Here is a 144179-nt window from a genome sequence, read left to right on the forward strand (position 1 = left end):
TTCTTCATTATGTAAAAGTTAGCAAACTAGTGTATAACTCTTTTTTAGTAAGCGGTTATCAAAATCTAACTGCAGGTATTGAATTGTGGTTATCGTTTTCGATAAAAATTACATGTACGATCTTTTCACTTATACTAATTAAGTTTTTAATAAAATTTATTGCAATCACTAAGTATTTTGATCATCCTGGATAACATTGTAGTTTGACTGTAATTATTGACTTATGGTAAAAATAACATGTCTGGTTAAACTTTGATCGTTCTACTAATTTCGGTTTTTGTTTTACGTTAAAACCATTCAAATTTTTTTCCATTATTGCACATAGACTTAGAAGCTTATATACATATAGATCCAGTAAACACACACCTCACACTACAGCAAGAATTGAGACTGGAAACGACTTATTGGTCACTATTGATAAATTCAATACCTATGATTCGTAAATGAGTAGTTTAAATTAAATTTGAATATTTAATTTTTTTATTAGAATCATAAAACTTTCTGATAACTAGTGAGAACCGTGTACGAAAATCTAACTGGAAAAAAATTAAACTGAATCATAATTGCACGTTCGAGTTGAAATTATGTGTCTGACCCAACTCTGACTTTTCTACTGATAGTGGCTGAGTTTATAGTTAGAAATAATTGCAGTTGCTACTAAATATAAATATCATACCTGGAGTGAATTTTAATTGGATTGTGTAATTCAGATGAGGCCAAATGTAAAATGTCCGACTAAACTTGGCTTTTTCTACTGATTCTACTATTTCGAATAATTTACTTACCCAAAACTTTAAAAAAAAGTAAAATTCGAGTTTATTGAAAGTTATTACAGTGTTACAGGAGCAGCATATATAAAAACAAATTTCTTGACAGTCGCTATTTCTGATTTATTTTCTTCAATCATGCATGTTGTAGATATGTATTTTCATATTATTGGGCTGATGAACAAAGTCAAAAGTAAACAAATCTAAAACAACGAAAAACGTTCAAAAAACACATGATCAACCAAACTTGCCTCGTTAACACAAAAATCTAACTCGTGACCCCTCACATTCGGCCCTGAACTTTAGGTTTTCTTTTTTTCGCAAATGAAGCGCCAATTTCTCGTCCCGTTTCACTTTTGTGCTTTACCAAAGTTCTTTTCCTCTCCTCCCCGCTTCTCATGCTTGGCCCATCTTATGTTTATGAGAAAGAGGCATATAAGTAAAAAGAAGCTCCCAAAATCCTCTCACTTCCTTTTTTTCTCGTTGCTTCTTGACACTTGCAGGCATCTTTATTTACTCTTTCATATTCAAAATGTTAATTTCGTACGAGGAAGACGGACCTTCTACCGCTACATCTGTAATGTAAAATTTCGGTACATTGCTCGACTCTTTGGTATCGTAGCAACAACCACGTTCTGGTGGCACAAAAATGGATTGCCTAACGGCGCTTTCGGGACTTGACAGCAATTTGCATTTTCGTTCGCTGCTACACTGCTTGTTATGCGGTATTATTTAAATGAGCGCAGTTTGTAGATTCTAAAAAAAAAAAAAAAAAATTGGTCTCAGGTGCTTTTGAGCGACTTCAATGATAACAATGCTCGCGCCACCCATCTCCCCAGTATTTTTGCGACCGAGAATACAAATGTTGCCCTAGTTTACTGTTCCTTTTAATAAACTTGGAAAATACTTACGTTTCATCGAAACGGGGGAGTCTTTTGTACTTTTTAATCAGCATGCTCGAATAAGGAATTGGATGTGCAAAAACCACTCGTACAAAGCAATGCGTGATTAACTGTGTTTAACGACGTTACCGCATTATTGCTGTTTTACTGACAATCGTCAACTCTGCAATTCCACAACCAAACGATCCCTAATTACACCAATGAATGGTTCGGTGGTGAGGGTCTGTCTTTGATGTCAGCTATTATAGCCATTACGAAATTGAATGCCAGGATCAAACAGTTCCAAACGAGGGACTGCGAGAAAATCACACCCTAGTTCATTCATGTTGGTCACAACGAGACCAATGAATCTCCTTTTTTTCCTTTTTAGTTCATCGTGAAAGATCATTTTTGTTTCTCTCAAAAGCGAAAATCAATCCAAACAGTACACGTCATTCAAGTAAAATGCCAAGGTTTGCAGGAAAAAAAAGTCCATCCACCGTTTGCGGTTATCCCCCGTAGCGCCCACAGCCATCGAGAAATAATCCAGCATGAAGCTCTCGTGAAAGCAATAGCACCAACTATCCTCGGGGCGCCAATCTAGCCGCAAAGCTAATCTGAACCGGCGCATTCGTACTTTGTTGTCGCAACCTCATGTGCACGAGTGGCTCACAGGAACAACACCGCTGTACGGACCCGTCACCCAACAGAGGTCCATGAAATAGTAAAATCGGTGCGAGCACTGGGATACCGGCGAGCGGGCTCTATTAATTCATCAGCTCTCGAATCCGACGCGTAGATACCTTCGACAGGCTCTCCCTTCACCTCGCACTGATAATTCAAGTCAGAATTCACACGGTGCACATATTGTACATTGTGCACAATTTTCCCGGAATCCATATCGCTGGCGTGACTGAATCCCGAGCTCGGGATAATAACGTTATAGGGCCGTTCGGGAGGAGATCAGGTTTTATTTTTATTTGACACTTGGAGGGGACAAGTTGCTGGTGAGTATTTATGGGGAAGTACATTACCCAGGGAGGGTTGATTTTTCTTTTCGACTAGGAGTAACTTCGATATAATCGAGAACATTATTATGATTGATCGAATAAAAAGTATAGCTACCTTTTGTGCCTCTGTACCTCTGTAGATGTTTAATAATGCATTGTCCTGGAGGGTGGTTGTTGATGAGAGTGGGGTATGGAATGGGATAAAGTTATTGCCAGATGCACGTTTTCATTAGTAAAAAAAAGGAATTGTACGTGTTGGCTGGCGTAGTTAAGTTGGTAGAATGTACATGTCGTAATGGGATAGGTACAATGTTTGAGACGTGCACTACATACAAAAAGGAACAAAGGAAAAAAGACATCGTGAAATAACTCAAGCACAAAAAAGTGTAATAAAAAATTTGTCTATTCTATTAAAACTCTTTTTATTCATGCAATACACATAATGATAATTATTTTTCAAGTATGTCTTCATTTTTTTTTGTACATATTATTCGATGTATTACACTATTTAATTATGAAGCTTTTTAACGAAAAGGATTCGTGGTTATTTGGCAATTACAATTTAAGCATCACAGTACATAATCATACAATCCATTGGTACATTCAATTTTCGTGTGAACAATATTATTTATACTTTAATCAATAATGAGTATCATACCAGGAATATCAGATGAGATAAATATTTAACCACACAAAGCTCCAAGAGCCAAGCAGTCGAGCAAAGTCCCTGTACCTACCTCGATAAAAAATTGTGTGCATCTACGTGTGAGAGAGGAAGTTTTCAATTTCTATTTTTTTTTTTTTTTTTTTTTTTTTTAATGAACGTATCTTTTTCCATTTTTCCATGTATGTGTGCATTGACAACGTGTCATGACGTGTCCCACGTATCTTCTTATTTTTATTCATCACCACAATATGTACAAACTATTCACACGATCTCAAATGCGTATGCTGCCTTTTGTTCACGGAAAAAAAAAAAATTGACGGAGCGCCTAAAACAAGTCGACTCTCGCTTCGGAGCGCTATAATTTCTTTCTCCAGAAAAATGTAAAAGCCTTTGAAAACTGTCAATAACATCATAGGGAGAAAAGCAGCGGCATGAGTGAATTTTAACGAGCCGACTGTGCTGCACCCCTTGCTCACCCGGTGAATCGAAAATCTCGTTAAAATTTACAACGCTGCAGCGGGCCCCGGCGGATCGTTACGTCCCTGTCTCCTTCTCTTCTTCCACTTTGAATATTTGTGCATGGTGATAACGGTGAGGCGTGAGACTCCTCTTGATCAAGGAAAACGACAAAAAGTCTTGGATTGTATACGCCTTGGATGGTACAACGTAATAGAAACTACGTGACTTCTTTGTTGAAGAGGCTTCGGAGCAAACTTTCGAAGCATCGACATTCCTCCCATTACGCGTTTGTTGTTATCATCTTCCAAATAATTTTGAAAATTCGTGTCCTTACAATTACAGTCACGAGTATACTAACTTACAGGAATATATTTAACACAATAAACTAGACGGTTAGTTGAATTGCACTTCAACAATTAATCATTCAAGGTGGTTTAAGAGAGTTATTTCGTTAAATTATTATCGTTAGAGTTATTTTATTAAAAACTTGTCTGTTTTGTATTCATATTGCTCTTATTATTGTCACTATTGTTTGTCGATTAGCTTGCACACTGATCCACTGCGCTACTCTTTTTTTCGTGATATTTTAATGGCTTTTTAACTTTTATAATCACTGTTTTATTACCAAGTTTTCAAATTATTATGACAATGAGCAGCAAATTGTTTTTACTACACATATCTACTATGGAGATCTGCTCGCATGTTATAGCACTAAACGACGAAGTCACTTATAATTAAAATGTTTGATGCATCCCAGTCTCTTCTTCATGCAAATATCTTCAGTTTTTCAGCACAAAAAATTTTTTATAAATATTTAGAAATTACACTACGAATTGATCAAATAGCTAGAATATTAGCCAACGATGCTTGTGTCTTTTCTTTCTTAAATCGATGTAACAGCTTAAAAATGAAGAATATACCTCCAACCTGCAAAAAACATTGTTGTTGAATACTTTGAATCACCATGTACCACGTGTAAATAAATAAAATAATTTTTAGGTTTGTGTAGAAACTTGTGGCTCTGTGATTAAGGATGAGACTTTGAATCAAATTTCATTGGGCTTAAACCTTAGTTTCCAACTTTTCTTGTAATAAAACAAGACCGTGTGCTAGCGTTATAATTAATAACTAAAAATCTGTTTATATTCACCTGAATAGCAGTATATAACGTGCCTATGATTATTATGTAAACTGCACTGTTTGTCACGAAACGAGCCAATTTTTGGTGGCAATTGTTAACAACAGAATATCCCTTCTTTCTACATTGCCAGAAAAAATCATCTTCCAAGTAAGATTCGTACGTCGTAATTTTCCACCATTCAATCGTTTTGTTGAACATACAGCATTGTACCTACGTATTCATAAAAAAGAAATTATTCAGCACCATGCAATTGAAGAAAAGAATCATTTTACCAATAAAAATGTAATATTACAAGCACAATATTCATATTTAAAATGAAATGGTTTGGTTATTGTCAGATTTTACTCACATCGTCTTGCAATCGCGTAATGTATTCAGTATCATAGTGGTGTAGCTGAGTGGCATTTCTTATTTGTTCATTGCTGTACTGGATAATAGTGTCCTTGAAAACGTATACATATACTAATGCCACAAGTTCGCATATTAGTATGGCCATCAGTAAATTCACAAACTGGATAACGTAAAAATATAATGAAAACAGTTATTAGACGTTAAAAATTATCCCACCAGACACGAGTTAATAAATATATGCTTACGGTCAAAATAATACAGGTACTATCCCTGTACACACCATAGCTCCCACAAATGACTACAAAAATAATAACAAATCCAGCTATGAAGAATAGGTTGGCAGAAAAAAAGTAGTATGGGCCCAAGTACTTGGCGTATTTAGGATTTACTTTGTAGAAGGAAACACCCATGAATACTATCAGTATGCCAACGATCTGAAAAAAAAAATGTTGACAAAGTTTTATTATACATTTTTCTTACATTTTCAATTGTTAAGCATTCATATTTGTTCTACAATTTTTCAAACGCCACTGTTTTACGGCAGTGAGATAAAAAATTTAAATTTAACTGCACACATTCCTACATGCGTAAATACATGTATACGTTCATACATACATACGTGCATTGAGAGACTGTGTATATACATACTTCGATCTTTTGCACCTAGTTGGTTTTTAAATACACTAAGAGAAAAATATAATAAAAATTACTGTGCTGGAATGGTAACCTGATGTCATTCCTACGTCTAGGAACTTTTTACTTTGGCTAACCTAATTTTTACCATATTCCGGATAGTAATTTCTATTGTGCAGACAGTAAAAATCACTGTACTTACAACAAAAATGACTGTTCTAAGCACTAAAAATTATTGTTCCAACAGTAAAAAGTCTCTAGACGCCCGAACATTACCAGATTACCATTCTAGCACAGTAACTTTTATTATTTTTCTCTCTTAGTGTAAACGTATTGAGGACATGATTCGTATTTACAAAAAAGCAAAAGTACTCATGATGACGTAATACAAGCACACTTTTATCAACTCCAATGATTTAATATATTTATTATAAAAATATAATTATAATATAATAGAATTTAATATAAAAATTTCTAACCACAAAAAGAATGTTGACTGCACAAAACGCTTTCTTGATACGCTGCATCTCGGTACTGGAACGTATGGCTGGTGCTTCTTCCATCGCATATATCTCCCGTACTCTACGCGTATGGTTTGTCTATTGAAAAACAAATCACTGTAAAACAAAATGATCACAAGAAGCAAGACCAACGATAGTCTTTAAACGACTGCACAAGCCTCAGGAGCTGCTCCACAGCTACTGAATGTCGAGAGCTTTGTTCTCTCAAAGCAACAACTCTATTGTCTTATCTTAATGAGTATGTCCAACTCATGCCGTTCACTAATGACAAAACTATTGGTAAGTGTGTACTCCAACATAAATTTCACCGATGTACCATACATTTCTTCGTGAGGTAATGCTTAGAAAGTATAGACTGGGTGACTTTAACAATCAAGGGATGAAATCAGAGCTCATCGCCTTTTCTTGCATATTTTGGCTCAATTGACAATACTTTTAGAATGTCACACAGGCACAATCCTTGAAATATTACTGTTTTAATCGATACACGCGATGTTATGATGTCAGGAAAAATCTTAGTCACTCCAAAAAGCCGATTTGACACGTTTTTTGAAATCGAGTGGAAATTATGAAAATGAAAGTGTAACTTTCTCAAAAAAAAAAAAAAAAAAAAAAAAAATGTTCTGTTGGTCAAAATAAACTTTAATAACATAAGTTCCTCTCAAAATATGGACATCTGGATATGATACTTCTACTTGTGAAATTGTACATAAGAGGCATAATTTTTCTCGTATTATTAAGTTTGTATTTTGTAAGTACTAAGCGATCACCACAATTTGATAAAGCCAGAGTAGTAATTATGCTAAATAAAGTTTTCAAGTGTCACGATGTTTTGCAAACATATTTTATTCATAGATACCGCTTCGGAATCGAATACCATTTCATTCGATAAAAAATATTGAGGCCGACGAGTCGAGTCGAAGCTTTTACGTACAGGTCTGCAAGAAGAAGTGCAGTAGCGAGAGCGAACAGAGGTAAAATCATCGTTCCCTCCTACGACGAATTACATTAAACTGGGGGCGGGGGTATGATATCATTTGGGTGGGAAGATATACGCGATGCGAAGTGTGAAAGTTATCTCTAGAGAGAAAGACGCGGGAAATGTACGGAGAAAAGTGATCCAACTGCGGCGTTATCCCGAGGGAACAGTAGAGCAGAATATGGAAAAGCAAACGAGGGTCCTTTCACTGTCTCTGTGAATATGCAGGATCGCGCCAAAGTTCTTCGGCTACCTATACCACTCGAGAATACCGATTTTCTGTTTCCCATTTCCCGGCAACCTCTTTTTGTTAACTGTTCCTTTTTTTTTTTTTTTTTTTTTTTTTTATCATCTACGTTAGAATGCTTAATATGTTCATCCATATTCATATTATGTAAGTGCGGTTTGGTGGCTATTTACCGGTGTTTTTGAACCAGCAGATTACACCACGTGAGAATACAAAAAGGATGTTGTAATTTGGAATTTCTGCCTGTACCTATCCACATCTACGTGCTCGAAAAGTATTTACGTGTATGTTATCTTTTGTGTTGCAGTTGCGACCGATAAACTTCATGAATATTGAATCGAGTCGGAAAAATGAGGCACCTGGTATAAGAAACGCAACTGGTTAAACATTTTTATTTACGCTAATTATTTTAAAAATTATAAACATGAAAATACTCCAAGAATTGTACTTTAGTTGAAAGCACAAGTTAATTACTATTTGATGTAAAGGAATAACAGCTTTTGTTTAATGTCATAGAAGTCATGTAGCCAGTATATCTGATTGCTCTTCTCCACATCTCACGCGTACACGTATACAAACGAAATCGAATACACGTCCACCTGACTAAATATAATCTTTGCTGCTTGAATCGACCCCTTGTGCTGCTCGTTTCTACACCAAAAGGTGAAGGACCGTCCGCGTCTGATTCGAAAGTCGAGTAGCCACATGCAGCCGATGGTCGTCTTGTTTTTCATTATTTTACCGCGGAGGAAAAACAACCCCACCCACATTGGGACTCGCGAACGAAGAGCAGCGGAAAAATTGCGAGCTCTCGGGTACTTTTTTAACGAGCAAACTAAAAACCGCTTTGTGCGCGCGCTCGAAAATGAAAGGGTGAAAGCTGGTTTAGGCTGCACGCGTGTTTTACTTTTGGACGGTTGGCTGCTTTTGAGGATGGAGCCAGGTAAGTGGCATATATGTACGTGTGCACTGTAACATGTGGAAAAAGAGTTGAAAACCTTTTGTTCCCTATGGCCTGGATTACTCTCTCTCGTGGAAAGATCAATACGACGGCTAGGCCGGGAGGAGAAAACGAGCCGGGCCCCATTCTTCCCTCTCTCCTCCACCCCTGCCCCCCGAGACGATTAAAAACGTCGATCCTTGTGTATTAGAATCTCCAGGTTATTGAGTTTTTTTCCCCAAGAGTAATAATTTTTCTAGCTTGTGTTTGCATTGTTATTATTATATTTTTTTTTTTTTTTTGTTGGTAAGCGCTACGATTGTGATTCATGAGTTGGTTTGTAGAAGCCTTTGAGCTGCCTTACTTTGATACGGAAACGTCGTTCCGAGCAATCAATCTGAAACAACTGTCCTTCAAGTTAAGCGGCTATACTCATGAGATCCTCATATACACGAATATTTATATTTCCCACCAGATCAAACGTGAGCTGTGTACGTAATTGCCTTTTTTTATTTATATAAGTCTGTAACAAATTATTCAAAAAAAAAAACAAACTTAATTTCTTCATCCATTTGTACGGTAACTAACATACAAGTAGTGTATTACATGATACATGTGAATATCGACGTATAATCCTTATCGGATCACAAGCTTGACTTGTCATTAATGTACAAGGATCGGGGTATCCAAACTGTATGGAGTAATTACAAAATTAATTTGATATTCGAGTGCAATTTACAGTTGTGGGAGTGAAAAGTAGGATTTTCGGATGTAATATCCCGTCAGTAGTTAAAATAAACAGTACAATCGCGTTACTGAAAACAAATGATTATCAGGGATGGAAATCCTAAACTCCCAGTAAACACAAATCCTTTACGATGACCGCACTCGCCCAACACATGAAGGTGTTATCATGCGGCTTTTAAATTTCCAACTAACGAACCTATTACCACACGATATCTCTTCTCGACTTTTTCTTTTAATGGGTGGGTCGAAAACAGGCAAAGCTGTAAGAGAAAATGAAAAATAACTGCTGTTAGCTGGTAATGTAAACATGTATTACGACGGACAAACATGCGTGGCAAACGACATCAACAAGATGAAACATTTTCGTTATAATTCTCTATACTAATTATTATTAGTCATCGGTTCTATCGTTATCGATGTACATCCTCTTTCACTTGTCATTATCATCGCAAAGTACATTTTAATGTACACACTTTGCATACCCCATGAAAACTTTTCAATTTTAATACCCATCCATTTACCAAACTGTGGCTCATCCTTTCGAAATTTACCAGATCCCGCAATCGTTTTCGTCCGAGTGGGCACCTACCCCAAAAATCGATTCGACGACAGAACTGGAGTTTGACGAATTTAATTAAAAACGTCATCCACGCGCATCGACGCGGCAGTCACGTCCCTCTAGAGTTATCTCTCGATAGCACGAGAAAAATAAACTTTGAGGGTGTGACAGTTGGAAGAAAAAGAGGAGGAAAACCGGGGGGGTGGAGGGGAGGGAAAAAAATACGAAAAGTAAGTCAAGACGGAGAAAAAAAAAGGACAAGCAGCAGGGAAAAGAGAAAAACTCGGCGTGGCGCAAACTTGAATAGAGAGTCCGCGCTCGCGCGAGAGAGAAAGATACACGGAAAGTGTTACGTAAGGACAGTGGGGGGGGCGAGGGGGGTAGGGAGGATGCGGAAGAGGCAGCAGCCGGCTGGAATATCCGGGCCGGAAGAGAGCTGTAGAAGGGCGGAGCAATCGTATGTAGGTCGCACTGTCAGTGCCACGACCTGATTTCGCTGGAGGGGAGGCTCGCGCTACTAAACACCGTTACGTGTACACAAGCAGGCCTGCTATGATGTACTCTCGCTCGATCGACAAACAAATCGACATCGATGGAGGGTCGATCAACTTTTACTTTGATTCGCCTGATTTGGACTCGGCCCTTTTTTTCGGGTTCCCCTCTATCTCTCTCCGTTGTTTCGAGCGAAAGCAAGAGATAGGGGTCTTGTAGCGCGTTGTCGTTTTGTTTTTGCCTTTCATTTCGAGTCTTTTGTATGCGATTTCAACCCCCGTGTCCTCTATTTTCGCGCGTTTCACGGAGATTGGGTGGAAAATTCGGCCACTGCACCGATTGTTTCTTTTCGACAAACAAATGGTGGCAACACCTGATCACGGAGTATTGTTCGCTCGTACGGGGGACAAAAATGAAAGCAAAGAGACACCTCCTTTGGGATGGAAATCGAGTTGGTGCCACTGTTTCTCAATGGATTATTCCGGCAGGTGAAAATTGGATGTATTGTCAATTACTTTTATAAACCAAGCGTCCAGTGTTGGAGGTGGTGGAGACTTTGTTATCGTCATCTGCTCGTGTACTAAAGGGGAGAGGCGAAATTTTTCTATGAATACATTTTGTACTGCGTCTACTTTCACTCCGCGACTCCTATACTGTATGTAAAAATGTCGCATATGCATATGAAAATGAAGAAACGTGGTGTTTTTTTTTTTGTTTTCTCTTCACATGCACGTAATTTTTTTTTAAAGATAAAGTGGATGTGCTTTTTTTACTGTAGGAAAAATAAAGTTGATACACCTCACGACTTGTGACATGCTCGTGCGGGACTTTTTTTATCGTATACTACATCATCTAGCATGAAAACACTTTGGAAAATGTATTTGTTTTGGAATTCAAATATTTCAAATGTTTTATATTTTTCTTCACTAGAACCAACAAGTTTCAATGAAAGATTGGTAGAAAAATAATGCAAAAAAAATTAAAATACTTTAATTTTTCGAGACAGTCACAAACATGTCCACGTATTTCAAATCGCATTTCTTAACTTCCCCATGGACCACATATTCGCATAAAGTACTTATACTAATTTTGCCTGATTTTTTACATGAATATTTCTACGATAGCTTGGAAAAAGGGTGTAAACGCAGTCCACGAGATTCGATTCCCACCCGCTCGAGAGTAGGTACGAACATTATGAGAACAAGTTGTACCAATCTTGGACAATAGCCAACTTGAGCTGTAAGTGAAAAAAGGACATTCGTGGCCATAGATTTTTTACTGCATACAGTCGTTAACGAAACAAAAAAATGCCCTGTATTTTCAGCTCACTTTTTCCCCCTTTTCGTTCTTTTTTTTTTTTTTTTTTTTTTTTGTTCCACGTTTTACAGCCCTTACTTTGTCACGCCATGCAGATCCGCGCCAGCGATAATATTTTTAAAACACCATTATCCCCCAAATCCAGATCTGAGACGAATTGTATGGTACTATGGTCGCCGCAGACTTTTTTCTTTATGGCGATTTATGATCGCACCTTTGGGCTTACATCGTTTTCCCTCACCGTAGCTTCTGTTTTTCAGTAACAGCGTTTTTATTCGCTCCGTAAGTGTGAATTGTGTTGCTTGCCGCGACACGACTGTGTTTTTATTGTCCCGTAAAGAATAATTTTAACGACAGAACTGGGATAACTTTCATCATCTTGGAAATCCGGGCACGGTCAAAGTTTTTTCTTTTTTTTTTTCGTTTTTCTTTTATAAAGTTTTTATTCACCAACCAAGATAAAACAGTGTACCTGCTGTAGGTTTACTGTGACAGAGACATTTTTTTTTTTTTTTTTTTTTTTTTAGTACTCACGGTACGCCCAGCTTTTTGCAAGTGCCAGAGACGAATAACAATCGGGTCACAGTACTCGGACCTTTCATCTCAAAGAAGACAAATATAGTGAAGACTACCACGAGCAAAAGAATACTTTTCTCTTCTGGTCGCGTTAATGCGATCCATCCAATTATGGACAAATAGAGGGAAAAGCTGTCACTCGCCCAAAGTAATACGGTAAGCCCCACAATTGGATGGCAACTTTGATATTACCTTTTATTTGACTTGGCTTACGTGAAGGCAAACTCACGCACTAGTTTAACCGAGACCCCTCCATGTGCGAGTGCCATACGTATACAGCTCACACTGGAGGTTTAAAAAAAAGGTTCGCAGAGAGAGGATTTTTGGTTCTGTAGTATGATGAGCTTTTTATCTTCGAACCAACGTTGTGACGTGAAGTTTCATTCTGTCGTTCTTATATTCTTTTTTAATCCCTCAACTGCGTAGCTTTTGCTTCATTTTTCACGAGTACGGATATTTCAGGGCAAAAGAATAAAACATTTATGAAGATACGTCCTACGCCAATAAAAACATAATCGCTCGTAGTTTCGCAGCAGATTAGATAACTTGCGGAAGCATCGGTGATAGTAAAAACGGTGAATTGGAAAGGCTAAACTGCCGCGAATTTTTGAGCCGATTCTGTGTAAGTGCCCATGATACTCGCGCAAGAGCGACGACCCACTTTTCTAAACTACACCAGCTGCAATTTTACTGTGCATTTTCAGGAAAAAAGCTGTAGGTACGTGTGTATTTTATTTTTTGGGAGACATTTTGCTACGTTCTTTCTTACTCGGGGGTTTCTCAGCTCGACAATGAGCTGCTTTTAACACGTTTTTACTCCACACTGTGTAATGTGTATTGTGTGCAGAGGATCGATAAAGTTTTGCCATAAATGTAGTATTATGGTGTCAAAGATCATGATGCCTTTACGTGGGCAAACAGTCACGTCTCGGGATAAATTTTGTTTCTTCTTTATTGCTGTTCACAGAGGCTGAAGTATTAACTAATAATTATTGTTAAGCAAATAAATGAAAATAATCACGTAAAACATGAGAGAAATTAATTGTTAATCATAAGGTACAAATCGTTGGACAGCAATTGGAAAATACAAATCTGTATGATTTATCAGTCTTAGGAATCATAAGTATAGAAAAACGACGGAAACAAGTAATTTCAGAAAGCCTTGCGTGTCACTTTGATCGATGGTGACTTTTTGATCTGTGCTGTATAGCATAGACAATAAAACCGTAAAAATCCATCCAACGTATTATACCCCTCAAATGATGTTTTTGTTCAAATAAAATATCCTTTCAAAGGAGCCCCCGAGTCCCACGGCAGCACCTTGACAACGTACCTCTCAAACTCAGCCAAAAGAAGTTCTCCTTGCCGGCAACAGAAGCCTCTCCGATCGATGCGAAGCACGCCGGGCTCACTAATCTCCACCCACCGCGTATGCCTCCCCCCTTAAAGGCACCCCCTCGAAGCCATTAAAAAGAACGAATTCTCACCGATAAAATATGCTCGTGGTGAGCCAGCCAGGGGAAATTTCGCGGCGATGGCTTTACGAGAAGATCTCCCCCCCTCCCGAGGAATAACCCGGGCTCCATTGAATCATTTTTTTTTTACTCCTCCGCGTATTATCTTTCCTCGGCTGGTATTTTTTGACGAAAACAGAGCAATTTCCGAGGACATTTTGTGAATAATAAAACCACGAGGTTCGGGTAATCCGCGTGACATCGGTCTTTACGGGAGGCACATTTTACTTTTGTTGAGATTTATCTCTGACGAGCTCGCCCCGGAAACCAGATACGGATAACGAGATTAGCCCGATAGGGGTACACGAAACTTATCGTGACGGTGTGCGCGTTAAGGGGTGGGGGGCTGATCCATCTCAGGGGCTCTTTATCCGTCGTTGTGCTTCTTCTCGGCCGCAGTGACAAGTAATTACCGAAACCCAATTACAATGGTGGTAATAGTAGACGGAAACTGGTGCGCTCTACTCAGTTTTTTTTTTTTTTTTTCCAAAGGCACCCCTAGATCTCGAGCGGCCAAGGAGGAAAAACCATTTAGGAGAGTGCGCGTTTGAGCTTCAAAACGAATCTGCTGAGCTATGAGCCGCGTCGCCTACGAGGTACCTTTCGTGTTTTCTCAACCAGCAAATGCGTCTCTCGCTTCCTTTTTATCTTTTTCCCCGCAAAAATGCTCTAAGTGGCAAAGGAAAGTTGGAGAGTTGCAGAAGGAAAAATTCTAGGGGATGGCTAGACGTGGTGCCTTGTTTTTTTTCGTGCTGCATACAGTTGAGCGTCAAGCGGAAAGGTACCATTTAAGCATACAATATGGCTTGGACTTTGATGAAATCAATTTACAAAAAAAGACTTGGATTTATTGTATTTTCAAGCTTATTTTTGTGCAAATGGAAAACAACGGGCTTTTATTTAATTGACAATAAATCCATGTTCAAACTTCTAAGTTAAATCTAACAACCCCCGCGTACGTATATTTTTTCACATTTTTGATGAGACAATGATAATACATAAATCATCTTTATTACAATTCAGATTTTGTTAATCTGACATAGAACTTTATTTTACAGCATAAAATCTAGTACGTCATTCGAAACATTTGATAATTTTTTTTAGTTAATTTACGGTAATGCTACTATATTGTTAAACAGCAAAAAATGAAGTTATTATTGGGGAAAAAAAATTACTACGTTTTAGAAGTATGAAAGAAATATTTTTTTTATTTTATTAAATTTATTCTGTACAGAATTGAATTAAAAATTAAAAAAAAAAAAAGTTTTATTGGATGCTGAGTCTGTAATATAAGTATGTAGAATTTGAAGTATGTAAAACAAAAAAGGTAAAAAGTTCTGCCACAAAAATGTTTGTATTCATCGATGATAATGTGGATAAAGTATTTTATCGATGGCGAAAAAGATAAAGTTAATAAAAAGATAATAAAAAAGGTAATTAAAAAAATTACTACTAAGTAATGCCATATGGTCGATTTCATTGAACCATATGAATATCTCTATTTTTAGAGGTCGACTTTTGAGTAAAAAATAGATTGTAAACTTGCCGCTAACAGCACAAACTACGTCAACTTTTTATTATCTATCTGTAAGATGAGTTGCGGCTGGTTTATAATTATCAAAGTGACTTTGCTGTAAATAGCAATAGTTATTTGGATCAGCGCCATCTAGCGGTCTTTACTTTTTGGCCAAAAGTAGCTCCCAAAATTCTCAATCAGAGCATTCAGGATTAGAGCTATTTAATCAATAATAAACCAGCCGCAACTAATGATAAAGCTACAAAATAAAAAAATAATTATACATGTGTTTTTGGCGGCAAGTTAACAATCTGTCTTATGCTTAAAAATTCATCTTCAAAAGTACAAACACATAGAATGTCGATTTTTTAGTAGAAAATAGATTGTTAACTTGCCGCCAAAAACACATGTATAATTATTTTTTCATTTTATAGCTTCATCATCAGTTGCGGCTGGTTTATAATTGACCAAATAACTCTAATCCTGAATGCTCTGATTGAGAATTTTAGGAGCCACTTTTGGCCAAAAAATAAAGACCGCTAGATGGCGCTGATCCAAAATAATTATTGCTACTTACAGTAAAGTCACTTTGATAATTATAAACCAGCCGCAACTCATCTAACAGATAGATAATAAAAAGTTGACGTAGTTCGTGCTGTTTGCGGCAAGTTTACGATATGTCTTTTACCTGTAAATGGACCCTGAAAAGTATAAATATTCCACTTATCTTAGACGGCTCATAAAATTTACCATATTTACAAAATTAAAATACTTTAGACCTTTTATCATTAATTTGCGGAAGCACAGCCCTTTAACTTTCTAGTTTAAATAAACAGCTAACTTACATAATATGTACATACCAAGATTTGTGTTACAGAAATCTTGAACAATGATTAAATAGATACGTAAAGTAATAAGTCCAAAAGAGACAACTAAAGAAAAAAAGTTTCAAAAAGAAGTTCAGTTACACAGAAAGAGTCTCCTCAAAATGGAGCATTGGATCTCACTTAATTTAAATTGCTTTACAATTTATCTTTTACCTAAAAATCGACCTCCAAAACTATCAATATTCTACTTATCTTATATGGCTCATAAAATCGACAATATTTATGAAATTACAAAACTCTTGACCTTTTACCATTAACTAATGAAAGAACAGCCCTTCAACTTTAGATTTCCAATAAACAGTTAACTTATATAACATAAACATAACAAAATTTGTGTTACAGAAATCGTAAATCACGATCAAATATACACGTAAATTAATCAGTCGAAAAGAGACAACTGAAGAAAAAAGGTCTTAAAAAGAAGCAGCCACACGAAGAGTCTCCTAAGAATGGAGCATCGGATCTCACTAATTGAAGAATACATTTATTACAGAGATGTAAATTTTAAGTGTCATAAGTAAACAAAGAACCCAACCTTCTCTGATCAAGTGAGATCCAATGCTCCATTCTTATATGAGACTTTTCGTGTGACTGTGCTTCTTTTTCAGGCCTTTTTTCTTCGGTTGTCTCTTTTGGACTGATTAATTTGTACTTACATGAGTTAATGGTAAAAGGTCAAGAGTATTGTAATTTTGTAAATATTGTCGATTTTATGAGCCATATAAGATATGTAGGATATTGATGTAAAAACTTGCCGCAAGTAGCATAAAAAAATTTCAACTATTTATCGTCTATTTATAAGATTATTTGCGGCTGGTTTATAACTAATAAAATGACTTTACTATATAAGTAGCAATAATTATTTTGGATCAGCGCCATCTAGCGGTCTTTATTTTTTGGCCAAAAGTGGCTCCTAAAATTCTCAATCAGAGCATTCAGGATTAGAGCCATTTAGTCAATTATAAACCAGCCGCAACTCATGATGAAGCTATAAAATGAAAAAATAATTATACATGTGTTTTTGGCGGCAAGTTAACAATCTATTTTCTACTAAAAAATCGACATTCTATGTGTTTGTACTTTTGAAGATGAATTTTTAAGCATAAGACAGATTGTTAACTTGCCGCCAAAAACACATGTATTGTTATTTTTTTATTTTATAGCTTCATCATGAGTTGCGGCTGGTTTATTATTAATTAAATAGCTCTAATCCTGAATGCTCTGATTGAGAATTTTGGGAGCCACTTTTGGCCAAAAAATAAAGACCGCTAGATGGCGCTGATCCAAATAACTATTGCTATTTACAGCAAAGTCACTTTGATAATTACAAACCAGCCGCAACTAATCTTACAGATAGATAATAAAAAGTTGACGTAGTTTGTGCTGTTTGCGGCAAGTTTACAATCCATTTTTTACTCAAAAGTCGACCTCTAAAAATAGAGATATTCATATGGTTTAATAAAATCGACCATATGGCATTACTTAGTAGTAATTTCTTTAATTACTACACATAACTTCACGTACATCTTACACCGTGCTCTCTTTACCAGAATGATAAAATCAGAGTCTGTAAAGTTACGTAGGTCGTGGTGGTAACGCCGCTTGGGGTGTTTTCCGCAATCTTCGTCACCAGCAAGTAATTTAAATTTGCGCTCTACGTTACCGTCAGGTCAGTAAGTCAACTACCTTGAATTAAACTGGCGCTGTAATATATTCCGTAAACTGTCCATGGCCTTAACTGCGCAGTTAAAACAGCAGATGACGTGAAAGTCGAGAAAAAAGTGAAGATTTCATTTTGCTGTTGACTGTCGTCTGCTATTTTAACTGGCCAGATTACGGAACAGAGCGCCATAGTTAATTCAAGATATATCTTGACTTAACTATAGTTGACTTAATTACTGACCTGATGGTAGCGTAGAGCACAACCTTAAATTACTTGCTGGTGACGATTGCGGAAAACACCCTATATTGGTAAGGATATGCAAAGCGCGGCGTATGGGTGAGGAAATCTACTTTACCCACGAAATCCTCAGTTCGTGGAATTGGCAAGAGATGGTAGTAGACAGCTAAAAATATCTGAAAAATCCAAATATATCATGATTTACGATAATGCGTCAGAGTTTAATTAATTCTATATACAAGAGAAAACCGTGTTTACATATTTTAAAAATTTTTTCAAAAATATAACGAGCTAATTTGAGTTTAATAGTAAACAGTTGTGATATCATTGATTTGTCATTGCTGGGAACGCTAGCAAACATAATTAATTTATGCATCTATGTGGTATAAAAACTACTAGTCTTGTCAATGAATAAACATAAATATAACGAAAATTCAATTAATGCTCGTTAATTCAATCTAACACCAGTATATGGGACACAATTATATACATTCATGCTCTAATATATTTAAATAAATAATCGTCGATCGATTGGAACTTGTTTATCAAGTAAATGTATGTATTTGCAAGAATTGTGCTAAAAAAAAAGAAAGAAAAAAAAGTAAGTCCGTTATTTAGCATAAATCTTACGCAACTCCTAGTTATTTCGCAAACGTATACATCTATACAGCAGGTTCTTATTGAATAAAAATACATGATTTGATGTGCATAAAAGTTTATTTTTATACATATGTAAGGAAAAATAAAATAACATAAAATACAATTTTAAAGGCGAGCGTAGCAGTAACTCGGTCGACCCGTGCATCACGACGTCGCAGGGTCGAGGAGCAGGTGCCTTATTTTTTTTTCTAGCTCAGCTGCATCGCTTCTTCAAACATTTGAACCAAATACAATTATACTCGCAAAATCGGAAATCGATGCAAGTGACTTTTACGACAACCTATTGCACTCGATAACGCACACTCGCACCGTAAGCACATACACTGACATATACGCAGTTTTTATTATTTTTATTGCATCGCTGCTCAACGAATTCTCAATTTGCCCATTTTTTTTTTTTTTCCTCTACATGAGAGGAAAAAAATATGCAGGTTTTTTTATACAGATTTATGATCCCCCGTAAAAATAAACATAAAAAAAGGTAACAAAAAATAATATTAGTAAAAAATAATAATAATATGGTTCATGATCGTACGATAATAAAACATTATAATAATGATCCATCTTGTGTACACTCGTAAAATTTAATGTATCACATTTTGTGTACAGCTCGTCTGCTTTACTTATACGGAAAGGACTAGCTTAGACTTATAACGTTCTCGCGAATCATCTCCGAACAAACATATGATAATTGACTTTTTTTTTTTTCTTTAGACGTTAAAACACAAAAAGTATATATGCACGAAATTAATCAACAAAATAAATTTTAACGCGAAAAATTCGAAATAAAATTTTGAGTGAAAATCTTCTTAATGTAGTATAGATATGCATAGACGTAACAACACCTTTTCCGAAGGTATATGCACGCTTGATTACACGTAAGCTTGATATGTATCACACTCTGGCTTTGAACCGGAAGTCCACGACGCTTATATACGTGGCGACGCGCTGGAATTTTGATATTTCTACAATTGTTGCACGCATGTTTTTTTCGGTCAATGCACATATAAGATATTTATACATCAATTTGTATTTACACGTTGAAAAAATTGTGATTTTGTTTGATTTGTATTGTACATGTTTAGGCAGTCATTAAAGTGATGAAAGAGAGAGAGTACAAATATTTATAATCAAGAAACCTCACGGAAACATCCATTGTACCATCATGACATTTTTTTTTCTGATACATAACTTGTAAAATTAACTATACAATATTAATTTACTATTTACAGCTAACATAAAAAAATTGTAACAAACAATATCTTTATCATACAATTCTTATGAGACGAAGAGCTTCATAAGTGTCAATTTTATAAAAACTTTTTTAGCATGAATCAAATAAGTGTCAGTATTTAACAATGTAAACATTAAAAGTGCTACAAAATTTACAGACGGTGGACATAATTAAAATTTTGATGTAATTCTTGAATGTTTTCTTGTAAATTAATCAGAAAATGGACACCTGACATTTTTATGTACAAAAAAATACATCGCCATCAACTATCTTGGCGTGCCTTGAATAATATTTGATTCATCTAAAAGAGGGAAAAAAGATAATAGTGTCGTCTTTAAAAATCATCGTCCAACGGAATCGATCATCATCTGTGCGGGCAGTACGGCACTTGAGGAAACAAATGGCAGTGCAACGATTTGAACCTGTGAACAAAGAAACAGATTTATTGGCGTTAGAAATCAAAATATTTTTTTTACCAAGACACTAGTGTTTTTTTTTTTTTTTTTATAGTTAGCTTAATCCTTTGAGTATTAACAAGTTAATTATGTTCCAAACTGGTCTAATGCCCCTTTTAAAACCACCCCAAAAAAATCACTCCCAAAACGAGCCCTTACTTTTCCCTTATCAACCCAAGACGCCGGTCACGAATTTCAACCTATTCGGAATAGTTCCACTCGACGGGACATCACAAAAACCGCAAATCCGAGTACAATACAAAATAAGGTATATAGCCTATACACGAACGTGCAGCAACAAAAGCCCTACCTTGAAGCGTCAAAAAAAAATCTGACCCTCGAAAAAATCGAAAGCACCAGCCATGGACCCTGTCGTGTAGGTACGCGACACACTTGACGGCGAACAAAGGAATTACACCGGGCGCACCTAAACGAGGGTACATATACCTACAAGTATACGCACGCGTGACACGCGACACCTTTCTTTCTCCGAATCGCGCGTACGAGCAATTGCTTTTTGTAATTTGAGTTCACGGGCACAGTCGCGCGCCAAAGCTTTGGAGATTACAATTACGAAGGAGTCAATAAAATGAACAGAGAGAGAGAAGGGCATGGGTGGCGTTTTTTTTACAGCTCATCCCTAGCGAATCGACTTCTCTCAAGTACTTCCGGGGCTACGCACTCGCGATGGGAACAACGTCGGAGGCGCTTGTGCGTATGAGTAAGTGCACACAGAACTTGTGTTGTATCGCCGTCTCGATTGCAATTATGTAAGTAATTGAAGGCCTGCCGCCGCCGAGGCAAAAACGGTACCCCGATTCGCCCCCCCCCCCCCCCCCATCTCGCCGCTGTCTCGTCAATTTTTTTCAAATACTTCTCACGCGCTCTCTCTCTCTTTATCGCTCTTCTCCTTCGCGAGGCTCCCCTTTTTTCTCCATCTCTCCTCCTCCTCGTTTTTCTCGCTCGGACGGGCGTATTATATATATGTACGTTCGTTAGTTCGTTAGCTCGACTCTCGACTGCTCTCGTTGTACTTGCTGCTTTATTTCTCGAGAGGAGAGTCGGATCGGCGCGTCTTGTGTCCCTGTCCGTCCGTCTTCCCTTGCGGGCTCATTAAATAATTATGTATTTATGACGATGGAAAATAATGACGAGAGGCTCGCTATTAATTGGCACTGAGTGATTATTTTTTTGACGTTGCCGGACAACCCCGGGGGGGTGGTTTTTTTTTCTTTGCGGGCGTGTCTATTTTTTTTTTTTTTTTTTTTTTTTTTTCTTTATAACGTATAAGCTGTTTGAACTCTTAATTGTGCATGTTAATGACTAATCTTTATCATTTCATTGATACATTACAACAGAGCTTTTTTTAATAAAAATTGTCACTAAATTATTGTACCACATAATATGTGAAGCGACTAACCTTTTCGGATCGTCCCTCACACTGAATCCGTCCACCTTGACGACGTTCCAGTCGTCCCTTGGTCCCTTGGAGTAGCTAAACGACACCTGCAACAGAAAGCAATAAAAAAAAACTGTTCAATAAATAAATTTACAACCAGCAACTGGTTTAGTGCTAAGAATAAAAAAAACAAACAATCAAAACAGCTGCAGCAGTGGGCCAATAAATGGGAAAAGCAAAAAAGGAGAGCTCGGTCGAGAGCAAGAGATATACCTACGGATAAGGGGCGCAGAACACAAATCCCCCGACCGAGGAGAAATTGATACGGGTATCTGCGGTGGTGCGCACTTTTTCGTCTCGATCGGCACGCTTTTATATATATATGTATACGCGTGGGTCCGTGTACATTGCACGAAAGCCAACGCCGCGAGCGTAAGAAAAAAAAAAAAGTACAGTATCGAGTCACTCGCACGCAGAGCGTATTACGTAAAAAAAAAAACCATACCGGCATCTGTCGTGGCATTCGTCGGCCAGGCGTTTTTTAATCCCTGCATCATCGATGTCATACAGAGAGCAGCTCTGCATTTTGCGCAAAACTGCCCCACCGCTTTTCTAACAATTAAGCGCACACGTACAAAGTCCATACGAGCAGCCGCTCTATTGGCCTTTCTACAGTTACGAGGGAGTTTACAGTGCGCGTTAACCAGACGCTACAAGACTCTACGGTCGTTACTTTCATATTTACGATTCCTACACGCAAATGCACCGCCAATGTGCGCGTACGCGTATTTTAATATTATGTCCAGCCAATGTGATTATATACACCTACGGCTAATGCGAGAATAAGTTTACCTGCTCGCGAGACACGCACATTTTTTTCATAAAATCCTCTGGCTCGCGATAACTGCTCCCATACGCGTGGGTCATTGGGTACGCGCTTGTCCGTCTCCCGATACATGACAAACGGCCCTTCCTCGTACATGCAACCCTTCCTTTCTTTCCTCCGGAGCAACTGGACCGCACGTAAGGAATCGAGGAGGAACAAGAAAACACATCCTCCTATCAGGCATCTCTGCTCTCTCCCTCTCCCAAGTGGTATAGGCACGAGCAAAGAACTTAATAGACGAGTTATGCCCGTCTATCTCGACGTCCCGATCGCGAAGCTCGATGCAGCCTAGTACATTGTATGAATACTCCTTCCTGTGCTCGCGGGATTTTCCAAAGAGCCGGTGCAGCACGTGGGAGAGAGAGAGAGGGAGAGAGGAAAAAGTGGGTTCGTGTTTTTTGAAAATTCAATTGACTCGTTTCCTTTTTCTCCTATGCCGATCGCGCGCCCGTTAAGGTCAAACGGAGTGATTTATGGCCGCCAACGAGCTTTCCAATGACGTATGTATCAATTCGTGGTTTTACTTATGCATGTTGCACTTAGCTTTGAAATAATCCTCAAAGGTAAGATTATAAAGTTTGATGCGCAAAATGAGGTCGTGATATTCTCGTCTGTACATATATATATAGAGGCGAACAGTGATGGGCGAAAACTCGAAGTTGCCCCTTGACGACGGAGCTTCCAAAACTGTCTTTGAGAGCTCGTAGGTTCGGCTATGTGTGTATGCGGGAGTGAGTCGATGAAATTTGCATGTTTGCATATTTCAACGGCAGGGCAGGGGGGTTTCGTGCACGTCGATGTGCGAGAGGCTTTCGCAAAGTTTCAACTGCTGCTGCTGCTGTTACTACGGGGCCGACGGACGGTTCGTTGAACTGACGGAAGGGTGGAAACGTTTTTGGTACTCTGTTTTATTTATTTTCTTTCTTTTTTTTTTTTTTTTCTTTTCGGTAAGGGCAGAAACTTTAGTACAGGCTTTGGAGAAAGTGTGTATATTTTGGGGGGGGGGAAAGAGCGACAAAATTACTTCTAAAGTTTGGGCTTGGGCCATTTTTATCGATCCGAGAGAGCATAAGGAGTCTTGCAATATTCAACTCGTATAAGACGGAAACCTGCATTTGAGTAAACGGCACGAAACGTCAATATTGAATGTTCCGAAATTACACAAGTACAAAGGATGCATACTTTATTTACCATCTACATTTAAATATTTTAAATACAGCTTAATAAATTAACGATTTTTACTTTAAAAAGTGAATATACTGTTGATTGATTATTATAAGGGTTTGTACCGCACAGAAGCAAACTCAAAGAAAATTTGTTTTTAATCAATAAACTGATTATTCAATTCTATTAGTGGACCATTGCAAAATCCAGCTATACTTTCTTGCAGGTAATATATTACAGTATAAAAAAAAATTACTGAAAATTCATGAGTAACTACGTAGCTACTGCTTTCACATAAGAATATCATAATTGGGTTACGTACGCAGTATGAAAAATAAAGACACAATCTTGTAGTCGTTCGTACTCTCTTCCTTTTTTTTTTACTTTGAAGGCTTGATAAAAAAAATATTAACAGCCACACAGATTGAAAGAAAACGAAACCAGAGCTCGACTGGCGCACAAAAGCGATTCAAGGACTTGCTCGTGAACTTTTATCGTACACGGTATACACACACACACACACAAGCGCGCCCAGCTAGACGCTCCACTGACCTGCTCGTGAAGGGTGTCTTTGTTGAGGAACTTGAGAATCTCGAGATGCGAATGAAACTGCTCAACGACGGTGAGCTGTTTCTTCAGCAAGTGCTCGATTATGTATCCCATGGTCACGTCGTCCGGCAGTCGGATTCTGTCGCCGACGGTGATGAATTTGCCGCCACTGTAACATAAAATCGAATCATTTCACATGTAAGCTTTCATGAATACATTTTTCGTTTTATGTTTAAAAAATTGGATTAAAATTAAAGTTGCAAGTTCTTGCAGCAACATGACAATGGCAGTTTAACGTCTTCCACGTAATCAGAGGAGTGAACAACAGTCACCATAAGCAAGAGTATACGGTGAGAGAAACTTTTGTTTTTTTCAGTGCCTCGAAAAAGAAGCCAAAAGCAATTTTCAAGCCGGTGCAATTAAAACCCGTTCCGAAATCGCAAAACCGTATCACTCGTTAGACCCACCCCTGGATGGAGATAAAGAGAAAGGAGAAGCGGAAGGTAGCGATAATGAAAGAAAAAAAAGAAAAGATATCTCCCAACAAAAAACCATTACGGTACTTTTCCCGCGGAGCTTCTCTTCTCGTTACCCGAACGAGCGTGTATTATCTCGATGCGAAGCTGATATCGAGAGAAACAAGAAAACACGGCGGCGCGAAGAAAAGTGCGCTCGGATTATAAGCATCGCGAGAGCTCGTTTAAAGGAGGCGAAAGAAATGGAAACAAAAACTAAAGCATCGGATGTGCGAATGAGAGGGATCAAAAAAAAAAAAAAAAAAAAAAAAAAAGAGAGAGATTCGCATAAACGAGGTGCGGCTCTTTGAGGTCGAGTAAGGGATATCGTATGGGGGGGGGGAGGAATTTAATTATTCGAGCGGCTTTAATTCGGCAACATTCCGGCTCGCGTATGGAGATTAGGCCGGCAAACACCTCGTCGCACCTGCCGCTTCGTCTCCCCCGCCCCCTGTCCTTCTCTCTCCTTCGCACGCCGCGCGTACACGTATAGGTGTGCACGTCCCTTCGATCTCAGCTCCGTCGCGCCGCTCCATTAAAAACGAAAGCGGCTTATTACGCTCCGTACCCAGGGCCGATTAATCGCTAATGGATCGGATTGCCGGTCAAAGCTGGCGCGCAGTTGTTGAACTTTTCGCAATTTAAATCCTCAAAGGACGGATTGCCCCTCTCCGCTTGCACGGATTATTTCTCGTTTATTTATACATGCTTCTTTTCCACAAAAGTTCCATCATGTGTTGCGCTCGCGAATTTTCTCGATATTTAATTGCCTTTTTCGTTCGATCAAAGGGCAAAGGTTTTGTTTTACTCGAGGACTTGTACAACAATCCGAGGTGAAAGTGCGCCGTTGTCGCTGTAAATTTGCAAGTCCTTCCAAAGAGCCGATCCGTACGAGGATTAATTGGTTTATTATGCCCCTCGCGAATTCATGCAAATGCCCGGCATGTCCGCCGAGATAAGCTTCGCGTTTTTTTTCTTTCCGGACAAAAATTCAACTCATCCGACGAGATTTTAATTAATCGCCGAATCATTCGTGATATACGTGATCCCAGGAAAGCTGGCCACGCAAGTATATTGTACGATTTGATGGAGAAAAAAAAAGTCCCCAAAACCCCTCGGGGGAGCCGCCCACGTAATAGTTTCGCACGGTCTGGCAAAGAGACACCGCCGAGCGAAATACGGAAAAACGTCGTGGCAATAATCAACGTCGTCGTCTCCGTCCTCACACGGGATCCAAGAAAAAAAGCGCCAGCAGCTCGTCCGAAAGCATCGGTAGTTCGTCGTCCCGCGCGGGTCTAGAAAAAAACGCAAAAACGAACGGGGTCCTATACATAAACACACGCGAGCGAGGGCCGAAATGCGCGCAAGGACGACGACAGGAGAGTTTCCATGGGCCTGCTGCCAATTAGGGGACACACGCTCCGAGAGATATATACTAGTCACAGATGCTGCCGCATGGGCCCCAATACACAAGGGCTGATGGCAACAGCAGAAGAAGACAAGAAGAAGTTGGGTGTATGGCACCGTGCGTGTATAGGTGCACCAATGCGGTTGACGCGCGAGCGCGCTTTAATTAACATTTTTCGTTTCGATTGGTCCGTCCGCCCGGCCCTCCTGATGGCCCCATATACCCTCGTCCGCTCTCTCGTTTCGTTTTCGCTCTCATTAGCGAATACCGCGACGTGGCCTCCCTTTTCGCCGCTATACTCGGCCCTCCTCGCGATCATCCACATATACCTGTCCGCCGCACACGTAGCGTGTCTCTCTAGTGCCCCTTGTTTTGTCTTCCTTCCTTACCGATTCGGACTCGACGAAATCCGATCGTCCACCCCCTTCGATCCTCAGCTCGTCTTCTTCGTGATTTCTCCGCTCGCGCGACCTTTTTAATTGGCCGGATTAGCCTCCCGCGCGCGATCGAGAGAGAGAGAGAGGAAAGTCGCGAAACCGATTTTTTACCGATCCGCGCGCCAATCCCTCCCCCGGCGATTACCTTTTGGGTTTTATCCTTCGGCTGTTCGCAGGAGGAGAAAGAGATCGGTATAGGGCCGTCGTCTCCCTTTCGGCAGGGGATGGGCAGGAATATCGGCCTCGTTAAAATACCACGCGACGAAATCGAAATTCGAGGTTAAGAGCAGGGAGGTGGGGGCTGCGTTTGTTCTTGCGTGCGTGCGCGTTTCATTTGTGCGTTATGCGCTCGTTCCTAAAAAGAGGGAGGCCGGGGGACAAGAGGCTTACAGAAACGAAATCGCGCGTCTTTCCCACATGTATATACGCAAGGGCTCCTTTTTACTTTTTTTTTTTTTTTTTTTTTTCCGAGCCCGATATCGTGAAATATTTCCGGGGGTTTCTCGTTCGGTTGTTTTTCGACGAAGTCTCAGTGTTTTTCAATTAACGTTCCTCGAGTGTCGTTAACGAGGCCAAAGCTACCGTTTTACATGTAGAATCTGTGGTGGTGCTATTCAATGCTTCTTTTCCCGAAACGATTTAAAATAGACGTCTCTCGGAGTCATTTGGGGTTCGCGTAGCGTGAAATAACAGGGTTGGGACGGAGTCGCGGTGAATTTTTGACGGTTTTCCGATGGCAGGTACCGATCGTTCCATTAAACGAAACCCGCAATTACCGGCCGGTTTTTACGACACCCGATCCATTCGATTGATTTAGGGGTCATTTGAGCTAATAATGTACGGGTGCGCGATTCATTTGCATACATCGTTAAGCCAAACGAGCAGGCGATTGACATTGAATGCAAAGTAGCCGGGCACCTGCTTCTATCGGAATCGGATGGCTCGAGTCGATACGTTTCACAGTCTCGAAATCTAGCTCTTTCCGGGGAACATTGATACACCTCGTGCAAGTAAAATTAAACTTTTTCTTTACTCCGGAATAACCAAAAATCCAAATGGAAAAAATAAAATTCCTCGAGCGTGTTTTATTTAAATGAAATGGCCGTTCGATGCAAATAAAACAACCCCACAGGTACTTTTTTTTCCTCAAATCATTATACCTATCACACTTTTACTTACGCATACGCCTATACAAATCGACGGTCGCCGGGAGCATTTTTACATAATACAGCGTCAAGAAAAAAAAAAAAAAAAAAAAAAAAAAAAGAAAGAAAAAAGTTAATACGCTCTTTCCTCGTAGGCTCCGTCTCCCGAAACGCTTCCCCGAAACCCGTGAGTACAAAACGGTGTACGGGCCTAATTAAGCGAGACGCCCGGTGGTAATAAAATCGACATCCAAACCACTCGGTGTGTACATATAAACGTGGGCACGTGGAGATAAATCACCGCGGGAGCGACGAAATCCCGAGACCGTTTCCGCGCGAACCGATCGGATGACGGATTCATATATACACGCGACCGGCACTACTGAGGTAGCCGAGCGGTCGCAACACCCCCCCCCCTCGCCCCCATTATCCCGCTAACGACCTCATTAACTCGGGCGATAAACCTGTCAGCGGAGCGATTCCGTCATTAAGAGCCGGACCCTCCCTCGTACTCGCTCGGCCGAAAAATCACTCGGACGAATCTGAGCGCGTGCGTCTGCTGATTTTCTGATCCGAAATGAAAAAGGGAGGCATCGGCGATCGAAAATATGAATTAAAAGGTGACGTGTAGGTACTGCACTTGCAGGTACAAGTGCACGCGTAGGGATGGGGCCCCCGCATCCTCTAGCGAAATCGTGGACCTATTGCGTGATTATATACTCGCCTAATTGGATTCCTTTCGTCGTGGCCCGATTGGGGTGAGCTCCGTCGGGGGGAGGGGGTGGCTATCAGCGGCGGCGGCTCGTAAAACCAATTTGGGCATTCCGAGGGCGCGGAGAGCGAGACGGAAGCGAGAGGATGGGATCGCACCGGACTGATCTATGGGTGCCCTTTTATAGGTTTGTTTGGTATACACCGCTATAGGATGAGACAGGTATCGTGAAACGCGAGGTGTGGCGAGGCAGAGCCTGATGCTTTTGTTCATTCTATATACGGTAGTAATGGTAATTGCGGGTTTCGCACAGACTGTTTTTTTTTCTTCCTTTTCTTGTTAATAAATTAGATTATCGTCCATCACCGATGCATGCCGAAGAATTATAATTACCCCAACAATAAGCGAAGCATAGTTATCTGGTGTATAGAAATAATGTTTGAACAACTGGAAAAAGGTAACCCTGGATATCTACCCGGCACGTGTAACTCTCAACGTGCACCTTTTTTTTTTAAAACACACATCTCTCATTCGCGTTGAAGCACATGAAAAAGGAGCGTCGGCGGCGAAAAAAAAGAAAAATCTCGAAATCGCGGCATCCACAACCCCCCCGGCCGTGGGCATTTTTCCAGCCCGGCCCTCATTATTTCTCCTCAATTTCAACTCTCCCCTCGTTCCGTTTGCCGCACTTTGAGCCGCCGCTCCGGACTCGGGTCGCACATACCGCGTGCATCACACGTTACGCGCGAAACCCTCTCTCTCTCTCTATGGTAGAAAATATTACGCGGTGAATTCCCCGGCGAGCTGGTGCTTCAGCTCATAACGTAGGTATGTAGCATGCGGTGCAGGTGTTCTCCCGCGAAATGATGTGGATTCGTTTTGAGATGGAAACGCGGATCCCGAAACGGGGCTGGGAAGCGAATCAGGGGGGCCCGAGGAATTTAATTGAACATCACGTGCGCAGGGATATGATGCACGTACGCTGATTCCGTTACATTCGCTCATGTTTCAAGAGGTCAAAATGAGGAGGCGAAGCGTCTGAGGATTCTGGCAAAACAGTGTATACTATTTTGATCTATATGTACGATTGATGTGCAAGTAAACTGGGCTATACTTTTAATCGACGAACCATCGATTCGTTAGTTTTTGCAATGCGCAACTCTTGTAACTGCAGAAAAAGAACAACAACGCTCTGGAAAGTGTAAATTTTTTTTTGTCACTTTATAGTGGGTACCGTAAAGCCGACAATCACCAGAAGAAAAAGATAGGAACATGACGAAAATAAAACTGTGAAAGTTCGAAAAAAAACCTCTGAATTAATAAACCGATAAATCTTCATTTAACGAACAAAAAAAAGGAAAAAAACACCTGAACGAAGGCAAAATAAAACACAATTTGTCGTCGAAACGAACGTCTGTATCAAAATTCATCGCCAACGCTGAAATCCATCGTCGATCCGAAACACGCGCTCGCGGTAATTATATAAAACGGGAAGAAAAAAAAAAAAAGAGGTAAGCAAGTCTCTTTCGTTACGTTGATTTCCATAAAACAGCATCAGGTAGCCCCGAGTGGTGGCATCGATTTGATCGAGGAGCCACGACCGTCATTTTCTCGCGTGGCTCTCGTGAACCCGAGATAAAGAGCCGCTATCTCCCGTCGGAATCTCCACACCAACCTTTCCCCCCTGTATTTTTTCTTCCTCGTTATTTATCTTCTTAACGAGTCGTCACCGCAACTACGCGTGGATTAGAAAATTTTTCAAAACCACGATTCTGGGAATCCCCCTTGACCATAAAAAATGTTTACCAGAGCCGAAAAAAACAAAAAAAAATTCCTCACGCGAGAAGAAAACTCATCATCCACTCCTCTCTCATCCGGTGCATTTAAAAGATCGATTCATCGCGATCTGCGAGCTGCACAATTGCACGCGTCGATTGGCAATCATCCACGAGTCCCATCGTAATAACTTCTTTCCGATACAAAAACCTTTCGCCCGAGGATTTATTGTGAACCATTAATAACACCCCCACTCCCAGCCCCAATCCTTTGGTGCTCCTATCAGGACTCTGTCTCCGACAAAGGATCGGATACACATCGCCGAATGACGCGGCGGTTCTTTTTCACCTATGCACGTGTAGCATGTACGAAAAGTTTCATAAACGAAAAACAAAAACAAAAAAAAAGAAAGAAAGAAATCGAGATTTCGCGCGATTCGTCAAGCTCCGTTGAATATATCGCGTTAACGCTTAACGAGAAAAAAAAAAAAAAGGGGGGAGTGGGGGGAAAGGTGAGAAACTAAAATCCCCAGGGACTAATTAAGACCCACCGCTGAGGGGCCTCCGCCACGCTGATGCGCTACGCCATTAAACGGAGCCCTTTGGCGCGGCTAATATACCTTATACGCACAGGTGAGTCGATACGCGAGTATAATAATGAGTTGCGTCGTCGTAGAGAGATGTGCTGGTAGTTTAAGCTTTGGTCGTGCACGGGGGGTATATATACTTAGCGAGAAGCGTTAATGGCTCCGTGCTAGGTGTTATATGGCTTTTTAGAGGAGAACCGCGACTGTGACGAACCGAGGCTTTGTCACTTTGACGAAAGTATACATTAGTCCCTGTGTATGGTATAAAGTTGCGATGGTAGCGAAATTCACGAGGGTTTTTCCTGAATTCTTGGCTAAAACGGTACCCCCAATTGTGGCCGTAAATCAGCTATCCGAGATGAGAGGGCTCGGTCATTTTAGTCTCATTGAAAAGCCCAATAAAAATCGGAAAATCCTCGCACAGTGTCCAAGGAGGAAGATGAACTGCCCTCTCGTCGGCCTCTAAACCCACAGCGGACAGAGGGAAGAGATCCCCGGGCGGTGATATTCCCCGCGCACGTTGAATTCTTCTCTGCCCGAGAGAGCGACATTTCTCGCGCTCCTGATCCTCTCGCACGCGCACCCCCCTTCTCTCTCTCCGTCCACCCTTTTGCTTAATGAAACGGAGGGACAAACGAGCGCCAAGTCTTTCTCTGCTCGCGCTACGGTGGGAAAGCGCGCGAGATATTCAGTGAGAAGTATTATACCGCGGCAGGTAACATTTCAATTCGACTCTGGGGCCTCCTCATCCCTCCTCCTCCCTCCTTCGATCTTTTACCGATCGGAGGCTTCTTTTCTCTCGCCCGAGCACCTGCGTCTCCCATCCACTCGGCCGGTGGAATTTCAACGAGTTAATTGGACTTTTAACCGGAGATCTATGGCTTTTTTTTCCAAAAAAAAATTCTTCATGGAAATGATCCTTGAGATTCGGTATACCTTTTTTTCCCAAAGTTTTCCATTATATGGTGAACGGCGAACATATTTTGGGACATCCGACCACATTCGCGATTACTCCGTTAGACCAAGCAATGTCCATCCCCGTGCATTACTTTCAAGGAGTTGATACATCAGCCATGTACCAGAAGTAAGTACAGGTGTTTGTACGCGTTACACCCATCGCACCCGAGTATTCTCCCGTGAAATAAAACTTATCTTGTGGGAGGCTCGTCCAGCCCCTAGGACATGATATACAGAGCCCTGGAATAGAGGAGAAGGAGGATGGGGGTAAGCGACGACGGGTTCGCGTAATGGTGGGCGTCATCGTGCCGTATACGCAATTACACAAGTGTGCTCCGGATGCGCCGGTATATGTATATACCGTATATTATGTGCTACAGCAGCGGTAATTATTGCGCTCCGGCGAGCGCAGTAGTCGGTCCTTTCTTACACGCACGGCTCTATGCGATCCATCCAACGCCGTACAGTATACCTATAACTAGCTCCGAGTTGCTACGTACAAGTGTCTTCCTCGCGATTCTTTCTCACGTTGTTCCCTTTCTCCTCCTTGTATATACCTATACGCATCCTTTCTCGCATAGTTCAAGTCGCACCGTATATACTCCACAATGCGTCACGGTACACTCGCACGGTCTTATATATGTATACGGTAGGTATGTAGATCTTGTAGAAGAAGGAGGAGGGTCACGCTCGAGAGGCTGCCGAGATATTCCGGAAGCCGCTACGAAGTGGGAAGAAGAAGAGACGGGGCCGCGCTCGGATTTTCGGGAGCGCGTGTATATTTATGCCCGCGCCCCGGGAATTTTAATTGCCAGAAGCGACGTAGGTATACATATATATATACTTGTACAAGGAGTATGGTCCCGGTGCCGCATGTGACTCCTTTTTCGGCTCTGGTGTTCACGGGGAGCGCAGAGCAGCTGTGGTGACGATTGCCGGCATAAATCTCCCTCGTCTCCCTTGCCGCGGTGGACCTTCTTTTATTTTGTATACGCGTATACATACGTATACTTTGGGGACCGGATCATCGATAGGCAAATTTTGCCTTCGAGAAAGGTCCACGCGTTTACGAGGTGATTTTGACCGATCGTCCGACCGGTGATGATACACGTTACGGTGGGCTTTGTGCAGAGGAATCGTGAGTTTTTTAAAATCATTTTACCTCATGCTGCTGTAGTTGTGGATTAATTATTTTTCAACGGAAACTGCACTCGTTGTAAAAAAAAAGATGTGTTATATGCACTGCGACCTCGACTCTGTTCGATAACCAGGGGAAAAAAAGTTAAATTCATCGAAGGTTCTCCCTTATAGTTCATCCCCGCGATCTCTGATTAATGCCACGAAATTTTTTACAACTCCATGCATGCCCCACTTGCATGCATACATACTTCAATGTCTCAATATACACAGGGCTCACGGCAAAACACGCGTATATGCTGGGGAATCTTGAATTTGTCATTGAAAATCGACACACGAAAGATTTGCACCGTAAAAACGAAGAAAGTATATATACCTGCGGGGTACGAGGTATATACCTCGGAAGAAATCGAAGGGACGTCATAAAGTTAATGGCACGGCCCTAATGAATTCAATATCACCGCTGGAGCCTCCAAAGGGAACCCTCCCTCCCCCCCTTCATCTTTGCTTTTTGCTGAAAATCGATTAATAAGCGGTCGATGGCGAGGGGGAGCACGAAAAAAAGGGGGGTGGGAGGAGAAGAAGAAAACGAGGGTACCGCAGCGGTTCAACGCACTCTCGGGGCGTCGTCCACTTGTTCGTTCGATCAACAAGTGCAGAAGAACACGCCGCTGTGCTGTCCTCCCCTCCCATCCTCTCCTTTTTTTTTTCTTTATTATCATTATCTTCGGGTGTACCCCGTCAGCTTTTATTTTCATTTCTACCTTTCTCCCCGCCGATTTGGTCTTCCGCCGGCTACGCTGACGCTGTCATTTCCAGATGCCCCTCCCCCCCGATATACTTTTATTCCCCTCTTTCTCATATCGGGTTTATTACTCCGCGTTTGCCTTTCGCATTCGGGGCCCACTTTGGAGCTGCATGCGCGCTCATATACGCACTCTGCAGGTTTATGGCCAATGTGCACATACTTCCCCCCCCCCCCCCCCAAGTAAGTACTTTCTTTTCGCCACTCTCTGCTGTCCACGGCCGCATCTTCATTAAGGAAAAAAATGGGCTCCCGCAAAACCTGCGGGCACGTACATTATTTGGCACTGTCTGTTATTGTTTTCGTGCTATTTTATTACTATTGCTACTATATTTGCTTCTTGATTGTTTTTCGACCGCAAGTCGTTGCTTCGTCCATCGTTATTTCGTATATACTGGCTGCTTTCAGTTTGCCCGAAGACGCGAGGGTCCGCATTCCCATACGCAATATGCGCCGGCGAGGCCGAAAATAAAAAGTTCGGTCCCCACGACGTTGAACGCGCCGATCCCCGCTGCTACACTCGTCCTTATATACATATACGCGCCGAAGGGGGGGGGGGCGATCGATCCACCGAAATTTAATTAAGACGTCCTCGTTATGATTTTCTGAAACTCACGACTCGTGATTATATGCAAGGGACTCGCGTCGCGATTAATTTCGAATCGACAGCCCCCCCCAATGTGTGATGATAAATAATACAGTGGTCCGGAGGATCGGTGTCTTTTTTCGAGAGGGCACAAGTCGATTCCTTTCAATTGCTAATTTAATTTCGATCTTTAATGAAACCGAGCGATCTGACAAAAAAAACGTATATGTATGAGCCATCAGAGCGTACGCTTTGATATTTTATGGCGTTGAGGAATCCGGTCGGCAAACAAGAGTACGTATGTATAAATAAAAGTGTACGGCGTGTCGCAGCTCGTGTGGACTCTTGTCGAGTGCTCCTCGGGGCCCCGAACAATTAGGCAAAGTCACTTTCAGAAGTGGAGAGGAGAGAAGAAGAGAAAAAAATTAAAAGAAACGCGTCGCTGCAGTGCACGGCGAAAGTCGAGATCGAGTATGCGTTCGAGGACATTGAAAACAGCTCGCGACGCGCTCCCCTCGAGTGCTCGGTCAAATGGGCCACTCGAGCCGATGGCCATTTGCGAGGATGACGCGATGACTTTTCGACCACTGCTGCTACCGCGACGTTTTGATTTTTCTTCTTCTTCCAACTCGCGTCTTACATTATAATTGACACTTTTCGCGACAACGTGTGGTCCCCGAGCATCCGGGTACGCCGAGCGAGCAAACAGAGCCCACGCGCGGTGAGGCTGCAGTTTTGCCACGAGCTCGAAATTAATTTTTTCGAGCTTGTCACGCCTCTGTTTGTGGAAGACGGGCGAGCCGGGACCTACACTTTTGTTTCTCGATTATCCACTCCATTAAAAGAAATGATTTTTAGACCAGTAGTTCCACTTGAAACGCTGCGCAATTGTTTTTTTGCAACTCTTTTATTAAAAAAGATTCACAAAGCCTTGTCATCGAGACTTTCAAGTGCGAAGCCAATCTAGAAACACGCGTAGCACTAAAAAAAATCGTCAAGCCAATATCAAGAGCGGACGCAAAGCGACCAAGGCGTGAGAGGAGCTTTTAATAATAATAGTACAGTCGGAGGTCGCAGCGAGGTGCAAGAGGTATTTGTCAAGAAGCGCGGATGGTGGCAGTGCCACGGGGCATCGAGGAACGACGCGGAGCGCGTATATATTATATGAATAGTCAAAAGGAAAAGACAAAAGGGAGAGAAATGAGCGAGAAACGGTAGGTGGTGTATTGTGTATAGAGGACCCACAGAGACGGACAAATAGAGATGGGTTGCAAAAAGCGTGTATAGGAGGGAAAAATAAAACAAACAAGGGTGAGGGAGGTCACAGGCGTGAGGAATGAAAATAAGAGAGATAGACTTACCCGGCCACTGGTATCATTTTTAGGGCGAGCGCCCTGCTGATGCAGAAACCGGCGCCACCCGTGGCGAACCAGAATCGGACCTTCTGCTGCTGCAACAGACAAGAGAGACAAGAGAGATGAGACTTTAGTGTTGTTGTGGTCCATTCGACCATACAGTTTCACCTGTATATTTATGTATAATGATCATATAATATGTACATGTACATTGTGTATAGGTGCATCGTTACGATACATCGAAACAGAGTCTTTTTTTATCGCTGGGTTGGTAATTTATGTTGCAATTCCACGTGAGTACGTGCCCAAATTGTCGGAAAGGGGAGAGGGAACAGTGATTAATTTTCGCAAATGGGTGTCAATATATTGCCACCCTTGGGTGATTTTATTTTTTCCTTCTGACGATCCAGCGATCGATAAAAGATCGACGAGATCCCCGACACGTGTGCGAGAGAGTGATGATCGGTACACTTTTTCGCTCACGGCAGATTTGGCGGTCGAGTTTATGCATCAAGGTACATTCGAGGGGCCAGTCAGTCGTGAAAAAAAAAAAAAAAAAAAAAAATTCCTACCACACACTTCACCAGGAGCAGCAATCTCAAAACGAACCGAATGATCGATCGTGTGCGTGCAGCCGAAATTTTCCTCGCACCCACTCGAAACTCACGCGCCAATGCTCCTCTTCGCCCAATAACCGATCACCCCACGGGCCATCAATTAAACTCCACAATTCTCTCCTCCTCGCACCGCGGGTATCACATTGCATACGGACGCAAAATCACGCGCGAGTCGATTGACAAATTATGGCCGCGGCAGCAGAGACGGGCGATCGTATCTGTCGATAAAATCAAGCGAGCGAGGAGTACCTACGTACCTTCGGTGCTTCGATCCAACGATTAATCATCCGTATACATAGGGGTAGGGGGGATGATGATGGTGGGCGCGTTGGATTAGTCGCCGTTGCCATTGGTCGCGATTGATATTTGAAGGATGGATCGGTACGATCATTCGCAATTGTATCCTTTTGTTGTGACTTATTGGCTTTCGGGGGTGTCGGGGTTTTTCAATCACAGTTTTCCCTACATTATTGAATACCGAAGAGGATTGAAAAAAAAAAAAGGTCCATTCACCCGCACTTCGGCCCTTATACAGGTGCAACCGTTAAGCCCTGCGTAAAAGTCCAAGTACCTCATGAATATCATCACAATCCCGTCGTTAGGCCCAAAAAGGACGAATCCGTTGAATCGGTAAAGGAGGGGGTGGAAATAGAGGGGCAGCGCCATTAGACGCATTATCGTCGCATTATAGCAACTTCCGCGTGCACGCATTACTACGGGGGGGTCGTCGAGCGTTATTATGCATCCAACCGATTTCACGTGCGGACCTCAGAATGGGCATACAGTCCAGGCTGGGCGAGATACGCGTGCCTATGCGTCCGTCCACTTGCGCGTTTATATCAGCGCCAATCACAAAACCCGCGACTCTCTGCTCTCGAAAAGGAAAACTGTATAGACGGAGCACTTACTGCAGGCACACACGGAAAGATGCATCGTGTAAGGTCGTGTGCTTTGAGCACGTGCTACACGAGAGCGTCGTTTACGAGGGAAAATAAAGGAGATGGGAGGCGAGTTATCGGGGGAAAAAAACGTCGGAGTATAGGCACTGGGAGGAATAAGTGCTCGTATATCTATGTACAGGGAGAGGGAGCATCGAGTACAATAAATTATAATATACGGGCGGTGGAAAATGTGTCCCTCGCGGGGGCCGACTGCTCGGCTACTTACGTATGGTAGATCCCAATACCCTCCACCCCGGTTGTCCAGCGAGCACCATATATAATATAATATGTAACATCTGTACCGCGCAAACCTGTATGTGTGTGTGTGTGTAGGGCAGCGCACTAATGGCAGCGGCGCGTGCTTTAACGGTCCCAAACAAGCTCTCGATCCTCTTCTCGGCCGGTAGATTTTACGGGCGTATATTATAAGGTACGCCGCGAGTCCTTGCCCAAGATTATATGTACTGCACTACCGTGCCCGAGTCCCGTGCACACACACATCACACAAATACACGCTTTGCTCGTTTGCGAGGGAGGAGCTCTGGGTGTGTGCGTAAGAGAATACAGATATCGGAGGCTCATACACATAATACATAGTAACGTGGCCCACGCAGTGTGTTTCTCTTTCTCCCTCTATGATGCGGATATATGGATGTGGGCGGGTAAACGTAAGCTGGACAGTCCGTCCTGAAAACGCCGAGTTATTGGTTTTTTGCGAGCTGTTTTCCCCCCTGTATCTTCATTGTTTTTATTAACCCCTTGTTTATACACTTTTCTTTGAGTTATACTGACTGAAAACGTAAATAATCTAGTGCAAACATTGGAATATAATTTGGAAGTAGAAAAGTGATGATATCCTTGCATAAAATAGTTCCTTCTTTAACTATCCTCTGTTTTTTTTTTTGTTTTTTTTGTTGTGGACTATTTACATCCAATATTTTTACAAGCTCTCAATATCGTGTACACGTACATCGAACACAATTAAGAATGAGCCTACGTATACATGTATACTTATATGTACCGTCTAAAAGCTTCTTCGTAAACCATTCGCGAGTATACGTATACAGAAGGACGGGAACGATAAAAAAGAGAAAAACGACAAGACGCGCCGCGCGCAGGAAACAATATTATCACTAGATCGTTACATAAACGCTGTAGCAAAAGAAAGAGAGAGAGAGCTTTTGCATGCGGCTGTACGTATACGGAACAAGTTTAATGGGTCCGCGAAGAAAAGTCCCCGTACCTCATATACTCCACATACGTACATACGCCTACACCCCCTCCCCCATAAGTATGCGATATACGCGCGCCTTTGTCCATGCACTTGGACAAAAGAATGTACCGTAGCACATGTATACCTATATGTACGTTGTACAGGACACAATATAATACAAACAGTATGCAGGACTCACAACGCGTGCTCAACTCAACCAAGAGATAGAGAGGATTTTTTTTAAATGGTGATAGGGGTTGGAGGAGACCCATCGAGTTGAGCAGGTGCAGTTTCTTCATATACAAAGCTTCCTCGTGCGCGCTTTGCGTAGTTATAAGTTCCTGACTCGCCGACACCCAAATATCCGCGAGGAGGTCCCTTTGGCCCCATTTGCCTCCGCGTTTTCGTATATCCGATACCCATTGCGTGTATAGGTATGCATGCATGGATTGCCAATGCGGCTCGAGATTAGCCGGATTTATGGGTCGCGCGCGTATACCGCAAGGCCTCGGCACAATGAGATTTACGACGCCGGGGATATTCTTACTTTTATCGGGGCGTGTGCTTGCGACTCTATTTTAATAAAAACTCGGGTGATTTATACGCGCACCGCAGGCCCGTGAAAAAAAGAAAAAAGTTTTGGAAGAAAATAAAAAACCACCCCTTTGATGGATAAAAGAAAAACATACCGATCCTAGAGAGAGGGGGGAGGAATTAAGGGGTCAAACGCAGCGCCTTTCACATTTTCCAAGTGTACACGGGCGCGGAAGAAAAAAAGGGTCCAGCGCGTGAGCTCACGTGTCATTAGCGCGATTTTCGTGTGACCGCCGTTTCTCTGTATGAGGAGGCCGCAAACGCCGAGTATACACAATTTCGCGCGCACATACCCACTACACACGTACCGTTGCGGCTCTGCTTGGTCTTGGCTATATATATAATATACGAACAACTGCACGGCAATCACTCAAGTTCCCCTATTTTGTGCAAAAAACTACTTTGCAAGGTGATGGGAGCCTCCACTGGATATACTTAATGCACGCGATGAGTTACGTGATGTTGCGCGTGTAATGTATAATGATGCGGGTTTCGTTGTCGGTCTTTCTCTCGGTATTGGTGAAAACTAGCCATTACAAAAGCTTTATATGAGTAATCATGGGCGTTTTTCCACAAAAATCGTTTTCGCGTGATAAACAACGTTTGACCTCCAATAAAAAGTTTACATATACGTTACACGAGTCTTGAGCACCAACTCGAATCACACGCAATTCTCCACAATCGTATTTCTCGGCCTCTCCCCCTTGGACTTTTCTCCCATATCAAATATCATATTTGTACAGGGGGGAAAGGATTATAGGCTGGACACACACACACACAGAGAGACGACATATCACGTGACCCCCAACGCAAAAGTATATCATACGTATTATACATATAGTATCAAGATTTAACGGGTGGGTGGTATACACGTGCTCTCGTTACATTAGGGACTAAGATGGCGATATCGAGTGAGTTTGTTTGCATCGCTTTGTATATACTTTGTTTCCTCGTCCCCTTCTGGTGTTCAATAACGAGTGGGGGTGGGGGGGGGCAAGACTCTCGATCTCCTCTACACGGGGCAGTGACGACGACGCGAAGGATATACGAGCACGAGCGACGAGGTGCTTCGTTAGTGTTGGGTAAGTCGTACATTTCCCTCTTGCTTCTTTTGTTTTTCCATTGCACACATGGATGATATTACGTTTCGACCGATAACGTTTTCAACGTGTGCCTATACGCAAGTGGATTGAGGGCGAAGGGAAGATTCACAGCCGCTTTCGACGGCACGAAAAAGGCAAAAAGGGCCATCGGTCCCGACGCCGCGCACGCAGTCGTTAAGTACATGACGCGCGTGCACACGCGCCGAGAGAGAAAGAGCCATAAAGCGCAACGCGGAGGGAAGGGAGGGGGGCCGAGAAAAAACGAGATCTCTCGGCGAACGCTAATGAAACTTCTACACATACACACACGACGAAGAGGACGAAGGAGGAGGGAGAAGGACTGGGTTGACGGTCGTTTCACGCGAGCAAGGGCCGGTGGACGAAGAGTGACTGCCGGCGCTGTTTATTGGGAGCTGCGCCGACTAAATTGATGAGAAGGGCGAGATAAGTTCTCTCTTGAGCCGAAACTCCATGGCCAAAGGGACGATACCCATACCTGTCCACCGTTTTTTAATTACGCTCCAATAAGTCGGTGGGATAAGGCACCCTATACACGCATACACACATATATATACATTTCGTACGTGTGTATCCAAGCTGCCGATGTTGGACACTGGTACGCGCGAGTGATTTTTTTTCGTCCTGGTACACATATACACGTGTGTGCTTAATGATTGGTTTACTATTGGGGCGGTGATGGGCCGCGAGTAGGTCTTAATGAGCCGACCTTGGAGCTTTCGTCAGTAGCCTCGCGAAGGAATTTTAATAGGCCCTGGAGATTCTTTTTTTCTTTTTTTTTTTTTTTTTTTTTCTTTTTTGTATCTTTTGGTTTTCGTAAACCTCAGAGTCTCGAAGGGAGATTAATTATTTTTGATACCCCGTGCTGCCGGCAACCTCGAGTCCTTGAAATTTCGTGATTGTTGCGTACCTAAAAGGGATTTCATTGGGAACGATTTCGGGGAGATGAAAAAAAAATCGATCTCAAAGCAATTAAGTCGTGCACAAGAAACCTCCAAGCAGGTGGTGCAATTTATAAAAAAAAAAATCGATCTCGGTATCGCTACGTGCCCAGAGCGGGAAATCTTAATTGCCTCGCGTACATGTAATATAAATACATTGGTCCCACCCGCGACATTTAAATCCTCCTCGATGAAAGCGTCGCGTGTGCCCCTCTGTCCTTCTGGGCTAATTTACAAGCTGCGCCGAGGCAACACCAACAGCTCAAGTATTATACCCACGCGCATAAAAACCCCTTCTCCCGCGAGTGCACGGACCCACTTTCGGTATACCGAAGCTCGGGAGATTAGGAGCGCATACGTGTAGGGATCGGCAAGCGTGCCGAGAGAGTCCTGCTCGCACCCCGCCGGGTCGGGAATGTATAATTAGTCACCCCCCCGACGGGCGCAATCTCCCCGCGAGATCGGCAGATTTTCTTCCCGTATACCATGGCTGCTCGTCCTCGCGCGTTTGCTTATACGCGCGCCTTATCGGTAAACTGACTTTTTCTTCCCCCGGTCGAATCGGACGCACCGCCGGGTAACAAATTACGCGTTTGATTGCACCGGGAGCGGTGAGGCAGGGGGAAGGAGCTCTCTGCGCGTATACCCCCGAGATCTGGAGATACCTTCGTGATGGACGATCGAGGGTTCGCCGCGTTAATTGAAATACGCGCTCTGCCCGAGTAAACATTATATATACCTGCTGCTGCGCACGTATCCACGATCGAATTGGAGTGCGCGCTCGGGGGATGTTGTTGAACGACCGGTCGGAGTGTTTAAGCGCTCGCCCTTGCGAAATAATGCGCGGGACGGCTCGTATCATTTTACAAAAACATGGAACACGGAGAGAGAGAGGATCCGTCTAATTTATCGGAGCAAGCGTCCGAATGAAAATGCATACGCATATGAACTTTAAGAAGAAAGAAAAAAGGAGCCACCACGTGGACCCATCGAGCCGAACGAGAACATAATACCGGCGCGTACGAGCGTGTACCTCTTTTCTCCCCGAGTTAATTATTATTCGTCTCTTCCTCTGATGTGAATTCCTTATGCACGAGCGTATACCTGTATTATACCCGCGTCGGAGCTCAGAGTCTATTTTATCGATTCCATCTTTGGGCTGTAAAACTCGAGAGGATATGAGACTCGAAAAACAAGCGCGTGTACGTGTGTACACCAGAGAAGGGGAGAGTTTTTACAAAACTTGTAGCTCCAGGTATGTTAAGGGTGAAATCGTTGCCGATCGGCCGATACTTTATTGTATTTTTATAAACGCACTGGTACAGCGTGCTCTGAGTAATACAACCCTACACCGACTGTCTCGATGTGATTAAAACCACTGGCCGGTTGTGCCGGACAGTCTTGTATTATGGAACAACGCCGAGAGAGCTTGATAAATTAGATCATCCGAGTTTGCACCGATCGATCGATTAAATGCATATTGGTTGGTTTTTCTCTCTCAACTCTGTCGTTTCTTACACGTGGTATTGTAAAGTTAGCCTGGTGTATCGAGTCATGTACTGTCTGGTGTTCCATTATGAATGAGATGGCGGGGAGACGGTAAACGGTGTAACATACGCGAGCAAGATATTTTTGAAGGAATTGAGGACTCAGTCGTGTCTTTTTAAAAGGCAATCCAACAATCGAATGTTAATGTCGATAACCCGTGATTATTTTCTACTTTTTATCCCCCTTTCCTTCATTAATAAATCAAATAATCATTGTCAAAACGAGCCAACGACTTTCCACCCCGTTGCCATTAAAAATGTGTATGCATTTGCGAGCGAGAAAATTTCTCACGATTAAATTTCATTGAAACATATAAGTTGATTCCAAGGTATAACATGACAATTATAAAAGTACAGAGGAACGAGGGAGGGGGGATAAAAGTTAAAGCACGAGAAATCAGTTCGCAAGGAAAAAAAAGGAGGATAAAGGGGGGTAGGGACAGTCAGGCAGAGAGAGAGAGAGAGCGAGCACAATATACAAATGCACCTACACATCCGTGGACGAGGGGGAGGGGGTTGGAGCGCCTTATCTTTCGGACCGAAGTTATGTCCTCGTTTATCGCCAACAATGAGAAGCATCGCCCACCTAAGCCCTCGCGTCGTCTCTCTCTCTCTCTCCCTTGGTCGTCCCCTCGTGACTGCAGTATACCATATGTACACACACGTATACCCCTGACTGCCCTTCTCCTCCTCGTTGTTGCTTCTTATAATGCCATGCGATGTTCCGCTCATACGTATTCAAATGGTCCAGCAGCCCATGTATATGGATCCCAGTGCGCTTCTGCTCACGTGCTCCTCCACCTCCTCCGCAGACTCTCTCGTTCTACCGCGTGCACGCTCCTTCTCATTCGGCCTCCTCCTGTCGCGCGTTGCATTATTATGCACGGATTTCTTTCTTTCATTTCGCACTGTGCCCCACACAGTTCGTCCTGAGCACGCGCACTTTGCTCCGCTTCTAGTAAGGGTGAAATCATTTTTTCATCTCACAAAGATAACCCGATGATCTATATGTGACAAAACGTGCTTCTATACACATATATACTTGGGTGTGTGCAAAAATTCACTCTGATCCGTGCACCAGCTGCATTATGGGGCACAGATTTTAATCCAATTTCCATGAAAATATTTGCTCAGAGACCACGTTAATTAAAGGTATACATTAATTATATTATTGCACAAGTAGCCGGCATATATTATAAATAGTACAATTATCAAAAAAACAGCAGCCACCGACCGCCACTTAACTGCTTGTATGCCCACTATACGCCGTGTGTGTACAATGGCCATACGTTTTCATGCTCGCGGCTGCTTCATTTTTTTACCTGTCTTGTAATATGTATAAAGAGGGGGGTGGGTGGAGGTGGGCAAAACAAAAAAAAAAAAAAAAAAAAAAAAAAAAAATGAGAAGAGAAGAGTAGCAGCTTCCTCTGCCCGGCGTAGATGGTTATCGCATCGCGAGGTCTGTTATCGGGCGTGTATATCAAAATACGAGTCGTTTGTAGGAGCAGCAGTGCAAGTAGTACTGCTAACCAAAGTAGGGGCAGGAAAAGAGAAAAGGGACACACAGGGGGAAGGAAAGAGGAAAAAGTTAAAAGGAACGCGGAGCAAAAGTAGCTCGGCTTTTTTGCTCTCTCGGTCTGCATGAATGTACACCCCCTCCCCCACACACGTATATATAAGTTACCTCGACCGATGCATTATATTGTACCAACGTCGGTTGGGTCCATTCCTCATCCTCGTGTACCGCCTCCCCCCCGGCGCAGAGGCCCTCTTTGACTTTTCGCGGACGATTTTTAAGCACCGCGTCATTGTGTATTAACATATTACGAGACAAATACCCATATACTCGCTCTGCCTACCGTTTTGGAGGTATATAGGCAGTAGGTTGGTACTTTGCTGCTGTCGAGCGGGAGGAGGAGGACAACGACGACACTACAGGTATACACGCCGCGCTTTGCGATGCAGGTATAATATTCTACATTTGTTTGTACGTTATATGTATGCAGAGAGAAAGAGGACTGGGATAAATGGCGGATGTTGTTTGTTGGCTGTTTAAGGTATGCGCATGCATATAGGTACACGTATACAGGAGGAGGAGCGAGTTTCGTTTTGCATGCGCCGCGACGAGACCAAAACTGCATCGGTCGGAATTTCTCGGGCGAGCTTTCGTTGTGTAATGGGCGCCGTTCCTCCGCTGTGTAAAGCTCTCGTTTAGTTTGGTGTTTCTTTCTTTCTTTCTTTATTATTTTTTCTTCCCTTTGACGTCTGGATTCGGAGCTTGGCTTACTTTTAACGCCAATCTTTTTCCTTACGGCTTGTTTGTTAAAGGTTAATGAAGTTTCATCGCAACAAAGTGCCTCGTCATGAGATAGTGTCTCTGATTCGTTGGCCGATTTTACGTTTCATTACTAATCACAGCCAACACATTTGACGACGAATTCATCGTTCAAATGATTCTCTTAACTGACGAGTTTGTGCGTGATAAAAAAAAATTGAGGCGGAGTCGGATCGACGCTAAAGACCTCAATCCTATACGAGTTGGCATACCGCGTGTGTATGCATGATCATCATGCGAGGATTTTTACGATTTACAGGTAGCCCGTGTGCGTGCAATTAAGATGAAAAATATGAACGCAGCGCGATCGGAGAAGCGGTGAAAGAGAACCCCCCCCCCTCATTATCCGGGATATTTGCGTAAATCAAGGTGTATGCGATTTTCCTTTTTTTCGTTTCGTCGAGCCGAAAAAGCTCTTTTGCCCGGCAGAGTAAAAAGTACGAGAGCATTGAAAAAAAATGTAACTCAATCCCCACCTCCTCGAGATCGTTATCCGGAGCTCTTAAATCATTCCTCGGTGCCTCGAGGCGAGTGTATATATCTTGTACATATATATGTATAAATACGCGAGGACCAAATATCCTCCTCTCCCCGGCTGCATTTGTAAGGTACACGCGCGCGGGAGCTAAGGGGTCCCCGACAATTTAAATAAACCGCGCACGGAGGATCATAAGTAGTATACCTACGCCATCCCATTCGTCGTCTGTTTCTTTTTTCGATTACCCGTTCTCTCGTCGAGCCAAAGGTTTTTTTCGTACCAATGTCCCGAGGACCGAAGCATTGCAACTATTATATGCTTCTTGAAAAATCGAAATGGATATGCCATCGGTTTCCCAACTCGCCAGGTATATAGGTATAGGGTGGTCATGTTTCAACACACGAGAGCGAATCCTTGCTCCTGCTCTGTTAAACGGAAATTGACGACCGCAAATCTATAGGATTACTACCCTGCGTGGTACACCCAACACACGTAAAAATAACCATGTACCTGTATAATAGTCAATGTTACGAGTACTAAATAAACAGACGAGCTCTCGCCGTGGCTCGTAATTTACTTGAGAATCCTGGCGTGCGCGCGTACACCGTATACCCAAGCTTATTTATTTATTTGTTAATGTTTTTATTTTTTTTATTTATTTTTTTTCCTCCGCATCGACCTCGCGTGGTCCCGACTGCAGCACACACGTATATAATATGCACTCGACTCCGAGACGACGGGGAATAAGAGAAACGGAATACCAGGAGCGCACGGGGGGAAAGAAGAATGGAGAGCGGCGCGGAATAAGAGATGAGGAGCAGATACACGGCCAAAGGAGAAAAAGAGGGAGGAATCATATTTTATTAATGAATCGAAGGAACTGGTTCACCCCCAAAGACCCCGGGGCCCTGTACTCTCTGGCTTTATTTTTATTGTTATTTGTCTACCTCTCTCTCTCTTCGTTTTTTTCTCCCCTCTTTGAGAGGCTGCATCTACACATCCTACTTATTGTGCCTAAATTCTAGTTATTTCCGTGTACCGCATAGTTGCAACGTTATTGGTTTAAAAAAAAAAAAAAACGAGATTTACGGCATACAGTGTAGAGGGAATTTCATTGACACCCGCTGGTCGTAAGAGGAAACTAGACCATTGGCGGTAAGTTGTACAGTTCGAGTGAAAAATGTATGATATAATGTACGAGCGACGTGCCGGTCGTAAAAAGCTTGCATAAAATCGACGAGCGAAACAACAAGAAGGACGACGCGCGGCTCGTACACATATATATGCGTATATAAAATCTTCGATCCCGCGGAGATAAGATGAAAGGAGGCCTCGCGTATTATGCGTGTAGCTGCTCTTATACGCGTACATGTATAATATGCCGTTGCATCGCCCGTGTCTCCGTATATTAGTGCGGCAGTGCGCGATTACCCGCCACCGCGTCCGTGGCTCTTTTCTCTGTTCTGCCGATCTTTTTTTTTTTCTTTTTCTTTCGTATACGTTTGTTTGCTCCTCTTTTTTTTCTTTCTTTTTCCTGTTTGCTCAACCAGGCGACGGACGCTGCGCGAAATCGATGCGGAACGAGATAAATGGGCCTTTTCAAATTTAAATGCAAGAGCTCCTGCGCGTGTGCGCTTGCAAGAAATCGATTTTCCTCGCTGATACAGAGAATCGGAAAGAGGAGATAGATCGCGGAGGAAGGAGGCAAGAGTCGGGCGCCGAGGCTTCCTCTCTCTCTCTCTCGCCACTTATCCAATTTATCTCGGCGGAACGGACGAGATTGCGCGAGAGAGCGCGCGCGTACGTGTATTTGCACTTGGCACTATTGTAGGGTATATATATATTATGTATACCTATTTGCAGCTCTGCGACTATCTGTACGTGGACCCAAGTATGTCGGTGATGTGTACATATAGGTATACTTTTATTTGCGTACGACTCGCTACTGCACGGGGACGAAAATCGATGAGCCAAGTTTTGCATGCCAAACGATTATCACAATACAAATGTATTGCACGTAAGGGAAGGATTTATGAATCGCCACTCCAATCCAACGCCGCTGTTTCGATTTCGATTTTGCGCAACCGATCTCCGCACATGAAAGCTTTTATGCTAAGCACCGCGTGTGGGTAAAATATATATACGCATAAGCGACCGGTTGATCGTGGCTGTGGTTTCGAGGGAGCCCCGAAATTATGGCCATCCAATCAACTTTTCGAAGCGGGGGTATGGGGGAGAAAAACATCCCCCTCCGTCGTCATAAAAGTGCAGCAGACAGGAACGGAGGAGATTATAGATCGCGACCGCCGCGGCTGCAGTAGCGCGAAAGACAAGACAAAGAGGCGGAGGAGGGGGGGGCAGCCATCGTCGAATCCCGTAATCACCCCCCACCCAGGGAGGGTATCTCCCTGTAATTAACGAGAGCCACGCCACCGCGGTGACGCGCGCCCGCGTCTTTCTCCTCGTCACGTCATCATTATTGCACAGCTCTTTTCAGTACACCTTTACGTGTATGTAGGTATATGTGTACGCGTGTGTAGGTGCGCGAAGGAGAGAAGAAACCGGAAAGTTACCTCCCCTCCCCCTCGTACGCACATACGTATTATACAAATGTGTAAGTGGTGCAAGTGGCTTGGGTGAATGTTTATGCGTATGTGTATATGTATAAGCATGGCCACGAGCGCAAACTGACCTTTCTTTCGATTTTTTTTTTTTTTCGTGGCTGTAGGACGCGGTATCGGTAAGTAGGTGCGCAATCGGCAAATTATGGGCGTCCACGGGCGTGTAAAAATGATTAAAATATCGATTTGCTGCCGGGCTGGATTGTTAACGAGAGTAATAAGATTGATTGCACTGGACTGTTTCTTTCGTTTGGTTCACTAAAGATACATCGAGTGGTTACACGACAATAAATTTTGTTTTTGTTCAGAGGGATGTCAATTGTGTACTTGCGAAAAATCTGAATATTGAAGTGAAAATACGAGATTTGGGCTCGAGTGTTTTGGCCACGTGAGATCGGTTGCAGTGGATGAAGGATAATCATGTGCGCTTTTACGGCAACAATTTGCATTCGAGGCCTTTAACTGCATACACCAGAGCACATTGGGCATTTGAAAGGAAAGAAGTGGGCCCTTATTGTTTCAAAATTTCGTACGACGATGTCCCTCTTTTTTTACGGAGAAAATTGGCCAAAAAACACGTCCTTACACCACACGCACTGTACTACTCCCCTGCTTGCTCGTCGTCATTCCAAAATTAATTCATCGCCCCGAGAGTTCATGCGACCGAAAACGCAATGTAGCCGGGCAGATGTTCCTAATTTTTTAGAAATGTAATTTGACTTTATTACGAATGTGGTTGCAGTTTTCTTCGAACCTCATGCCAAATACAACTTTTAGGACGATTACGCACTTGAAAATTGTTCTTACCCGCAGATGTGCGCGAAACTACGATGATATTTGCCCTCGTGAATTATTCATATAGAAAAATATGTGTATGCAAATATAGGAGCCATACGTCGTTTGGTCGACTCGACAATTGGGCAGATGCATCACATTTTGCTGTGCAAAAAACACATTTACCATTTTACAAAATGGTCATAAAGGTATTACATACTTTTTGCTTTTGCTTTTTTTCACAGCGTGCCCCAATCGTCTTCATCAAATTAACGAAATACGTATCACCTAATGGAATCTCAAGGCAATTTTCTCGTGCGAAAAAACCCCCGCGGAACCGTTACTCCAATAACCCCTTTCAAGCGCACTTGAAACAAGAGCTCCAGATAAGCCCCTCCCCCGCCCTCCTGTAAAGAGGAAACATCTCAAGCACGTGTAATAACTTTGTACGGCTTCCACACGCGCAAACAAACTTGTGCTAGAATCTCAACTATATCCAAACGCATATTATATACCCATGGCATTTGCGAAGAGAGACTCGCGGGTTTTCGCGTGCGGCTTGCGGTGGAGGGAGCGATAGATACAAGATCCCCGCGTGTATACCAACTGCACGCTGGGCTTGGCCATCATAACAATAATAATATCGAAGAAGCAGGTAAACGGGCCTCCTCCGAGCACAGCCTCGAAATAGGCTTCTCTGCCGTTATACACCTCTTCTCTACTCTCTTTTTTTTTCTTCTTGCTTGAACTTGTGATTTGGCGCGGCGTAAAGATTGCCCCGCGCCAATACCGCTGAGTTACGGCGCCCCGTGCTTTTCCCTTTACCGGTTTCGCCTCGCTTTCCTTTTTCCCTCCGCTCATCCACGCTCTCTTATCGCTGTTATTGAAACTTTATTATAGAGGTGCGGGGGATATACACAGTACCTGCACATAAATATGTACGCGCTCGAAACTTTTTAACAAACGGTCGATTGCTGTTGATGGGTAAATTTATCGATTCAACTGTTTCGGTAGCTCATCGTTTCGTAACTCGGACAAAGGGAAGCTCCAAATCGCCGAAATTCCAGGGAGACACCGACTCTTTATAAAACGCTCTCGCAGCGGGCATTTATTTGCATTTAGAGAGGCGTTTGTGGGGGGCGTCTTTGGGCAAAAGCTCCTTCTTCATGCGTCTAAATTATTATACACCTGCTGTACACACGTGTGTGTGTGGGTAGGAGAAGCGGAGCGGGAGAGAGGGACAACGAAAGGATAAACAGAAATGGAGCCCAAAAGGGGACGACGACTCGGGGTGCCCTCGGGTGAAGTTAGATTGGCTCCATATGGGTAATGTGCATAGATGGGTGTAGCAAGGAAATAGGAGATTTATGAGCAGCAGTGCTAACTAACGGTAAACTCTAATTACCTTCGTCGCCTCTCGCTGATGCGTTGCGTCCAGCTTTTAACCGTACACATGCACTCGGTATTGTGTTTTTTTTTTGTTTTTTTTTTTTTTTTCGTAAATTATTTACGAGTGGCAAATCACTCTTTGGTTTTTTAATCGATTTTACGCGCCTTTTGGACCATCAGGTGCCTTTTTTTTATTTTGGACCTCCAATTCTCTTTTCGCATTCTTTTCTTTTACTTTTTGGGAGAGGGGGAGTACTTAATCTCGGAGGCTCGTAAATCCGCAGTGATATTTCGGAATATGACACGAGGCTCACCTATATGGATACGATGGGAACTGTTTTCTAGCCAAATTGGAATGGGAACCATAGGGAGTGAGCAAAAAATATAAAAGGATATGCTGTTCTCGCTTGCCTCTGATGTTCCGCGATTATTCGTGGCAGAAGTGGATGACGCTTCATTTAAATGCGGAGAAGGAGATTAGGCGGCGGACGACGCGGGTTTTGAAAGCCCAAAGATGAATAATTGATTTTTCTCGATTTACAGTGGACCGAGAGAGACGCTCCAACCTGTTATTTGGCCATTTTTTATTTTATTTTTTATCTTTTAAGCTGGCTCTGACAGAATCAATGAATATTTTAATTCATAACCCAACGAATCGATTTCCTTCCTTTTTTTTTTTTTTTTTTTTTTTTACAGCACGGGGGTATTATACGGTTCCAATAATGATGATGCATAAAAGGTTGCGCAATCGAGTCCTGTGGCAGAAAGTTTTCAAATATTACATCAAACTTGAAGTATATTTTTGTGTAACCTTATGTCTCAAAGTTTTTTATTTATATTTCTTATTGACCACCCGTTGTTATTTCTAAAAATCTTCATCATACTATAATCTACACTGTACACATGTACACGTTATGTTTCCCATGCAGTGATTTCTAATATTATGCTCTTGAAAAGATCCTTTGTCTTAATAGTTGAGTTAATCGTGCGACCCCCGAAATTTATTATAACGTTGCAAATCCACGACAATATTTAAAACCATTTTAGGCTCCAAACAGCGCATAATGATTCCTGAAATAATAAAAAAAGTGAGAAAGAGAGGAGGAGACTGTGTTCGTATGATGAAAAAAACGAAATAATCCGCTTCTAAAATATGCTTCGGCGCGCCAAACAGGCCAAAACCACGCCATCCTAAATCACTGAAAAAAAAAAAAAAAAAAAAAAAAAAGAGGACAACAAAACCAAACGCCAAGACACACAAAATTAAAAAACCACGCGTACAGTTTAATCTCTTCGCCTCTCCCATGTGTATGCGTATATAATCTTAAATATTTAAACACGCGAGACGTACCGGTACGCGGTATTATGATCCTCGGCGGCGGCACAGAAATCCAATTTTCCGCATCGCCTCTCTGATGCTCGTCCCTCAACGCGGATATAACTCTTGTATACACACGCACCGCGGAACGGACCTCCCTCCCTCCCTCAAAATCCCGGGACGACAATTTTTCTCTTTCTCTCCCTCTCTTCATCTTTACTTCGGTACAACGGCGGCGGTGGTGATGGTAGAGTGTCTGAAAACCGCAAACAGGACTACCGAGCCAAGGGGCGGGGCGGGGGGTTGAATCGAGACAACCGGACGCTGGCGATGTTCGGTTATCCTTTTTTTTTTTCCTCGACCTCCAAACCACCGATGCTGCCGTTGTTTCACGCAAGGCGTATCCGGACTTTGATACAGTAAGCGCATATTACCGGGCAACGTGTTGTACAGTTGTTTGAAAGCGTGTACTGCCTTGAGTGGACGATCAAATATTTATATTGTACTCGATAAGCGGCTTTATCCTTTTACTCGCAGGACGCTTTGGAACAAGAATTTGAGAAAATCAAGCAAGTTTTTTTTCTCCAATAAAGTTTGTGTAACTTGAGCTTTTGTATAATAGCCACCGAGACCATTTCGAGCATTCAAACAAGAGATTATTTAACAATACTCCTGAAGGGCATGTATAATTATTCCATTACGGCGACGCATGCGAATTACCATCGTCGTCGCTTCTGTTGGAGTTCTCGCACGCCTTTTTTTGCAAGCAGATAAATATACATCTCGGGCGTATTCGTCGGCTGCGCCCACCATCGCAAAAGAGAAAAATACATGAAGAAGAGATAGGTGGAGAATTAACCGGCAGAAAAATCGCGCTGACGCGCGGCCCCCTTGTACGCGTACAGACAGACGGACCTGCGGTTTCGCGGATGCGCGCCACATGTCGCGCATTCCTCGGCTCTTTTTCTCTACCTACTCTTTTTTCTCCCCTTTTTTTTGCATCTCTTTTTTTTTTCGTACGTACGCGTATAGGTACATCTAGATGACTCCTCGACGCCGGTGCTTTTTTTCATCCGCTTCTCTTTGGGATCCAGCTCTCTTTTCTTGCGCTCCCAGAGTGCCATGTATTTATACGCCGAGGCAAAAAAGCGTCGTCTGTTTCATTTTCAAATATTATTAAGTACGTCCCACGGGGATATAGTGGTACTCTGACATTGTTTTTTACACACATGTGTAAGGAAAAATAAACGTGGTTTTTATACCATTAATCAAACTAAAACCATCAGCGTTTATCGTAAAATTTGCCGGGAAACTTGTACCAAACCCTAGAGCACTTTACTTGCATCGACCGACGCATTTCGAGTGAATTTATTCCCTTGCATCCCCCTACTCTCAGGTCCTGATCCTGGCTACCCGCATCATTACTTCTTCGAGTCCGTAGCAGATGCGCATCTGTATAACGCGTTGGTCAAAAATTGCCTGGTACAGGGTCCCTCGTACATTAATGGCCAAATTGGAGGACTTGTCGTAGTCGTTTTCGGTGATCCGCCAGTCAAGTGTGCGCGACTCAATTCACAAAGCGTCAACTTGAGAAGGACGTGGTCTAGTGGATCGCGTGCCGGCTATGCTGTACCAGTATAAAATGCGAAAAAGGATGGCTATTATCGACTTCCTTGAACTTATTTATTTGAAGATGTACGGGTTTTAGTTTAACGCAACGGAGAGGTCGTTTCTCACGTATCAAGCGCCATTAGGTAGTTGTGATTTTCTACGATTACGGAATCACGTGATGCTCTTATGTATGTGAAATATATAAACTTAGACTTACCCGTGTGTTATACCACTACATGATATTATTAAATTTGAAGTGATTCGGAGGAAAATCGATCCACAGTTTCTTATAAAAATTCTCGAGTGGTACGATAGCACGGATAATGAGACGGTTCTTAAGAAAAAGAGAAAGAAAAAAAACTTTCGTACAGAATGAACCATTATCCTCTACTTACGTATCTAATTGCATGCGAATCCACCCAAGTATAGTGGCGATGATTACACATAGGGCTGTGGAGTAATTGTGGAAAAAATAAAGTGCTCGATACGGCCGTGGAAGTTAACTAATAAAAGGAACTTGTGGGGCCGTAGGTCATGCCCGGAAGAGCTGATATCTGGTTGTATCTACCATCAGCAATTAGTGCAGGATGAGAAATTGCCTTGTACGTGTATTATACGTACAAACGTGTAAAGTGTGCGAGGTCTCGGTGGCACAATTTTCGACGATCTTGATAATTTTGGGTCCAAGTAAGGGGACGAAAAGGGGAAGAAAAGGGTTAGCCGGTCGTTTGAGGTAACTGACGTTGTGAGCGTGTTTTTTTTTTCATCCACACAGAAGACGGATTAGAGAGGTGTTTTTTTATCGCATTTTATGTTTGCAATTGATGATCGATATTCGTTGAAATCGACAAAAAAGTATTAACTTTGCACGTATCACACGTTTCTCATTTCACTTTTTCCTTTTACACGATTAAATGTAAAGAAAGCCCTCACCCCGAGCTCGAGTGCTCGAGCCCCAATTAAAGGAGGCCAACCTCAAGACTTTTAACCTGTCCCTCGGTCCCAATTTCGTGTCGATCAAAATGCCCGAAATCACGCACCCTCTTTGATCAGACCCCATCGCCTTTGCCCTTCAAACAAAATAATTATCCCGCCGCATACGAGCTAAAAGCGCCCGTGAGAAGAAACGAGGAGCTTGGATGGAGCAAAGGCTCGATAAAATTGATGGAAAAAAGGCTAAGCGAACGGAGCATTACTCCTGGGATTGTCGGGGGTATATATACATGGAGCGAGAAAGAATCGGAAGGAAAGGAAGGACAAGACGCACGTGTGGATACTTGGGTATACGTGTGAGAGATTGGAACATATTGCAGCGGAGCTTCCTCGCGGGCGTATGTATAGAAGAAGAGGAAGAGCACACGCAAAAGAGACGGTGCCAATCCTCGGATAAATGGTACTTACGTGGCCGAGGGTCATTTTCGCGTCGACCCCGATCCTCCTGCGCAGACCCTATTACCGACTCTCTCTCTCTCTCTCTCTTTTCCTCTCGTACACGTATACAATGCTCGCTTCGTCGGCATCTGCCCCCGGGCTTTTTCTACTTTACTCCCTCTCTCTCTCTCTCTGCGATCGACATATTTGTACTCGTGTGAGTGCAAGTGAGCAAAATGGCCCGGCGCCCTCGGAGGACAAGATAATGGCGTTTAGTGACGATCGGATTCTCTGGAGGAGGTCCCATCCCTATATTTGAGGACGAGCCCTCCTGTGCTGTATCCAGATTTCTTTCTCTCGTCTCTGTACTCTCTTCGAATCGATGAAATTGAGTTTGCCCCGTGATCGAAGACGAGCCCACTCGAAGATACACACGCGTTGTTTTTCATCTAACGTAGCATCACATTACGGTGGTTTTTTTTTTTTTTTTTTTACGGAATGACGAGAGTACCTACATTTTTATTGCAAAGATACGAGCTCGAGCGATGACGAGGACGCGATGAGAAGCCACTAACCTCGGATTCTCTCGAAAGAGGAAATTACCACAGCCACATGTATGTATCATGCCCGTAATAATAATCACGGCACGCATCGCGCGTGTACGAGCCGCGTAAAGTTCAATTGACGCGTACTTAGTTCGGAAAACTAGTTTTAACGAGCGCAACGAGTGCTATTATCTACGATATATAATATATGGGCTGATCATCCTGCTTCCCCCCATCAATTACAGCTCCTCCTTGGGGATTAAAATCTTTTGCACTCGTTAAAAAATTAAAAAATCTCCACGTATGAGCTGCCCATTAAAAGATAGGGCCCGAAAATCCCGTTTTTACAGTACATATACGTACGCAAGAGCTAATGCACTCTCTGTTGCTTTGACCTCTCGGCACACGGCGCTAAACTAGAAGCTCGAGTATGCATTACGGACTATCTCCATACCATACACTGCCGTGGGTACACGCAGCCGGAGAATTCTCGCTCCGTCGCGCTATCTATCCTCCCGAGAGGAGTTTTTATATTCCGGTAGCCTTTTAGCCCACCCCTTGGCACACTTACTACGCCGAGAACTTCAAGAGAAGGAGCGCCTGGCATTCCCCTCTGATCTTTCCTCGTCTCTCGCGGTGAAAATTGAAATTACCTCTCCGTAAAAAATCAGCGCCCTCTGATTGATGATTCCCCGGTGAGCTGACGTTACTTTCACGAGCTTGACTTTGTTAGTTGACGCCTGATTTTTCCCAACCCTCGTGATGATGATTGTCGGTCACAAAAATCGGTGGCTATTTTTCGGATGAGGTCGCTTTTGCTGAATCAAGTATACATCCTAACCGCGAGTACGTGTGCTCAAACCACCCTGGTTTTTCTTTTGCAACGAGCAATCCCGTGAATTTCACAGCAGAGAGCGTTAAACCCCGCGTCTTCACTGCCCCACCCGGATTCCCCGTTTCCCGCAAACTCGTTAAATTACCCCAGGAAGATCTCGTGCGCACACGTACAATAATTTATATAGGCACGAGAGAGCCGCGCAATCGTAATTAAACACGTGATACACGCACCCCTGAAACCCATACCAATGATTTTTTTTTTTTTTCTTTTTATCACCACCCGAGCTAAACGCGGTGCACGCACCATGTACAGCCAACGCGGTAAACACACGCCCAACAGCAGCAGATATCTTTGAGCGTATCTCTCGGGGGCATCTGCCACCCTGCACGGAGGGCGGGAGAAACATACGGCGCTCGTCGTCCATAATTTCCGCGCTAAATTGTTTTTTATCATCCGCTCGCGCGCAAATATAAAATGGAAGCCCCGCGTAGACGTATATGCGCAGGCGGTGCGCGCTCGAGAGCGCAATATTATACGTGGTATACGTGCACCCATAAGGTATTCCTGCATATGCGCGCCGTGTAGCGGAAAGGAGAACGAAGAAGGGAGGGACGAGAGATCGGGAGGCCGATACGGGCCTCGGCTGCCGGTGTATAGCGTCTAATTCCTGTATATACTATCACCCCTTTTCCTCTACATGTGCATGCATATGTATATACGTGGAGGCTACGCGTATAATGTTATACGTCCGTGGCGCACCAGCCCGGGCGTGACGTGCCATCGGTTGAGGGGGGAAACGAAGCAGCTCGCAGCTGCTGATGAATTTTCCTCCGCGAATGCGCGAAAAGTCAGAGGAGGAAAAATATAACCGGTGGTACTTATAGGTTGCAGCTGCGCGTTAGGAATTTTATGAGCGGCGTTATACGAGGCAGGTTGGTATATACCTGTATACGTGTACACTTGGCGATGGAACGGAGGGCTTTTGCAGAGCTATTAGCGAGTTTCGAGTACACTTGTACGAGTTAAATTGAAATTTTACAGAATAGGCTTTTTTTCATGCCGTTGGGGTTGAATATTGTTAAAATACGGCAATGCCTTTCACTCAAAAAGGACATTTACGTTCGAATTATTACAAAACTGTTTGTGAAAATACCAAATCAACCGACCAAATTTATAAAAAAAAAAAAAAAAAAAGAAAAAGAAAAGAACTCTTTGGCGTATATTTACGGGAAAAACTTACCAAAAAGCATATACTCTTGTTTCGCGAAAATATGAGCCGTTTGTGGTATGGTGAGGAGCAAATGGACACAAAAATTTATCATTGATATGCATGACGTATCCGTAAGAGGAACCCTGGTCAACTCTTTCGAGTAAAAGATTGAAAAAATTCAATCAATCAAACGTCAGCTCGACCAAAAAAAAAAAAAAAAAAAAAAAAAAAAAAAAAAAAAAAAGAAAAAGAAGACTCGTATGGGCATGAAATTAAAACAGCTAACAACAGGAGCAAATATATATAATACCAATACAAGATTAGCGTGTACATGGGGAGCGATGGGCCAATAACTACTTACAGAAACCAATCGACGCGTTATACATTTGACAGACCAACTTTTGTGTGTATATATTAGGTATGAAAGGTATATATACATATACGTATCCGGACCTCCGCATCGATACTACATATGTATAATTCGCGTCAACCGAGAATATCATATACACCCGTGATGGGGAGAATGAGGAGGTGGATGAAGAAGAAGAGGAGGAATGCCTGCACGCCCGTGCATTATATTGTATATATATATACACGTACGGCATAAGCATACTGGTTAGACCGGCCCGGCTGATACCTATCGGCTTCTCGAATCGAATGTTATTATATGTATTTCGTGCCCGTGTGTGTACGTATACGTATATGGTGTACACATGCATAGCTGTTGCCACTGCTCCACTTGCCGCGATTTCTCGTCCGAGCATCGGGGAAAAATATATACTTATGATCCTTGTGTATATGTGCTTTTGTGTCTGAAACGATGTTGTTACCAGCTACTTTATTATTGTTATTACTACTATTCTTTTTCTTTTTTTTTTTTTCTTACTTTACTGTACACTAGTATCATCCTTATTACACGTTTGGAACTATATGCGGTATGGATTAGGGGGAGATATTAATAAGCCTCATTGTTGATCGGAGGTACAACCGAGATTATGGTAGTTATGCGTTGGTTGCTGTTGTTATTACATCGAATGATTGCTCCGATTCGTGTGGATTATTGTTCCCACCGATACAACGAAACGGGGAACCAATGGCCCCGAAATGGCCCTGTGTGCGTTGGAAAAGTAAAGGGTTTCGATGATTGTGATTGTTTTCATGGAAGAAGCGGAAAATCAAGGGGTAATAGTATTGTCAGTCTGATTTTTGATTTAAAAAATTCAGGAAAACAAAACAAAGGTATGTACCTACATCCACACATTTCATACGAATAAGTGACTCACCTTTTATCATTCATACAAAATTATGCATTTAGTTAATTCATTTGAGCAAAACTTTGCAGAGGGTGATAACAAATTTTTCGCAACGAGCAAAATCCAATATTTAACCGAAAAAATACCCCGACGACCACCACCGCCACCACCACCGGCAACTTTTTTTTATATATGCATGCATTCGCCAAATAAACAACTATAACGCACGATACGTGCATCGCGTAAGTATTACATTATACGCGCAGCAGAGGGCATTATACCACACCGGTTAAATGCCCGTACGTGAGCATCCTCGCACCACCGCGCATACATATGCCTACATTAGCATAATCCCGCGTGGCTGTGTGGGTACTCCTACCGCGCGTTTGCAATTTTCGCTGCAATATCAAGGCATCAAAGTGTCATCGGGGCCGTTTCCACTGTTGGGGTAACGATAGTCCCGCACCTGCCGGGCGTACATACATACATTACACGTTTATACCGAGCACGCATCGGCACCCGGGAAATACCGATTTTTAAACACGAGAGTCCTCGATAAGACCACCCCGTTGGGCCACATCGGGTCTTTTTGTTACAACGCGAACATAATTCCGTGTTCCCTTTCTTCGTCCTTTCGTATATAGTCTCTTTTCTACGTGTAACATATATAACAGATGCGTATCGGCCGATCGGCTCTTGCCTGCGAGCAATTAAGACTTCCTTTGGCATTAAAACGCGCTTTTTATCCCCCCACGGCGCTCGTGCGTGGTACGCTTCAGAGACGGCGGTCGCTGCTGCTTCGGCTTTTCGATAATTATTAATTATCGGTATGGAGAGGCTTTACTACCGGGGCGTGGTTCCATTACGCGGATTTCGCGTCCCCCCCCCCTTTCTTTTTATTTTCACAGAGTATTTCGCCATAGTCCTCGATGTTATATCACTGCTCTTTGGGACAAAGTGTGCGATGCCTTCGTTATTATTTGCGACCATATCTCCCTCGCCGAACCGTATATGTACATACCGATGCGTCCTCTCGAAGATTTCATTACCCAGGGACTTTTTAATTCCTCTCCCGGTATATGTGCACGGGTGTACGCTCTTAATTCCAATGAATACCAGTTTCATAATTGGAAAAATGTAATTTCACATGTCGTGCTCTCGGACGGGATTTTTAATGCCAAGCCAACACAAAAGAAAGGGCGGGAGGGAGAGGACGCGACGGGGATTGAGCAATTTTATCGAGGACTCGGAGGGGGGGTGGGGGCACTCTCTGTGCAGGATATGTGTACGAGGAGCGAGAGAAAAAGCCGATTAAGGACTTACCGATCGCTTGGTCGAGTCGGCGCCCTGGCGATTGATCTCGAGCGGAGTCTGTATCGACGGCCTGCCGAGGTACCAGTCCTCCCGAGGATTGTAGTTGTCGAGCAGCTTCAGCAGCCGCGCGACGTTCACGTAATTGTCGTCGTCAAAGTGACAGAACCACCTGTAACACACGGTTGGGAAGAAAAAAAATTAATTACCAAAGTCCATATGAGTGAAAAAAAAAAAATCTTACATAATTCCGTCTCGGTTATTGACGTGTGCCATTGTCGACGAAAGATCGGCGTAATAATAATCACGATGCGTTCCGGTAACGAACGCCGTACCGATTTTTCACGATAACAAGGTATTGGCACAGTGTGCACAATCAGCCACGTGACCCCCGTCACGGCCACGTGCACTAGAAAGGAAAGACACACACTCGCATGTTTTGTAGGTACATCTATATAATGTATATAGCCGTGGCAAGAGGAGAACGACAGGACACAATGTAATCAATGTGTTACGCGTCAGTAGATGGGAACACGCTGTTGGGATTCTTCCTGGAACGTCGTCACATGTACGAGTTCCCCTGTGCGATCCTCTGTTGCTCCTATACCAGAGAACCTCTTCTCCATGGGTAGGTGTATATATATACGCGTGGAGCTTGTTAGACAAACCTTCAAGATCCCTTGTATATGTTATATGGGTACATGTATGTGTGTATGTATAATGCAGTGCGTCGCGTGTTTGCGCTTTTTCTCCCCTGCGCGAACTTTATTTCACGTTGACAGTCAATTTTTTTTTTTTTTCCACTTCAGCCTCTTGTGATTTTTGATTCTATTGGCTTGGTTTGCAGTGTGATGGCTTGTACGAAATAGCATGAATTAAAGTTACCGGTCACAGCGCTACCGATCAAAAAATCAATACTTTACTCAATGAGCTGCTTAGCAACAAAAAGCCCCATTGAAAAAGATCAGTGGGCCCCTCGTGCCATATATTATATATACGCAAAAACCCATAAAAATCAACAAACCATGCCCCGAAACCCCGAAAAGTCGTTCCGCGCCGGTAATCCAAACTGCGCTATATGGGGGCTGAACGCGCGTGGGAAAGTAAAGCAGACCATAATATATAGGCACATGCAAGCGCGTCCACCCCCTTCGAGTTGCGTCAGCGTGTGCGAGCGGAGTGGACGCGTGCGACTCCTTTTCCCTGACTGGTGCGCGGAAGGGCTCTCCGCGTGTATAAACGACCCACGGCTTAACTGCGCAGCTCGTCCATTGTTGTGCCTCACTCGCGCTCGCCCACCCTTATACACACATACACATTATAAATACATATATTGTGGTACATGGGTTATAAGCGACACGTGCGAGGAGGGGGATGAAAAAATAACAGGGGATGTGCTTGCTTGTCGCTCGCACGGCTGGGTCTTGAAGCGATTGCTGCATGGGTACCTACTGTAACAAGGTTTCTTTCATCCACACAGCCATTATAGATTTGTCACTGAATGGTTATCAATCACCGAGTCCGGTAGCTAAGTGCAGTCGCATGCATGCAACCCTCGTCGAATGCACATTAGCTCGAGACTCGGTCTTTTGCCGCAGTGACGTTGAACAAGGACTCTACAGAGAAAGAGCAAAAAAAACAAAACAATATGCACTTTTGCATCAGTGGAAAGTGCAGGCGGATTGTCATTGTCTTTTTTCTTCCCCCCTGTCATCATCCCTCAATTATCGATGATCTAACAAAAAAAAAAATGATCACTATTATCGATGCAAAAAGACAGTGTTTTAACCAACACCACCTTCAAGGCGTTTCTCCGCAATTTCTCTCTGGACTCAGCCTCTCTTTCCCATTGCCCTCTTATTTCGTTCTGATGTCCGTGCACGCGTTACCGCATTGATTGACACGAAGGGGGCTTCGACGCGAGCTGGGAAAGGTCTCGATTTTCATTGAAATCGTATAAGTATATAGCCACACGAACGAATAATCACTATTATACGCACACACACACGTACTTGTATGTACATTGCACTTTCGAGGGCGCTTAATTAGAGTGATTACGTGTCGACCGCACGATAGCCCCCTTCGCTTCTTTTTTTTCTTTTCCTTCTACCAGCCCTGCACCTCCTTTTGGTACTCCTGCGAATATAATTCAACTTGATTTCTGTAATCAGTTAGACTCTCGCGGGCCCGTGAGATTGAAAGACTCCCCGTGCACCTTTGAACGTTATTTTTTTCCAACGACTGTCCACTTATGTGTATTTATAACGCGTGATCATTTCTTTTTTTTTTTTTTTTTCCTTGTGCAGGTTCCCATTGGATGGGCGTACCTATACAATATTTATAATGATGGCGTTCCCTTTGCCGGTGACTCAGTGGAGCGAGACTCGGTCGAGGGTGAAACGAGATATACCTATAAATTAATACAAACTACTTCTTATATACATATACGTGTAGGTTGACAGAGCAGCGCTGCATACGTTGGGGGGGCTCAACAAAGAGAGCAATGACGTTAAAATAGTCCCTATATCTCTTTCGGTATACGTATAATGACGGCAATTCGCGAACATGTGAACCCAACATCAATCGCATCCTTTGGACAACGCCAGAAAAAGAATATAAGGATGAGAGAGAAAAAGGAAACGAACGGTGCCTCTCGAGATCGCTGCAATTGTGCCCACACTCTCTTTTAATTTGGCACTGTGTAAGATCGTCATTAGAAGCTGGCAAAAGGACCGTTCCTCCGAGGCGAATTAAATCGGCCGATCGATCTGGTGCTCCAAGCCGTGTTATTACAGCGCAGAGACAATCGACATAGTCCACGATGCCATTATATACATCACTGCAAACTTGCGAAGAAAGTAGAAAACCCCATCGCCTATCCATATATACGTGTACGAATAAGCGGAGCAAAATGTAGAGGCAATGATCGAGGGAAAAATTGCCCCTCTTACACACACGTGTGTGTCCCATGGCGAGCGGACACCGGATGCCCCTTGCGAATGAAATTATACACTCGCGTGGCGAAGAAATCAGCTGCACATACGAGCTGGATAGGTATCTGCTTTCCTTCCAGCATCTTCTTTGCCCCGACGGGTGTGGTGTACGGCCAAGTCACTTCTCCCCCCTCTGTGTTCCAGGAGGCTCGTGGTGACTTTTATTTTTCTCCCCCTCCAAGGTAACTCTGATCTCTTCCTCTTTACAGAGTTTCCTGTGCGTGAAATTGCAGGATTTAGGCCGTGGATGCTGTTTTACAGCTGCACACCGATCGGAAGTGCGGTGTTTGATTTTGTTCCCAAATCGCTGATCGGTGCTCGCTCTGCTGGGCTATGTGTTTTGGAACAGTTGTTCACTCACACGGGGATTACCCGGAACCAGCAATACCCGACTCGGGGATAATAGAGCTGGTACACGAGAGTGCCGTTTGAGTCGGAGAACATCGCCCGTACGCGTGTACCATAAAGATGCATGCGTATACCGATACTGTGCGACCTTCGATTGGTCAAAGCTGCCAATCCAATTTAATCATCGACTCCGATGGACAACCAGCAAGTAGTACAGGCATTGGGCAAAACTGATACAACAAAATACTGCAAAATGACTAACAATCTAGAGTATATATATGTATGTTAAAAAGCTTTGCTTCAACTCCTGCGTGAAGATCGACTCGAATCTCCCGACACCTCTCGATCTCGCGAAACCAAATCACGTCCAGCGAGTAAAGCGCCAAACGCCCATCCCCTTTCTTCCCCACAGCGCGTATAAAAGCGCCGATAAAACCCCGTGTGCGCGTCTCACGAGCGCGTCCGCGAAAACACGCCCGGCCGATCGATCGGCCGATCAATCAATCAATCCTCGCTCGCGCGTGTGCCATTTAACATGCTTACACGTAGGTATAAGGCACTATCTGCTCGTAGCTCCGAAATACATACCGTACATGTATATACCAATCGATTTGCAAGTGATGCTGGAATGTGCAAGCCCCGAAGTGCGTATAACAGTTCAGGACTCGCGTGCATCCTCGGAAACACGCCCTTACCTCGGGCTGAGATGTGTTTCTTTTTTTTTTTTTTCTTTTACTGTAGCGGACACGTGCGTGCGCGCGAGCTGTGCATCAACCGCATGAAGTATACGGTTGTACGCGTGGAATTTCCCTTACGAGCGTCCCGGAGGAATCAGAGCAAGTACCCCAGGCAAGAGATCCGACTAAAAATGATTTTTTTTTTTTTTTTTTTTTTTTTTTTTTTTTTTTTTTTTTTTTCAAACCAAAGAAATTGAATGATCCATTTCCAATTTATCTATAATTGCCATTCTGCAACATTATATAACATGTATATAATATGCTCACTGACAGAATGAGCGACGAACGCGTTACTAGGCATACATACCGTTGTTCTCCGAACTAATACCGATCGGAGGTGCGAGATACCGTATACGTGATACACAATAGAGTATACATGTAGTACAACATATGCTTGGCGAGATTTATATCGTATATATATATACCATTGGTGTAATGGCATATTTGCAGTAACATAAAACGACTCGTGTACAGTCATCTTAATACCATATCGTATGAGTGTACGCACGATACGTTGAAATCATTTGGTCACAAACAAATGGCTTTTTGTAATGGCTTTAACCATATATATGTTGTATAGGGAACAGTGACATATTTGGGTTCATAAATTGTATAGTTCTTATTTTAAGGGAAACCACGTACAAACACCCTTCACCTACATACGTGTTTAACGATCAATTTATTGTCCAATACTCATCCAACTTGCAATTAAACTCGTATTAGTCGTCGAGGGACAAAAATTTACTCCGGTACCACAGAGACACACGTAGACTCGGTACGTGCGTCAGTGTACAAAGGCAATCAAACGCCGATCCCCATGGCATGCAAGCATATAGGGTGTACAATATATATATATGTACACGGAACGTAGGATCCATCAATCCTGGCAACTCGATTGACTTGACTCCCCGGTAGGTATACCGGGTATATAGATAACACCACAGACTCATCCACAACTACGTATGTATGAATAGGTACCTACACGGAGCATTGTATTGGCTTGTCTATGTACATGTATCCATGTATACACCGACATGGTACAGTCGTCGTCGTCGTCGCACACTCTCATTACAAACTGCTCCTGGAGGCTGTGCACTCGAAATCCCTAAAGTCTTGTGCCACACAAGATAATGTTACACACCACTGTGTACGGACCGAGAGACACACGCGTGCAATGGTGATGATGCGTGCGTAGCAGTACCCGCCCCTACACACATGGAAGTGCATCTAACCGATACAGTTAAAGCAAGAGCAAAAGAGCTATCCTACCATCGGCCCGGAGCATCGACATCACTATGTCCCTACACGTACGTGTACAGTCCCAGGGCGAATCGGCTCGCAATTACCGCGGAGCTGCACGCGTACAGGTACTCGTCCTTTTCACCGAACTCTCGAGGAGCTGTACTTCCACTTGCTCGTATTATGTACATGGCAATATACACGTGTAGGAGCCCATAATGTAATATATATACATATAAATGTGTACGTGTGCGGTGATTTTTTTTCCATGCTCCTTCTTCCGCTCTTCTTCGCTAACGTCTGTCTTTTCTGCTGCTGGTGAAACCGGCCGATTTATCCCGTGGCGATCGTTCATTCGGGATGGAAGGGCAATAGGAAGAGGAGATGATAAGAGGAAAAGAAGGGCCCTTTCTCTCCCTGGGAGACACGTTGAAATACGTTAATTGTGCCCGAGGGGGGGGGGAGAGATGGAGAGCACAGACTAGCGGTTTTTGCGTGCTAGGATCTGCTACGACTGTGTCATCCTCTTTTTTTTTTCACTCTTTTACTCGCCTGTGCGGCTCTAACCGTGTGTACCTACGCACACGTAGAGGGAAAAGAAGCGGCGATGAGGTCTCTTTTTCTCACCGATTGGTGCACGCGGTGCATAATAATAAGTACATTGTAACAGCCGACCAGAGAGGGAGGGACAATTAGAGGCAATTTAAATTCTTCGGTGCCGGCTAGTCGTCCCGAGAGCCTGATTTTAAAGTCGAGCTCGCGCTTTGTGCAAAGTAAAATGAATAGGGAGAGAGATATAGAGGTCTAGGGTTTTTTTTTCAATACACGCGTAATCATCGTGTTTTAAGGAGGACTCCTTTTTTTTCAACATGCAAAATTTACGACCGATGTACACCCATACGTGAAATGAAGCTTCAACCCTCGAATCGGTTGAAAAAAAAAAAAAAAAAGAAAAAAGATGTAGAATAGCCTTTGTCCTCCGCGAGGCGACTAATTCGCCAATGTCCAGTATCGCCCGGGGATCCTTAACTCGCGCCGATCTTCCATACTCCACGGGCACGCGGAGAAGAGCCTTTGAAACGTCTTTCCTACTCGTGTGTCCCCCCCACGAGATGGGAGATTTCTCGCTTTCCCGGAGAGCCCGATCGGATCCGATCTTTCGCGCCACGAGCCGATCGGCCAAAGCGACACGTTCGCACCCACTCGGAGACAGAGGACGGCTGAAAGGAGCAGGAGAGGCGTTTCCTTATCTGCATCTCCTCCTATGCGGGTACTCTCTCTCGCGAGCGAGTGTCGCCGACACTACATTTTTCCGAGGCTTTTAATGGGATTGCTGTCGGTTAATCGGCCAAGATTGCACTGGTGCAATGTGCGCTCTATCGTGACATGGGGCTCGAGAGGTTGTCACTGTAGGTACTTATAAGCAGTACATATATATATATAAGTGCACGCTCGACAAGTAGGTATACACCATGCGTTAATGAAAAAATTCTCTTTATCCAATCAACAGGTGGGGTAACAAAACGAAACGTATTAACCCTGGTCCCCCTTTTCCCGTTGAGAAAATTGGCAATACGCTCACGCGGACCGCTCGAAGGACCATTTCTCTCGTACCCAGGCAATTTCGGTCCTCGCCAGGCAACTCTCGAGGCGAGAAAAAAAAAAAAAACACGTGTACGTTTCCCTTGGCTCTTATTTGTTCGACACGCGCGCGTTTGTGTGGGTATACGTAACACACGCGAATTAACACCGGAGCCCCCGATGCGCGAGAGATAACATTACACCGAATTAACACGTGCTCTCTCTCTCTCTGTTTTACGCTTGCAGCGTCATTTTTACGAGTTTCGCGCTCGAGAAAGCGGGGGTAGAGAGAAGGTTTACACACGTGCGCACCACGGCGGGCTGTTTGTCGATTACACGCCCTTGCGACCGGTTGTACACTAACTTTCGGGGCCATTGCCGTTTTTTAATTACATTCGGCGCGAGTATAGGGTACGGACGGTAAAAATTACGACTCGCAGTTTTACCTTTTTTTCTTCTTCTCCTCCTACGAGTGATGGACTGTACAACGTCGGCATCGGCCGAGAGTTGGACAGAGCAAAGAGCTTCCCTGGCCAAAAGTAAAGCTTTTTTGACCGCGAGTACAATGACCGACAGCTCATCTCTTTGGTACAACCGATCCCTCATCCCCCCTGGAACCCTCGCAAGCTCTGCATAAACAACACACACACCCAAGAGCCTCTGTTTGAGTGCCATTACCCACGCAGCGGCCGTGTATCCCTTCAATTATCGCGGCCCTCGAAAAAGGCCATCTAAAAACCGATGGCGCGCGTGCCGGTGAGATCGATTCCTCGTATACCGATTTAATGACGCCATCAAGCCAGGGAGTGCGTTTTCTCTCGGGATGAGGAGGGAAAATGAAGTCACGCATAGACTCTCCGAAATTACAGTGATCCCCGGCTGGTGCCGCAGCACTCGGTTAAAAAGGAAAATCGTCCGAGCAAACGTCAAGTCAGGGGGGGGGGAGACTGACAGGAAGCCCCCGTCCTCCCTTTTATCATAACTTGGCTTGGCTGGCAGGCAACCAATCTCCAACCTGTTTGGAAATCGCGACTCCTCTTTCATTATGTACAGATACCTGTATACATATAATGCATACCCATTATACGATGTATCCTTCTTTTGCGCGCGCCTGTACTTTCAAGTATACAGAAGAGAGGAAAAAGACAGTCAACCAAAATGTGCGTGCGTAAGATTTTTTTTTTTCTCCCATAACTTCTGTTGCAGTGCAAGGTATATACGCGGTAGGTATGCCTTTGGCCGCAAGGCTACACACCGTGGTGGAATCGGTCCCTCTCCGTCTACATGTATGTACCTACCTCTAAGCACACCGCTCTTTCTCTCTGCAGTGCTCTCATTGCGAAATTTCCTGCTTCCGGCCATCTAGAGCAGATATACACACAAACATATTACCTATACGCGCTGCACTCGCCTATCGTCGCTTGCACTCTTTTTTATCATTTGCCTCCCGGGTGGACGACCACTCGGTGCTATACGTATGCGTACATATGCATAATATACGTATAGGTACTGGTATATAAGTACTGCTGCTGTACGTATACGTCAGCTCTGCATGCGTTTAAGCACTTACCTATATGTTCCAGCCGCAGCATTGCGTGTTATCACGCGTGTAACTACACGCTACATATTTTATCTGTGCGAATTATTTTCAAGGGGCAGCAGCTACTTTTTTACTTTTTCCTGAGAGCAATTATACATACGTACTAGTTGGGTTTTGATTCAAGTGTGTAACTTTACGAACGATTGGTATATAGATACACCATGGAAACCTTGACTTGTGGAGGATCGAAAAAAGTGCCATCTCCGGAACAAAAAATGGTAACCAGAGAACACGCTTTTGCGAGGCATCCTAGCTCTCGTGCACAAACATCGATCTTTTTTTCCTTGGCGCCCCTACACCCACGCTGCACGAACAGTTTTACTTGTAGGGGATTCCTGTTTCGACGTCCTTTTGTGACCAACGTCAGCGAGTGGCGAGAAATGCAAAATATGCGCGTGAGATAAGTAGTACGACGACGCAGAGATGTATCTTTTTTCGTATCGTCTAAAAGCTCGGAGTCTGATGTATGTACCATTTGGTATATATATATGCTTGTCGTTTCGAAGAAAAAAGCTATGATATCCTATATTCTACACCAATGTGCATTAGCTGAACGAAAGGCGTTGTTTTTAGTAATACTTTTGGAATATCAACTACACTATCGTATTCGGAATACTTATTTTACACGAAATTCTTACTGGAAAACATGGATTATTAAATCGTACAACACACTTATTTTTGTTTGAATTAATTGACAACATGTTAAAAATAAATGATTGGCCTTTCAATAAATTATGCCCTAACATTGTATTGATCACAAAGTCATTCGATGAAAAATAAATTACATTTTATTGGTGTGAAATCAAAACAAATGAGATTCCTCGTCACCTCTCGTATGACAAATGCGAAACAAGTACTATAGCAATAAACAAAAAAAAAGAAAATAAATGTTTTCCCAAGCACCAACGCGGTGACTTGAAAAACACAAGAGCGAGCTAGGTACCTATAGGTATACGTGCAAGAGGAAACATCACAGAACACACGCGTCGAGAGACCTGTACACACATGACGGATCGCGACACGCAACGACGTTTCTCTTTCTCTTTCGAAAAAAGAAAAAAAAAAAAAAAAAAAAATCCGCGAAATAACAGAGGACGTACGTCGACTCGCATAATACGCGTAATCGCGTAATTACAAGGGGGGACGCGCACCAGAAAGAGGCACTCCGCCGCCGGAGTCGTCCTCTTTGTCGTCCGCGCTAATTTGCATACACAAGTCCCTTACCTCTCTCCGCTATGTGGTTCACCCTTTTTTACGCACTCCACGCACGCCTCTCTCTCCGTACACGTATCCTCCCCTCCTCCTCTTCTCTGCACAAAACTATACCGACTGACTTCTCATGCGGACGCGCGACAGAATGGAAATGAGCAAAACGATTAAAACTGTACACTCCGTTTGGGAAAACTCGACGCGCTCTTTGACGCTGTAATTTCGGCATCGACGGTGGTGGCCGTGCGACGGATAAACTCTTTGGCAGCAGTTAAAAATGCAACTTTCGTACGCCACGCAAGACAAGCAGCAGGTTTAATAATTCGTAATGGGTACGTACGCGCGACAGGCGACACTTTTGAGCTTCTTTCGCGTTTCAATTTCCCTTTCTCGCTTCAAAAAACGCCGCGGGCCACTGTTGCGCCGCTGCACTCGCGTGCGCTCTGGATCTTCGAGCCCAAAATCAAAGGGACGGTATGTTATTTTGAGTGATTGCCGGTACCGTTTTTGGCCGAGCGCTTCCCGGCCCCTCTATACGTACGTACAAGTGCGTTTGCGTGAGGAATGAATTAATGGCAGGCTCCCTCTTTGGACGAATGACTTTTCAGTCGATGGGTGCCATTTTTGACAAACTTCGCTCCGATAAACACGGGGGGGGGCCTTTTTTGTTAAAATTTTTCAAATAATACATGCCACTCTTTCGCGTGTAGCCATTATTTCCCGAGTTTTCCAGATCACCGCTAATTCGAATGAAAACCTCGAACATTCCTGGACAGCGCAATTTTCTAGCATTATACGGCACAGAGAGTTACTACCCCGACGCGGTTTCACAAATAGGAATACCATTGTGAAAAAACTTTTTCGCCGAAACGATGTGTATTATATACCTACAGGAGAGCTGTGTGCTTATACTTTTCTCTAAATGCAAATGAGAAAGTTACGATAACTTCTCGAGCTGCTCGTCGACTGCCGCGCATTTGTTCGCAAGCATGTTTCCCGGAAGCAGCAGGGAGAACGAAAAATGTGTATAATATAATATGCACGGAGCGTTAATCGCAGCACGAGCTCGATGTGCGGTAGTTTTCGCGAGCCGGAGGTAAAAGTTTGGTGTTTAAACGCAAGAGCCCTTTTAGTGCCATTTTTTAACCAACAGCACCGAGACTCTAAGCTCTTGTTTCCTCGAACATCATTGAGCAAAGTGGAATAGAATAAGTATCCACTTGGCGAAGGAAGCGTCCCGGCCAATTAACGCCGTCCCACCCGCGTTTGTCTTCGCCGTACAACTGGGCAGATGACGTGTAAAAGCCTAATATTATTTTGTTTTTTCGATTTTCTTTTTCTACCTCGGCGGTCGCCGTATGCAGTTACTGCCCAAGTGGTTTTCTCCGTACTTTTGTTATTTTTCCCTCCTACTTGGCTCGAAACACCAACTAGTTTGCCCTCCCGGAGCTCATCGCCGTCCGGAAATGGCCGAGAGTTGGGGAAGAACGAGGCAGGGTCCTCCTCCTCATCCATCGATCGATTGGTACAGATGCTGTGGCTCTAAACGGTGCCTGCAGCCAACTGTCAATCGTAGGGAAAAATACCCTTTTCTTTTCAATCTCAATATGACGATTATCAAGCTGTTCATTGATCGTTTTTGTTGCTATAGAGGTAGTGTCTACTCGAGACTGCCCCTCATCTCAGAGTAAAATTTTTTGCATCGCAAGAAGGGACACTCGAATCAGAAGACATTTTTTTGAAGTTGTAGTAGAAAAAAAGATAATTTCAAGTGCGTCCTTTTCCAATTAAAAACCCGATGGTACACAATACATAACATCTACGACGTATACGAGTACGGCACGTGTACGTGCCCCATCAGTGGGTACAAGTAAGTAGCTGTAGAAGGAGGAAAAAAAAAGATGGTAAAAAAATCTGAGCTATGGAAAAAAAGGCACGCGTCCGTGGATAGAGTCGAGAGGACGACACAGTGCGGCGGGCTATACACTGCTTGAGCTTTTTGCTAATAGTACAAGAGCAACAACTTTGAGGAAGAGAAAGAGTATAGGTGTATATTCAGGTACAAGGACAAGGAGGAGACGACGAGGAGGACTCTGATCCGCTACCGTCCCCTTCGGCGCTGTAACTCCGTTTCATTACCTCGGAGCGTCAGCATCGCACCGTATAAGTATATATATATATATATATATACATACGCCAGAGGTATATATACAAGGGAGAAGAGCAAGTGCAGGAAGCAGAAGGAGAGTTGGTGGTTACAAGCGAATTACATTGCCGAGGCGATTAACGTCCCCCCTCCCGGTACCCCCTTCGCCCTCTCGATATCTCTCTCTCTTTAATTTTCCTTCCTCGTCATCTCTTTTTTTTTTTTCTCTCAATTTCTCGAAAAAAGGGAGAGGCGCAGCCGCGCCTAGAATCCGACTTGTTCTCTCTCTCTCGTAGCGATTATTATCATCGTTGGGCCCGTCTTCCACATCCGTTCGAGTCCACCTATATGTATACAAGTACACAAGGATGGGGGGAGGGGAGAAAGGAGCAATAAACCAGTCGCGAATGTTTAAATTATGTAAATTGCCGAGTGTTTCGGTAGTTTCGATGCGAGTCGCGCGCGCGACCAATTGGTAAGTCGGCGCAATTGCTTTGAGGCCTCTTGACTGTCTTTATTATGTATATATATATATATATATATATATATATATATTAGATTAGATTAGATTAATTCTTTATTCAAACCTTGTGGTATAACCACGTATGGTTCTCAAATAATTTACAGATAATTAATAGAGTAATAAGATACATAACAAATTATCAACATAATTAATAACAATGGAATAAGAATACAGTGAAGATGACAAAAGTAATAGTTCGTAGAATACATATAATTATAATGGACAAAATAATTAATAAAATTGGTAATAGTAATAATCGTATAATTTGGCAATAAATAAATTTAACGTAATTGATTAGACTTATTTTAACACTATTGTAGCTATTGTAAGATTGTATAAGTTTGTTTTTATTAAAAATAATTTTAAAAGTTTTTAGAGTCATGAGATAATGCCTTGTTCGCGGTTCCAATCTTGAGAATCAGAATCAAGCAATTTATTAAACAGAAATGTTTGAAATTTATTTTTTAACCTTGTGTCGAAAACTGTAATGCCCAGCGAGTTTAGAAGGAGAGTGGATTGAATGAGAAATGAGTGCCTGTAGGTTTCAGTGTGGAATCTTGGACATACTAGGGCTTCTTTGGGCTGCCGGGCAGATCGACGAAGATGATTAAGGTCAGTTGTATGAATGTATTGAGATGATAAGTATTGTGGGTGAGAAGATGATATAAAAGAGTATGACTGATATCCTGACTGAATCATCATCAAGATCCGAAAGAAATGTTTCTGTGATTGCTAATACATCAAAATCAGAATCGATACACTTGAGTTCAATCTCGTTAAAGTGCGTTTTTAAGCGGTTCGCATTAATATGTCCTATTTTAAAAAAGTTGGGGATAGAAATTTGATTACTATTATTTAATTGGCGTCAATTTTGAGAATTATTCATACTATTAACGAGGGCCTTCAATTCATTATCAGATCGAATTGGGATCAATGCTGAATCTTTTGTTTTACGCATACAAACCGTTAAATTTTTCATTACAGGAAAATAGTAATTAATAGATTTGTGAACCTTAATAGCGTTACGCCATAGATTATAAATAGGCTGGGGGAGTAATGGTCGTAGATAAATCGCTGTATCACCTCCATTGCCGAAGAGAGTAGAAGATTTAGATTTTGAAAGTTTATTAGAATTTTCTAATATTTGATCTCGAATGTCCAGTGAGTTCATGCGAACGTAAACGGCGCGAGGTAATGGTCTTTGATTGCTCTGATTAGATTGTACTTTCGGTGCCCAATCGCGTGTATGTGTAACATAACTGATAAATTCTTGACAGCCTATTGCTTGAAAAACGCTTTTGATGATATCTTGATTACTAAGGTTGATTGATGAAGGGATGTTAGTGATAATTAATTCGGCAGTTTCCTTGTATAAAGAGGCATCAGAGATCGCATTATATTTTGCATTGGCAGTAATTAATTCGTCATTAATCTTGGCTACTTGTGAGTTTAAGGTAGTTTCATGATTATCGATACGTGTATTGACTAACAACAATGACTGACGGAATTCTGTCATATTATCACGAAACTCCCTCATATCAGTATGAAATTGTTTCATGTCATCTCGAAGTTTTATCATATCGTCATGATTTTCTTTCCGGAAATCCTCGAAATTTTTGACAAGACTTCGAAGAAGCATCATGCCCGAATTATTTTCTTGATCACCATTATCGTTCATACTGCTCAAAAAATACACGAAATGCGGACGAGAGAGAAAAAGTCTAGGGGCCTTAGCTGCTGAGGGAAAGGAATAACTATTGTCAAGTATGTCGGTTGGGATTGAACGCTTCAAGCTTTTCTTGTGAGGAAGATTTGTGTGGTGGATTGTTAGATTACAATTTTGTGAATGATGCTGTGAGATAAAATTGGGGGGACTGGGACGTAGGGGTATTAAAGAGCAGCAGTGAAAGACATTAGATGCAGAATTTGAAAACCAGCTGGGATCAATACACTTTCTATGATAAGGCTTACAGCAAATAGAACAAATAAGGCGTTCGTTTTGCCCAATTGTAAAAGTAGCGCGACGACAGACTAGACACGATTTGCGCAGATATTTACGCATAATATTACACAACGCTTAAAATTGGACATTAGGAAAAGTTTGTAGTAGTACATGAAGTTATAAACACTTATTAATATCTTAAAATATAACGGTCGAGACGTATGTAAAGTAAACAACATATAGTAAGCTATGAAAGAGTGTGTATACAAATTAAATGGTAGGGACAGAACATAATATGAAACGTTGGCCTTGAGCCAAGCGAAAATGAACAAAGACAGGTGATAATCAGTATATCAAGAATTAAGAAAGAATACTAGGAAAAATACTGATAAGGTAGTGAAAAATGGAGGATATGTTGATAAAATGAGAATAGATATAGAGAAATGGATACAGTGAAGTGATTTAAAACAATGAGTAAATGAAATGCTTAAATAATATTACACTAAAATATGAACTAAGGCCAAGGTTATTATTGTAGTTAAGTTTGTGCACAGTCACTGGTTTTCACTCAGAGAAACACTCACTAATTTCGGTATGAGACGCAGGCGAATAGTAGTGGTCCAGCAAAGTGGTGCAGATCAAATAATTCCAGCGCTGCCAGGATTATAACATGAAAGTGGGCAGCCTGAAGTAGTGCAGCAATCCGAAGTTTGAAAAGCCAACGTGGATTAATTGCAATGATTTAAATAACAGGCATCCACAGACTCCCTGGCTCAAAAGGAGAGCGCCCGTGTTTTATGCTCTCAGAAGCTAGAGCCAACAGGAGTCCGAATGCCTGCAAAAATTGAGAAAACCTCATAGAGGTTTGACGAAGAAATTAGCAAAGTCGGTATAGCGAAGAGTTGAGTATTAGCAATTAATAAACACGTCTACTCTGGCTCACCTTACGATAGCTACTGTGTACTTGCTACACCTTACGATATACTACTATATATATATATACTGCACGAGTATATAAGTGCAGAGTGTGGATATACATGTATATATTATTATGTACCTCTTGCGCTTAATAATCGCATTACGGACAAACGATCGCGGTAATTGAAGAGTGCCTTTTGTGCCCCGCTCGCTCTCGCTCTCCCTGTCACGTATGTGTCATACGCGGCTGCTTTTTTTAATGCCTGAATGGGTGGAAAGCAGTGCATGGTGTAAATGTTCTCTTTTGCCTCGATGAATAAGCCAGTGTGTGTGAGTTATTAGCTTGTCGTTGCGTGTATTAAAAAAAAAAAAAAAAAAACTCAGAGTTGGAGATTGGTTTTTACCAACGTAACGCTAGGGAAATGCAATTTCACGCTGAAATTGATAAGTCGCTCCTACTGTCGTTAGCCCCCCCCCCCCGCTTTTAAATGTACATTTATAACGTATCTGAAGAAAAAGTTATGTTCTATTGAAATCTTAGCTGAACGACAATGGGTGTGTCTTTTGCTCTTAAAGTGCAGGATACGCGTATGATTTGGCTGCAACTTATCGATTTTGCCAATTAAATCATTGTAAATAAGAAACTCGATATTTTTGCACACGCAGGACAGTTCTCGAAAATAAAATCCACTACCGTGTAGCAGCGAAATTCGCTTCACCTGACGTGCCGCCCGTCGATCGATCTCAAATATCCGTAAACAGAAGCCCTTACCCTACGCGCTCTCCCGAGTAACCCAATAAGTCCCCCGTGCCTGCCGAGATTTCCGTTTTCTCGGTCCGAAAAATTGGGACTGCGCTCTCGATAACTCGAGTGAGCCCCACACCACCCTTTGTGCATCGGCATCTTTCGTGTGTGCCTCACCTCGTCCTCTTCCTCTAAAGAGTAGTTTGGGTCATCCGATATTGCGAGTCATCGAGGGAGTGCGCCTGTCCGAGGGTACCCGCTCGTGGGGCGCTGCGGTGGGTTAAGAGAGTGGACGTGTATACCTATACGTAAGTTGGCGTGTACAGGGGCACGACGGAAGTGCTGGTTTATCGGCGCGTGTGATGTATACGTGCGTATACGCGCGAAAAGAAATTGGAGCCCAAACGAGTGCTCTGTTCTTGTATCTCTTTGTTGGCAAACGTGGATGGGTCGCAATAGCATATTATATACCATGTTATCATGTATTCTCAAGTGTTTTAGCAGTGGTTTAGTCGTTTGACTGACTAGGAGATCAGGTCCATATAGTTTAACAAGATAATTTGGAGGAATTATGTGTTTTAGAAACAAGAAATGACGAAATTATACAGGTGATTTCATTACTCGATTGGCATCAATAAACAATTTATCGATTAACTACACCTCAAGTTCGAACGATGCAACGCAAGCAAGTGCACAAAACTGTACTCACGAGCTGTAGCAGCTAAGAAAGTAGTAAGTAGGTATACCTGTGGACAACAAAACGTGAGCAATCCGTTCCCCAAACATAAGGCCATATTCCCCGTGGCCCGAGCTTACAATAGAATATCCAACACGGACCAACAAACACAGACACGTATAGATCCTCGCTGCAACGAGAGAGAAAGAGAGTCGTGCCTGGTTTATCCCACTTTCGAAGTAGGGCCCAGCCTCTCATCCATATGGAATCTTTTATCCTTTCGCCAATACACCTATCCACTCGACGTGTAGGCGTCCTTACGGGGACAATGTACATATACACACACACGCGAGTATACCAACGAGTCAAGTTCACGAGCCGATCGGTCCTAATAGGCAGACGTGGACGCGGGGGGACTCCGTCCTTTTCGTCTCTATCTCTTGGTGCGACCTGTACGCGTGGTGTCCCCTTCCGCGTGTCCATCCGAGTCGAGCCGTACACCAGATAAGTATGGAGAGAAAATGAGAAGAGACCGTGTCACGAGAAGGCCTTCCTCGTTGTCGATCGCGTAGAGATCAGGTACAATATCCTATATACGTACATATAGGTGTCAGACGTTCCCGCACGTGCTGTCTCTTCCTCTTTAATGGGCATTGGCCTTTCATGCAGATGCTGCCGAGATAGTCACACACACACAACAGAGAGACAGAGATTCCTGGTACATATATATGTATATATGTAACGTACATATCTACCTGCAACAGGGGGTACACACCTATCTTCCGTGCGACATTTAGATGCACGACAGGCGATCTCGATTCTCGGAAAGAAGGACCTCGCGACAGCTGTTGCTGCCGATTGGATTATTTCAAGTGTGTGCCCTCTCTCATATCTCCCCCGGACTAACAGAGCCCGACTAATGATCTGCCGATGCATATAATATATATATATATATATATATATATATATATATATTACAGGTATATACATGATGAATGTTTGCTAATGTTAATGATGTGCATACGACCGAAACAGGGGTGGTTTTTTTGTCTCGTGTGCTTATTACCGTGATGCTGTGAGGGACATTGCGATTTCATCAGCGGGTATGGACACTCTGCGTGTATAATTAGAGAGTATCTTGAAAACGAAAAGCACCACTCGGCGAACACAAGAACAACCGCGAATCAGTCCCAAACCCACCCACAGCTTCCGCCCGGCTATACGTGAGGTACATATACATACAGTGCAACGGAGGTAAAGTTATACACCGAGTCACGTAAGCTGTACAAGCACACTATCTCTCTGTCTCTCAGCTAGACTTTGCGGATTGACCCGAATTGCCCCGGCGTCTCGTTAGAGAGAAGGAAAATTGCCACTTTGCCACGAGTCGCGCAAAGAGAGAGCACACTCGCGAGCTTTTGAAAAAGTAGGAGCCGGCTCTTTTCTCTCCTCCCGCGGTTCTTTATTTCCTCGTATACGTTGGCGCACACAGAGATGTTTTCGCTGCTACACGGAGGCTTTCTCCGCAGGATAGTGGTCTCCGGTGCCGTTGTGGAATGTACAATGGGCGGTACGAGCTAGCTTGTATACAAGTAAACAACCATTTCTGGGATTCTCTCTTTTCTTTTTTTTTTTTTTTCATCACGCGTTGATTGTCCAACAAAACAATACTTTTGTAAAATCACGTCAACAGAGCTGTAAGCGTAAAAACCGCTGATTCTTTATTGATAAATCTACACTGCTCGTATTTATGCACACGACAAAGGTACTCCGTCAAGCGACAGTATAACGGCTCTGGGGGGGAGGGGCAATATTCACTCGGCGCGAGCGCCCGTGATTTTTCAGTCGCGAAATCACGCTTGGCTCCGAAAAAAAAAAAAAAAAAAAAAAAAAAAAAAAAAAAAAAAAAAGGAAAAAAGTGCACACAAGAGAGGCAAGCGCGTTGTCCCTTCGGGGATGCATCCGTCAGTTCTGCTCTCCCGTGTACCGGCACGACAGCGGCAGCGCGCTTTTATTAAACTACATTGGAGCACAATATAATACGGCGACCGGATCTCGCTCGCGTTGGAAATAATAAAAAAAAAAAAAAAAAAAAAAAAAACCAAGAGTGCGGGGAGCGGAATTTAATACTCGTTGGAAATAAAAATTACTCGCCGGCAGGTACGCAACAGAGAGTCATTTTCGCCGTTTTGGGAGTTTGCACTTCCGGCAGCGTATGCGCCAATTATATTTATTGGGCTGCGTATACGAAAAGCGAGGCGTGACAAATTCAAACAAAAGGTCTGCCGTTACGGAAAAGTTGTGCAATTACAGAATCAGTTAGTTTCAGCTTGGGAAAGGTGATTATAGGCAATAAAATATGTTTGCCATCGACGGTACGTTCATGTTTTACATTGACATTACGTGTGCGTTACCTGTTGGTGCAATCCTTGGAAGCGATACCTCTTTACACCAGGAAAAAACTTTCGAGTAACATCCAGCAGTAACTGTTCGTCTCATCAGGACCTTGATCATTATGCAAGGACCTACATACAAAGCAGATGATTAAAAAGTCATTTCACGTCACGGGAAGGCGTGCAATCACCAAAAATTACCGAACGCGCTGCACCCGAAAAAGCGCATCAGCCAACCCAGTTTCGCGTGGGCAAAAAAGGGCTCCTGCCAAGAAAGTCCATCCTCGCGTCGGTGGACAATACGCGCACCGCCACTCCAGCAAACTTGGCCAAAAGAAACTCTGCTTTCTTTTACTTTTCGAGCTCCGAAAAAAAAAAAACACGAGAAGAGAGAGAAATCTGCACCACTGACAAAAGTTGATCTTCGCAGCCAAAGGAGCGAAAGAGAGGGAGAGGGAGGAGGATGAGAATAATAATCGAACGAACGGGTGCTCGGAGCGAGAGCAAAGATCAATCCTCGGCACGGTCCGCGCACGTGCAGCCCCGAGGGCCCCTCCCTCCTCGTATTTATATACACACACCCTTTTACATTTTATCTCTCCGATGCAGCGAGGCTCTTAACTTGGGCCCGAATATTATAATTATATGTATATATACACATATCCATGTACACACGCACAAATAAGTGCTTCCTATAATACAATGTTATTGTATGCATATGGAGCATTGGTATCCCTCTGCATTGCCATCGAGGTATTGATATAAAATTTGAAGATCTTTTGTGCCAAGCTGCGAGCTTTGTAAAAGCTCCTCGTAGCCGAAGGGAGGACAAATTTTCCTATGTGACGCTCATCGAAACAAAAATTTTGCAGATAAGCATTCACGAAACCATTGGACATTTTGATGGCATCAACTCGAGCCCTTGTACCAGGTAGTTGTTAAGCAAATAATTGCGCAAGCCACCCCCGGAGAAAATAAAATAAGGAAACACGAGCAGAGCTGGAAAATAATCCACGAGAAGAGAGTAGGGCCACGGCTCCTTGTAGGCGACGATTAATCAAACGAGATCTATTGAAAAAAAAAATCAGATCCAAGGACCAAGAGGATCCTGCACCGTTCGAAGCGATAATTACACCTTCCGTGCTGCGTGAAGGCGAATTTATAATAATGTATAGGTACAATAGACTCCCAAGTGAGTCGCAGTCGAAGCCGTCCGATCAAACGGACATGCATGGATATACATATATATGTTTGCGCACACACCAATATAGCTCTTTAATCGAAATACCTCGGCGCGGCAGACGGAACACGGGCGCGAGGGGTAAAAATAAAACGAAGCCCGAAGGATAAAACGAAGAAGCGCGTGTAAGCGCGCTCGCAGGAGAGCTTTTGGATATTCTTCCTCTATACTTACTTATACCTGCAAATGTGTCTTTTTTTTCTTTTCTTTTTCTTTTTTTTGTTGTTGTTTTTTCCTCCTTTTTGCTCAGCGACGCGTTTATCTCGAGTATATATAGGTAGGTATACATACACACACGGCAGCAGCAGAGAGCAAAAAGGGGGGAAGAAGCGAGAGAGAGAAGGAGCCACGCCCTCGGCGTTGGCCGGCGTAAAACCACCTGGATATTGACCTCCATAAATCTTTGCTCTCTCGCGAGTACGTGTGTGCGTGTGTTATACGTGGGTCCGTTGTAGATGTACGTACATAGTTGCGGCAGCCTATATAGCCGATTCGGCAGATCTTATTGCAAAAGTGAGAGAGAGAGAGGGTTGCGTGCGGCAGCGGCCCTACCCCCTTCGTCGGGCTTTATTATTCCTTCCTTTCTTTATTTCGAGTGTTTGTCTCTCTATCTGCATGTGTATGCGTGCCCATCGTATGGCATGGGCGATACTTATATATGTATATTCTTTGGCTCGAGCGCGAAAAATCCGTGCCATTCTATGAAGGGGGTCATTTGTTTACCATGTACCGTAAGGACGGACATTCCACGATTGTTACTGGCAGTCAAACTATTCTGCCACAAAGGGCCAATGAGAGCCATGATGCAAAGTGACGATCACAATGCAGTAACAGGGGGGTCATCGATTCGTAACTGGGGCTCACCGACCATCAGCCCAAACAAACGTGCGAATGCCTCATCAGCGCGATTGGTAATGCAATATATCTTATATAATTGTAGTCAGCAATTGTATACACGCTGCTCCCGCACAATCAGCACCTCGCGCAGCGTATATATTATACGGGAGCAAAGGAGGGGGAGGACGATAATTGAAGGGAAGCTGCAGCTATTAGTCGCTGTTGTTGTTCGGGCTGCTGATGAGCTTTATGCCATTCACTGCAGCGGTGGCTCGTACATGTATATCGTCACCGCCTACTGCACAATCAAATTGGAGATGTATGTATGAGGTGCAGCAGTTGCGGTGGTTGAATTGTACAGATAATCGATCTTTGACATTTTCACAGGTATTAGGAATAAGCGTTTCATTATTTTCGACGATTGTCGTCATCGCGGGTCATTTAATGAGTCACTCGCTATATAACTTTGCTCATTGTACTCAAAACAAATGAGTAGCGTATGTATATATGTATTGTTGTACCCGCACACACGTGTATACGATGACCCACACTGTATATTTACGACCAACAAGGGACGATATTAATTACCATGCCGTTCCGGGTTTTCGTGCGTATATATTATATTGTGCTCGCCGTATACATACACGGCGTGGTAACAATACTCGGGGCTTGTCACTGCCGGGCCCCGTAAGAATCAACGAAGGGCACGACCAAGCTGGTGCGCTTGTGTACACAACGTACAGGTAAAGGGCGAAAATGGCCACTCGACCCGAGTATACAGACAATGACTTTTGCTGAAACACGATGGGAAGTTTTTTTTTCATTTTCTATGAGAAAAAAAAAAAAAAAAAAAAAAAAAAAAAAAAAAAAAAAAAAAAAAAACGTGAGAATCCGAGTGTCTAAAACTGCAATCAAATGACTTTGTTGTATTGGTACCAATGTATACGAATGTTGACTATACGGTGAGGATCATGGTATACCCCACGGAGGCAATGTGGATTAACCTTTGTCGAGGTATTACCTATTCATCCGAGACAATGTGGTAACGCACGAAGCATCCTAACTTGTAATTATGTCGAAGCAAAACTAGTGAGTTTGCCTATGATTGTTCCCTATATAAAGCCACCCAATACATCATACAAAACCCCAAAGTGAACAACAAAACACGGACGACGGGACCGCAAAACATTTTTCAAAGGCGTGTCCTCTCGCTCCATCGCCTCTCCCAAGGGGCAATCGAAGGTGCACTCAAAGTTAACTGCACATGGCACCAAGATAGGTTTGTATTCTCAGCGAAATCGGAAGGAGCTCAAAGACGACGGGCGCATCTGCAGAGAGAGCCGATAGAAATCGAGTGCGGTACCGCTCCTCGAAAGCGAAACTCGTCGTCGCCACCGAGACTCTCTCGTTAATCGCCTCCGGGGGACTCTATAATGCAACCCGCGCACACACACACGCTCGTATATATATGTACTTACTTATAAATAACCCGTTGACGTCCGCCCACGTGCTTTCTCTTTTGCTTCCCCTCGTGCGTATATATACGTATACGTAGACAACACGCATTCCCCGATGGAATCGTTCTCTTCTTTCTGCATGCGTATATATTATATTTATGCAGGCTGGCAGCTGGAAAGATGCCTTGCAAGTTTATGCGCGTGTACCTATTTGGAATTCACCCGTGTACGCAATGCTGTTTACTTGCCTATTGTCATATTTGCACTTTGCCACAAGGAATGGGAGGAAGGGACTTATGGGCCATATTATACACTTAAGAGGCTTATAATAGAAATGGTACAGTTAGAAAAATAATAACGATTGTGGAGTTGTCCATCTAAAATATGTCTAAGAATCGAAAAACAAACTCCAGAGTTGTAGTTTGTGCGATCGGTAAAATTTTTCCAAAAAGGTAATACTGGTAATAAGTACTGGCCCCTGAATGCTCTAGCTATTATAGTCTTGCGAGCCAGTGCAGTTGTTTTTTATCATTAAGTCAATTGGCTGCGATTCGTCGACTTCAGTATACGTTGTGCCAATATAATGAGGACATCACGAGCCATTGAAACATTTTGATGATGCATTTCGTAAGTAACGATTTTAAATAAAAATTGTACGCAAATATAGCATCAGTATGCACACAAAAATGTATGGCAGAGCTTCAACACGCGTTAAATATCATCGTTCGAGGATGGCAACTTTAATTTTGTTTCCAATCGACCCTCGAGCTCCCGGGGCGTTTCTTATACATTACTCCAGGTGCAATGCATTACAAGTGTAAGTATACGTGTACGTATATATGTGGTGAGCAAGAAGAGCCGGAAATCGAAGAAACAGATCGTCGATAAACAGCATCACGCAACTCGGAAAAAATCGTCCTTTTGCTCCGTAATGTATACATATAGGGCACCCTCTCGTCAACCGGTTATTCCCCCAATCGGTGTATAAGTACATACCACAAGGTGTATACGCTTACGCTCACGCGATTCGTCGCCACCGCGTCCTCTTCTCTCTCTCTCTCTCTCTTTTTTTTGCTCTCAATCACATTATGCAAATTATTTCTATTCGTGTATCTGTGCACAAAAGAGAGCTTTTTAAAAGCTACTCTCTCGAAGCTTTTACTCGAAAACAAATAGTCGGGAGGGTAGAAAAAGAAAGGACGTATCCACCACTTGTTTTCTCTCTCGTTGGAATTAAAGCCCTTTTGCAGGCACACTAGGTTGGTCAAAAATTAGCTTACGGAAAATGAGCTCTGCTCCAAGCTATCGTCAAGGACCCCGATGGCCAAAGTCGGTAGTCCGAAAACCGATACGATCCACAAACAAACTTCCCAACCCCTGAGCTATACCGAACCAATCGAGCCACTCGATCTCCCTCTTTGCGGGCCATCGCACCTCTCTCTCTCTCTCTCTTTGGTGCTCGGCTAAACCCCCCCTCGTGTCCATGACAACACGCGGTAACAAACCTTCCAAGTAGCTCCTCGTCCACGAGACGACGTATGCTCGGTTAAAGGCTGAAACGTCGGAGGAGGAGGAGGAGGATGGCATATATATAGAGGATACCCTCTATGGGTTGGTTTGTGCGAGTGTGCGAGTGTCATTAGGACGAACGACAGAGATTGGGTATGTATACACAGTGGAGGGTTGAACGTCCCGTCAGCTGATGCGCCCATCGCCTAATGGAGAGCGGTGCAAGTATAGTGGGGTATATACAACACATGCTTCCAACCACGACTCGCATGTACCATAGGTATATATATATATGAGGTGCACCAACTAAATAACGTGGGTCGATCCGAGGAAAGGTGGAGTAGACACACGGCACGTCGTATAGAGTGTACTATCCCCTCGGGAGGGTATGGTGTAGGTGCATTAAAGGTACTGGACAGGTACTCGCTACTCGTCGTCGTTAGCTCAGCCGCGGGAGATGGCTCCCGTTGCCGATGTGCCGCGGGGAACTGCCTCGAGATTTATAACGAGACGACAAGGACTACGACGCCGGGGACGCTGATGAGAGCGGGCGGCGCTCCAGTTTCAATTTAACCTTCTTCTTCTTCTTCTTCTTTGCTGTCGCACTTGATGTCCTCTCTCTATTTTTTTTTTTTACTCCATGTACGGTTGGTTGAGGAAGCTTTTTTCTCGTCGTTGCTGTTTGAAGGATCAAGAGAAAAGTTGAGAGCGGAAAAAGCAGTTGGTGTTGCCATTTTTTTTTTTTTTTTTTTTTTTTTTTTTTTTTTTTTTTTCTCGTATAGCATAGGTACATTATATAACAAAAAGTTAAAACAAATTTATTGAATTGCAGCTCGAAAAGATGCGCTCGGCTGTGTAAACTCGAGCTCTTGGCCCGAGGCTGCACAACTGAGGAAGCCATAAAGAAAGCGTTTTAATAAATGAGATGGTTCCAGCATGTATATCGCTCTCCCGATCGGGACTTTTTTTCGAAGCCGCGATGAACGTTAAAAATGAGACTTTATTCAACATTGCGGTATACACGTGTATGTGCGTATCAGGACAATCTGTATACTTTCCATCCGGGCGCGCGTATGCTGATGCTGCACTTTTGATAACGATTGTGATTTCGGCTTGTAATATGCATAAACAAATCACACGAAAAAATGGAGCCTACAAGAAATGTTCCGTTAAATTTTGGAGTCTCTCGTTTTCGTTGACTTTCAATCGTATTCGGGACAATGTGTTTTCCCACGAAACTCACCTCAGTGAGTATACTTCAGTCGGATGAACGACATCCGAAATCAAAACTAACGAACTGCTCTTCGAAAAGAGTACCAAACCGCAGTGAGTAAGTTAAATATGAGAGTGAAAAAACACGAGTCGAATAAAATACTGGACCCCGCGTCCAGTTGTAATACACACGTTGCCCCAAGCCCCTTTATCGTACGCGCGATGTCTCTCCTCTTTATTTTCTTTTTCTTTTCATTTCCTTTTCGTTCGCGTCTTGGTATAACGTGGGTTATAAAAAGGTAGGCGCGTAACATATAATACGCGCAGACACTCGCGTGCAAATGAAACGCACAAAGTGAGTGCGGAGGGAAGGGGAGGAGCATCGATGAGAGGAGATAATACGGGAGACGAAGAGCGTCGTCATTCGATCGCGAGTATCAGGTGCAAACCTGTTTTTACAAAGGAACCACGAGAGCCGCGGGCACGGGGCAAAGGGTTTAAATATATGTATGCACATATATACATTTATGCACGTAACGTACGGAACGGGCAAAAGTGCCGTGCGTACGAGTATCGTGTGTGCATCGATTTCTGGATCTCAAGACTGACGGCAAAGGGGAGAAGAGTGTATGGGCTTTTCGCAATGGTGTATATCCAATCGCTGCGGCTGTTTGTTATGTTGCGTTGCGTCGTTTTTCCAAAGCTCTCCAATGTCACGGAGCGGATAATCTAGTGTGGGAAAAACTTGGCTGGATACATGCACTCGTCAAATCGAGGTACAGGTGCCGCGGGTGAAACCAATATTCAACCGATCCGTAATTCCTTTTTGTCCTTTCTTCAAAGACTTTGAAGGCATGTTCACAAATTTTACAAACGGTCCAACGAGTTGCAAAAGTCGTAGTGAACTGTGTGCAGGTAACGACATCGTCATTCCAAAGCCATCTATAGTCACATACACTCTAACCATAACGTGTAAGATTATGTAAAAAAATTTTAATTTTCCGTGTGCAAATTATACGTGGAGATTCAGCCTATATATATAGGCTTAAAAACCCAATTAAAGCTCCTTCAAACTTTTGCTACTCCAAAGTAGACTCTCCGATAAAAACAGTTCCATCAAAACTTTCCCCCACACGCCTCGATATTAAACTTTGGCAGTCGGGGATTAATTTACTCTCGCCTCGGTTACCTCGATCTTAATAAGCATACATCGTGATATATTGAATTACACCAAGGCCTGAAAAAAAAAAAAAAAAAAAAAAACCATAACGTATGCATAAAGAAAGGACAGCCAACGAGCGAGAAAAAGCTCGAGTGAGACAGAAGCCGAAAAAAAAAGGAAGAGCGAGTCCTGAAACCACAAGAGACTTTCAGGCGAACGATCCTCACGCGAGTACGCAAAGTCCTGCGGCAACTTGGCATATACGAGCGAGCACTTCTAATGTTTCCAGAAAAATGGCCACGAGACCATTATTTTATCGGGAGGTACTGTAGTCTCAGGACTCGCGCAAAGGACCTTTGTATTTATGGGCGGGAGAGCAAGTCTTTTTATCCCAAATGAAGAGACTAATGCGCGGAAATTAGATACAGAGGAGGACTCGCACGATTGGGGTTTTTAATTATTTTTTGTTCCGTTGCCGAGGATTTGGTGGCTGTATATGCGCGCAGAAATGAATCCGATGGTATTGGGTTCGTCGCCACGCTGTTACCCGATACTCCGTCTGTCGAGGTTTTTACGGAATAGAAGAAACGATTCCGCGGCCCAACGCACGCACGCCGGACACGAGAGAAGTTCGCGTTCCTGTGGGAGGGACTCGCCGATCCCGAGCGTCGCAGTCTCGTGTTTCGGGTCCTCGTCCATTAGGTAAATGTAATGCAGAGGTGCATTCGACACGAAGGACTTTTCGAGGATTAACATCCTGGGGCTAACAGCAGCGTATAACTTTCACATTGAGTATATTATGTTAGTGACCGCGTATAGCTGCTCTCGGTCGTGAAGGAGTGTTGTCACTGATTTTCGTGAAAATCATTACTCCGAAAGTAAAAATGGAGCTATTGTCGACTGATAAGAGTTTGAAAATAACTAACTCGACGATGTGCTCACCAAAGCTGCCCAGCTATAGCCGGTTAAGTCGATGCTAGCACCGCGTGTGTTGTCAGTACAGCTAGTGCAGTCAATCGAGACATATACAGTATAGTCAAGCAACCCTTTTTTTCCTTATCTTTTTTTTGTTTTTTGCTTTTTTCTGTTTGGTAGCGGATTGAAAAAATGACATCACCAGCAGTGCAACGCGATTACAACAGACGGTGCATCAATTTCGGGCTCTGTGGCGTCAACCTTCTTTTGGTGGTCTGTGTTATTTTCTGCATTTTATTATACTATTTACTCTTATGACATTGTTACTTTTAATGCCATTAAATATGATTTTTACCGCACGATCGTGAAATTTATACGAATTCCAAGTGTACTGTGTCTTATTGCAGACAAATTTGAGTTTTAATATTTTATTACGTCACAGTTTTTGTATTTAGTGGTGTGGGATATTTAATTTTGTTTCATTGTTCGTCAAAAAATAAAGACAATAAGTACCCCCCCGCCCCAAAAAAAAAATCATGTAGTAAAATCTATAGAATGAAAAACAGCTCAATCAATGAAATTTTTCAGTCTGTTCTAATTGCTGTTCATGAATGTTTTCGTGATTATGATCTCCGATAACTGCACTAATTAGTATTTAAATACGTGGTTAGGTTTGTCGAAAACTTATCAAGTTAGACGATGTGCCGGCATTTCTACGACAGTGCAATTTAGATAGGTGAAAAAGGGGACCAATAAAATAAATAAATCATATTTAATCTTCATTTTGTAATTTATAAGCAAATCTAAATTTGCTTACGAAACGTTAATTCAGAGATAGCTGTTACATAGCCAAAGGAAATGGCAATTTTTAAGAAGATATGCCGACTTCTCAAATGTTTCCTATTTCGTGAAATTCAATACTTAAATATAAATAGAGGATTGATGATACATTATATTACATGGTTAAATGTGAGACATAATAGAAATTTTTGAAGAAAATACATGGCAATACAAACAATTCCAAAATATTCATGACGTAAAAGGTGTAACAAGCGTATCTCAGCGATCTAATTCTTTCAATCAAGCACAATATTTTTAATCTTATTTCGTTAGCTATTTTCTTTTGAATAAAAATATTTCTTGACTTTTTTTATTAATATTTTATTAAATGCAATTATTTTTTTTAACATAAGAAATTTCTACATAGTTTTACGAAATCTTTTTTAAATCGACTACGTTTTTTTAATTAAAAGAAAATACTTGATGTACTACTCTTAAAGAAATTTTTTCTGGTTTTAAAAATTGAGAGGCTCAATAATAATCCATTAATGAAAATAAATGTGATTGTATAAAAAATGTTTTTAAACGGTAACAACTTGATTTATTGCAGTTGGTTTGCCTAAATGACATTTGGTTCGGTAGAACCATCTACGATCTACAAGGTAGTGTCTCTTACATATTGGACACTAAATATTTCTTCCCTGGAACTGTCGTTGTTATTTTTGGAGGCTTCATCCTTACCACGGCATTTATAGGTTGCTACAGTGCCTTTAAAAAAAACTCCTGTGCACTTTGCATCGTAAGTGCCATCAATTAAAAATAATTTGATTAAATACATACGCTCAAACCTAGTGACATTTCTAAAGCAGAGATTTTTTTATGCTCAAATGTTGTACTATTTTCACTTTCAGTATATATTTTTCGTCTCAACGATACTCGTCATTGGAATTTGGGCATCAGTGGCTGCCTTTGCTCTACAAAATAAATTTGTTGGTCACTTGAATGAAAAATTCCATCACACGATGCATAAATACAACTACGACAACAGTACACGAGAGGCTGTCGACTCTTTCCAATGGCAGGTTAGACAATATTTTATATTACTCAGTTTGACTTTACCAATCCATCAAATGGTACCATTTTAATGGCTAATTTTTGTTCTTGTGTTACGTAAAGTTGCGATGCTGCGGATACGAGGGTCCGGAGGACTGGGCGGGAATATTAAAGAATAATAGCACGAGATATATGGTCCCAAAATCATGCTGTGACGGGATGTACATTGACACAAAGGGATGCCTTGATACATTCGCTTTTTCGGAAGGTTGTACAACAAAAGTTGCCCATGTAATGTATTACACTACACTTACACTGCTCATCGGGTCCATAACCATGGCGTTTATTGAAGTAAGAATTTTTTGTTCTGTTTGTGATTGTATTATTTATACATAAAAATAACTATTGCTTTAGATTGTTGCAATAACACTAGCCATCATACTGGGACGTACTATCCGAGAAGAACAGATGAAACAAGGAGCAGTCCTGAGTAATTGCAAAATTTTTCTAAAAAGTCTATTCTTGGGCTCTTCTTGGACGCGATGATTGATAAAAAAATGGTGTGCATTAAATACATAAGCTTTATTAAAAAAAATGTGTACTGGTCAGTGTTGTAAAAATGCGTTAATTGGCGATAAATCGGCAACTACGGTCTATTATTTGAAAGTCATTCCAAAGTATGTGGCAGACGATTTTTTGGGGCACTTGTTCATATTTAAATAACAGTTGTAAATATTTTATGCCACGTACAGTGACCATCCATTTCTTTTTAATTTGAAATTTTTCTTCTAACTAATACAGAGTGTTGCTTCATTATAATTTTTTCACGTTGTTTCTATACCGATTTTTGTGATACACTGTCCTAGTATGGGTTTGATTTGAGGGTTTATGCATTAAATTTCCACCATTACTCAGTCGAGCAGCACCTTGAGGAAGCGTCCGAAAACAAGATTTAAAATTGTGGTCCTTGATTTTTACTCAATTTTTTATATTTTTTTCATTAAAAGGGGAACGCATCAGCAGATCAACGCAGGAGAACTTACCAATTGAGTACAAGCCATTGGAACGGAAAGAACCTTTCAGCGCTACTTGCGTCGAGTACGTACAGAAGAATTATGAAAAAGCTTATTAAGACGCAACTCGTCTTGTCAAGTAGAAGAAATGTCTATCTATGCTAAATAGTTGATTATCCAACCCCTTTTCACTTAAAACTTTTTCGCCAGCCCTACTTTGCTGCCTTTGTATTAACGATTTTGTAATAGTAATGAAACTGTTATAAGAATACTTTGTTAGATAATATAAATTTGTATTTTGGTTATCCTCCCATACCTGTCTTGGACTCACTTCAAAATTTATTGACCCAAAGTAGGTTGAAAAGAAATTTTTTCCTTATAAATTTTGTTGGAAAAAATTTGTAGTTAAATTGGCGTAATTGTTAGCTCTGGATGCAATAGAAATACTATACGTCATATCCTAATAGTGAAATTTGGTCAATTTTCGAGAAAAACATGTCATCTCTGATGCGAGGGGGTAAACTGCATATATAACGTAAATATTCTAAAATTACCATAATAAACGTTGAAGTCAACTGCGGGTCATTCCAATGGAGGTCGCAATTGATCGAAATTCTTGTACTTGCGAACAATGGAAGATCCAACAATTGTGGATCATAACGTATTTCAATGAAAACACATTCATTGATGATTATTGTATAATAATTGGTAGTACCACTTTTACTCCGTTCGATTTCATTTGCTTATGTTGTCAGTGATTTTTTTGGCAACCATCATCACTCCAAGATCAAATAGAGCTATAACAATATATTGCCGATCGATAAAAGTTTGGAAATAACCAACTCGACGACAACCCCCACCAATAAGTACACCTAATAAAGTCGGTGCTAGCACCGCGTGTGTTGTCAGTACTGCGAACGCAGTTATTCGAGAGATACCCGGTAGTCGAGCAACCTTTTTTTTTTGTTTTTTGCTTTTTTCTGTTTGGTAGCAAATTGAAAAAATGACATCACCAGCAGTGCAACGCGATTACAACAGACGGTGCATCAATTTCGGGCTCTGTGGCGTCAACCTTCTTTTGGTGGTCTGTGTTATTTTCTGCATTTTATCATACTATTTACTACTATTTATTATAATTACAATAATTTTTAGGGCAATTCTTGTGAATATTCGCATACTTTTTACATTAAATGTGTTTTTTTACCGCATGATCGAAATTTTCATACTAATTTAGGGTTTTTTGTAGATTACCAAAGGCAAATTTGAATTTAAACCGTAGAACTTTATCGTGGCACAGTTACTCGTTTTTATTGGTGTTCAAAGGATTTTTAATTTTGTTTTATCCTTTACCAACCAAAGACAATACTAAAAAAAAAAAAAAAAAATGATCTAGTAAAATCTATCATCAAGAGCAGCTAGAGCAATAAAATTCATTAGTCTGTTTTAATTGTTATTCATACGATGCGTATACGCTTTCGTGATTATGATCTCCAATAATTTCACTAATAAGTAATTAAAATTAATCAAATTCTAAATTTCCAATCAATAATGCAAGCAAACCTATTATTTGGCTCGTACAAGAACATTACAGCTGCACTTTAATGGAATTTCTGAAATATTTAAAATTAATTGGAATAATTTTGAATTAATGAATAAACGAGCAAGTGACTTTAAAAGTTTAGTTGGATTAATTGATTGTTTCTTACGTACTGTTGTAAAAAATTTATTATATTGAAAATGTAACTCGATTTATTGCAGTTGGTTTGCCTAATTAACCTTTGGTTCGGTAGAACCATCTACGATCTACAAGGTAGTGTCTCTTACATATTGGACACTAAATATTTCTTCCCTGGAACTGTCGTTGTTATTTTTGGAGGCTTCATCCTTACCACGGCATTTATAGGTTGCTACAGTGCCTTTAAAAAAAACTCCTGTGCACTTTGCATCGTAAGTGCCATCAATTAAAAATAATTTGATTAAATACATACGCTCAAACCTAGTGACATTTCTAAAGCAGAGATTTTTTTATGCTCAAATGTTGTACTATTTTCACTTTCAGTATATATTTTTCGTCTCAACGATACTCGTCATTGGAATTTGGGCATCAGTGGCTGCCTTTGCTCTACAAAATAAATTTGTTGGTCACTTGAATGAAAAATTCCATCACACGATGCATAAATACAACTACGACAACAGTACACGAGAGGCTGTCGACTCTTTCCAATGGCAGGTTAGACAATATTTTATATTACTCAGTTTGACTTTACCAATCCATCAAATGGTACCATTTTAATGGCTAATTTTTGTTCTTGTGTTACGTAAAGTTGCGATGCTGCGGATACGAGGGTCCGGAGGACTGGGCGGGAATATTAAAGAATAATAGCACGAGATATATGGTCCCAAAATCATGCTGTGACGGGATGTACATTGACACAAAGGGATGCCTTGATACATTCGCTTTTTCGGAAGGTTGTACAACAAAAGTTGCCCATGTAATGTATTACACTACACTTACACTGCTCATCGGGTCCATAATTACTGCTCTTATTCAGGTAATATTTTTAAAAATTATCTTTCTTTTATGTTATTGATGGTAATTTTATTTAAACAACAACAAAAATTTTTTCCAGGTGGTTACAGTAACTATTGTCATTTTGGGACGGATTATCAGATGAGACCATACAGAAAAACAATCGACCTGTACACCAGCAAGTAGAAAAAATGTCGACCTATTTTATAACAGAAAACATCCACCAACTACATTTTTCGACAAAAACTGATAACATCATGGTGTAATTTTTTGTATAAATAACTGAAAACTGCCCCTGTATTAATAATTGTAAAAACAAAAGTGAAGTTTTAATACTTTGTTTGATGGTACAGTGATGTACCTATACAGAATGTACAACCCTCAAAGACATTAAAAAATACATGAAAAAAAAAATCTTGACATTACTTAGACATTATGTTAAATTGTATGTTACTGTCTTTTTCAATTTACTTGTAAAAAAAAAAATTTAATTTTAAATCAAAAGCCCGTGAATTTTAAAGTATCGAACTTTAAAGCATGCCTGATCTGGACACACATTATTGGCTCCCCAAATGAAGCTTTCGTCAATGATTCATGAAAAGATGCACTACCAGCAGCACCGTAAAGAAAAAAAAAAAAAAAGCTCACACAGCCAAACTTTTCTCGTACGTATACATATTGCATCCGTAAGAAGGTACAAATTGAGTCTTCAAAACGAAGGTAACAAAAAAAACTTATCGCGTACCTACATCTCAATCAATTGCATGCTTTGAAAAAAAAAAAAAAAAAAAAGAGGAGAAAAAACATACAAGCGACAATTTCCCCTTTCGCGCCAGAGCGTACATAAACGTGCTCGCACGTAATTTCGAGAGGTAGAGAGAGAGAGAGAGAGCCTGCAAGTGTGTATACACGTAATACCCGGCGTGTACACGTGAGAGAGCACGACGACGGCCGGTTAGGCGTCAATAAATCAATTGGGCCAACCGAGGCTGCAACCGGGTCAAATCGATTGAGAAGATCGATCGGCTGACCGTCGCTCGGGTGTACACGTACACGCGACGTAAAAGTGTGTACGCGCAGTGAGAATGAGAGCACACCCGAGCGGTTTTTGCTGCTGCTGCTGCTGGTGTATTCGATTCCAGAATTTCAACGGAGGACTGCATCAATCGAAAGGCACTGGCGCTCCGGTGCTTTCCTAATATGGAATCAAGGGGGAAGGGAGGTACACGCACGCACACCAAAGGGGACGAGGAAACACATAAATGCCTCGCCAAGGGGAAAAGATGCCTCATCGACTTTTTAATTTGAGGATGGAATCGTTTTATCTCTTTCTTTCCCTCCTGTACATGGATACGCGTAGGTATGTGTCGAAGCACGACTAGACGCGAATATTGGCATTTTTTTTTTTTTTTTTTTTTTTTTTTTTCACTCTGTGGGGCTTCTTTTTGTGACACACACGTGAGCATCGCTTCGAGCAGAGGAGGAACGGTGCTCTGGTTTTATAAAGTTTTTGCGGCAGGGAGTTTTCTTTGCGTGAATTTTTTTTTTTACTCTCTTACTTATTCCCTCAAGTCCCCCGCCACGAGTGGGAACGCGATTTTTATGATTTTCAATACGCAATAAAGTTTTTAAGCACAAACCAAGCTTGCGATAAGCTTTTACTTTTTGATTGACCCGTTGCCTTTTTTTTTTTTTAGACTAAAACAAATGAGCTTGTGACGCTGATGCGCAGGAGTCATTGTACCTCGACATGGGTGGATCCCACGTAACATTTTTGCGATCGTTTTTCCTGTCCGCTCCCAAGGATTGTTTGATGAATCGTAAAGCTCAGTTCCGCGAATACCCCGTTCACTCGAGACTAATTCCTCAAAAAAGTGTAAAACCAATGGCGTATCACGGCAAAAGGGCTTAAAAATACAAGTGCTGCTCGCTCGAGCAATCAGCATAAAGACCACGGACGGTGAGAGATGAAGGTGGAGTCGGGGGGATCTACTCGAGGATGAAATGAAATTCGTAATACAGGTGCCATCGGGAATGATCGAAACGACGCGGTGGCTTTTTACGCTCCCCCGACTTTTCGCATCGGCCCCAACCTCGAGTAGATTTACGACCTTCCCTATCTCGCCTACTTTTTTTTTTAAATACTCGTCGAATAAAATTTGTGGAATGTCGATGGTCGATGGTAGTTTCCCATCATCCAATGAATAAATGGAGGGTTGTGCTCTCGACGTGAATTTTAAGCAGCCCACAAGACCGGTGCACTGGAAAACTCGGATTCATTGCCCCATCGTTTTGCGCGTTACAGGTGTAAATATACGTAATACGCTTGGCGTACTTCATCGACCAACCTTTGGCTTTGGTATTTTTGCATCCTTGAACGTTTTACAGCATCGACTTTTTTCCCTCCATTTTTCCACTCGCAGAAAGTAAGATGATAAAAAAATAAAAGAGGGAGAGAAACAGTAGGAAATCCGAGGTTTCTCTGCAAGCTGTGAGAGCAAACAATCGATGGTTAGGGCTCGGAGCATTGGACAATTTCAATACCAGAGTACCTACTTACTTTGACTTTGAAATTCGTAAATGCTATGAATACATTTTTCACAAATATTCGCGCGCGTCCGACAAAAGCTTACAGCTCGTCCGGAGTACAAATACCGTATGAAGTATACCGTTTCTACGTGGGTACCTGCAACTTTTTTACGCGAAATCCTAAACTTTGTCTGCCAAAAAACATCCAAACCCGCGGATGAAAGGACGATGAGAGCAGCAGTTGACAAGCGAGTCTCGCGCTAGGATTACGAGGAGCTCTCGGCACGTCCAGTGCAACTTTTTTCTCTTCCCTCCCGCGACTTTCCAGGAAGGCATATGTACGCGTTCATACACCACATTCGGGTGTGCGCCCCGTGCATTCGAATCACGTGCCGAAGCGCGTGCAGTGTATATATATTGTGTAACTAGTGCTTGCAGCAGCTGATGTGTATATACCGTGTCCATGCAGTATCGTGTACTTTTACGCTCCGGACAATAACAGTGGCAATTTGCTCCTTTTTTTTCTCTCTCTACGTCGCTGAGTGGGAAGAAAAAGTTCCTACACTTGAATGGAAACTTTTCTCGGGTAATGAAAAATTTAGGGTTGCATATAGGTATAACGCACGTGTTTGCAATCAATCAATGGACATCTCGATATAAAATCGGGATACAAAGCAAACGGAGATTGCAGCAAATATTTTTCAGGGCACAAATATTCTTGTGTGTAATATAATACAATTCGGTAATATATATATATACGTACGGAAAACAAATTCAAGACTCGGAATTGTCTTCCTGCAATGACAGTGGAGCAGTATGTGGTGTATGGAAAAGGGCACCCAGACAGCAGGAATGAAAAAACGTTTATGCGACGGCGCTTGGATTTCGTGAAAAAAGTACAGGGACAAAAAGTAGAAGAGAGTTTCTCATGCGAACGGAGCAGCAGACTGCATAAGATTTCAAAGTTTCAGGCGCTCGAGGGGCCGCGCGCACGGGATTTTAAATTCAACTTTCCGCGACGCGAGCTCGAATCTCATCGAGGGCATTGTTTTTTTTCCTCCCCCCGTCTCCCTCTTTTACTTTTTCCTGGTGAAAAAATCAGTACCTTCTCGTCCTTGCAGCTCCTTGGGGGGGACAAAAAAAACTTGGGTGTCTTCTTCATACTGATGTACATCAATATCTTTGTTACTTCAACTCCACCGTTTCTTCCGACTCAAAACTCACTTCGAAGTTTAGAAAAAGCCACAGTCCTGAATTAAGCTCCTCTACTCGTACAAATATATTCTCGCAAATTCATCTTCACTCGGCGGCAGAAGCAAAACCATCAAGCTTCTGCCCAGCATCCCCGTTCCCATGTCAAAAGGGGTGGAGGAGAAAAAAAAAAGGACCCAGCGCGAAACCGCTTGCCTTTTCATTTTCGCATTTGGTGCTGTGTTGTATATATATATAATACGCGGCGGCTCCTCTCGGCTAATCACGTGCACGTGTGTCCACCGTGTGTATACGAGACGCGATCCTCCTTTTCATTCTGCGGACGGCTCGGAGTAGCCCCGTATACCCACCGATGAATGAAACCAGCAGCTCTACGCTGTATTTATTTTAGTTTTTTAGTTTTTTTTTTTTTTTTTTTTTTTTTTTTTGTCAGTTCTTTTCACGAGCCGGGGTCTCTTGTGCGACCGGAGGAACATTTGCACATTGTGGGTTTTTGAAAAAAAAAGTATGTGTACAAAATTGCCCGAGAGGGGGATAAGAAGGACCGCAGACGGTGGCTAAGTGAATTTTTGAGAAAGGATGGACGCACGGATCCATTGTAGGCAAGGGGAGCTGACACGGTTGCACTGAAAGAGACAAGCCCTTTTGATACACCTATATACTACTTACACTTGATTAGTAAAAAAAAAAGAGAAAAAACCTCGATGTTTTTAGAAATCTCACTTGCAAAAAGCCCGTCACCTGAATTCTCTCTTGGTATATATTTATACCGAGCGTTGCCAACCACGTGCTTCACAAACATAATTTCCATAGCAGTTTTGAAGAAAGAAAAAAAAAAAAAAAAAACAGCTCAGGTAAACAAATGCAGTACGAATCAAACGAAGCAAAATTAACCAGCCCTCACAAGTGGCACTCGAGCAGGGAGAGATGTGTATCAGGGCAGTTAAACAGGTACACTTAGGAAACCGGCTGCCGCTATATCTTACCCCGTTGGATGTGGAGGAAGCGTTAAAATAAGCCCACCAGGAGCACATCACGAGCTTCGAAGAGGGAAAGGGACAAAAGAGGAAGATGACTCGGCCGAAAGAGAGACGAAACGGCACAAAAGGGGGGGGAGGATAGGTGGAAGAGTATATGTGTATACACGTTGGGTAGCGAAAAACGAGAAGAAGACTGTATAGGAGGGGGAGGAGGAGGCGCGTCTTTTCGTCGTCTCTAAACGCTCATTATGCGGCATTACCGGAGCGGCGGCAGAGTATAAAATATAATAGTCACCACGCGGTCACGCGACCGTCACCGGCTGCTTAGTTGCGGGACAAGTTTTTTCCTCCTCTTGCACCTACCTGCAAAATGGACCCCCTTTCGCTCATCCCCCTCGGGCGAATGTAATTATATACCCACTGAAGAGAGAACGTGGCTGTTTTTATCGATGTGCTCGGGCAAAACCGCTATGTCCTTTGGCCGTGGAAAATTTGATAAACTCGTCTCGCGGAGGACAGAGTTAGTTTTTTGTCGAGGGTATTTTGTGAATGAAGCTCAGTGGTTAGGGGGGTAGTTCCCTTTTTTGATTTTTTTTTCAAGAGTCGGAACAAGAAGCGTGTACTTTTCAGACGAGTCGAGCCAGCAAATATTAGGTATGTCGAGATCTACGAAAAATTACGAGGTAGAGGAGTAAAGTCGAGAACGAATCAATCAAAATCGTCCGCAGCTCCTAACTTGATTAACATTTTTTTATTTAGTTAAAGCTCAGGCTCTTTTGAATGTTACACCCGAAAATGTATCAACTTTTTCCATCAGAATCGAGTTACAATTTTTTATACTTTTTCGGGGTTAAAAATACCGCAGGACGAACCATAGATTGTCCAGAGGAAACCAAGGACATTGAGTATCCCAGAAACGGAACGTGAGATGACAACCGTGGGCGGTGTGCCACGCAAAAATCAATTTTCGCTCCCTCTATTTCATATTTTTCAGAGACATCGACATTGTATACGAAAATACAAGTTCATGACGCCGAGTTTGCAGGGAGCAATACATACTATACACAATAACCGTGACGCATACGCGGCGCCATTCGTCACCGAAAAATTTCATATCTGCGTTCCAACCGAGGAGGGATAAATAAACGGCTCACTCGTAAATCCCCCCGTATACCAACAAAACGAAAAAAAAAAAAAAACCCAACAGCTTCGATATGAGTTTGACTAAAGTGAAAACAAATAATCCACACGCCCCGTAGACTCGTGGAAAAATGTATACCTACACGACCAAATGCCAAATATCTTTGCGGTGCTGTTTACATTCTACGCCAAAAGGTCATTAGTAACGGGTGCGACTTCTGTAATATGTGAGTTCCCCGAAGCCTGATGTTAGGTAAGCTATATACCGTCGCTTCATAAGCCACGGAAAAGCTATATTGTAAGTATACAAACGATTTTCTTTTCCCGCGACCCCGCACTCGTGTGTCCACATCCGTGATATTTACACTACACTTTATGTACTTAATAGTATTTTCATTCCACCCTTTGGACTTTTTTTTCTCCCTCCACCTGTATCTCCTAACGCGACGAAAAAAAAAAAAAAAGATCACAAGCCGCTGTTCTCTTTTTCTTCGCCGCTTACATACCTATACGTGCTTCGAGAGAGGCGAGCCAAGCAATTAATCGCTCGGCGGTGGGTATTCGCACATGACGTACGGCGTAGAGCTAAAAAACATATTTGTAGCCCTATCGGGGGGTACATTATGTATACAACACCCGCGGGGTGGAACAAATATATTTTCTACTCAACCTTTCTCGGAAGCCGGATAGATATGCATATATACATGCACGTCAGAATTTTTTTGTCCACTCGTATAACATTGAGCTGAGAAAATATCCACTTTTACCGATCAAGATGGCGGTTTTGTACAGTACAGCGTAACTTACAGGTAAAGAACAACAAATAAACGATTTTTCCAAACTGTCGCACACACTCGGAGGATTTGACAAATAAGACACGGCCCCCTCGTCCACAATCCTCTTCTCCAAAGGACCATCGATTCTTTTTGTTTCTTACATTTTTTCTCTCTCGTCTTCTCAACGAGCTCGACTCACCGTGTAAAATATATACACCTGACCCATAAATACTTGGCTGGCAAATTTTGGTTCTTGAATTTCGAAAAACACAATGAATAACAACGAAGACGCCGATAAAAGAGGCGCAGCTTTGGAGGTGGAGGGAAAAAAAAGGCACTCGCCTCTCTCTCTCTATGCATTATTAATACGGTGTTCCGAGAAGCGCAATATATCAAAACCGAGGAGCTACCACGGCCATTCTAGTAAATCAACGGAAATCCGAAACTCTTGTGCCATCGTGCACACACGGGGTCGAAAGAACAACCGCAGCAGAGGACAGAGGGAGCGTTTAGCCAGCTCGTTAATATATCATGAGTACTCGTAGAAACGCATCGAGGGTGGGGGTCTACTCGATGAAATGTATAGATCACGGCGTTCATTTTCGCACAGTGCCCTCTGGGAAATCGGAAAAACCCAGTGGTCGAGCAATGAGTAGGTGCATGGAGTTTCTCCGATTCCGAGAAAATTCGGTATGTGTCCCCCCTAGAGAGCGAGAGAGTCTTGCATACCTGTGCAGTGCGTGTGTGCAAAAGGAACGTTCGAAAGGGGGGAGGAGGGAAAGCCCATCGATGTCAGATCGAATTCTCTACGGAGAGTAGGTATAGGGAAGGGGGCACGGAAACGCGAGACGCACACCCGCATCCTTAAACGCGAGCAGGACACGCGAGACGAATGCGCAACGAGTCCTCCCTCCCCCAACCTCATCTCTTTTATCCCTTTCTCTGGGAGGTAAAAAGAAGAAGCAGATACGTCCAAGGAGGAAAGGACACAGACTCTCTCTCTCTCTCTCTGTCTGTACCCATTATGCGTGCACGCATATATGGGCACACGCTGAGATTGAATCGTCGTCCTTCCCCAAGAGTAGCAGCTGCTGATGCTGCCTCCTCGGTACTGATGTATATACAAGCTTTGTCTACCTGTACGTGTACATATATATATACCTATAGGGTAAGGGTACGTACGTATGCGATGTGTATCCGTTTGGTTATACGCTCTCTCGGTACTCGTGTTTTTGTTTTAAGGATCAGCATCGCAAGAATGCAAGGGACTGGTGCACTGATACATATATGCGTACACACCAACCGAGGATTTTTGTACTTCTGCGTTGGCTGACACTGTCGTGTACCTTAATTCGTAATTGTCTTTTCCGTTTACTCTGATGTTTATTGACTCTGTTTCCTGTACAAAGGGTTGGCGTTTTCATAAAGTTTTCGACTTGCGCGAGGTGGATCGTCTCATTAAACAATAGCGAAAACTTTTGACTGAACTCTTTTCCTTTTCAAACTTTCCCTCGCCATACTTTCTAATTACCTATCTGCCGTTTCTCTCCCTCCATCTCTTTTTTAAGAAGAAAAAAAAAACTCTATTGTCAAAGTAGAACCTCAAAATCGTAACAACTGCGCGTAGTGCTTATTTTCTCGCCGATACCATAGTGCGAATGAACAATTGAAAAAAAAAAAAAAAAAAAAGAAATGTTCGAACAAACAGACAAGTTTGACGGGACGAACGAAGTCCCAACGGCAGCGCCTCCGCTTCTGTTTTATATTCCAAGTCATCGCGACCAGTTGGCTTGTACGGGGGCAATAATCATGTACCGAAAAGAAAAATAATAAAAATTCAACCAAAAATTGAGCAGCAGCGGTAGGCCAACAAATTCCTACGTATACATCGAACAACGAGTGATTGATCGACAGCCCAAAAAAATCATAGTACCCTTTAGCCAATATATATACAACACAGACACCGAATTGAATTATCTAACCATCAATTACACGAAGAGCTCCATCATCTCTATTTCACCGATATATATATATATATACACTTACAGCAGCCGGTCCCTCCTCGTTAACACAAGCTACGGCCGACTTTCAAACGCGCACCCTCACACCTCATTGTATATGTATACATATATAATACACGTACACACATATGAGTACGAGTAATGACGCGTGCGGGATCCTTTGGCTTGGTCGTCAACGAGACGGAATTATTGTACACCTATGTACACGCAGTACATGCCTCGGATACAGATATTATTATTTCTCGATCAATGACGATCTGTACAACGTAACGCGCTTCCATCATAAAGAAACGGATCGAGTTTAACGGTGTGTATACCATATAATTATGTTTTAACAGGCGTGTTGTGTATATTAATGACAGGTGAGCTCCAAGCGTGATATCCTTCTTGTATTTTTTTCAGTCATCCACCGGATGATGGATCGATCGACGGGTACACATCAATTGGACCATTCGAGCGATAGGGTACTTACTCGCTCTTGCATCGGTGTAACACAAAAAAAGTTGTTTAAACAACATGTTTTTCCTCCGTTTGAAAAACATTTGTATTCTTCGCTTACCCATTGAAAGGTGATGACCTATGCACGACGCCGTCACCATCACGCCCTCAAGTATACAAAATAATCATGGTATAAGGGTATAGATAAGTAGTTTGGCTACTGCATTGTGCACTCGAATGGAAAAACAACAGGCTTACGTGAGATTTGGTGTTGAAGTCTAGCTATAAAGTGACGTATATTTGGTACAAAATACCCAAACTGTATAATTCAGAAAGAAAAAAAGCCAACATCGATTCCTTGCAGTGGTGGACCTTTTTTCAGGGGCAAAAAGCGTTTCACTTGTTCTCAATGCATCACTGTGAATTTAATAACCCCAAAAAAAAAATTCCTTAAAACAAGGCAGCACAGACAATCGAAACAAAACTTGACAGTCAATTACGTGGACATGTACGTGCGTAACCGCACAAATATATAATGCGTATTATGGCACTGGTGTACAGAGTCGCGCGAACAGAAGGCACGGAAACACGGAAACATCAATCGTCCTCGCGCCCATCATCCATCTCCTCCTCGTCACGCGGATATCAACCTGTTGCCGAAGGCTGACACCCACACTTGCTTGTACAATACATTTGTACCCACGTGGAGAGAGATGCAGCGGCAGACTCTATACACAGACAGATAAAAAAAAAAAACAGGGACTCTGGTTGCCGGGTTGAAACGTCGAGGCTAATTAAGCGACTAATTCTTAATTAACCGAAGAAAAGCAGCTGCTACGGTGAGGAGGGTAAAAAGTAAGGGGTGGCAAAAGAAGAAAAAAAAAAAAAAAAAAAAAAAACGAGAGTGACGAGCCAGAGAAGTAGCGACGCTATTTGCCTCTCGGGTTTTATGGGGCTCGCTCACGCGAACTACGTCTACACAAACTCGGTGTGCCTGTCCCCTGTACACGCGCGCAAGTAGTCCCCGCATAATGATGTCACGAGTTGATATTATATCCAAAAGAACTATACTCCTTGTTTTTCCTTCCATTTGTACCTCCAGTTGTGGCTATCTTTTTCCCGCTGCAGCTCGCGTGCAAGCCTTTCGCCTCGGTCTTTTTATCTCAATACGTGGCTTTCGGAGAATTTGCACTGTTAAAAAACTATTTTCGCGGCTTGTCTCCATAGCTTATGGGCCATGGGAATTGAGAAAAAAAAAAAAGATTGCACCTTGTGAATCTTTCGCCTACATGGTGTACATCAAATACAATGAATTCGAGTAAGTGGAGAAAAAAAAAACCATCTGTCAATGACGACTCGTTTCGACGATCGAGAAGTAGATGAGGCCAAAACGCCTCATCTTTCTGTAAAAATTCATTGGCCAGTAAATCATAAGCGCCGTTGCGCGGAAAAGACCGTAAAAACCGGGGTAAGAGCATCGGGCAGCGTAACGACCGGTAAAAAATGTCGGCTAATTGACTAGTTAGCTCAGTCGCGTCTCGAGCCAACTGTAAATCTCCGGCGACTTTGCATCATATTTCTCGTGGATGCCCCTCCCGTGACACAACAACGGTTTGCTCGAAACGTATCAAGCCGAAGAAACGCCCACGTTTGCCTCTCAGACGAGGAAATAAAAGCCGAGGAGGCTCCGTAAATTCACCCCGTCCCTCTTAACTTTGTCTGTAAAAAGCGCGATAAAAGTCCAAAATACAGGGAAGATGATTAAAAATTGGCGGAGCACCTTGTTTCGGTCCCCCAAGAGACAGGTACATAATATACACACTCGACACTTTGGTAGCTCGTTATTATACGAAACACAGCAGCTCGAGGCTCAAATACCATCGCGTGAAAAGTGTAAGCATGTATACCTGTGCGAGTACGAGTAAAAAATAAAACAGTAGTTGGGTGGATTACTCACTTGGCGACGCTCTCGAGAAACCTGTCGAACTCGACGGACATTTTGCAGCACAGGGCTCGCCGATTGTGCGACGACGAGCACTTTGTGTTGATCATGTGGCCATCTGTAAAACATAAAACACGGTATGACGCGAGCTGTCATTGTTTTATAACGCTTGGGTGACAAAAAAATACAGCCGGTGCTCGATTGCTCATTGATAGAGAGACCGTGCGGGATCATGGACGGGTCTTGTATTTTTCGTTCAAAATGTCAACTCGTTATTGACATTTTATTATACACCACCACGTCTTCGAGTTTGGGTGCAAAACGTAAGATTCGTGCGATCTTTTGAATAACCGAAGATGATGATTTATCCACTGCTCGCGAAAGCCAACAACTGTTGACGGACTCGTATACGACCCTCTGCTACAGGGTTGTTTTTTAAAATCTATTTTTACGCGTCAAGGCAAATTGAATAAACCGGATGAGCCATGGGTACAGATGCACCAATAAAACAAAGGGATCCAGCGCAGGAAGCCAAAGGTTTCCCGATCAATTACTCAATTAAAACGACCAGTTTATTCCCCACGTAATACTTTCGACTCCGCTCTCCACGTCCTCCGCGAGTATAGCGCCACTCGTCTCGGCTTCCGGACTAATTAATTCACTCGCTCGTTCGTTCATTAATTAATCAATTCACCCCCACCGCCCTGCTATAAACTCGTTACTTATACTCGGTCCGCTCCTGTATTTGCGGAGCACGAGTTTATTTGGGCTGACTCGCGGTACTAGAGTATATTATTTACGCACGCATACCCAGCGTGCCTCGGAGTTAAGTAGGTCGGCTTATCAGAGTCACGAATGCTGTATGCAGGCGAAGAATCGATTTCCAAAGGGAAAAACCTTTACCCGTAACCATGGCTCCGAATAAAATTATTTTCCGTTATTTTGTGTTTTTTATCCTCATCAACGACGATTGTAACAAAGGGATGTATAAAGTTTGATGAAAAAATAAAAAAAAAAAAAAAAATTCTCAAAGCCGGAGTCCTAGTCGCGTTACACCTCGTTAGCTTATCGAGACGCCCGAGGAGAAGTCGAGACAGAATCGTATTACGTGTTTTAACATCGCAGCCAAATACACGTTATACACACTCGATCCCCGAAGAATACACATTTGCTGAGTACGGGGCCCCGCAAGCGGCGGTGGAGTACCTATAGTTGTAAGCGGAGATTACCGGGCAAAATCATCGCGGAGAGAGATCCGCGGACTCGCCTCGCGAAAGAGAGGGGGAGGAGAAGCTCGGGTCAAATGTCGGAGGCTCGTTGCCACACACACACCTCCTACGCCCCTCTTCTTCTTCTTCTTCTTTTTTATGGATTACGGGCAAGTGCGGCGTGTATAGCTCTTCCTCCTCGTCTTCTCTTTCTCTCGTATTCCGTGGATTCCCCAGTGGCCCCACGGCAGCGCCGGCGAGAGGAGATCCATGTCAGTGTGTCATCTCCGGCACGTCTCTCCCACTCCCTCTTGGAGGTCGCAGCTTCCTCCCTCCCTCTCTCTTTTCTCTCGGCTTTTTTATCTACTCGTTTCACGGAAAATAATTTGCTTATCGCTCTCTCGCTCCACACCGATGGCCCGGTGTTTTTTCTTCTCCCCCCCCATGCACTTTTGAGCTATTGGCTTTTGGTGTTTCAAATTGATCCACGTGCGGGTGTATTTTACACGTATACCGATGAAACGTTAACTCACAGTCCGAGGTATGTGTGTACGGGAATTCATCGAGGCTTTTTGCTATTCGAGCTAATCGAGGGAAATAAGAACGCTCGGTCTCTCGTTTTATTTGTAATGAATAACGCCGTCTTTCAACACAGCGGCATATATTATGTAATTGATAGTAGTTATACTCACTCGTTTGATTCTGGAAGTACGTATCGTCCTTGTCGGTGAAGAACCACGTCTGTAACATGGTAAAAAAAAAAAAACAATATGCGTGATTATGTGAACTTTGCTCGGGGAAAAAAGAGTAAGAGTAGCTTTTATTAATGACTCGAGTGGTCATAGGGGAGGGAAGGAAGAAAAAAAGGTTTACTTATCGCCGTACCCAGACTAGCGTGTACAATCGAGTCCTCTGTGTCATTGAAAGGGGGAGGGATACGGTGGTGGCCATGTGAGGCCATAAACGCGCGCCAAGGAGCATCAAAAATAATGTTATTTTTAGACCCGTACGCTCAAACAGAGACGCGTCGCTGCCGCTCGCAAGTACTTAAAACGCATCGCGTGAATGGTGTAACCAATTCGTATGTAAATCTACAACTTTTTTTGTAGCCTCTCAACGAAATGCTCATTCTCGAAAAATGTCCCACCCAAACGCCGACAGCAGCACAGTAATCACCTTCCCCGAGAGAGAGAGAGGAAAACGTCTCTGTTGAGGACAAAATTGTCGTTTGCTCCCATTATTACCCCCCCCCCCCCCTCCCTCCCCATGTCTTTCTCCCGGCCCGCGCGACTTGATGCATCCAAGTCAGCTGCACGAGGCGCACTCCTTCCCCCTTTCTTTCCCATGGGATCGAGCATCGGTGGCGGTATGCGCTACATCGAAAATAATCTCTCGGGCCATCCGTGGCATCTCCGGCACTCCCCCCCCCCTCACCCCCTGAGCCGACTCTCTCCGACACCCATACCTTTGAGCAATTATTCACGCGGAAACGAGGAGCCCGGGGACCTTCTCTTCCACATTTCACCCTTTTTTGCCCGTCATCGCGCAGGTGCAGCTGTAAACTCCTTCGAGCGAAATTGTCACACCCGGAGAGAGAGCGTGTGTATACTTATCGCGCCTCTCTCGGATTGTAGTAAGTGAAAAACAACTAGAACAACAGCTCTGATAATACGATCGAACGAAGGAGGCTCCGTTGGGTGGAGAGAGAAATCAGTGGAAATAAATTAATGTAGCCGCAAAGCGAAGGAACGCGAAAGAGATTCGGGGTCGGTGGGAGGAGGAGCAATCAAGGAGACACGAGAGCAAAGGAAGATAAAGGAAGAGAATACATATACATACATATGGAAGAAGAGACGCGTTCGATGGTGTTAGAGACAAAAGCACACAGCGTTGAGGAGGAGAATCCGCGAGTGTGGCGTTCGCGGAAAGCAGGGAAGGGACACGGAGCAGTGCTAACGAGAGTTGGAATTGTAAATGGCAGAAACAAGATCGGGCCGTGACGTCAACGCGCGAGAGTACACGTACATAATATACGTATAGGGTGTAAATTCTTGCACACCCGCACGCGCGTGCACGGCTCGTGCGATTGATGAAGTTAATTACCGCCAATTGTTGGACGAGTTTGTGTGGGTATGCCCCAACTCTTCCTGACGGATACATATTTTGAGAGTTTTGGTTTCGTTTCGCGGTGCAGATCGACGTTGCTCTGAAATTTTAATGAGCAACGCGGAAATTGAGTCGACCGATAACGATGAGTAATTCATCCCACTGCTATACTTATACAGTGATTAGTGGTACATATTGTATTATTTACAACACTCATAAGGTTAATTAACGATATACCTTCCCTTGTGTACCGGTATTGCGTTGTGTATTTATCCTTCGATTTCCAATAATACCAGCGAACAAAGTGTCTCTTTCATTTAAAGCTAATGATACTTAATTCTATCAACGAGCTGGTGTGCAAATCAGTAATTGCATATAGTTATACAATTAATGATCTTTTGTGCAATGCAAAATCCTCAAAAGATAGGGATAATCCAAAGAGTCAAGGGGACTACTCGACAGCAGCCCCGCGTGTATACATGCCGTTCGGTGTCGATCCCAGAGTTCGAGGAGCCCCGAAACGAGTCGGGCCCCACGGCTTGGGCTACCGCAAACGACCGGCCGTAACTATCCTCCCCGTGGCCCCCTTATTCCCTCAAAGAAGCGCTAGGCCCTCCGAAAACCGGAGCAAAGGAGCGAATAAAAAAAAGAAGCACCCCAAAAGCCTTCTGTCCCTCAAAAAAAAAAAAAAAAACAGGTGAGCAGACGCACGCAGAGTATATAGACGAGGAGGAGGAAAAAAAACAAGGGAGGAGGGCAATGGTAATTGACCAATTATCGCGGCTGGGGCTCCGTGAAAATTGCCCGGCTGCTGCTGTCCGTGTATATATATACATGCGTGCGTGCACGAGAGGGGCCATGCACGGAGTCGATAGTCACGACGGATAATAGAAGGAGAGGGGCCCTTTTTTTCTGCGAGACGTGGAGCGTATACATATGCGATCGATACGGACTATACTGTGCTTCGGAGGCTCGATGCGAGAGTTTTTTGGCAGTGCGGTGTTTTTGCGTGCAGGCGTATTGTTCGGCAGCTATACTAACCGAGCGGAAAGTGAAATTTGGACAGATATACCTATAGGACTGTTTTTTCGCGAAGGGTCGACTTGGAAGCGGGTTTTTTGGAAATTAATCACCGAGAAATTCAATTTGCCCTGTGCGCCTCGTTCGAGGGTCTCGCGCAACGTCACGAAATAATCCCACTTTGTCGATCAATCGCAAAACCAATGTCCACCCGGGTGAATAAGAAATGAAGATTACTAAGTAAACCCGTAACCGTCAACGTGTCGAATTCGCGTCGCAATCGTCATCCATCGCCAACTCTCTCCCTCGCTGAAACGTAAATGTAACACCCAGGCATGCACAGAAACGTAAATAGTATGAAAACAAACATTTACGATATTTTTCTCGAACAAATACGTTGATAAATAAAGCTAAAGCAAGTGTCACACACACACACACACCCTCACAGCGATCGGGCAAAAGAGTTGCGGGGGTAATTTAACTTCGAGGGAGTTGAATGAGGAATCCGCCCAAAGTTCTTCCGGCTTCCGCAACCACGCGCGGTCCGTATTGGTTTTCGGCAAATCTTAAATTCCGCTGCGAAACCCGCACGGTAAACTTTAAATTTACCAATAAAGATTACTCTTTCCCCAACTTCAAGCTCCATCAGCTCGAAGAATTTCTTGGGCACTTTTTCCCCACTCTCGATCGAGATTTTTCAATCCCGCTCAAGAACAACGCGGGTGCATGTGTTTCATTGGCGGACGCGTGTGCAGCGCAGAGCTGCCCGGACATCCTCATAAAAAAAACGTGCCTCCGACCACTTGTGGCGATATTAAAACATACGCATCCGTCAACGATCCACGGACGTTTGCGTGCACGCACTTTTTTTTTTTTTCTCATTTCACACCAATCCAGGGGTGAACGAGCTGTACGCCGATCAGAGAGGGATGAGGCTCGTTATTTACCTACATACTCATAAATACAAATCGGTATACGTCAAAAGTAGATGGTCTCTGTTTATTTGTATTACATCTTTCTTTCTTTCTATTACTTTGCCAATATGAGCCACTCGGTCGTCCTTCGTATGTAAACATTACATAGTTACACGAGAACACGCAGACACGGCGTAGGTATGAAATCACCATCAGCAACGCGGTACAGGTAAGTAACGAAGCCAAGAGAGAGGCATTGGAGAGATAAACGACCAACACCTCCCGAATAGAGGGAAAAGAAGCATTTTACGTCCCTACACCACGTACATAATATATACACCTACGTATATGAACACGCGAGTAAACACGTAAAAGAACTGCAGTTGAGCGTGTAATACACCGATGGTATACGTGTAAGTAGCTCGCCGAGGCAAGAGAGCCTCCCCTCAATTTCGCCTCTCGCGAAACCCCTCATTATACTCTCTCTCATCCCTCCTCGCGCGCATTCAATTTTCGCTCCTCCGATCGCGGATGTATGTACGTCTCGACCATCGAATCCCTGCAGCTTTCGTTCCTATATACGTATACATATATGTATAACATAATATACACATTGGCTCGGTTGCTCCTCTCCTCGCGTCGCTTAATTATCATCGGCCGAGGAGCCGAGCTGGTGGAGGCGAAAATCATCGCGAACTGACGATCCGACGTTGCGTCTGTTGCAGGTGGCTGTTGCTGCTGCCCTTTAATGCAGCAGCGCGTTGGGGTCGAAGGTAAATGAGCATCACCCGTGAGATCTTCCCACGAGCTGTTGGCGCATCATCTGCCCAAAGTCCGATGGACGCCTCTATACACACGGACGTGATTTTCCCTCTGTATGCGTACTCGTTGCCGAGCTTACTTACGTATACACTGCACCCCCTCGTTCGTGCAACGCTCGGCTTATTCGCGGGGTTCGCGCAAATCGAATCTCGGCCTCTCTACTCTTATTGCGGAACTGCGTGTGTGTCTGTCCGACCTACCGTCTGTCCGTCAACGTATAGTGTGATGGTTAATGGGTAACAAATTTTGTTTTTTTTTGTTTTTGTTTTTTCAAGTGGTTAAAAAAAGGAAGGAGAGAAGAAAAAACACGAAAAGCACCCCCACGCACCCGGAAGATAAAGCCCGACCCAACACCGTCACCAATTAGTCCGCGGGTTCCCACCAGACTCGGGGGAGGGACGACAACCCGTCCTTCCGTCTCGTCCCTTCGACCTTTCCCTTATCGTCCAACCATCGCTCCCGTCCCTTCTTGCCCCGTCGAGCCGCAATCGGCTTACAATGCTCGCAATTAGCCGCGAACGCGCGCCAACCGATACCCATCTAGAGTCGATGGAAAAACAAAAACAATGCGAGCTCGTATCGCTTATTCGCGCTCAATCGGAGAGCACATGATGGCTATACGTATACAAGTGCATGGGGGAAGGATAAAAGCAGAAAACAGGGCGAGTCGGCTGATTGCGCCACTCGCGGACACCCGCACCGAGTTTTTACATGATGGGTGCACATATTTGAGTCGCGTTGACGAGGATACGGGGCAAGGGGAGGCGGAAGAGGAGCTGTAGCGGTACACGCTGTTATCCGATGGGACCCGTCGTTTTTAAAGACGATCGTTGCAGTTGGATATTTGAAATAGTTGGGAAAAGAATGTATTTCCCAAATCAATTCTGACACACGACCGTACACGTCTTTAATGTCGAAGCTGTACCGTCAGACGACTCGCTGTAGACCAATACTCATGAGTTGCGTGCAAATGACGACAAAAAACAAAGGTTTATCTGCACGATATATGATTATAAATTACTTAATATATTTTACGTATTCCTCTCTTTTGTGATTAAAAAAAAAAAAAAAAAAATACATCTGCCTCCCACTAACTATACGATTCCGTCGCTCGTCATTCCAATTTTCACTGTCAACCCCGAAAGCGAAAAATGTATCAGTTGTACGATGAACAGTATAATAAACAAACAATGCACCGCTGTCATACGATCCTTTTTTATTTTCCACGACAAAAAAGAGTCAAAGAGAAAAAAAAGAGGCTAGCAGGGAGGGGGGTAGGGGGAGGTTGAAGGGAAAAGAATACGCGTGTAACGAAGCGGCGCCTCTCCCACACGTGCGCGATAGAGAGAACGCGTACACGTATGTATAGATATATGCACATCGTAGGTAGTACACCTAAACACAATATATAATGGACGAGGGGGAGGACACGGGGGGGAGCGGAGGCCGTTCCATTGTCTACACGCGTGCACACTCGCGCTTTTTTCTCACGTATGTGCAGCGCGCCTCGCTCTCTTTCTCTCCCCCTTCCCCGTTGCGTGATGCCAGTGTTATAACGTGCGTATACAGATATGGGATTCGCCGTGTGCACGGGCGGCGCATCGCGAAAGTTCGCGATGCGTTTTCGTGGGAACGCAAGCAGCGAGTTTCGTACATATATGTATATTTTGCGCGCGGCTTCATTAACGTGTTTTCTCGGTTGCGTATATTTGCCGATCTCGGGTGTATCGGTTTTGGTTGTAAAGGCGCGTGGTCCGGCTTCATAAAGGACCGAAGGACTAAAGGAGGTGAGCTCGGTGTCAATGGGTGACGGCGATCGGATGCATCGCACGCTCCTAATTATGTAAAAGAGTCGCGTCTCCGATAGAAAGTCGAGAGACTGTACAACGCATCATATTACGTTGTTATGCCGTCTACCGATCTCGCGACTGTCACGTGGTCGTCCAAAACTTTATCCAGCAGCTACATACTTATCTCCTGAACGCAAACGAAGACGATTCAACTGATGCATCATTGGTTCTTCCGAATTGCAAAGGGGCTCTAAAGCTTGAGTCTCGCAATGAATGCGTATACGGCCAATAAATCGGTAATCTCTCTATTTTGCTATCTCTCGAGACTTTTCCCCCCGGTTTGCATAAAATACGGCCCAATGCCGAACGCATCAGAGTGTACACGATATATTATGCCCAACTCGAGTATACAGCTTGACGTATTATTTCCTGCCTTTCTTTCGACGCGCGGAGTATACAGCGCATCGGCTCGTACATAGAAACGTCTTCGAAGATATGCTGTAACGCGTACTTATGCATGGGATAAAAAGCCTGATTCTCGATCATTTGGGGAAAATCGGTCTCCGCATGCCTGAGTCGCGAGTGTGCATCACGTGCTGCTACCGGCCTAACCGGTGTCGTTATGTATATACATGCGCTCGATTTGCATAGACGAGCCCCTTGCTTTTCACCGTAAGGTTCCTCCATTACCATATAATTATATCATGTGTGTGTGGAGTCAGATAGACTCTTTGGATACCTTCCAGTACGCGTGTTTATTGAGACGCATCACGAGTACAATATGCTCACCTGACTTTGCTAGCTGTACCATTGCCCAATAATAAGAGGTGTATAAATACGTGTAAGTCCGAAGGGGAGTTTTTAATATTTTTTCACGGTCTATATACTCGACTGTACTTTCCACGAATCGGTACGGACAAATAAACGCCGGTCGGGGGGGGGGGGGTGTGAAAAATATACACAAGAGATCGTTATATTAAGAGTACACCTGCAAAGATTTCGAGTTATGAAATTATCACGGCGATGCTCATGAAAAGGTCAAATATTAAAGTACCACACGTGTTCAATTAGCGCGTGTGCGATAAGTCCCAGGAAAAAAAAAAAAAAAACAATGCTGGATGAAAATAAGTGGTGATTGGTCGGTACGAACCTGATCCTTGGCGAACTGAAACCAGGTGTCGATGATGGCGGGCAGCCGCGAGTGGTGGTAGTGCCTGGTGGTCTTGACGCTGATGAACAGATCGGCGAGGTCCGTGGAAAAGGGGGCCGCGGTCGCTAGAGGTGGCGTCGCTAGCGCCAGTTCACCGGTGCCGCTGCCCGCGGCCGGGGCAACCGATCTCACGCCGATCCTCGCGAATCGGGGCAGTATCGGTATCACCTCCACGGACGCGTCGCCGACCAACTCATCGCTGCTCGCCTCGTCCGCCCACTGAAACACCAAGAGATAAGAACAGCCGTTTTCTTCCTCACTCTCTTTTTCTGGCAAATATTGATATTGGGTGCACACCGAAAGTATAGGAGGCTACGAGGAGAGCTCGAATGGCTGTTGGTTATAATGTTGAAATGGTGTTCGAGTCGAGTGACTTTAAGAGTTGATTATTTTCGAACGAAAACTTGCAGCTTTGAGAGAAAAAGTTGCCGATCAGGGCCAGCTTGCAAGGCACGTACTAACATAAGTAGGACGTGTAAAATATAAAAGACAAGCTCACCTGTCTGGGTGCAACGGCCTGGTAGAGCAGGACAGTCGCGTATGCGGTCGCCAATATGAGGGCGACAGCTTGCAGGGCCCGTTTAGCGGGCACCAGACCCCTCGGCATCGCTGCCTGCACGGCGGCGGCCCGGTGCTGCCCCTCGGCCCCGTCGACGACGACCACGACGAGGTTGCGCTTGTCGTCGCGCTTGTTGCCTCTACCTCCGCACGCGCTCACCACCGGCCGCCAATCCGCCGGGCTACCGCCGCAGCACGAGCTCATCGGTGCGACTAGCGGGCCGGCCTACCCTCGTCGAGGTGGCCGGCAGCATGCGCCCTCCAAATATTGCGCGCCCCTCGGCACCGCCCACCCACCCTCCCGACCCGCACTACCCCCTTCGGCTTTTTTCTTCTTCTTCTTCTTCTTCGTTACTCTGTACGAAGCACTCGCTGCGCACTCGTTTGCACTGCTCGGGACAAATATACGTAGGGCTGATTGTACCGAATCTTGCGATTTTAGGGAACCGCGTGTACCGATTTGCGCTTCGGATCCACGTTTCGAGGGGATCGTTTACCCAACAATGACAGCCAAGTCAAGCGATAGCTGTTGGTTGTTTACAAGAGTTCGGCGTTCGTTGGGTTCGCGTGATTGCGGTCAGAGCCGGATTTACCGATCGATCGGTGATATTGCGGTACTGTGATGCGAAAAAGCATCGCGCACTGGCACTTTTGCCGAAAATTTGTGGGACAAATCGGCCGATCGTCGACCCGATACGTACAGTCAAAACATTGGATCGCGCGCGCGCGCGCACGTATACACGAACGTCAACACATGCAATCGACCGCAAAATAACGTGCCGATTCGACGAGCTCGAGTTCACAAAGTGGTCGCGCCGTGCGGACGGACGACCACCGACTGGTGCGCGCGATCGACGTAAACACAAGGAACGACTGTATCTGGTGTGCGCTGCTGCCAACGCCGCCGGCGTGCTGAAGCTGAACGGAGAGAGACAGAAGGAGAAAGGGTATATAAAGGTGGAGAAGAGATAACGTCGGGCGCGTGCGCCTCGACGCCGCCGGCGAACGTGTACCTATGTGCAAAAGAGCGAGAGAAAGAGAAAAGTGGACGAGCGCCAGCAGGTGAACGATGAAGAGAAGGAAGAACGAGAGAAAAGAGGGACTTGATACGCCGAGTTTAGTGGTTGTTTTATAGCGAAGATCGGTAAAGAGATCGGTAGAGATCGGTATATATCGGTAGGGCTGGGGTGCGCCAATACACCTACACACCGCACGTTTATCATTTCCTTTTTATTCGATGCTTTTTATTTCTCATTTTCACCCGATCTCGCGGATTCGCAACAGTATATATATATATATATATATATATATATATATATGACATCTAGGTGTAATATTGTGGCTATGCATGAACTTGGTAGGTATACAGCTAAGCTGTTGTTATACATTTTCGTAGATGGAAAGACGGCGCGCACATTTATATGAAGCACAGGGAAGAGCATACAAGTCCCCGCGGGCCTTGCGAACGAAACAATGGCTATCTTCTGGCTCTGCCGCTCTTTGGAGCTTGTGCGTGAGCGCTGGCTCTTACATTGGACGTGTTTTGTATATTATATAGTTGGCAGGAAGTATTATACCCGCTGGTGGGTGTGTCCGAAAGAGTTTTTTTCCTTTTTTAATTTTGGTTTCGTAAATTATATTTATGCGTGGCAAAAAGACGCGTAACAAGTTTGGGTTTTTATTTTTTATTTTCACGTGGATTAATTTTTAAGAAATATTAAATTATAAGGACAATTATGGCACTGTAAAGTAGAAACAGTAACCATGTCTTATATTTGTACTGGAACAAAAAGTATGCATATGTAAATGTTCTGTTATCTCTTTGCCTCCGCTGTTCGATTAATCTACACAATTTTCTTGCCGAAAAAGTAACACAAGAGCTGTCAAATCTTAAACATCAGTATTTGCCATAACAGCGTAAAAACTCATAGTAATTCTTGAATGCCTGAATACCATTATTATATGCTTTAAAAATTTAAGAAAGCCTTCGAAAAATATGAAAAATTAGCTTTTTGTTATAGCTGTTCCAATCGAAGTACTACTATTTTTTTCACTATATTCTTTACAAGGTAAGATGATTCTGATAGATAAAATGGCAAAAAATATAATTGGTCATACATAGGTATCTGCTTTACAAAACATAATTGTTTTTTTAAATCTAATAACAAAATAAAGTTGAAAAGTTACAAAAAATTAGCGATAGCAATTGCATGCATTATGTAACCCGAACATGAAAATGTTTAATTTAGTCAAAACTGATTCATACGATCGAGTGCCCTAGTAATATTTCACATTACTTATCGACGGTTCAGAAAAAGAAAGAAAAAGGGCTAGTACTTACCTTTAATTTGTGTTACAAAACTCATTAACTCTAAAAAAACTTTTCGTTGGAACTTTGTAGTGTCAGCACCACTATTGTATAAACAATATACATGTTACCTTTAGAAAGATTTAGATTAAAAAATGTTCTAAATAACTTTTTTTTTTTTTTTAATTTAGAGGTATTTTATTTTCCAGTAAAATCAATAAAACCTTATAATCAAATACGGAACACGTTCATTAATAAATTGATCAATGATATGAAGTCAACAAATAAAAAAAACGGACCTTCTGTTATCATTTTGCTCATTCATTGATAAATCCAATTTTTTAAATTTATAGACATTGTCATTCAATCGACATCGAATCGGATATCTGATCTAAATTTATAAGTAGTCCAATTTTAACGTAATACCAATAGTTTATGATTCATTTGAAATGTAGATATAAATCTAAATGCAAAACCAGATGAATCGCTGTGTTGAAATGCAAATATCAAAGATAAATTTATTAATACATTATTCAAACATTTGTAGAAATAAGATTCATGCTAAAAATAAAAAATAAATGTACGTACTGAGTACTACAAAATGGCACAAAAAGCGTAAAAACAAGTTATTTTACAATATTATTCTAGCTCAACTTTTTTTTATTCAAACAACTTACGTAAAGCTAATAATTAATGAAACTAAATTGTGTCACATTAGCACACGTTGAAAATAGGTGACCAAGTAATAAAACCACTGTAGTGTATTAATTATCTCATCTGTCGCCTCACGCGAGTCTAAATATGACCAATTACGCAAAAAATCATCCATTATCTAATTATGTGAAAAAAACCTTCATAAATTACTTTATACAGCTCCAAAATTGGTCTAGTTTTGTACAAAATATAATGTTATTAAGGAAATAATGAGTGATTATTGAAATATAAAAATTATTTGTGACGTTAGAAGACTCATGAGAGTTTTTTCGTGGAATCGTTGTTATTAACCTCGTTTGGAAGCTCTTAATACCAAAAAACTTAATTAAAATCTTTTTTCAGCACACAACAAATTATTTTTTGTGGGATCGCTGGTGTATTCAGTATAAATACGTATACCGAATATGGAACCCTAGAGAATAAGGGAGAGTTGATTAATTCGACTATATGTGAAAATTAATTAGACAAATGTATAATCAATACTGTTTTTCAACATTGAAGTTTTGTAGTTGAAATTAGATACCGTAATTTTTTAGTATAAATTAGTTCATCAGTGTGCTTTTGAAAAAAAAATTTCTCTAAGTTTACTAAACAATATACTTAAATGTGATTTAAATCGTATGAAAATTTAACAACTTTTTTTGGATGAATTACTAATCCTCACTAAAATTTTTGACGTAATTGATAAGTGACATCTATTGTTACCAGAAAAGGATGGGAACGGGATGAGAGAATAAATAAAATCCAACGTTTTTAAATTATTATTTATAATGCTCGTTACATATATACATTATATACGGAGTTCAAAAATTAGATTTTGAATTTTTATGAGTTTGCATGATTCGATACTTGGGTTGATTAAATTTGCATTATCATCCCCTTGCTAACTCTACTACGAATTTTCATTAAAAAAAAAAATCTCTCATGAAATAGATGGAAACGATTAAATTCTCACGTGTGTCCTAACTTTATGAGACGTTTTCGTAAGTAACTAAGAAAGTGATCAGTATTTATTTTACCATATTTACACTTACAATTCGTATAACTGAATTAATTGGTAAAGCGGTGGTCTTAAGTCTTCATTTCGATTGACTTTAACACTAAAATAGTGTTTATAATATGTAAAGATACGATGATAGCAATGATGCATATTTTTCTACCAATCTCATGATTCACATTTGTTTGAATTATAAGCTATTTGTAAAAAAATTTAAATAGTTTCGATTGATAACACTTACAGACTGATGTAATTTATGAAATAAGTTTTTTGTAAAACTTAAAATAATTATTTATGCAACATATTTACATATGTACATGATCCTGTATGTTTTGGCTTCAACAAAAGTAATGAAGAAACGAAATTACAAGTACGCACTCTTATACGAAATCACAACATGTATGTATATAACTTATGACACTTGAGTCCATGATTGATTTACAATTACTGACTTTTCAAGGACAGTATAAATGTCCTTAATATTAAAAAAAAAAAAAAAATCATACGGTACTCCAACAAACGGTACTTAAAAAAAAAATAAAAATAAAAAATAACCTTTCGTCAGCGTTGTGTAAAAATCTTTTTTGCTCATCACTTTGACAATACTATTAAAGTCCATAAACCTATTACTAATGTAAACCTTTCACGTAACTTTCTTGCGCAATAGATAAATACTGTTGTATACTTTAATGGCAGGTCCAAGTTTTAATCCAATATGAGATACCAGATCGTCTTGTGATAGAGCCATGAATGCATCACCATCAACATTCTGTAAAAACCATATGATTTCTCAAAGTTATGAACTGTAAGTGCAGATGCGCGAAAAGTTTGACGAACCATGTACATCAGGGTGAAAAACTACTTACGTGCTGTCTAAAAATATTTCCAAGGTCTTTGCAGTTGGGCAAACTCTGAACAAACTTGACAACTTCCTCATTGGACCATCTCAGTGGATTAGTAGTCTGTTTTGCAACTACTTTGTTTAATGCACCGCTGTGCTTTGCCCACAACTGCTGTGTATCTGGCGGAGTAGGATTGTACCCTGGATGGTACACAGACTGATATATTTCTGTTCTAAATTGTTTTTCCGGTATATTCAAAGCATAGGCTCGACTGTCGTTGCTTGAGTTGAGAAAAGAAAGATTATTGGATTCGTTTTTATTTTTCCTGCAAAATAAAGTAGTTTCGTTAAACATGAGTGTTACAAAATCAGCAGTATGTAACAACTTCAGTATAAGATAGATGCACCAACCTTTTCTTTCGTTTCCTGGTGCATTCTTCCTCGTCAGATTGACCATCGCTATTATTATGCCATTTGTTCCTGAATCTGTCAGTTATGTACAGTTTTTCGTTTTTATCCGACATATAGTCGACTTCTTGTTTAATATTTTCAGTTTTAATAAGCTTCTCTTCAAATGATGGGAACCGTTTTTCCAATCTTTCCGACTTGTTTCTCTCTACTTTTTCAAACCTATTTCTTTCCACGTTACCTTCATCCTCGAAATCATTTACTTCATGTTTAATATTCAGTCTGTCCTTCATCGTCTTAGGTCTGGCTACATTCTGAGGTGAGTAGGGGCAACCTGATGCTGAATTATGTGTTGCAAACTTGGGACCTTTTACGTGTCCAATGCCTCGACAGCCAAAGGTACCACATTCCGGACGATTAGTGAGATTGTCTTGAGCTAATCAATGTTTATTTCGTTATTCATAAAATATTCAACTTTTTTTGTTTTCAATTCAATCAATGCAACAGTTACTCACTTATTGGAGGCTCTAATGGGTGGCCAGTCTTGGAGCACCATCCCATAGGATGGATATCCGGCGAGTCATCGTCGACCCAATAGCCATGACTTTCGGGCCAACCATCAAACCTGATTTTCAACCTGCCAAAAAATAGGTACTTGAAGGATTCCTTGTTCGATTTTATTCAAAAACTATATTTTTGGATAACTTACAAGTGATCCTTGACATCTTCAACAGTGGTTACACGGATAAGCTGAGGCAGTCTCTTGTCGACGGCTTCAAGCTTCATGCCACGTTTAAATCCGCAGGGCGTTCGTTGTTTGAACGCTCTGGCTGGCGCCGCAATGGAATTGGTGGACTTTAAATACTCGTCCCACGAAAATGCTTTGGCGTCCTTATAATCTGCAAAGAAATTTACTCGTCAAGTTTACCTAGCACAAGTATCATAAGCAGATACCTTTATCAAGTATCCTGTAATTTTAATTCAAATAGAGGTGTGATAAAACAATTGGATGATACATACTAGGCGCGGATATTTTTTTATTTTTGTTATCCGACTTACAATTAGGTGGTGTCAAGCTCCGACCATTATGGTGGCACCAACCAACTGGGTGGATATAAGGAGAGCTGACATCCGCCCAATAGTCGTATATATCATCCCAAGAGTCAAAGTGTACAAGTATCCTCGAATCTAAAACATCGGCTACACTTGCCACGCACACAAGAGATGAGTGCTTGCGATCTACAGCCTCGAGCTTCATACCAACGCGAAAACCAGTAAGAACCGTTGCCTGGAAATACATTAATTCAAATAAATTGATGAAAATTCTTAATGTATAAATTGTTAATTCAACTCTAGAAGAGCTTACGTTTTTGTTGGCAAACATAGTCTTTGGAGCTGCTTGGGCTTTGCAAGTTTTAAGATAAGTGTTCCAATTAAAGTTACTTTGATTATATCCTTTTGGAGGATGTATCTGCCGACCATTTTTTTCAGCCCAGCCGACTGGAAATATATCCATACAATCAGCATTAACCCAAAAATCAAAGTTTTCGGGATAGCCGTCAAAGTGAAGCCGAATACGGTAACCAATTACTTCGGCGATTGACAAGACGCAGTAATCTGATGGATGATTGGGATCTATGCCTTCTAATTTCATTCCCACTTTAAAGTTGTTTTTTCCCTCAGGAAAAGCATCTTTGAACAATTTTGTAGGTGCCGCTTTGGCCTTGGTGAATTCCAGGTACTTTAACCACGAGAATTTGTTCTTTCCAGTCAGCCAGGGATACTTGGCTTCAGATTCTTCTGGGCTTTCTTCATCTATCATAGATGTGTTTGTATCTTTTGTATCTTCATCAGATATGGACTTTTCTTTCATATGAAATTTATCAAACTTTTCATCGCTGTCTCTTAACTTCTCGTGTGAATATTTTAACTTTGAATTAGATACTTTAGCTGCCTTCTCTTCTTCTTCCTTTGAAGCTTGCTCGAGCAACTTTTTGCGTTTTTTCTTAGCACGTATCTCTTGCCTGGTAAAAAAAGAGGAAATTAAAAAAACAAATTTCTAATTTACTGAATTGGTAGTTTTTTGAGCATGAAATAAGCTTACTTCGATTCCTTGTCTTTGCGTATTTTTTGCTGCTTCATTTCGATATACTGAGCACAGTCTGAACTGCAGGCAACGTGATTGTAAAAGTCAGAAATCGGTCCGTGGCAACCGCAGCCTTGACAATGACAAAAAGTTTTGTCGTCCTGCGTGGGATTTTGCGACTTACTTTCCTCAGTTTTAACTATCGTTGACGTGCCCGACTTGGAATTCTGGGTCAAGTAAACATTTTCTTTGTCACCAAAATTTTTGCTTTTGCCTTTTTTGTCATCCTCCAAACATTGTACATATCCAAATTCATTCATACGGAACTACAGAAAATCATTATTTTGCATTAAAAATCCTCACTTGCAAGAATTTTCACTCACAAATTAAAAGCAATGTAGGGTGTTTAAAAAAAAATTTTACCTTAAGCGAAGTTCCAATCAAGGTGCCAATACCATCGTCCCAGTGCAAAATCTGAGAAGTTTCTTCTGGATACGTAATGTCGCTCTTCTTTTGGTCTCTAGCATCATCGCTACTGCTCTTTCCATTTACTCTTTCGATTTTCTCTATCACTTCGACTCCGTTTCGATTTAATCCCCTAACAACTTCAATCTTAACTTCATCGGACATCGAGAGACGTTTCATCCGCTTATCTTCGCTAGGAACAACTTTAATCAGCGTGATATCGTCGTCACTTTCTTTGTCCTTTCTTTTGTCCTTCTCGTGCTCGGACTCTGAACTATTTAGAGCATAGTTGGACACGTCGACTACGGTAAGATCCTGGTTGGTCTTGGTAAAGCTCTGTTTTCTCATGCGTTTCTCGCTGCGTAGGATATTGCTGGTCGGTCTCTTTCGCTTCTCAGAAGAATTGGAGATTGATTCGTCTTTCTTCGGGATCGGCGTGATCACGGCAGAATCCGGGTTTTCGTTGATTTTTACACCATCAGTAGAACTGTGGCCGGTTTTTGATGCGTTAATCAAACTCATATTTGCGATCGGATGAAGCGGCGGTGGGTTCGTCGTGCCGTTTGATGTTTTGGATTCACGTAAAACTAAAATGATACGGATTGTTACGAACGAGAGATTGTGACATTTTAAAATTGATAACGTTCAAGACAAAGTTGTGCAAAAAATGTTTGTTTCAACAAAAAGTTTAGGATAAGATAATTTGAGTTTAAGATACAATTATGCAGCTAGTGTACCTGTTATTGCATTTTTTGGTTCATTGCTGGCCTGCCCATTATTAAATTTTAAAGTAAAATTTGATTTTATATTTATATTTTGCTTAGAGGCAGCTGGGATACTCGGCTGATTGATGCTGACTGGCAATATAAGATTAGTCATATGTTTAGGAGGTTGACTTTGTAAGCTACTCGAGGTGCTGCTTGTCGGTATTTGTGAATACACTGGAGCAAATACCACTTTTTGCTTTATGTTCTGAGCTGCATTTAGGGGCCCTGCTTTCAATACAGAATAAAATATTTATTATATCTTTGCAAAATTGAACATCGTTTTTAAAAGTATATAAAACAATTAACAGCAGAACCATTTATTTTATGATTTAAAAATCATCACAATAAAAATGACAAACATTCAGATTGCAGAAACTATTGTCTAAGGTGAGGAGTATTCAAAAGTATTTAAATAAAAGCAAACAGTTAATACTTATTGTAATTCATGCTTCTTAAGGACTCAGAGCAAACATTAGTGCCAATTTTCGCGCAAGTATCAAAATCTTACCTGGAGACAGAAGTACTGAATCTTGTGGTTTGGGTTTTATAATGGTGTGTAGATAAGTCACTTTTGGTTTATTTCCAGCTTGATTTTGAGCCTGAGCTTCTGAAATACCAATTGGCATTATCTGGGCATTGGAGGCATTTGTCTTGCGTATTAAAATATTTTTCTCAGCCTGAGATGCAGATGGTGAAGTTACTGGATTGACTTGTCTTCGAATGGTGAACAATTGTGCTGGGATTTGGGTTGAACTACTTTGAGCAATACCCTGGAGTAAGATCTACAACAGAAAATAAATAATCAAAACTACAGTACTTACAAAGTATAAATAAACATGTCAATTACTTCAAATATTTTCTATTTATGTATCATATATGTGGCTTTGTCTTTAAACTTGATTTAAAACGTAGTTTTTCCGAAGGTTAATTTTGGTCTGTATTAATTTGTTGATGATTTAACGTTGATAAACACAAAAACCAACAAAGTTTACTTTTTGAGTTGAAGTTTGCAACTGCAGGTTACATAAATACGTGACTTTATTAAAACGATTATACTCAAGATTTATTTCACAGCACCTCAATCACGTAATTAGTGAAAAATAAAGTCACAGATAAAAAAACTTTCGGAAACGGTATTGGAAAAAAAAAAGAAAAAATTAACAACGAGTGTAAGGTGATCTCAAAGTCTTGTGTTATATAGATAAGTATGAGCTGTTATAGGTACTAAGTAAGTTATCTTTGTTGTAGTGCCTATGTATAGATGTGGCACACAATTCAAATCATTAAAGATAACATTGATCAAAATGAAACAAATCGCGACGAGTTGGTTGCGTTTTTTTCTCTTCAAAAAATAGCACGATGGACCCAGAAGCGCACAATATAAACTACCGTGACTCTGTGAAAAACTACTTTTAAAACACTCGCTCGAATAACTACATATTTATGAAAAAAAAAAAAAAAAAAACTGCGCGACGATCGGAAAAGTTATATTAAAATTATATAACATTATCTTTGATATCACAGAGAGCTTCATACGCACATAAATAAAGTATTGAAAACTAGGTTAAAAGCAAACACCATGTAATGCACTTGGAAGCAGTTTTTTTCTCCTTCGCGACGCGCGTACCGTGCATCATCGGCCAGCTATGCAAAAACGAAAGCAATTTTAATCAACGCCGTGCAAAACTCTCGGCTCTCTCGTTCTCGCACCACTTGAAAGTATAAAAAAAAAAAAAAAAACACACAATTTTGCCAAAACAAAACTCAAAAAGCGCGCAACGCGAAAAAGTTGCTAAAATTGAATACTTGGAAGTTATTGTGACAAGTCAAATGAAATCCATCGAAAACAACGTCGCACTTTAATAGTATACGCGATTGCAAAGACACAAATTCAGGCACACACAAACACGAGAGTGCACAAAATGTGTATACGTACGTGTATATACACGCTCAATGTGTAACATTTTAAAGGCAACGACGACGAAACAACAAACAAAAATACCCAGTACTTACTATGGTACCTAATAAGCAAGCACTCGAGAAGTACACGTTATATTAGTCATCTACGGTATGTTTACTCGTCTCATCTCTTTACATAACTAAACAAACGTCTTATTAAAAAGAGCGCAAAGCGTTACATTACCGTCAAAGTCTTATTTGTTTTAAGCGTTATTAAATAAAAAAAAAAGCAAAGAAAAACACAATTTCCTAACCAGGTTTCTCTTTGACGCGTCATAATATTCTATACACCCCATTATCGAGCAAAATAACAATATTTACTTAAACCACCAGCGAGACGCTATTAGACTGCACGAAACTATGCAAATAAATTCATACCTATTTTAGAGTGCGATTCGCACGTTCAACTCGACACGGCGGTGCGACTATACTCGTACTCACTCGCGTTGGTATACACATTACGACGTTATTCATAGTAAATACACGACGGAGTCGAAAAATCGGAGTTAAGCCGAATAATTCAAGTAACGAGCTGATGGGCACGAAGCAAGTTCCATTTTAACACTCAACTCTCCCCCGGGCACTGTTTTACACCGAAGTGGAGACCGAGAAAGAGATACCTATGCTTTATAACAAAGTAGAGAAAGGTATATATAGGTATGTATACGAGTAAATACACACGAAAGACCACGCACATGAAGATAAAGGGGCCCGTCTTTCGTGTTCTACACACGGGTCGTATGGATTAGAGAGAGCCAGTATTGCCAGTAACTCAGATACGTAGGCAATATATATACACGTTGCCAATAAAATGTAATGTAAAGGCCTGATGCCAACAACCCATACACGCTTACGCATTGACAATACTGTAACGTATGCAACCTTTGTACGTATACACACGAAGAAGTGCGCGCGCACGTTGCACAAAACAACGCGGGGCTACGGAGAGAAATACAAGAGAGTCGGAACCGCGTGGGCGTACGGATATATATATTATACTTATTCTCCATGCAGATAAGGCAATGATATCGGTGATCCAAAAGGGACGCAAGCTCGGCAATTGTGATGCAGAGAAGAGAACAAACATTACGGATAGTTATATTTTTAGGTAAATGTATGACACACAAAATGCAACGGATCTACCTGATGGTCGAAGGCCGGAGCGATCTGTTGGGGTTGTTGGTGCTGCGGCGATTGGGCCTGGACGACCGGGTGCGCCTGTGCGGAGCTCGTAACGATACAGCTGCCACCGTTGCCGGTCACGCTCGTCGTCGTAGTCGCCGGTTGGATGTACAGCATGGACATAACGCGGGTCGAGGGATCCTCGAGCACCGCGGCCCCGCTGGCCAAACCCGTGCCACCGATTAGGGTGTTCAGGGCTATCGGACTGCCCGCTGTCACGATACCGATCGTCGCGGGACCGCACTCGGCCGGCTGAAGGCGCTTTTTACTCGTGTCCTCGATCAAGACCTCCTCCATTCTGAAACGAGACATGCAAATTGTTAGATTGTTTATTTTTGTTTGAGGGTATGGGATCGGTTGTTACTTCGATTCATCACAAGCGACTCTGGGCCTGAAATTTACTTGCATCGTTGGATCGCCAAAACGATTGTTTGTCTCGGATCTACAATGTTGTACACAATCTACTTCATTTTCAATCACAAACATCATTGAGTATGCAACAACCAGACTCCCTGGAACATTACCTCCCCATGCTCATACGGAGTAACGTAAATATACGTGCAAAAAAAAAAAAAAAAAAGTCGTACTAATCAAATTACAGCTGCCAGCGCGTATGGAGCGCGAAAAAGAAAAGACGCCCACATCGCAGGTATCGCAGACATTCGGAGAGCGGGTCTTCTCTTTGGGCTGCTGCACGAGAATGAGTAATTGGTCGGAAAAATCGATGAGCCGGAGATCTCATGAGCGATAAAGCAACGGAGTGCTGCCCTGTTAATGGTGTACTTATAGTGTACGTATATGTGGCGTTCATTCGCTTGAAAGTTATTCCGCATGCGTGTTGGTAGGTATACTCATCACGAACGTATTATGCATATACGCCACGGGGGCACGTAGGGATCAATAGGGTGCCTGTACATGGGCGTCTTAATGTCTTAAGACTGTAAGCCACACCTATGGCGGGTGATTCATTCAAACTGATGTTAACTGAATACCGATATAATTTGTTTTAAACAAGGAAATAGACACTTTGTTCATCATAAAACTATGTAACCTGATTACATTATAACGTTAGAACGTTTTTTAAGGCATCAATTAAGGTAAAAGCACCAGTACGTGAACACTTTTTCCAGAAAGTCTTTGTTTTCTCATTTTTATTGAATTTCTGATTTGCATAACAACAAAACAGTCATTGCGCCAGTAAGTTTATATTTTTTCCTTTAAAAAAAAAACAAAAAAGTTTTTCTAGGTCATGTGTACAATTAATAAATTAATTTTAAAGTTTTTTTACCAATGACCCAGTAGATGAACAGCGTGTTCAGGTATTGGTACCGATACGTATTTTTGACCGAGTACTTGAACATCCCATGTTAATTAAATGGGAGAGAGGTTATGTTAGCTGTCTTCTACTGATTTCTATTTTTATTATGTATTGCAAATAACCAAATCGAAAAATTTCTTTCTAATTTCGTTGGTGACATATTATGAAAACTATAACGACTGGCTTGACATACTATTATTATTGATTAACAGTGATTTCAATCATTTTTATGTGTTCGAGTACTGGGTATAGGTAAAACATAATGGTACCAGTACCTGAACAGTCTCACAAGCCACCTCATACAAGTTGCACAAATAAATAATTTTTTTCTCGTTGAGTATAAAGACTTACTGAAATATAAATTTTGTTTTATCTAAAGAACGATCAAAGGATATCAGAAACATTTTTTTTTTTTATCCACTTAAATTGAAAATAGTTTATTCAAGCTGTTCAATCTACTGGTGCAATTTTAGGAAGTGTTCACGTACTGGTGCTTTTACCTTAAAAAGTTTCTACAATTCATGTTAATACAATAATTTTGTCAACATAACTTCTCTTTTGAACGACTCAGCGTTAACAAAATTTTTTTTAGTTTTGGTGGCTAAATATCTTTCCAATATCATAATGCAATCACATAACATAGTTTTGTTATGAACAGGATGCCTATTATCTTGTTTAAAACAAATTATATCAATATTCAGTTAACGTCAGTTTGAATTGAATCACCCGCCATAGGTTTGGCTTACAGTCTTAAGACATTAAGACGCCCATGTACAGGCACCCTTAAAACATCACACACCCACCGCACTTCAACTCTTACACACGCGCGCGAGCGAGCATGGCTTTGTTGTACTTCGTTGTTTGAGAATAAGAGGGAAGAAGAAGTAGAGAGATCGAGTGACGCGGAAGGGGAGGCCGCGTTTGCCGGCTGCCTATGGTCTCTCTCTTCAGCTGATAGATGCATGTTTCCGTGCGTCGCGAGTGGTTCATCAAGTGTATAATTTTATACCTATAAGTACTCGCGAAGGGCTACAAAAAAAAAAAAAAAAAAAGAAAAAACACGGACGAGGGGACGTTTGAATTTTGCCGCGCTCTTCGCAAACTCCATCTCCCCTCTCTTTCCTCTTCCCCGTAGAAGGTGCAACTTATTATTTGTTCTGGCCTTGCAATGACATTCGATACTGTCTTTTCACCCGCGAGTTGGTACATTTTTTTTTTCTTCCTCTAAACCAAAACCGTAATTTTTACGTGTATATCCTGAGGTCGAAAACTTTGTCCCATCCGCGCGCGAGCGAAAGCTTCTTTGCGAGTCGATCGAAGCGGTAAGTATGGTTTGCCACCCGGCGGGGTATCACAAGAGCTGTGGGAAACAAAAGTAGATTGTGGTGTACGCACCGATCGGGCGGATCCACGGCACCGCTGTGTCCATCGCAGTGGTGTGTCTATTTTCACGCAGAACCGATGAGGATGTTCGGTTTGATTGGTCGCGCGTCGGTGACGGTGGTTACCGCGAAAATTTCCCGGAAAACCTGCGTGCCGTGAGATGGTTGCGACGCCGCGGGGGGACTGTAGTGTGCAACATGTATATATACATAGCTGAACGCCGTGCGATGTTGCCGATGTGGTGGTGTACATACATGGGAGATATGAGAGAATTTAACGAAGACGCGCGAAATTCAAACGGCAAATTGTTGATGGGAATCGTGCGAGAGTTCGCGAGTGGAGCCCCATGTACATACAAGAAGATAACTTGTTGTTTGGATCTTGGCAAGAATGCAAGGGTGGATGAGGTTTTTCATCTTCCATTGTTCAATAGTTTGCTGTTGTGTGATTACGAAACGACTATATGAATCTTGAGGTTTTCATGTCCCACGGCTTTCGACCTTTTTTTCACGGCAGTGGGTCGTTTCTCCCCTACATGGAAATAATAGAACACTAGGCACATGTGCATGGAGTGCGGTACTGCGGTAGCACGTAAATTATTTTCATGCAATATATGTTGCAATCGAAAAGCTCGTCGTAGATGGCGCTCGGATGGGTTGTATACCTGTAACTTGGATAAAAAATGCAGCAAAGTTTCGTCTCCGCATCTCGTCTCGTTTCGGACGTAAAGCGAAAAAAAAACACTACCTACATAGGTCTAAGTTACTCACGTTCAACCCCCGATCTCAAGATTTTTAATGACCCGAGCCGCTGTATGTGTACAACATACAATGAGATCTATAGATTCATCCAAGTTTTGTATTATTGATTCAATGTTTGTAAATTTGCACAGGGAGAACAAAGTAGGTTCATTTGGGCTGCAGTTGGCAAAACAAAAATGCTTTCATGCTTTCGAAATTCTTTCAGTTTTGTTAAGTACTATTTTTACATAAATTCAACGTGCACATCGTCCGATCTTTATCGAGTTTTATGTTTACTTTTTTACTTAAAAAATTTAAATAAAGCAATTGCGCGCTTCAATATTTACAAATATTGAGAAAGATTGTAACAATGAATATTCAACATCGTATCAATAAAATGTCACTGAAAGGATATTACATGTGCGCACGCTAAGAGTTTAGATGAAATATTTTTGTACCATCAACCAAGTGTAAGTTAACCTTTCGATGATGCTTCCGTTGCACTTTACGAATTAAAATCACGTAGTGCGGGTGATACGCGAACGAATTGCCAAGTGTGTTAAGTACTTTACCACGTAGATATTTCGAACATGATCGGGGCTCCTCAAAACAAGGTTAACTTAATCACTGTTTCAGCTAACTTGAAGACTAATAAAATTCTGACAAGTACGGGAAAAACAATACCATGTCAAGTTTTGGCAATTATCGTGGGTCAATGTTCAAATGTATGCATGTAATGAGAGCCATACAATGTTCATATAAACAACGTATAAGACAACAAAAAAAGATCGAGGAAAACGTGAGATTAATAAAGCAGATGGCAGAATTGTACTTACAACGACAAAATTGATCCTTCTTGAGCGTGTATTTCGAATACAACTTAATATGAACAAATGAAAAAACTCTACGAGTAAAGAAACGTGAACACTGTCGAAACAGTAAAGGCACCGTTTTTATGAAGCAGTCACGCCAAGCATTTGTACGAAAGATATTTTTCCACTTTCCATGCAGCTACCAATAGGAGTAACGAACGTATAGCGAAGTCGTAATTTTTTTTCCAGAGCAGACGATTCTTAGCATTACTCATTGCTCATATACATATACATGGGCTAATGTGAAATGGTGATAAAACTAATTGCCATCAGCCATTTGAATAGATATAACCGTTTTTTTATAATTTTGTATTTCTATGTTGCTTACGTTTATAAATTTAATTTGCTTTATAATTGAGCACATCTCAATACTCCCTGTAACATCTTAATTTTCTTCAGATGTCAACACGTTTAATTTGATTAAATTGCTGTACTTAAGATCAAAGTTTGTTTTAAGAACTATTTTCAACGTTTCACGCAGAAACGTAATGGGCGCTCTTAGGTTATAAGTGAGAAAATAAATTTTAAACAGACGTTTTCATGAGAAATAGAAGCAGGATTTCATCTCGTCATGATAAAATTAACTAAACAGAGCGTAACCAGAGATTTCAATAGTTTAAATCACTTGCGTGAACGTCAACTTAAAAGTATGGTAGTAAGGATGACTCCTGTAAACAATTAGATTAAAGAAATTCGCCACCGTGTAAACATAATTAAAAATATTTTATAACTTACGGATTAACCATCTACAGGAACGCCTATCACTTGCAGTTCTCGACAAACAAATGAAAAAAAGAAGCGACGAAGAATGATGCCGTCCAAATCTTTGGAGCACTCTGTATACAGTGTTGCCACAATGGTGTCCCAAAATTTAATGCACGGCTCTCTTTTGAGGGACGCGTGGTTCACGACTTAAAGTCATCGTTCAAGTTGCAGCCGCCGAGTACCGAATTTCCTCTCTTCCTGCTGCAAAATTGTCATAAGTAACTCATTATTTTTCAACCAGCGTGCTTACATGTGCCAACAATTTAAAAAAATACTAATAATGAAATTTAGAGAAAAGATTATTTTTTAATTTTGTGGGCGATATGCTGTCATCTGCAAGACGCAAGGCGCGCAAAAAGTCTCTAGAAATCACTAGCCGCGCACATGCTCACATGTGTCAATATTTCTAAGGTTTTAACTTCACATTTTTAAGACACACAAATCAGGCAAGAATCTCAACTAATGATACAAAAAGTGTAAAATGAACCCAAATTGATTAAAATTGTTCATTACAAATTTAAAAAGGACATGTAAAAAAAATGTTTTCCAGAGAGACAGGTATATATTGTACACACCCGGATGTGTATACAGAGTGTGCGGTACCAAGAACTACACGTGTAGTATAGCGTAGCTATTCCGGCGAAAAGTGAACGATCCCAGCCCAAGAGGAAACACTCAAAATCTCTACGGTCTCGTACAACTTCAAGTTTCACTGGTCGAAAAACTACGCCCAAATTCGATATTTCACCACAGGGAAATGATACGCTTTTCACGTATTTCCCTATGATGCCCAAAATCGCTTCTTCTTTAAAGCGCAAACTTTTCTTTTCTATCCATAGTAAAAAATACTCCTACGACACTCATCTATCCCCACTCACGGTACGTACAAAAGTATGCTACCCACTCGTTCTCAAAAGCCATATTCGTATGAGTGAAACAAAATGTAATATAAATATATCATCACTTACATGCAAGATCTCGGCTACTGTTGTCTCCCTCTTCTTTTGAAACTTGTGCGGTTTTACCCTCACCGAGCCTTCGGGCTTTTCACTGTTTCAAAGCAAACGTTTCTTTGCGCTTACTACACAATTAAGAGTTTTCACTCAGTTTTCGAACGCAACTCGCGAAAAACACCCTAATGCAAGTCCACGCGAGAAGCCGGTATACCTGCCCGATTGCATCTAGAACAAAGAAAAAACAAAATAATATACAGGAGCCAAAGAATACGTAGCGCAATAGGACAACTTTAAACTTTAAACCTACTTGGCTGCAAATGATACAATAATATAAGTGGGGTAACGATAGGAGTATAGGATCGATGCCCGCGATCAACAATTTCCACCGCAAAGCAAAAACTGCAATGCATTCGTTGCACGACTTATACTTGCGTAGGTACCTATAAGTACTGATTCTCACGTGCGTGACTGCTCTTTCGGCTTTTTCTTCTTCGAGGCGCGCTTTGACGAAAACAAGTAAAACAAAGTAGTTTCGCACGCACTACACAATATAACGTCGTCACAATCACTGGCAATCTTTCACTGTTTCACGTTTTACACGTTGTCAGACACATAACATTAATTACACCGTTACTACATCCCATGAAATTGTCATAGTCGTTCCTTCGTTGGATGGTAAGTGACTGAATAGTGTTTTTCATCGGTGATCGCGCAAAATATGTGCACACTACTCTCGGCTAGCTCAGATAACTAATTGGGCTCGGTGTATTGGTATTTTTACGTGCGTGTACATGCGCGCGCGTGTCACTGATTTCTGAATAACCCGAATGCGCATGCGTCAAAGCTGAGCCAGAAATGGAGAAATAAGAGAAAACTATGAAAAGCACGAAACTGGCGGATAAGTGGGCGGAGCGCGGTAAGCCCGGGATTAAGCAAACCTAACGAAAGAGATGGGAAGCATGGAAGAATGAGAGAAAACTGCATGGTAAAACTTTTATTAGTCAGAGTACTTACACAAAAGGAAAAAATGAAAGCGGATGAGTCATTGTATATTACACCTAAGATGTTGTACATACACCGACACGCGCACAAAAACGATGGCTTATTTTAATACTACCTGCATTTTGCCGCATGTACCACTCTAAGACTATTATTATACATGTATATATTACTCGTACAAATACTAATGTAGAAAACTTATGTAAAATAATACATGCCTGTAAATTAATCTTTATGCCAATAAAAACACAATTACTATTATTCGTGTATTATCTGTGTGCGTCGAGAGCGACAGAAATGACAGAAATGGGTTTGGCTGCTTTTCATCCTTTTTCATTCCCAGATCTTGGTACTTTCTCATTCCCGAGAAACTTTTAATCTGTGTTATTTATATTGCTTCTGATGTCAAAGTTTTCTGATAAAATATGTATATTGTACCTACATATTGTTGGCTGAACAATTTGAGAAGGAGATGAATATTATGAGGGAGTGAGTCGAGGCTTCATATGTTGATTGCTACTCTTTTTGTTATATGAAACTCAAATGTAGAAGCTAGAGTCGATGATACGAATCATATGCTCTACGTTAAACTATATATCTTGAACTTGATTAAATTCATGAAACAACAAAAAGAATCCTTTATGCACAAAACACATGGTTGTAGAATCTGTCTAGCCCCTTTCTTCTTTTGTTATTTTGTTATAATAGAAGACATTTTATATACAGAAGACAAGTGCCACTACTTACGCTCTTATCAGTGATACGATAAAAATTAAACAGTCTAAAAATTGTCAAAATGTTAATCGTATATTATCTTTGCTAAGCTTTCTTTATTTTCCCCGAAAATGGCAGAGCCAATCAGAGACTTTCAGACGCTTCAGCCAGTCCGATTCGGGCTATCGGGCTTCGACGTTTTTTTTGTTCAGGCAATCGCGTGATCGGGAGTTATCGTTGGCCCTCACTCTTGTACGTAAAATCGACCTCCTGTATATTAATTGGACTTTTGGAAGTAGATTTTCAAGTAACACAAGCTGTAAGCTTGCCGCAAACAGCACGAACAGTGTTAACTTTTTGTTTTCCATGTACAGAATTTGTTGCGGCTGGTTTATAATTAATAAAATGGCTCTACTGTGAGTGGTAATAATTTATTTGATCAGCGCCATCTAGCGTTGTGGATTTCTGAACTAAAAAGTAGCCCTAAAATTCTCAAGGAGAGTTTTAGGCATTTTTGGCTCTAGAGCCATTTAGTCAATTATAAACCAGCCGCAATTACTCTCATAGATACAAAATAAAAGTTGACTTTGTCTGCTTTATTAGCGGCAAGTTTACAATTTATCTTTTACCCAAAAGTATAAATATAAAATAATCAGTATTCAGGTAAAAGATAAATTGCAAACTTGCCGCAAATAGCACAAACAACGTTAACTTTTTATTTTGTATCTATTGCAGGAGTGGCGGCTGGTTTACATTTTATCTTTTATCCAAATGTCGACTTTCTATATATTTATGCTTTTGGGTAACAGATAAATTACAAAGTTGCCGCAAACAGAACATCCATCGTCAATTTTTTATTTTGTACTTACAAAATTGATTGCGGCTGGTTTATAATTGATTAAATGACACTACTGTAATAAGTAGCAATAATTATTTGGATCAGCGCCATCTAGCGGTCTTTATTTTTTGGCCAAAAGTGGCTCCTAAAATTCTCAGTCAGAGCATTCAGGATTAGAGCAATTAGGTCAATTATAAACCAGCCGCAACTCATGACAAAGCTATAAAATGAAAAAATAATTATACGTGTGTTTTTGGCGGCAAGTTAACAATCTATTTTTTACCAAAAAATTGACCTCTTATATATTTATACTTTTGAAGATAAATTTTTGAGTAAAAGATAATTTGTTAACTTGCCGCCAAAAACACATGTATGCTTATTTTTTTATTTTATAGCTACAATATGAGTTGCGGCTGGTTTATAATAAGTTAAGTATCTCTAAGCGCTAAAGCTCTCCTTCAGAATTCTAGGGCCACTTTTTAATTCAGAAATTCGCAACGCTAGACAGCGCTGATCAAAAAAATTATTGCTACTTACTACAGTGGTGTCATAAAATTGATTATAAACCAGCCGCAGTTAATTTTGATAATATAAAATAAAAAAGTTTACTGTATTTGTATTATTTGCGGCATGTTTGCAATTGATCTTTTACCTTAAAGTATAAATATGTGGGAGGTCGATATTCGGGTGGAAGATAAATTACAGAGTTGCCGCAAATAGCACATCTACTGTTAACTTTTTATTTTGTACATAAAAAATTAATTGCGGTTGGTTTATAATTAATTTTATGGCACTACTGTAATAAGTAGCAATAATTATTTGGATCAGCGCCATCTAGCGTTGCGAATTTCTGAACTAAAAAGTGGCCCTAGAATTCTGAAGGAGAGCTTTAGCGCTTAGAGACACTTAGCTTATTATAAACCAGCCGCAACTCATTTTGTAGCTATAAAATGTAAAAATAATCATACATGTGTCTTTGGCGGCAAGCTTACAATTTCTTTTACTGAAAAATATATCTTCAAAAGTATAAATACATGGGAGGTCAATTTTTTGGTAAAAAATAGATTGTTAACTTGCCGCCAAAAACACACGTATAATTATTTTTTCATTTTATAGCTTTGTCATGAGTTGCGGCTGGTTTATGATTAATTTAATTGCTCTAATCCTGAATGCTCTGATTGAGAATTTTAGGAGCCACTTTTGGCCAAAAAATAAAGCCCGCTAGATGGCGCTGATCCAAATAATTATTGCTACTTATTACAGTAGTCCCATAAAATTAATTATAAACCAGCCGCAATTAATTTGGTATATACAAAATAAAAAATTAACAGTAGATGTGCTATTTGCGGCAACTCTGTAATTCATCTTTTACCCGAATATCGACCTCCCACATATTTATACTTTAAGATAAAAGATCAATTGCAAACATGCCGCAAATAAAACAAATAACGTTAACTTTTTTATTTTATACTAACAAAATTAATTGCGGCTGGCTTATAATTAATTTTATGACACTACGGTAGTAGGTAGCAATAATTTGTTTAAACAGCGCCATCTAGCGTTGCGAATTTCTGAACTAAAAAGTGGCCCTAGAATTCTGAAGGAGAGCTTTAGCGCTTAGAGACACTTAACTAATTATAAACCAGCCGCAACTCATTTTGTAGCTATAAAATGTAAAAATAATCCTACATGTGTTTTTGGCGGCAAGCTTACAATCTCTTTTACTGAAAAATATATCTTCAAAAGTATAAATACATGGGAGGTCAATTTTTTGGTAAAAAATAGATTGTTTACTTGCCGTCAAAAACACACGTATAATTATTTTTTTATTTTATAGCTTTGTTATGAGTTGCGGCTGGTTTATAGTTGACCTAATTGCTCTAATCCTGAATGCTCTGATTGAGAATTTTAGGAGCCACTTTTGGCCAAAGAATAAAGACCGCTAGATGGCGCTGATCAAATAAATTATTACCACTGTCAGTAGAGCCATTTTATTTATTATAAACCAGCCGCAACAAATTCTGTACATGAAAAACAAAAAGTTAACACTGTTTGTGCTGTTTGCGGCAAGTTTACAGTTTTTAAAAGTATAAATATATAGGAGGTCGATTTTCGGGTAAAAGACAAATTGTAAATGTATAAACTCGCTGCAAATAGCCTATAGTAACTTGTACCAGTGAAATACCCTAGCCTAGTAATTTTTACTAGTGCATTTCTAAAAAAAGAAACATATTACTTTTTTAGTTTGGAATCAGTCTCGCTATATGGATCATTGTTTCTATTATATGTTCAACGAGGTCCCTGCAATGCCCTGCATATTGAAGGATGATTACTTATGGATATTATCAACGATTCCGCAACTTATTGTCGATCGTCGGTACAGCAGTTCGCCTGATAGCCCGCGAGGTAAATGATGCCACAGAGAGATGTGAATATGCGATGCTGATTTGCTGAATGTCAATGTATAAACATGCGCAGGCAAGCACATGTTTGACATGTTACATGTGTGTAGGGAATGTTTACTAGTTCCAAAATACAAACATAGAAGAGGACTATCAGAGAGGGAGAGAGGAAGAGGAGAAAGTTGCTGCTCTCCAAAAAACAGAGTGTGAAACCTTCAGTCAGATATTATATATACTTAATAAGTATTAGCTTTGCACATTTTGCAGGCTTGTGAACTTGTGAAGTGGCAACTGTTGAAATGTCATTTGGATAAGCACGCACATATAAGAATATTGCCCTCTGTTCATTAAGAGTGTGTCGTCGATGTTTAAATAAAAGGTAATACCTTACAACACCATACTTCTTTCTCGCGATTAAATAATAGTACATATTAAGTATTACGTAGTGTCTATGTAATGTATTTTATTACGACGGGAGTCCATCTTTTAATGTACCTACTTGGAAGAATAGATACCTATAAGTATATACGTTTAACGTTCCAACTAGGCAGTTTCTTTTTGTACGTCTTATTTTTCCTTCAATGTCCTACTTATTTATTTTTGACACCCTTACTGAGGGCTCAATTGTTGACACAGCATAAATCTATATTTAAAATCAGTTTTCACAGTTTTATTTGCGTATGTAACAATCGTATGTTTACGTGTTAGCGTTGTGTCAACATGTCATGCACGTTTTGTTACGTATTATGACAACACCTATGCGATTTTCTTAAAACGTGAGCAAATTGGGAACCTCGAATCTTTTTATTTGAGAAGTGTCATTTCCGATCTATATAACTTCTAGAGTTAGTCTCACAAAGGCTTTGTGTCACTTGCCCTTTTTTTTTAAGGTCAAAACAATTTTCTTAGTTATAATTAATAATCAAATTTTTAACAGCTGCTCCAGTGATAAAATGCCACCAAGAGTATTGTGATTGATCAAGTTGTATCATTTAGTTGGATAACTGACAGCTGACATTCAAAATGGGAAATGCATTTAGTAATGGTCAAGACAATGATGAATTAGTGGACAATCTTGTAGAGGGTGGTTACATCAGGACCAAAAAAGTCCAGCAGGTCTTCCGTGCTATAGACAGAGGTGATTATTTCCTATCGAGTCACAGAGATGATGCCTACAAAGACTTTGCGTGGAAGCATGGCAACATACACTTGTCAGCTCCATGTATTTATTGCGAAGTTATGGAAGAGCTGTCTTTACAGCCTGGTCTAAGTTTTTTAAATCTTGGTTCAGGAACTGGTTATTTCAGCACAATGGCTGGTTTGTTGCTAAGTAAGTATATAAATGCACTATAATACATATAAAAGACGTAAAGAGTATTTATTTCTATAAAATATTTTTCGCTAATTTTTATCCATTTAATGATCTAATTGAATGCACTGTTTATTTAATAACAGCAGTTTTGATAGCTCTGCAAACAAAATGTAACTCATTAATATCTTATATTTTCAGCCCAAAATGGTATTAATCATGGTATTGAATTGCACGAAGATTGTATTAAATATGCTTATGATAGGCTTGAAGAGTTTAAACAAAAATCTCTAGCCATGGATGAATTTGATTTCTGTGAACCAATTTTTATTCAAGGTAAGTTGCAAAACATAAAGAATTGCAATAAAATTGTTTCATATATATTCTATTGAACAAAATGTCTTAACTTTATCACAAGAATTTCATACATTTACTTTGTCTTTTCACAGGAAATTGCTTAAATGTCACACATCCTAGAAGATATGACAGAGTTTACTGTGGTGCAACTTGTCCAGAGTCTCATGAGGCTATGATTAAGGAGTTTGTGAAAGTCGGTGGCATTCTAGTCATGCCCTACAATGATTTTTTAGTAAAAACTAAAAGAATAGATGAAAACACTTGGGAGCAAGTTTCCTTACTGCCAGTATCATTTGCCACTTTAGTTGTACCAACGACCAATGAAGTTGCCTGCCAATTACGTAAGCTAATTAAAATTTTTTATCGTTATCCGGGTACAATTCATCTCTACATGATGAACAGTATGTTGAATCCAAATTTTTTCTTCACAACATTTTATAAGGTTGAATGGTTTACCTATATTGAAATATAAAAATTGAATCGTGATCTCTTTGCAGCCGACTGTGATCCACTTTCGCTACAAGAACTCTGCCGCGGTAAAATCCGACGGAGGTTGCGGCAAAACATCTGGCGCGAGCACGCAGATCTCGAAACCAGCAAACCCATAGCTCTGGAACGCAGACCGTCCCCGCCCAATCATGCCCTACGCCAATTCATCATACCGATCACCGAGGAATCGGACGACGACATGCCATCGGACGAAGACGAAGAATCGCGCGTCCACCGCACCCAGCTACTCCTAAACATTAATGGTCCGCCTGGCGAGAATTTCCGTACGACCCTTCAGCTTATGCGCGCCGTGATACAGCCTAATCGAAGAAATACAGCTGCTCGAAATACCAGTGCCGTTGAGTCTGACGAGCGTCCTGAATCCGAGGAAAGGCCTCGCTCTCCAGTCGATGCAGATGAACGCAAAACTGACCAGCCAACTGACAGCTCGACGCAGAATCAAGACGTTATAGACTGGCGGGAGAATGAAGAGTCGCCAAGTACCGAGAACACAAATACGAATTTTAGCAGCGAGCACGAAAGACAGGACTCGGAGAGTAGCTCTGACTTGGCATGTGACAAGTCGCACTCGGAAAGCCAAAACACCGATGACATTGATAAGAAGGAAAACAAGCCACCTGCTAATGGTCTGTAGTCTCTCTATATTATCATTGAAATTTCATAAATGATAAATAATTTATATGGCTTTGCGTTGCATTTTGCAGATCTATTGGCGTATTCGAATATGAGTGAGAGCGACAGTGAGCCGGAGAACGAAAGCGAAGCTGATACTGGTCGTCGCTCACTGCTCATTGAGAAGCGTAAAAAGGCTAGTCACAAGGAAACGTCCGACAGCGGCATAGTCGAGGACGCCTGTGCTACGGGTAACGATGACGGCAGCATCAGCTCGGATTCTGATTATGCCAACGGCACTCCGGTTAAGCACAAACGTAGCAGCAGTAGTGGCAACAGCAGCTGCAGCGCTGTGTCCTCTGGTAGTAACAACAATAGCAGCCGTAGTGATAACAACAACAGTAACGGTAGTGAGCCCAGACGTAAGCGAAGGCCGAGCAGGCTTGGTCTCAGAGACACAGAATCTCCCAACAGAACTGGACATTACGTTGACACCAATGCTTTCTTTTCGTACATGAAGATGAAGATACATTTACTACCACTGCCCTATGCCCTCAAGATGTATATAAACTACAATCGAACCTTGTAATTATTTAATTTCGACTATCATTTTCCCCATCGAGTTGTTTCATAGTTCCTCCGTACATAGGAATTAGCGACATTATATGGTGAAATAAATATGGGCATGCGCTGCGAAAATCAAAATAAGATGACACGCATCGAATTTTCGTCAGTGCCTTAAAAAAAAAAAAAAAAAAAAAAAAATATTTTTTGGCGGGAATCTTCATAAAAAAAAAAAAAATCTTTTAAAATTTGGAAAAGTGACCTAATTATAGAAAGGAAATGTCTAAAATTATTTTTTATAAAATTAAAATTATCCGTTCTTTGAGAATATTACTCTAAAAGTAACTAAAGGTTAACTTTTACAACTATTATTTATGTCAGGAGATGAGATTTTCTGATGGATTTAAGTAAATTGTTAAGTTATAAATATTCTATTGATTCCAGCCATCCCCAATTGTAATTCAGTGAATTTAACATGCCCTTAATTTTTTCGATTAAATTTTTTCAAACACTAATAATACAATTATACAAGTAGTTAGTGGTGTACTGGCTGAACTTGATCGAACATTTTTTATTTTCTTAGCTATTTTAAAGTGAAAAAAGATTTTATTTTGGGTGGTTAAACATAAAAAATAAATAAAAAAATCGTATTTATAACTAATGACTAGTTGAATATGTGAATTTTGCAAATCCAATGTGGTCTTATGAATAATTAGTTTTTAAGCATTTTGTTGATTTATCGCTTTGGCATTTTAATGAAAGATATTGCGCAGCGTATAAAAAAAAGGCTATCGGTTGTTCATATGATTCCGTACCATACGTCGTAAAAATAAAATTCAAGTATCGTAAAAGTAACGTCAGAATACATGTATTGATAAATAATTGTTTGAGAATAAAATGTGTGTTAATTGACAAATACGTCAGCACATGTACAGTAGAGCTGGATCAATTGATTCGATTAAATTAAAAATATTAATTCTATAGTTATCCCGTTTTCCAATTGGAAAGTTCTGTAACTACCCAATCTTGAAACATTCAGGCCAAAATAGGATTCATTTTTTTACAACCCATCTGCTTATAAACAGCCAAATTCAAACGTTCACTCAGCAATAGGCTTTACAGTTTTCTTAATATAATTTTATTCTGTTAAATAATCTTTAATTTTATTATGTTTAATGTCGCGTTAAAAATTACTCATCTAAACATTTTATTGTTGCGTGATTTATCATTGTACAACTACGATTATAAATACATTGTAATAAAAATATTTATAAAATTTTATGTTTTCTGAATAATACCCTGTGTACTGAAATTTTCTAATAAAAACCTTTTTTCTTCTAATGTTAATTTTTTTTTTTCCAATCACAAAATTACTTACAAGTATAAGAAACACAATAGCGCCAGGTTTATAATATACTGTGCATAGCAGCAATTATAAGACTCCAACTGAAGTGAAGGAATTTGATACTCTTTATACACCGCACCACGGACCGCTCGATAAACGTGATGATGCAGCCACTCCATAGCGGTAATTCTAATTAATGATAATCAATTTACATAATGATAAAAATTAAAAAACCGCAAGTAGGTACATCGACGTACTTGGAATAAAATCTGTTTGATTTAATGTGGCCCATAGATATAAGTAGAAAGCAGTAAACTGAAACAAGAAAATCAAACCTTTTATTAATTTCCTTCAATCAACTTTCGATTCATATACGTTCCTGAGGATTCCATACAATAATCGTCCAATAATATAAGCTCTTTTAGCGTATCAGCAGTTTTCTTTCAAATTAGCTGGACATTGGAAACAATCCGTAACTGTACGGATATAATTTGTAAAAATGGGCATCCAACGATTGTTGAATAGTCAACGTGATTTTATTCGCATTTGAGCTACACTGCTGTAAATAAACGAGGATTTATAAAAGATTTCAATATAAATGTATTTAATTTATTCATTCTGTAATCACAAAATAATCATCGCCTAACGTTACAATTCACTTCTGCTCCATATATTTAACCGTTAAAAACTGTTATTATTATTTTAATTCACATCTTCAATTTCAAAAGGCAAAACCCTAGAGAAGATATACTTAATACATCATCAAATCGATTTTCAATTCAACAACACGTGCAAATAATTATGCGCAACACACACAGCCAAGCTATGGATATTCGCACTCACGAGTTCAAGGGCACGCGTATACATAAACGCGGTTTGTACATAAAACACGAATCCAAAGAGGGTCGAATTGAATCAGGAAAGTAAGAAAAAACCGCCTCCCCTGCCCTGCCACCCCCGCAAAGTCGCGCTATCGCTTTCACGCGGACATCCGGGTCGAGCTGTCCCTGCATTGACTCTCGGATCGATTTCTGCATATTAGGCATTTTTAGTGAGCTCTCCAATTTAAAGGAGCCTATATACTATAAAAAAAAAAGCCAGGAATTCAGTGCATCGCTCGTGAAAAAATGAATCGGACAGCCAAGTGGCAGAAAGCAAAACTGCGTGTAAAGTAACGAGCGAGGGACTATACAAAGGGGGGTTTGATGGTACCACTCGTACGTCCGGGAAATCCATAGCTTTTCAAATTCACGCATAGTTATGGATTGGCAGTGTTCTCCGAGTCCCCCGTGGAATAAACTCATCAGAATCAACACAGCTCGGAAACTACGGTTGAAGCATTCGAGTCGATCTGTCCGCGGCATACGTGTGTGTATGTACTTGCAACTTCGAGATAGCAAAATACATCAGTCGCGATTTGCTTGCAATGATGATATTAGCCGTGTACATATACATATATGTATAATGTATAAACGTTTGCGAGTGAGTTGGCAACGCGTGTGTAAGCTGTTGGATCCGATGTAGCCGGGGGTGATGTATTCCACCCTCGCGATGCCGTTACGAGCTTCGTTTTGTCGGTGTTGCTTTTGCTGCGTTATATCCATACACAAGGTACCCGAGTTCGCTGTTTGAACGTTTTAATGAGTTTTGCCGTGGAATGTGGAATATCCTCGGCGATAAACAAGCGCGGGAATCAATGACGGGAAACGCACCCCCAGCACGGCCCCGCCAACTTTGAAATCTGACCTCACGCGTGAGGTCGAAAAACTTACACATTGACATATAATACGAGTATATATGGCTACGAGTTTGCAGTACTATCGTGTCGCGAACCGACATGAAAACTTTCCACGATACTCTCGAGTTATACATGTGATTTGTCGGTGTATTTTTGTACAGCTTACGTGCCATTCGGCGAGCAAATAAGCCGCTTGAATTTACTTCCATACTCACTCAAAAATCACGAGTCAATGTAAAATTGGTAAAATCAAACGAAATAACTGTATGTCATCCCAATTAGTCCCGTCAATCAGTCCTTGGTTGATATATGTACGGTACACCCGCAGTCGTCCTGGAGACGTAGAAGGACGCAAAGCTCCAAGTGCTGGGACGGCCGTCGTTAGCGCGAGGTCTCCTCCCGTATTATCTCAACAGCTCAACTCCGAGCAAAGTCAGGAGTGGGGCAAAGCTGGGCGCCGCAGTAGAGTTAAGTGAGTCCTCCTCGAGTTAAGTGATACCGGTGCATCGCTACTCGCCTCGCCTATCTACAAATGGGAAATTCGTGTACATGGACGACAATGCAGAGGGAATTCCGAGGGGGGACGGGTTCATGAGCGCGCGACAATCAATGCCATAGAGAGAGTCTTGTTTGCAGTGCTGGTCAACAATCGCGTGGATGAATTACTTTTCTCTGTATGTGTTAAATGCTTGAGTACTTCGACAACAAACTTTCGCTTAGTGTCACCTGTAAACTACGGCAGGGTTTACGTACGAGTACATTTTTCCCCATTTGGAAGGGTGATTTTATCTTTTTTTTTTTACTCAACGATAAAAATAAAGCCGTCGTGTTTGTTTGTCGAACGCTATTTTGAACAGTACCTAGCCAGCTAGGCTACACTCACTGGCAATCTGAGCTTCAGCGTTTTGAAACACATTTCTTTTAGGGATTTTTTTTGTACGTATACGATAAAAAAGAGAAAATTTCCATGGAACATTTTTTTTCCAACGCCAAAGTAGAAGGAGAGGGGTTTAAGAGATCTTGGTCCTGCAAACGCATTTTTGAATTTCACTTTAAGAAAAGCGTCGCGCAAATGGAGCGGTGTTGTTCGAGGAAAAAAAAAAAAAAAAAAAAAACTAGGTAAAGAAGAGAATCATTTCCTTGCGCTGACTTTATTTTTTCCACTAGAATGAGAGCAGGGGACCTCTTGAAGCGAATTGGCCATAAAATTGTTTAAGTTCAAAAGTGCCCGAAATACCTCTGAAGTTACATTACATTAAGAACCATAAAATTGTAATTTAATCGAGATAAAGGCAGGGACAAGTATATTGATTGAAAATTCATTGAATCCCTTTGACATTCAAGTACTAAAATTTTCGTCAAGTAGCTAAGTGAAATGACAAAAGTAAAAGAACGATCCCCCGAGGCATGTCGTGGCTAATAAAAGTTCACTCACGCAACACCCCTTCCAATTCGACAATTTTACACCCTTGGGGCATTTTTTACTCTCCAATGCACAAAAAACTCACATCGTCCACGTAAGAGATAGAAAAAATTATTTTCGTTAATAAATAAATACGCATTTCAGAAAAAAAAAAAAAATTAATAAATACAAGGGAGATGTGAAGTAGACTATACGCGAGAAGTTGTAAAAGGGAGTCGTGGCAGTGGTGTAGAAAAAGATGGGAATATAGATAGACGGAGGGAGAGAGAGAGAGAGAGAGAGGAG

The 144179-nt window shown here is 41.9% G+C and overlaps 6 protein-coding genes across 14 annotated transcripts; 3 read left to right on the forward strand and 3 right to left on the reverse strand.

Annotated features, from left to right (window-relative positions):
• Positions 1–3466: 3466 nt before the first annotated feature.
• On the reverse strand, positions 3467–6595 carry LOC149373715 (leukocyte surface antigen CD53-like). The gene is made up of 5 exons (XM_089595969.1): positions 6389–6595; positions 5522–5710; positions 5275–5436; positions 4935–5135; positions 3467–4711 (listed from the first exon to the last, which is right to left on the reverse strand). Exons 1-5 carry the CDS (start codon positions 6470–6472, stop codon positions 4622–4624), a joined length of 726 nt encoding a protein of 241 aa, XP_089452095.1. The 5' UTR covers positions 6473–6595; the 3' UTR covers positions 3467–4621.
• Positions 6596–18802: 12207 nt separating this feature from the next.
• On the reverse strand, positions 18803–113583 carry fng (Fringe glycosyltransferase). 2 transcript variants are annotated; one of them, XM_014349747.2, is made up of 9 exons: positions 113264–113583; positions 112705–112983; positions 105595–105643; positions 103710–103812; positions 59911–60070; positions 35877–35962; positions 24455–24620; positions 21874–21959; positions 18803–20420 (listed from the first exon to the last, which is right to left on the reverse strand). In XM_014349747.2, the coding sequence occupies exons 1-9, from the start codon at positions 113525–113527 to the stop codon at positions 20363–20365; spliced, it is 1251 nt and encodes a 416-aa protein (XP_014205233.2). In that variant the 5' UTR covers positions 113528–113583; the 3' UTR covers positions 18803–20362. The 2 variants fall into 2 exon arrangements, with proteins under 2 accessions (XP_014205233.2, XP_014205232.2); XM_014349746.2 differs by having other exon boundaries at positions 35877–35965.
• Positions 87440–90345, forward strand: LOC149373716 (CD63 antigen-like). Of its 2 annotated transcripts, XM_089595995.1 has the most exons (6): positions 87440–87553; positions 88671–88859; positions 88972–89142; positions 89237–89464; positions 89528–89603; positions 90121–90305. In XM_089595995.1, the coding sequence occupies exons 1-6, from the start codon at positions 87473–87475 to the stop codon at positions 90243–90245; spliced, it is 870 nt and encodes a 289-aa protein (XP_089452121.1). In that variant the 5' UTR covers positions 87440–87472; the 3' UTR covers positions 90246–90305. The 2 variants fall into 2 exon arrangements, with proteins under 2 accessions (XP_089452121.1, XP_089452122.1); XM_089595996.1 differs by lacking the exon at positions 89528–89603 and having other exon boundaries at positions 90121–90345.
• Positions 91055–92842, forward strand: LOC149373717 (CD63 antigen-like). The gene is made up of 5 exons (XM_089596053.1): positions 91055–91210; positions 91885–92073; positions 92186–92356; positions 92451–92678; positions 92798–92842. Exons 1-5 carry the CDS (start codon positions 91130–91132, stop codon positions 92840–92842), a joined length of 714 nt encoding a protein of 237 aa, XP_089452179.1. The 5' UTR covers positions 91055–91129.
• Positions 113584–117122: 3539 nt separating the features above from the next.
• Positions 117123–131848, reverse strand: l(3)mbt (lethal (3) malignant brain tumor). Of its 6 annotated transcripts, none has more exons than XM_089595870.1 (15): positions 131391–131848; positions 131096–131308; positions 130098–130328; positions 125011–125347; positions 122417–122690; positions 121879–122133; positions 121100–121728; positions 120695–121002; positions 119957–120614; positions 119650–119878; positions 119300–119489; positions 119106–119227; positions 118594–119026; positions 118208–118508; positions 117123–118110 (listed from the first exon to the last, which is right to left on the reverse strand). In XM_089595870.1, exons 3-15 carry the CDS (start codon positions 130106–130108, stop codon positions 117985–117987), a joined length of 3873 nt encoding a protein of 1290 aa, XP_089451996.1. In that variant the 5' UTR covers positions 130109–130328; positions 131096–131308; positions 131391–131848; the 3' UTR covers positions 117123–117984. The 6 variants fall into 6 exon arrangements, with proteins under 6 accessions (XP_089451996.1, XP_089451993.1, XP_089451995.1 ...); XM_089595867.1 differs by having other exon boundaries at positions 119611–119878; XM_089595869.1 differs by having other exon boundaries at positions 121879–122136.
• Positions 131849–136190: 4342 nt separating this feature from the next.
• Positions 136191–139559, forward strand: LOC106637124 (protein-L-isoaspartate O-methyltransferase domain-containing protein 2). Of its 2 annotated transcripts, none has more exons than XM_014349788.2 (6): positions 136191–136415; positions 136974–137366; positions 137547–137681; positions 137795–138043; positions 138200–138838; positions 138917–139559. In XM_014349788.2, the coding sequence occupies exons 2-6, from the start codon at positions 137060–137062 to the stop codon at positions 139411–139413; spliced, it is 1827 nt and encodes a 608-aa protein (XP_014205274.2). In that variant the 5' UTR covers positions 136191–136415; positions 136974–137059; the 3' UTR covers positions 139414–139559. The 2 variants fall into 2 exon arrangements, with proteins under 2 accessions (XP_014205274.2, XP_089451982.1); XM_089595856.1 differs by having other exon boundaries at positions 137033–137366.
• The last annotated feature ends 4620 nt before the right edge of the window (positions 139560–144179 follow it).

The sequence above is a fragment of the Copidosoma floridanum genome, unplaced genomic scaffold (assembly GCF_036245765.1).
Source record: "Copidosoma floridanum isolate Cflo_tuat_1 unplaced genomic scaffold, Cflo_Japanese_pri ptg000029l, whole genome shotgun sequence".
Lineage (NCBI taxonomy): Eukaryota > Metazoa > Arthropoda > Insecta > Hymenoptera > Encyrtidae > Copidosoma > Copidosoma floridanum.

Excerpts from the sequence above, each read along its gene's own strand:
- LOC149373715 (XM_089595969.1), bottom strand. The coding sequence starts at position 6,472 with ATGGAAGAAGCACCAGCCATACGTTCCAGTACCGAGATGCAGCGTATC. Across the intron at positions 5,437-5,521 it reads GTACCTGTATTATTTTGACC|TTTGTGAATTTACTGATGGC; the intron begins GTAAGCATATAT and ends TACGTTATCCAG. Across the intron at positions 4,712-4,934 it reads CGTTATATACTGCTATTCAG|GTTGGAGGTATATTCTTCAT; the intron begins GTGAATATAAAC and ends TGTTTTTTGCAG.
- LOC106637124 (XM_014349788.2), top strand. The coding sequence starts at position 137,060 with ATGGGAAATGCATTTAGTAATGGTCAAGACAATGATGAATTAGTGGAC. Across the intron at positions 138,044-138,199 it reads TGAAGTTGCCTGCCAATTAC|CCGACTGTGATCCACTTTCG; the intron begins GTAAGCTAATTA and ends ATCTCTTTGCAG. Across the intron at positions 138,839-138,916 it reads AAACAAGCCACCTGCTAATG|ATCTATTGGCGTATTCGAAT; the intron begins GTCTGTAGTCTC and ends TGCATTTTGCAG.
- fng (XM_014349746.2), bottom strand. The coding sequence starts at position 113,527 with ATGAGCTCGTGCTGCGGCGGTAGCCCGGCGGATTGGCGGCCGGTGGTG. Across the intron at positions 112,984-113,263 it reads AGGCCGTTGCACCCAGACAG|TGGGCGGACGAGGCGAGCAG; the intron begins GTGAGCTTGTCT and ends TTGGTGTTTCAG. Across the intron at positions 35,966-59,910 it reads CCGACTCGACCAAGCGATCG|CAGCAGAAGGTCCGATTCTG; the intron begins GTAAGTCCTTAA and ends TGTCTGTTGCAG.
- LOC149373717 (XM_089596053.1), top strand. The coding sequence starts at position 91,130 with ATGACATCACCAGCAGTGCAACGCGATTACAACAGACGGTGCATCAAT. Across the intron at positions 92,074-92,185 it reads ACTCCTGTGCACTTTGCATC|TATATATTTTTCGTCTCAAC; the intron begins GTAAGTGCCATC and ends TTTCACTTTCAG. Across the intron at positions 92,679-92,797 it reads TAATTACTGCTCTTATTCAG|ATGAGACCATACAGAAAAAC; the intron begins GTAATATTTTTA and ends ACGGATTATCAG.
- LOC149373716 (XM_089595995.1), top strand. The coding sequence starts at position 87,473 with ATGACATCACCAGCAGTGCAACGCGATTACAACAGACGGTGCATCAAT. Across the intron at positions 87,554-88,670 it reads GCGTCAACCTTCTTTTGGTG|TTGGTTTGCCTAAATGACAT; the intron begins GTCTGTGTTATT and ends GATTTATTGCAG. Across the intron at positions 89,465-89,527 it reads TAACCATGGCGTTTATTGAA|ATTGTTGCAATAACACTAGC; the intron begins GTAAGAATTTTT and ends CTATTGCTTTAG.